The sequence below is a fragment of the Sarcophilus harrisii genome, chromosome 6, assembly GCF_902635505.1.
Source record: "Sarcophilus harrisii chromosome 6, mSarHar1.11, whole genome shotgun sequence".
Taxonomy (NCBI): Eukaryota; Metazoa; Chordata; class Mammalia; order Dasyuromorphia; family Dasyuridae; genus Sarcophilus; species Sarcophilus harrisii.
In genome coordinates this window covers 3,562,565-3,706,743 of record NC_045431.1, presented here as the reverse complement: position 1 = coordinate 3,706,743, position 144,179 = coordinate 3,562,565, and the positions used below count along the sequence as shown (strand labels likewise).

Below are 144,179 nucleotides of genomic sequence, written 5' to 3'. Positions count from 1 at the left end.
GTGTGTGTGTGTGTGTGTGTGTGTGTACACACATATAAACATTATATACAAAATATAGGTGTCTATATTACGAAGTTAGATATTAGACCTAATCTCATCAGAAGTTTATGGTTAAAAATTGCTGTCTTCAAAGCAGGTTAATACCATCTCTACAATTTGATTGGTTAGTTGTCCTTCACTCTCAAATAGGGCCAAAATGACATCCTGATGTTACAGTCATCTTAGTGTTTCCAACTATGACTGATCAGAATGCTCTGCCACGGGTCAGACACAAACAGTCCATGTGAACCTTACACATGGATGCTGGTGCCAGCTTGTACTTTCTTGGTGCTCATTATTAGATCAAAATTACCCACAAGCAACAAAAAAATCAATCTGTACTTTGTTGCATCTCATCTTCATCTTTGCTTCAGAGGCTACATTGAGAGCACAATCATCTGCAAACAAAAAAACAGGCGCCAACACTCCCTCCATTTTAGACTTGGCTTGGAGCCTGTTTTCAAGCCAATTCAAGAAGAATCTCCAATCAATACGGTACTGGCCTTGATGCCACATTTAATGCCCATTAAAAGAGTTTGACAACATGGTGGAAAACATCATGTTAAAACACATGGGAGCAAGTGCGCAGCCTTGTTTCATTTCACTGATGTCTAAGAAAGAGTGAAAACATCATCCATTATCAGAACTGGAGTGGTGGAATTAACATACAAAACTGATAAACTTCTCTGCAATTTATATCCCTAAAGAGCTGCCTAGAGCACTAAAAACGACTTGTTAAATAATTCAAGTCAAGACACTTATCTGGATCATAGAGCCAAGTATATGGCAGAATAGGGATTGAGCCCAGGGGCACCTGGTCAAAGCCAGATCATTTCTCTATTATATACTATATTGTCTTTCATTACACAGTATGTTTATAAATATCATTTTATACACATACACACACATATATGTATATATATATATATATATACACATGTATGTGTTTATTTCCATTTAGGGGTATATATATTTATATATGTATGTATTTTTGTAGTTATAGAGGTATATATTTATATGTATATGTCATATAGTAGGACAGTAGACATTAAGGCACACACATACACACACACATATATCACATATACATGTTTATTTCCATTTAGGGGTATATATATATATATATATATATATATATATGTATATTTGTGGTTATAGAGGTATATATTTATATGTATATGTCATATAGTAGGACAGTAGACATTAAGGCACACACACACACACACACACACACCCCATACTATCTTCCTTCCTTCTTCCAGGTCAAAGAGTTAGGGATTCCTGGCCAATAGCTAAGAAAGCCATCAATAGATTTTAGCTTGTCCATCAATTTGGAAAATGTGTTTCATTCATTTCTAACTGAAATATAACATTTTTCTGTCATTTACAAACCTTTCTGAGAAGGGAGTCTGTAAGATTCACCTATCAAAGGGATCCATCACACACACACTAAAACAAAAGTCTTGCAAGATAATTGTCTTAGGCACTCAGATGTGAAAAGTGACCCTTTGTAATCAACACGAGGAAGAGCTGGTTTCAAGTGTCTCTGGCTCCCAGGACAGCCCTCTATCCACTTCTCCGTGTTGCTCTCTGTGTGAGGTTTTCATTTTTTTAATGTCATTTTGTTTTTTGCAACTCCATGACACTGGTACATGCAGATACAAGAAATGTCTAACCAACAGAAAAAAGCTGAACTCAAACCAAGCATTTCTGCACACAGATCCATATGGTGCCAAATAATAATAACAGAAAGTAAACAGAATCTTCTGCAGATGACTATGTCTTTGCAGCCAAAATAGTTCCCACTGGGAGACATTACTACTCTTGCCACTATTCCTATGAAATTATTGATATCTAGCAAGGCATAAAACAATGATCCATGCTTAGCCAGAGCATTTTTCATTTTCATGGAAGACACTGGGCAAAATGGTGAAATGGAAGGGACATTCTTTCTATGTGAGATTTTTTTTCTATGTATGTATCTCAGTCAATCAATCAATCATCAACAATTTATTAAGTACTTCTAAGCACTAAGCATTGTACTAGACAATGGTCCTGCAATGACAAAAAGCATAATAGTTTCTGCCCTCAAAGGAATATGGCAAAAGATAAAATCTAATATGTGTTCAAATAAATAAATAGGTGTGTGCATACATATACATATCGCATATTAAAATAGGTGTCTTAAATCAATTGATAAAAATTGATTAAGTGGCTACCATAAGCCAGGCAGAGTGCTAAGTATTGGGGATACAAAAAGAAAAAGACAGCCTTGCCTTCAAGGGGCTTATAATCTGATAAGGAACATGCAAAAAAAAATGTGTACAAAGCAAACTATAGAGAGAATAGGTGGGAATTGATTAGCAGGGGAAAGCACTGAAACTGAGAGAAGCTGGGGATTTTGAGAAGCTGAGGAGGTCCATAGTTCCAGTGGAGGAGGGAGAATGTTCCAAGCATGAGTGAAAGTCAGAAAGACTGCCTGGAGCTCAGACGGTGGCTTGCCCATCCAACAGCCAGGAAGACAGTGTCACTGGCTGGAAGGATATATCCTGGAGAGTAAGGTATAAGAAGACTGGAAAAGTAAGAGACTTTGAAAGTTATGAAGGGCTTTGAATGGCAAGCAGACCATTTTGCCCCAGAGGCAATAGAAAACCACTGAAATTTAATGAGTAGGGAGTGACATGATTGGATCTTGGTTTTAAGAAAATCATTTAGTGAATGGATAAGTTGTAGATTAGAAATGTGGTTCACTAGCAGGCTATTGTGTAATCTAGGTGTGATGGGATGAAGAGCTTCACTAGAGTAGTGGTGGTGATAAAGGGAAGAAGGGGACATATAAAAGAGATGTTGGAAAAATGAAATCAACAGACCTTGTCAGGAGATTGGATGAAGGGGAGGGTGAGAGATAGTGAGAAATACAGGGTGGACGCCTAGGTCGTGAGCCCAAGGGACTGGGGGATAATGTTGAGCTCTACAGTTAAAGGTAAAGAAGAAGGGAGGGATTTAGGAGGAAAGATAATGAATTCTATTTTGGAGACACTGACTTTCAGATTTCTACTAAACATACATTTTGAGATCCTGAAAGGCAACTGAAGAGGTAGATTGGAGATCAGCAGAGAGATTAGAGAAGAAAAGGTAGATCAGAGATTCATCAGCATAGAGATGGTCATTAAATCCAGGGGAGCTGAAAAGATCATCAAGGGAAGTAGTATAAAGGGAGAAGAGAAAAGGGGCCAGAACAGAACACTAAGGGGCACCTGTGGCTAAAGAATGGCTAAAGAAATTGATCTTCAGGAAGACGCAGCAAAAGGAGATGACAGAGTTATATTTTATATATAACTCTTTCTTTATATAAAATATAGATGGACAACCAAGAGAAAGTGGTGTCCCTAAACCATAGAGAGAAAAGTGTATCAGGGAGAAGACTGATCAGTATCACCATTTACAGAGAAGTTGGGAAAATGAAAATTAAGAAAACAGCATTGGATTTGGCAACTAAAAGATCAATAAATAACAACTGGAGAGATGAGAGTCACTGGAATGAGAAGATTGGAAGTAAGAGTAAATGGAGGGAAGTAAGAGAGAAAATGGTGGTGCTGATGGAGATGAGGTTTTTGAGTTTAGCCACAAATGGCAGAAGACACAGAAATATAGAAATCAGGTACAGAAGGGTCAAGTCAGAGGTTGTTTGTATGTTTGTTTGCATATAGGGGAGAAGTTGGTGCATTTATTGGAAGTAGTAAATGAGCCAGTAAAAAGGAGATTGGCTATGTGGGGGCAGCAAAAATTGAAAAATCAACTGCATTATACATCTCTATCTCTTTATCTAGATAATACATATATGTAATATATATATGTGTGTGTCTATATGTAAATATTTATATATCCCATACGCTACCTACAAATATACATTGATATTCATATTATATATAAACATATATTATATAAATACAATAGATGCAAAATAATTTGGAAAAGGGAAGTCCTGACACTGAGGGAATACAGAAGGACCTCTCATACAAATTACTTTATCAGCATTTTATCTGATCCTTGAAGGAAGTTAGGAGTTCCAACAGGGAGGTAAAGTAGTGTAAGCAACTGAAGGAAGTTAGGGGTTGCAATAGGATTGTAAAGTAGTGTATGCAATTGAAGGAAGTTGGGGGTTCCAATAGGAGGCAATGTATTAGAAGCAGAGGGTATGTTCTTGAAAAAGACATGGAGGCAGAAAACAAAATATTACATATGGGAAACATCGATTTGGGAAGCGTGGATAGGAACGTAGAGCTCGTGGCAGAAAATCTCAGATAATCAGTTTGGAATGATAGGCTAGCATAGTAGCCTAAAGAGATTTAAATGGCAAAGTGTTGGTGGTGCTGCTGCTACTGTTGTTACTGTTTGATTCATTCTAGAGGAACTAGGAAGCAACTGAGACTCTTTGATCAGGACTGGGGTGGGACAATGTGGTTTGAGGGAGGCACGATCATTTAAACACTTCACCAATATAATTATCTTTACTTTGAACAAATGACTTCTGGATGATTGATTGACTCAATGCCAACACTTTGGTAAAGATTTATGAATTGTGATTTAGTAATAACATAAAGTCAAAGGACCCTGAAACTGATCCAGCTTTTTGGGGACTCCAACATCTTTGTTCAGTCTATGATTTCAAATTAATAACTTTTTAATGAGCCTTTGTCTTCCTTTGTTTAAGTTATCTCCCAATCCCCATGGCATGACCACAACCTTTATTTTTTGTCCCTCAAAAGTACCAGAAGAGACCTACCACCGACTATTCACAGATTCCATCGCCTTTGTATATGGTTCTATTATAAAATTTAGTTGAATTGAGAAAGATTTTCTTGAGTATCTACTGTGTATCGCAGCACAGCATTAGGTGCTATATGGGAAATAACAATAGACTTCAACTTGTAAACACTCAATAAGTATTTGGTGACAGACTGCTTTAGTCTTATTTCTCTCTAACCATGCGGAAGAAAAGTTGAGAAGAAAGGGAGGAAATAGAGTGAGGTGGCAAGGAAGAACTTAGGCTAAAATCTGTACTTTCTATCAGTGATTAACATGCTTGCAAAAAAAAGACTGATGTCACCAGTGCCTGAAGTGGGTCAACTACCTTGAAGGCAATCAATCGGTTATCCAGCATCATCTGACTACAGGTGAATGGAAAGGTGAGCATGTGGTAATCATAAAGATTCATCATCGTCAAGTGAATTGTCTCACTTGGTAATTTTTCTGAAGAGAGCTTCATGTTATTCATATATGGAGTTACATGGGTAAGAATCATACAATTTGGGAACCAAGGAAATGTTTTTGTTTTACTGCCTTTGTCTTTTAAAAAGACCAGTTTATGACAACAGTAGGGCATTTTTGTTTCTTTCACATAGGATTCAGAGTTAATAAATGACCTGGTATATGAGATAAGTAAAGATGAGTCACCTCTACCTTTATACATCCTTATTATTAATGCAGCTATCAAAGTCATTGCTGTGAAATTGCTCTCAGAGAAACTTCTGAGTCACTAATTAGAAAGTCATAAGCAGGAACTAAAGAATTTGCCACGACCCGCCCTTGATCCCTGCCTATACAATCTCTCCAGCTGAAATCAGAAACTCAGATGAACCTGCAGTATGATAGAGACTAAGAAAGCATATAGGACCCAAATATTGAAAGCAGAAGGTTCCAATCTTGACTCGAGTTTATTAGCTTTGTTACACTGGGAGAGTCATTTAACCCATTTGTGTTCCACTTTTCTCATATGTAAAATGAGAAAAGGGTAAGAAGCTTTTCTTCTTAGATATACAAGGCAATATTTTCACTATTGGTGGATAAAAAAGGCCAAAGTTACCTCAGAGGTCATTTCTTCTTAACCATTCCTAAAGAAATAACTTCTTTATAATATTTCTTAGCAGCAAGAATCCAGCTTATGTTTGGAAACAACTAATATTAGGTCAAGTCAAGAGAACGAGGACTTAAATTTCCTCCACGTATGAGCCGCAGTGCTACCCTGCTGCCTCCAGAGAATGATCATCGTATTTCCATCTCTAAAAATGAGGATGGTTTAATTTAAATTGGACCTGAATATGTCTCTGTGTAATTACCACCCATTGATCTTTGTGATCTGGCCATAATCATGAGTTACAGGAAGAAAGGTCTTCTCGGGAAGAGTGACCCAGAAAAGGTCAGAATGATGGATTTCTGAAGTTCACAAGACAATCTTTTTATGAACTACATCTATGCTTTTAGAGATCAAACTAGGATTCAGCTGCACTTTCATAAAAGTGGCTAACATTATCATAGATAAAAGCTCTTATCCTAACTAATGCACCCAAAAGAAGCTGCAGAGAAGCTAGCAAGAAGGAAACTCATTTTCTTTTTTGGATTTTTCTATGTCAAACCTCTGATGAGATCAGAAGTAATAGGGAAAACACATGGTATGTCTAAGCTAGCTAACACCATATAACCTTCTCTTTTCTATTATTAGTCAGTTACTAGAGTAAAATATGATTCTAAGGCTTCCTCTTTCTTCTCCCTTTGGGAGTGGAATGGGGAGGCAGGGGCTTCTTGGGTGTTAGCTGTCTATATTTATCTCCCTGCCAATCATATATAACTCATCACATCTAAGCATCTAATTCCATTCTTGTAGTATGAGTTCTTGCATCTGCTTCTTCATGGGTTATTCCAATGAAATTCAACAGACACTTTGTGAAAGAGTTTATTCTGAATTTAAGGTATTCTCTTAGGATGGACCTTTAGTTGTGTCTTGATCTATGACTTCCTCTAATCAATTCACATGACTTCTAACTATCTCTGCCTTTTGACAATGTTTCACTTGCATGTGTTTGCTAGTGTTTTTTATGGAATCTTCAAGCACTGTCACAAAGTTGTGGATATCATAGAAGTAAAATTTATAAATAATTCTGCTACATATTTTTGCTTACCATGCACATGAAATATGTAAGTGTAGCATTCACAAAATGAACAAAGTACCTAGCAGACATAGACACTAACTTCAAAACATGTAAAACCTTGAACTTACAAAGAGCTCCATGAGAACAATTGTTCTTTGTTGTTGTCGTGAAGATCAGTTTATTATTTATTTTTATATGTAAATAGTAATTTCTTCCAGTTGTATATAAAGATAGTTTTCAACATTCTTATAAGATTTTGAGTTCCAAATTTTTCTCCTCTTCCTCTCTTTCTCTCTCCCCAAGACAGAGGACAATCTGTTATGTTTTACATGTATGTGTATATATATGTATATATGTGTATATATATATATGTAATTGTGTTAAACCTATTTTCACATTAGTCATGTTGTGAAAGAAGAAACAGAGCAAAAGGGAAAAGACACAAAAAACAAAAAAGAAAGTGAAAATAGTGTGCTTTGATCTACACTCAGACTCCATAGTTCATTTGCTGGATATATGCAGTATTTTCTCTCATGAGCCTTTTGGAATTATCTTGGATAACTGAATTGCTGAGAAAAGCCGTCTATCATCATTGAACATTTCACAGTATTGCTATGACTGTGCACAATGTTCTCCTGGTTCTGTTCCTTTCACTCAACATCAGTTCAAGTAAGTTTTCCCAAGGATTTTTAAAAATTTGTCTACTCATCAATTCTTTTAGAGAAATAGTATTCCATTACATTCACCTACTACAATGCGTTCAGTCATTCCCCCATTTGATGGGCATTCCCTCGATTTTCAGTTCTTTGCCACCACAGAAAGCGCTGCTCTATTTATACGAGTATGTTCCCTTTTTTATGATCTCTTTATGATACAGACCTAGCAGTGGTATTGCTGTATCAAAGGGTAAGCACAGTTGGATTGCCCTTTGGGCATAGTTCCATATTGCTCTCCAGAATGGTAGAACAATTGCTCTGATTGAAGGAAACTGTGCGTGTGTGAGCCTCCCTGGATTTTTATAATCAGGCCAACTTCAACCTTCTCTATGCTGCAGTTCTACGTAAAGAAGGCTATGTTGGGGGTGGGGAGAAGGTGGATTTTGAGTCAGTGTTGGAAGCTGGACTCTCATCTAAGTCTTCCTGGATCCCCGCTGGTTCTCTAGTCACTATATTATTCTGCCCCAAGAAACTACCTGGAGACATACCCCCCCCCCCAAAAAAAAAATATTGTTTGAGTATTTCAGAGGTTTTTTTTTCTTCCCCTATTCTGCTATGTGTGAAGTAGAGAACTTTGGCCACCTGAGAGTATCTATCTTGTGGCAGAAGAGCACGATCCTTATAAAGACAGAATGCTTTGGGTAAGCTATTGAATCCATTGCTTTACTGCCTCTTCCTTGGAACTTATTGACAAAGTATGTGTAAAGGGCTGAAACTCTTGAGTTGTTGCACTGAGGTCAGACAACCGAGCACTTAAGGCTAATTACCAATTGGACAATACTCCATAAGCATATGCTTGGAAAATGGCCCTTCCCACTATCCTGTGCTGACTTAATAATTGGTGTATACAGAGAATTGTAGAGGGACTAGGGGGTGGAATAAGACTAGCCAGGGTTACTTTGGCGGTAAATGAGGAAAAAGGAGGTCATGGAGATTCTGTGAAAATCCAATTCACTTCTACCTTTAAAGTCCAAAAATAAAAACCAAACACTTTTGCTTATCCTGACTCCGGTTGATTCTAAAGTATCCAGGATGCCAACTCGGTCTTCACAGGTATGGACTCATTTCACCTAGGATTAGATGAGAATTTTCTCCCCCATGTGCTCTCCTTCTGATGGGGAGAGGTGTATATAACATACATGTAACACACATGCACATGAAAAAGGTCATGACTTCACCATATACTTATTAAAAAGACAAATAGAAGTCCTGCCATTATTTAAGATGGAATTTTACTGACACCTGGAAAAAAATTAAAACGACCACACATCCGTTAAATGCTTTTGAACCAAGATGTCCATTATGTCCTGACAAAGTAGAAAGAACAAAGTTTCTGTCAATCCATTATCTCTAGATTCAGTTCAATTAATCAAGTATTTATCTGGTTCATTTTCCTACCTAACATGCCTGCTGGATCTCATTATTGAGCACTATTCTAACACCTTAGTTCCTTAGAATTCGTGAAATATGATTTCTTTGAAATAAGTCATAATACCCTGATTTAACTGAATATAGATGATAAAAGATTTTGTCTCTGGTTTTCCATCTCACCCTTTACCTTATTTCCAATTATCTACCTAATAAAAATGTAATCTTCCTTTGCTCAACTCTAAATGCATTAGAGACACTATTCATTTTTGGAAAATTAATTTAACCAACTTTTATTAAATTGTGAATTTGTATTAAGTCCTTGGGCAGCTAGGTGGTGCAATAGATAGAATGTTAGACCAAGAGTTAAGAAAGATCTGAGTTTAAATTCAGCCTCAGAAACTTATTTTCTTTATGATCCATGGAAAGCCACTTCCCTTCTATCTGCCTGAGTTTGTTCATTTGTAAATAATTACACCAATTCTCAAGGTTGTGTGGTAATTAAGTGAGATAGCATTTATAAGGAAAACTTAAAACCATTAGGAACTAGGAGAGAAAGAAAGGTTTGTAGAGATATTTTTACTCCAAGTCATGACCTAAAAATGAGAAGAGAAGCAAGAACAAATGCTATTTTATGAATTAGAACTTAAGGAAGAAAAATTCAAGGCTTCATGGAGAAATTAGCAGTTGACTGCCTTCAAGTCATATTGGTGTGGAGTAGACTCTTAAATGTCTACTAAGTGAGTAAGCAGTAATTTCAAATGAAAAGCATATATTTGAGTTCATAAATACATTTTATCATATAAGTCTAACTTGCTTTTTTGACAAGACTATATAAAATGTAGGGCAGTTGGGTGACACAATGAATAGAGAGCTGTGCTCGGAGCCAAGGAGACTCAACATCCTGAGTTTAAATCTGGCCTCCAGCATTTATTAGTTGTATGATCTTATGCAAATAATTTTACCCTGCTTGTTTCCTCAGTTTCCTCACCTTTAAAATGAGCTGGGGAAGGCAATCACAAACTACTCCAGTCTGTTTGCCAAGAAGAACTCCAATGGGGTCATGGAGAGTTAGATAAGACTGAACAACAACAGATAGATCAGAGAATAGTAATATGATCTACCCAAGTTTCATCAAAGTATATGACAAAGTCTTTTATGCAAATTTGGTAGGCAAAATGGTGAGATGGTAGGATAATTAGTTGGGATTGGAACTGGTTGAGGGATGAGACTCAAAGACTAGTCATCAATGATTTAGTGCTAACTTGGAGAATCTCCAGTAGAGTGTCTTGGGAATCCATGCTTGGTTCTGTATAATTCTCATATGATCTAAAGGTGAGTAGTATAGCCAGCTAATAATTGGATGGAAAAGATAAGATTCTGAAAGGTCTTGACAGTTTGTAACACTGGGCCAATTCAAATATGATAATATAAAATAGATATGTACTGTACAGCACAATTCAAAAAAGAAATCAACTTCACATGAGTAAAATGGGGAAATATAGAAATGCAGTCACTTCTTAGGAGGATAAACTTCAAGTGAGACAATATTAGGATATTGAAGCAGCAGCAGCAGCAGCAGCAACAAAATAAGCACTATGACCATCTAATTTTTAATATCCATTGAGAGATTCATCCTACAAAGAACAAGAGAGACCATATTACTACTGAACTCTGCCCATTTGGAACCTTGTTTTCATGCTGGATTCCTCATTTTAGGAAGGACTATTAATTTTTTAAATGTCCCAAAGGATGATGAGAAACATAGTTAAAGTGCTCAAGATCATGATACATAAGCATCATTTGAAAGAAGAAAAAAAATAACAAAGACAAAAGAGGATGTTTAACCTAGAGAGGAAAAGAGTTTGGGAGGATTTAAAATAGCTATTGTCAAGCTCTAGGACGATCACATATAGGGAGGGAAATATTTATTCTCCACATCCACAAAGCATAGCAACTGGAACAATAGCTCAAAAATGCAAAGTGGCAGATTTGACTTGGTGTTTAAAAAATATTCTTAATGACTGGAGCTATCCACAGCTCTACCTTGTGAAATCACTCCGGCATCTTTGCCAAGGAAACCTTGTGGACTCAAGGAGAGTCCGACAGCTGAGTGATTAAAGAGCAGCATGAGCCTGAATTTAGAGAGAAAAGCAAAAACACAGTCCCTACCCTCAAGGAGCTCACATTTCAACAGAAGAAAGAAGAAAGGAATAATCCTTTATAAAACACCTACTATGTGCCAGGCATTGTACTAAACATTTGTTTACAAATATCTTTATTCTCCAAGTAGGTGTTAATATTATGATCCCCATTTTATAGTAACTCATTCAGGATCACATAGCAAGGCAATGCCTAAGGCTGGCCTGAACTCAGTTCTTCAAGATCCAGCTACTTCCAGAGGCAACATGCAAACAACCTTCCAGATATCTCCAGCATTATTGGGAGGTAAACTCAGGGGGAAGATCCCAGTAGGAGGAAGGAAAAAGTGGGGTCAGGATAGCTCCCTTTCTGCAGGTGAAATTCAAGCTGAATCTTGAAGGAAGCCAGGAGAGCCTGAAGAGGAGTCTGAGGAGGGGGGATCCCAGTATTAGGGACAATCATTGTAGAGTCAGGAAGTCAGGAGATGGAGGATAAGGACCAGCAAAAGGGCACTACTGCTGATAGGGGACCAAGCAAGAGAACCCAGTATAAAAAACAGAAAATCTATGAAGAAACCGGGTGGTATAATTGGGCTTTTGAATTTCAATGGATTTTAAGAGCTATTTAAGTTCAAATCATATAATCTTGAGAGGATGATATTTTGCATTTTATGAAAGCTATATGCTTATACAGGGAAACCAGAACTGGGCAGATTTAGCACTGAACATCACATTAAGGCACAGAGATTAGCAATATGCAGAGGGCTGTTGGCTTCATTTAGGACTCGATCGTTCACTGAGTAAGTAATATTCTGGGGACCGGAGGAGATAGAAAATAAAGAATTGCCTCTCACTCCCTAGGATCTTGAGATCCAGGGTTAGCTTCATATTGGATTTACATTGGTTGGATGGCTTTATATGGTTGAAGGGGGAAGAACAAAGAAGGAATGAGATGTTTGCACAGTGAAGTTTGATCAAGTTAGAATGTGACAAATGAATAAGAACATCATTGTAGCATGAGGGATTTTTTTGGTTTTAGGGTTTGATTTTCCATTCTAGCCTTTCTGAAAACCGACTGTCTTTGTTCTAGATTTGTGCCCATGAAATTATTTTTAAAAATATTTTTATAACTCTATTTTCATTTCCATGGTTTCCTCTGCAATCATATGGAACTTTTTCTTCTTCCTATTTGAAAGCATTATTCTAAGAAAGAGTATGTGGACTTCAGCAGACAGCAAAAGGCACCCAGAAAGAATCTTTGTCCAAGAAACAAGACCCCTGCTTTCCTGATTGCCTCAATCTGCTCCTGTATACACATATACGTTTGTATGTGTGTGCTATATATGTACACTGTATATGTATGTTTCATATATGTATATATGTGTTATAGCTGTATTGTATGAAAGTATATTCTATATATATTTATGTATGTATATATAATATATATGCATATTCATATATATGTACATATTGGGAACTTAACCCAGCACACCAGAGCAGAATCATGCTACTTGGACCTTCCATAAACTTCCACCATGGGTAAAGGGAAGATGAAGCATAACTCTATCTACTGAGCAAATTCTGATAAACCCATGGCAGCATTTTTACTCTTGTCAGGATATAGAAATGATCTTACCCAATTTTCTCTAGTGGCCACGTCCCTTCTGCAGTCTCCCTCCATTTTAGGGGTCAGAGGCAACTGTCAGGCCTAGTCTTGGGGTTCAGTATTTGGCCCCTAGTTTGCCATGAGTCAATTGCCGGTTTAGATCTAAAAGGATGCTTCCCTACTCCACTTTCCCTGGTCCTCTTTCCCTGATCCTTTCTCTGAGCTCCCTTGGGTGTCTCCAGTAATCTCCCTCCAACCTGCCAAATAAAATGGCCTGTTGTTTTTCCACATATACTGGCTCATCTGGATTTTCTCTGAATCTCTTTTTGTCATAGCAACAGAAACCGAATAAGTGCAAAGTCCTATGAGATCAAATGATGAAGAAATCCCATTCAGCTGTGAGGATCTGGGAAAGCTTACTGGAGAAGGTAACATTTGTTTTGGGTCTTAAAAAAGATGGGCAAGATATGAAAAGTGAAAAATTGGAAGAAGGAATTTTAGAGCCAGAGAATATAACATTTCCTTCTGCTTTAGTAAAGGAAATGAGAGCAATGAACAAAAACCCAGCTACATGAGCACATATAGCGATCATCATTTAGTTGGCTCACTGATCAATTAACTGGGTTTTGCTGGTAAACACGACTCTTCAAAATTTTATCTGTTTAATATCTGGGAAAGTAACCTCGCTATCATGGCAGACACAGCCTCTGTGCTTATTACTCATAAAAATCATTCACAAGCACCTCAGGTCTGAATTTGGTTCAAGCCTTTGCATTTGTTTCCAACTTTAGTCAGATTATTATTATAACTGAAGTGGATTTTGAAGAGCTCTCCATGATACGAGTCACCATTGGACACTGGCCTTGATAGCTTTCCCTACTCATTTCCTTTATTGTTAATTAATATTTATGAGTGTCTATTAAGGGCATGTCACAATATCCAATGCTATTATATGAAGTGACTTGCCTAGAAGGCACCATATTCGTGCGTGTGCATGTATATATTACATCAGAGGTTAATTTGCGGGTTTATTTTATTCATATTTCATTAACTATTGGCTTGGTGGAAGGCACCCACAATGACCCAAGTCCTTAACAATCAGAGGGATAGAGTATTAGTATTCGTTTATCACTTGGTCAGGTCACCTAGGTGCAATGATTTTCTTTCACCAGAATAGCCTATGACAAGTAATGAATGACTAAAAACCCTTCCCAGCAAAGTCACAAAAACTCCAGAGAGATACTAGCTGCCAATAAAACCTGAATGCTACTGTTTAGGCAAATAGATACCATTGGCCTCTTCCAGACAAAGGCCCATAAGTATTGGATAAGGTATATGTACACAAGCTAAATATACTAAATGGTCTCAAGCCTGTGATTCAGCCCTCTCCATAGCATCATCAGCTCATGGAAGGAACTCCAATTCTGTTTCCTGATGATTTAAATAAGGAGCAGGGGATGGGATGGCCCCTCAAATCCTGATACCCCTAAACCTATTGTTTATTATTATTATCAGTTCATATTTTAAAACTTCTACATACTGCCTTGTTCTGCTTTAATTTTTTTCTTAACCTTCATAATCTCACCAAAAGTATCATTGCTTATAGAAAGCCTATGTCAATTGACTCTCCTATGGATCAAGAGGTCATGTGAATGAATACATTATCAAAACTTCCTTCTCTAATTCTATTGCCAAGTTAAAAAGCACTTTTAGCTCTAGTGCTTAATAAGGACAGGGACCATCTCAGGATTTTGTATGAAAAGTATCTGTGCTTAGCATAATACAAAATATTTGGTATTTTTGTTTCATCGCGCTTTCATCAGAGCTACTGTCCAAATGACCCTTTCACCATGAAATCAAGGAAATCCACGGCTCCAGGGAGCTTCCATTTCTATCAGGATTGGCTCTGCTCTTGACAAAGACTATGATCTCTTCACGTCTGATGAGATGCTCTTCCAGAGTCAGTGTGGCTCGGCCATCCATCCCCCTGTGGCCAATCTGGAGAGGTTGGCTCCCTCCCGAGCTGAGCAGGCTCCCAGAGTTCCTGCTCTGCTGTGTCAGAGTGTGGAAGACGTGAAAGACATCTAAAGGACTTTGATCAGAGGTGAACTTCAGTGCCAGTTTGGCATTAGGAGAAGTTCATCAGAAGCAAGTCACCATGACTAGAAATATTAGCACAGGAGAGAAGAGTCTTTCTCTTCCTGTTCCCATTCAATAAGTGCCTTAGTGATAACTTTACTCTGTGTGTGTGTGTGTGTGTGTGTGTGTGTGTGTGTGTGTAATGAAAGTGCTAGGAATGGGATTAAACAGTTGACGCAAATAGGTAAATAATATAATTTAAATATCAGTTTCAGTGTGAGACTACTTTAAAAATAAAAATAAAAAAAGCTTTGCAAAGCACTCTGGGAAACAGAAGGAAAAACCAGCTGATTTTGGAGCAATTAAAATCCAAAAAGTAACTTATTAAAGTGAAGGGTATGGGAGAAATGTATTTGGTGTGCCAGTTAATAAGTCACATATTGTCATCACCATTTGGAGAAGTAATTAGAGAAAGGGAAGTCCCACTAATGATAAGAGCTCGGGTTCGTTAAGAAGGGGGATTGCAGACAAAGCCAAGCGATCATTTCTCAAGCTTCTTCAGGGAGCTTGCTTGATATTTAATAAAGAAGGGGAAAAGGCTTCTGGCCATTCAGGTACATTTAACTGATATAAAAGACATTGTGTGGGGCTGTGGTGAAAACCAAAGCCATGTTGTGTACACTTTGTATAAACTGACACCACCATTGACGTTACTCACATGGTTCTGAAGTGCTTCCTGGAGGTCTGTTTCAGAAACTTATTCTCTGGGGGAATTTCCTCCTTCCTAGAATTAGAAAAGAAATGGGAACATCAGAGAATAGGAGTGACCTTAGAAATGTAAACCACCACAGAACTGAAGCCCTGGCCAGGAGGATCCCAAAGTTTACTCTTTTCTCTTATTTCATTTGCATTTGGCTTAAAGAGGAAAGGGACCTTATTGTTGGAAGAGTGATTTCTGGCACGCAGACTGCGTGCCTTTCTGACTGGTGAGAACACGCTCGAAAGGAGACCTCACCAATCTGCTCTTGGGTCTCTGGGGAGAATGGCATCCATCACTGAGGGAAACCGGGATCTCTCTAAATTTAGGAAACTCTACAGGAACGTTTGTGATCCAAGCATGGACTGTACTTGTGGCAAACCAGGTGAGGAGCTTTGCTGGCTTGTCCACCAACACTTAAGTTGTCTGTCACTGTTCTTATACTTGCAGACTTTCTGGCTTGGTGGCAGCTGCCAGACCCCGTACTCTGCTGCCCCGGGCTTGAGAAATGAGGGCCATCCCCACAGTGGTGGGATGGTCTTGTATCCTCACACCACCCTCAGGTACCTCCTCGAGCATCACCAGAACGGCTAGAACACACTCTTGTAGCTCTCTATTCTAGCTTGGGCAGACTTAAGTAAAAGACAACAATATTAAATAAGCCCTACCAGCAAGATAGAATGGGAAGGGCCCAGTGTCAAGAGACTGAGGTACTAGTCCTCGTGAGAGCCAAACAGGTGCAGCTTGTTGGCCAGTGGGAAGGGCAGTGAGGAACACCTGAGTTCAAATCTGTCCTAAACATGGGAGTTTACCTCAGTTTCCTTAACCATAAAATGGGAAAATAATAATTCCCAGAGTTGTTTTAAGGATTGAATGAGATAAAGCGTTTTAATCTGTAAAGTGCTGGGCACGGCGCCTAGTTCATGATTGCCTTTCCCCCTTCCCTACACTTTTTCTGAGACTTCACCACAATGTAGAAGTACCCATGATTCTGGAAGGCGAAGCACCTCGAGCATCAAGTCTGCTCAAGTCATTCTAAGTTTTGAGTCTGTGCCAGCTCATAAAGCATATGTCATTCTACAACAGGTCAGTTGGCCTACATTTGGGGAAAGATTCCTTAATGAAAGGGCAGCTGTTTGGTGAAGAAATTGTTTTTATTTTTGTACCTCCAGAGTGTATGCTGACTGTCAATAAAGGTGTCAAAGGGTAAAATGAAGGATGTTCCAAAAGTCTTGGTAGACTTTTAAGCTTTAACAGTTTGACATTATTTTTGTCCAGCCACATCCAATTCTTTGCTACTCCATGGACTATAACACATCCAGGATGTTCATGGAGCTTTCTTGGCAAAGATACCAAGGTGGTTTGCCATTTCCTTCTCCAAGGGATTAAGGCAAATAAGTTAAGTGAATTCCCCAGGATCACACAGCTAGATGGTATCAGAAGCTACATTTGAACTCGGGTCTCCTGACTCTAGTTTCAGTGTTCTATCCACTGAAAAATGTAGCTGCCTCCTCGTTGCCAAATAGTCACTAAAGCTTAAAAGTGCCCTAAGACTTATGGAACACCCTCAATACAAGTGAAAGGAATATACAATCACTGGAATTAAGGACTCTTGAATTACTTATAGATTTTAATCAATATATGTCGGCATTTTAACTAGATTATAAACTTCTGAAGAGCAACCACTGTCCTGGATAATTTTGTCTTTCACATAATAAATATTCAATAAATAATTATTGTAAGCTTAAAATAAATGACTCTTCTAAAAGTAAGAAGAAGAAGAAGAAGAAGAAGAAGACAACTCTAATATCTGTTCCAAAGCTACATGGCAGAGTCAATAGACATCATATTTAGAGTCAAGATCCAAGTTCAAATTCTGACTCAGGAAATCATTCTGATAGATGTGGGATCCTGCCAAAGTCAGGTTAGGGACCTCAGTTTCCTCATCCTAAAATGTGAATGTCGAAGGTCCTTTTATTATTATTTATTATTTGAGGTAATCAAATCATTTGACAATTGAGCATAGTGTTTGGCACAAGGCTGGTGCTTAATAATTGTTTGTTGATTTGACCCACAAAGTTGCTGAGACAAGATAGACTGTTGGCATAATACCAAGATCCTCTTGCACAACAGAAGCATCTCTCTCTATTTTTGGGAAAGAAGCAGGAAGATGTCCCCTACGCCTCTCCCAGATACCGGGATGATGCCCTAACTCACCATCTGAGGGCTGCAATCCATACTGTAAACCAAAGAATCTATGCATTTAGCACTGCCCTCCAGCATCTCCAAATTATTTTTTTTATTTCTTTGAATCTTTATTTTTTTTTTAATTTTTTTTTATTATTTAATAGCCTTTTATTTACAGGATATATGCATAGGTAACATTACAGCATTAACAATTGCCAAACATCTTGTCCCAATTTTTTACCTCTTACCCCCCCACCCCCTCCCCCAGATGACAGGATGACCAGTAGATGTTAAATACATTAAAATATAAATTAGATACACAATAAGTATACATGACCAAAATGTTATTTTGCTGTACAAAAAGAATCAGACTCTGAAATATTGTACAATTAGCTTGTGAAGGAAATCAAAAATGCAGGTGTGCATAAATATAGGGATTGGGAATTCAATGTAATGGTTTTTAGTCATCTCCCAGAGTTCTTTTTCTGGGAATAGCTAGTTCAGTTCATTACTGCTCCATTAGAAATGATTTGGTTGATCTCGTTGCTGAGGATGGCCTGGTCCATCAGAACTGGTCATCATATAGTATTGTTGTTGAAGTATATAATGATCTCCTGGTCCTGCTCATTTCACTCAGCATCAGTTCATGTAAGTCTCTCCAGGCCTTTCTGAAATCATCCTGTTGGTCATTTCTTACAGAACAGTAATATTCCATAATATTCATATACCACAATTTATTCAGCCATTCTCCAACCGATGGACATCCATTCAGTTTCCAGTTTTTAGCCACTACAAAAAGGGCTGCCACAAACATTCGTGTACATACAGGTCCCTTTCCCTTCTTTATAATCTCTTTGGGATATAAGCCCAGTAGTAACACTGCTGGATCAAAGGGTATGCACAGTTTGATAACTTTTTGAGCATAGTTCCAAACTACTCTCCAAAATGGTTGGATTCATTCACAACTCCACCAACAATGCATCAATGTCCCAGTTTTCCCGCATCCCCTCCAACAATCATCATTATTTTTTCCTGTCATCTTAGCCAATCTGACAGGTGTGTAGTGGTATCTTAGAGTTGTCTTAATTTGCATTTCTCTGATTAGTAATGACTTGGAGCATCTTTTCATATGACTAGAAATAGTTTCAATTTCTTCATCTGAGAATTGTCTGTTCATATCCTTTGACCATTTTTCAATTGGAGAATGGCTTGATTTTTTATAAATTAGAGTTAATTCTCTTTTTTTTTTTTTTTGATGTAGCAGAAATGTGTTTATTTAAACTGTAACAAACTTCAAATAAACACCAAAACATCCAATGGTTCCAAAGTCAGCTGATAAAGATGTCATCTAAAGATACAGTTACATATTTTTAGAGTTAATTCTCTATATATTTTGGAAATGAGGCCTTTATCAGAACCTTTGACTGTAAAAATATTTTCCCAGTTTATTGCTTCCCTTCTAATCTTGTCTGCATTAGTTTTGTCTGTACAAAAACTTTTCAGTTTGGTATAATCGAAATTTTCTATTTTGTGATCAGTAATGATCTCTAGTTCTTCTTTGGTCATAAAGACCTTCCCCTTCCACAGGTCTGAGAGGTAAACTATCCTGTGTTCCTTTAATTTATTAATAATTTCATTCTTTATGCCTAGGTCATGAACCCATTTTGACCTTATCTTGGTGTACAGTGTTAAGTGTGGATCAATGCCTAGTTTCTGCCATATTAGTTTCCAATTTTCCCAGCAATTTTTATCAAACAGTAAGTTCTTATCCCAAAAGCTGGGGTCTTTGGGTTTGTCAAAGACTACGTTGCTATATTTGTTGACTGTTTTATCCCTTGAACCTAATCTATTCCACTGATCAACTAATCTATTCCTTAGCCAATACCAAATAGTTTTGGTAACTGCTGCTCTATAATATAATTTTAGATCTGGTACAGCTAAGCCACCTTCATTTGATTTTTTTTCATTAATTCCCTTGAAATTCTTGACCTTTTGTTTTCCATATGAACTTTGTTGTTATTTTTTCTAGGTCATTAAAATAGTTTTTTGGGACTCTGATTGGTATAGCGCTAAATAAATAGATTAGTTTAGGTAATAGTGTCATCTTTATTATATTTGCTCGCCCTATCCAAGAGCATTTAATATTTTTCCAATTGGTTAGATCAGACTTTATTTGTGTGAAAAGTGGTCTGTAATTTTGCTCATAAAGTTTCTGATTTTCCCTTGGCAGATAGATTCCTAAATATTTTATATTATCAGTAGTTACTTTAAATGGAATTTCTCTTTGTAACTCTGACTGTTGGATTTTGTTAGTGATATATAAGAATGCTGATGACTTATGTGGGTTTATTTTATAACCAGCAACTTTGCTAAAGTTGTGGATTATTTCTAATAACTTTTTAGTAGAATCTCTGGGGTTCTCTAAGTATATCATCATGTCATCAGCAAAGAGTGATAATTTGGTTTCCTCATTGCCTATTCTTATTCCTTTAATCTCTCTCTCAGCTCTTATTGCTAAAGCTAGCGTTTCTAATACAATATTAAATAGTAACGGTGATAGTGGGCAACCTTGTTTCCTCAGATCTTATTGGGAATGGTTGCAGTTTGTCTCCATTACATCACGATGTTTACTGATGGTTTTAAATAGATGCTGCATTATTTTAAGGAAAAGTCCATTTTATTCCTATACTCTCAAGTGTTTTTAATAGGAATGGATGTTGGATTTTATCAAATGCTTTTCTGCATCTATTGAGATGATCATATGGTTTTTGTTAATTTGGTTATTAACATGACCAATTATATTGATAGTTTTCCTAATATTGAACCAGCCCTGCATTCCTGGTATAAATCCTACTTGATCATAGTGTATTGATCATAGTGTATTATCTTGGAGATGATTTTCTGTAGTCTTTTTGCTAATATCTTATTTAAGATTTTAGCATCAATATTCATTAGGGAGATTGGTCTATAATTTTCTTTCTCTGTTTTCAGCCTACCTGGTTTAGGTATCAGTACCATGTCTGTGTCATAGAAGGAGTTTGGTAGGACTCCTTCATTCCCTATTTTATCAAATAATTTATATAGCATTGGGGCCAATTGTTCTTTAAATGTTTGGTAAAAGTCACATGTAAATCCATCTGGTCCTGGGGATTTTTTCTTAGGGAGTTGTTTAATTGCCTGTTCTATTTCTTTTTCTGAAATGGGACTATTCAAGCAATTTACTTCCTCCTCTCTTAGTCTGGGAAGTCTATATTTTTGGAGGTAGTCATCCATTTCACTTAGGTTATCAAATTTATTGGCATAAAGTTGAGCAAAATAACTCCTTATTATTTCTCTAATTTCCTCTTCATTGGTGGAAAGTTCTCCCTTTTCATTTTAAGACTACTAATTTCATTTTCCTCCTCCTTTTTCTAATCAGATTTACCAAAGGCTTATCTATTTTATTGGCTTTTTCATAGAACCAACTCTTAGTTTTATTAATTAGTTCAATAGTTTTTTTTACTTTCAATATTTTTAATTTCTCCTTTTAATTTTAGAATTTCAATTTAGTATTTGATTGGGGTTTTTAATTTGGTCTTTTTTTAGTTTTTTTAGTTGCAAGCCCAATTCATTAATCTTTTCTTTCTCTGTTTTATTCAAGTAAGCCTCTAAGGATATAAAATTTCCTCTTATTACCGCTTTGGCTGCATCCCACAAATTTTGATATGACGTCTCATCATTGTCATTATCTTGAGTGAAATTATTAATTGTATCTATAATTTGCTGCTTCACCCAATCATTCTTTAAGATGAGATTGTTTAGTTTCCAATTACTTTTTGGTCTATTTCCCCCTAACTTTTTGTTGAATGTAGTTTTATTGCATCATGATCTGAAAGAAAGCATTTACTATTTCTGCTTTCTTGCATTTAATTTTGAGGTCTTTATGTCCTAATATATGGTCAATTTTTGAATAGGTTCCATGAACTGCTGAGAAGAAGTATATTCCTTTCTATCTCCATTCAATTTTCTCCAAAGATCTAACATACCTAATTTTTCTAATATTCTATCTACTTCTTTAATTTCTTTCTTATTTGTTTTGTGGTTTGATTTGTCTAATTCTGAGAGTGCAAGGTTGAGATCTCCCACTATTACAGTTTTGTTGTCTATTTCTTCTTGCAACTCTCTTAACTTCTCCTTTAGGAAGTTGGATGCCATACCACTTGGTGCATATATATTTAATATTGATATTGCTTCGTTGTTTATGCTACCCTTTAGCAGGATGTAGTTTCCTTCCTTATCTCTTTTAATTAGATCAATTTTGCTTTTGCTTGATCTGAGATAAGGATGGCTACCCTGCTTTTTTGACTTCACCTGAAGCATAATAGATTTTGCTCCAGCCTTTTACCTTTACTCTATATGTATCTCCCTGCTTTAAATGTGTTTCTTGTAAACAACATATTGTAGGGTTCTGACCTTTGATCCAGTCTGCTATCTGCCTCCTCTTTATGGGAGTTCATCCCATTTACATTTACGGTTAGAATTACTAAATTTGTATTTCCTGCCATCCTAATAACCCCAGATTGTGCTTCTTATTCTTGCCTCCCCAACCCTCTTTCCCCTTTTAAACTTATGTACCCCTCTTGTATCACGATGCTTACCCTCTTTATAATCCTCCCTCCCCACTTTGAGTCTTTCCCCTTCCTTTATTACTCTTTTTCTTTTCCCTTTTCTCTCTCCCCGTTTTAATGAGTGAGAGAAATTTTCTCTAAAACAAATGTCAATTATTTTTTCTTTGAGCCAACTCTGATGAGAGTAAGATTCACACAATGTTCCTCCCCCTCTCTAAATTCCCTCAAATAGGTATGGGAGTGCTCTGAGTGAGAGTTTTCCCTTCCCCCAACAGGAAGTGGATTCAGCACTGGCCGAGCTATCAAAGTGCCCAGTTGGGCTGTGTGGGTTAGCGATTGCCCTCGGCTAGAGACTAAGGGGTGAAAGTGTCACTGCCCCAGGCCGGAGCCTCTTGTGGGGCTGTGGGTATTAGCAGCTGACCGCAGACCGCAGACCGCAGACCGCAGACTGCAGGGAACTCTGCCCCAGCGTCTCTGCCTGATGCAAATCGGCCCTGGAAAAGCTCTATGCCCCCAAGCCGAGCTCCCCACTGCACAGATTGGAGGCTAACCCGGGCTGCCCCCCTGCCGTGCAGGATCACAGCTGCCCCAAGGAAAAGCCCCGTACTGTGGGTTGGGGCTGCGCGCTTGTGCTGAGATCTGTGCCTTCACCCTCGGTTTGAGACTCTCCTCGGAACCTAATTTCTCTCCCAGTCTGCGCCGATCTCCCCTGGCCCCGGAACCAGCCTTTTTGGCGAGACTGCAGATTTTTTCGGCCGGTGAGTTGTTCTACTTCTTATCTTCTAAGTTGTAGCAGTCAAGACTATTTTTGAGGCTCGATATAATATTGATAAAGAGGGTAAGAGAAGAGCTTAGAAAGTCGCGTGTGTCTTCTCCACCATCTTGGCTCCGCCCCCCAGCATCTCCAAATTAAACTTTATTTTGTCCCAACTGGGTCCAAAATTCAATGGAAAACTCAAGATTCAATGGGAATTTAATGGCTCAACGCAGGACCAGCATGATGCACACGAGTACAGTTGCCATCAAGGATTTTCCCAGCCTCCATAATGCTCCCCTAAGGATTGCTCTCACAAGCCATTCTCACTCAGCTTTACTTTAAATTGATAATATCTGGTGAGTAATTGAATAGGGATAAATGTGAAATCCTGTTCTTGAGGAGAAAAACAAGCAACCAAAGACTCTCTCCTGAGGAAAGGATGGGCAGGCATGACTTGTATATGTCAGAAACAACTGGGAGAAAGGGGAGGTTTGCATGAGCAAAGCTCAAAGAGGAACCATTCATTGTATAATGGAGAAGGTATTTGAAGTGAGAGGAGCAGGGTTCCAATCCTAGGGTGGTATTAACTACCTACATTTCAGTTTTCTTCAGTTTCTTCATCTGCAAAAATTAGAAGATTATACTAAATGACTTCCACCGTCCCTGAGAAGTAAATCTATGATCCTATGAGGAGCAGATATGGCAGCTAAGGCTTTTATTGTGAATTCAGGCTGCATTAATAGATATGGTCTAGAATGATGGAAGTGATAATCTTCCACCTTCTACCCTAACCAGACCAAATAGGGAGTACTGTACTGAACTGAGAAAGACACTGATAAACTGGAGCTCAGCTAGGATGGGAGGGAATCATGGTAATGAGCAAGTGGTCGTGGGAATGGGATGCTTGACCTGGAGAGAAGACTTTAGGGGCTGTTGGTGACAGAAGCCTTCAAGTGTTTGAGGGGTTGTTCCATGGAAGAAGGGTTAAAATATATTCTGATTGAGTTCCAGAGGGCACAGTTAAGAGCCAATGGTAGAAGTTACAGCACCACATAAAGAAAAACTCCCTAATAACTAGAGCTATCGCTGAGGAATGGGTCACTGGGAATAAAAAGGGTATTTTTTTGTTCAGGTGGGGATTGGACTAGCTGGGTGGTCCCCGAGAGTCTCTTCAATTCTAAGATCCTGCTACTCTGTCAGCTCCTTCTAAGATTTTAAAATTACCTCTCCTAAAGAAAGGAAAGGCTATCTACTCCTAAGAATTGAGGAATAGGCAAAAGGAGCATAGAAAATTCAACATCAAATTATGATTCTACATCCCCTATGTTCCTTGATTCATTTAAATAATAGTTAATTAGTGACGGTTTCAAAAGAAGAAATTGAACCATCTATGAGTCACTGAGCAAAAAAATGTTGTGGTCATTCTGATTCAGTGCATTCCTTTTAGAAAAAAGTCTGATGGAAACTGATAAAAGTTTTAAATAAAAGTCTGCCAGACCTCTTGCATACTTGCAACCTAACCCATTTTGTCACCATAACTGCCCTAATCTTCTGACAATTATGGTCAGGGTTCAGAAGTTTTCTCTGGAAAACTTTATCACCTTGCAGACTTTGCAATGAGCTTGTAATCCATTGAAATCCTTAAAACTTTTTCAAAGACAATCTTGGACATACTTTAGCCCACTTTAATTAACTTTCCTTTCTTTTTTTTTTTTAATCAGAAGAACTGAATTTGTCTCCCGGCTCCATGATTCACAAGTTCAATGTTATTTTTGTTTAATTGTTCACTGATGTCTGACTCATTAATTCCCCATGGACCATAGCATGTCAGGCCCTTCTGTCCCTCACTACCTCCCTAAGTCTGTCCAAGCTCATGCCCATTGCTTCCATGGCACCTTCTATCCATCTCCTCCTCTGCCATCCCCATCTCCTTTTGCCTTCAATCTTTCCCAACATCAGAGTCTTTTCCTGAGTCCAGTCTTTTCATTATATGCCCAACGTATTCCAACTTCAGCCTTAGTATTTGACCTTCCAATGAATATTCTGAATTAATTTCTTTAAATACTAGGTGATTTGTTCTCCTTGCTGCCTAAAAGACTCTTAAAAGTCTTCACAATTCAAGAGTTGATTCTGTGACGCAGCTTCTCTTATAGTCCGAGCTTCACAGCATGAACAACTACTAGAAAATCATAGCTTTAACTATATGGACCATTGCTGACAAGCTGACATCTCTGCTTTTTTAGTACGTGTCCAGACTGGCTATGGCTTTCCTTCATAAGTTCACAGCTATATAACAAATCACTTCCTCTTACTGAGTTTATTTATCTTTGTATTCCTCCTAGAATAGACTGTGCTATTGACCTTTGCCTAGAATAACAGAAATCCATGAACATCCTGGTGCCTTCAAATAGTAGTGAAGGAATCCTAATTCTCTGGTCTACCCAGTTCAGGATATTTAATTTTAATCATATCTGTCCATCTTCTTGTACTGATCTGTGATTCCCTAGCCAGGCCTGGATTTCACTTGAATCTTTCCCAACATATCCGTTTCCTCATGACTAAATAAGCCTCTCCCTCTGAAACTAAAGATATAAATTTAATCTCCAAGGGGTCTGAGCTTTGGTTCCATATGGACACATCCTGAGCCTCTGCCTATATACAATGAAGTCATGATACTCCTTTGCCTTTCCTGCCCAAAAGACTAGACCATGGGATCCCTGATTCCAAAGGGCTGGCATTCCCTGAATTGGTCCACAAGGGATCAGATGAGAGTAGGGATTAATTTTCTAAAATGATGACAGTCGAGTTCTCTGAGTTTCCTTTGAGTTTTGCCATTACATTTTTAAATAATATTCCATTTTTTCAAATATACATAAATATATACATACAAATATTCACCATGCACCTTTGCTAAACTTTGCATTCCAAAATTTTCTCCCTCTTCTTCCCCTCTCCCTAGTCAGCAAGCAGTCCGATGCAGGTTAAATGTAACACTGCATTTTCTAAGATCTCTGACCTCTCTGGGTTCTGGTCTCCCTATGATTTTCAGTTCAAAATAATCAGCAGACATCAAAGACAGGACCACAGCTGGAGGTGTTCAACTGATTTACAGATCTCCATAGGACACAGTTCTACACTGGCAAGAAGTCAATGGATGAACGTGATACACATTAAGCACTCACGATGTGGTCAACACTGTGCTAAGTAGCAGAGGGACAAAGATTAGAATGAACCATTCCCTGTCTTCAAGAAAATGATTCTTATAGAAAAGACATCATGCCTCAAGGCAGGTTAGATTAGACAAGGCTGAATTTGAACTCAGGACACCGAGTCTTCCTACCTCGAAGCCTGGTGCTCTACAGTTAGGGCTTATGGTTAGAATCAGTCAGTCTAGAAAGTTACCCACCTTCACATTTTACAGGAAAAGAACTCCAAGGCAAAATGGATCACAATCGGAGAAAGAACATTGGTCTTAGAAAGCCTGGATGGGAGTCTGATTTTTATACTTAGGCAGTAACTACTTCAAATGGTTGCTACAGGAAACATGATTTGTGATTGGAGCTATCAGGCAGCTAGCTGGTACAGATCATTGAGCTCAGAGTCAGCAAGACTCAGCTCCCTGAGTTCAAATCTAGCCTCAGACATTTATTAGCTGTGTGACCCTGGGCAAGGCACTTCACCCTGTTAGCTTCAATTTACTCATTTGTAAAATGGGGATAACATAGCCCCTGATCACTAAGTGATTCAGTAGATTCTGCCCAGTAGAGTGTTGAGTCTGGAGTCAAGGAGACTCATCTTCCTGAGCTCAGACACTTGCTGAATGATCCTGGGAAAGTCACACTATCCTTGTGCCTCAGTTTTCCTCATCTGTAAAATGAGCTGAAGGAGGAAATGGCACATGATGTTGTTCCTACAACATCAAACACTCAGTAGAGATTCAGAGGATCATGGATTTAGGACTAAAAGCGGCCTAGAGGATACTGGAACTTGAAGAGAGCTCTCCTTATTTATGGCAGGTCACAGAGCCAAGATTCAAACATGGCTCCCGTGAAAGCAAGCCAGGGCTTTGGGTATAACCCAGTGGAGCTGCCATACATCACATACAAATGTGAGGACCGAATTCTCACCCTCAGCTCACACAAAGCTCTGTCCATCCTTGTAAACGACATATTTTCTACTATTCTAAACAGAGGGGATCCTCTAAGGGAAGTAGGAATGAAGCTACAAACTAGAACCACAAGGTCTGTGATGACTACAACGCTCTTTTTAATCAACCAGGGAGTGTTTCTGAAGCACCTATTATTCGCTAGACACTTTAATAGGCATTGGGAATTATGAAAAATAATCCCTGCCTTCTAAGAACTAATCAGGAGGTCATATGCCATATCTTAATTTATTAGTCCTTCAGTTTCTTAGAGCAGATATGTTTGGTCAGGACACCAGACACAAAGATGGCGGCCACGATGGATGGGTAAAAGTGACAGCACTTTGTGTCTCCAAGGCATCTTCTTCCATGTAATCCATGGGGACACAAAAAGAATCTACCAACATCCCAAGAGTTCCCAATAGCACTTGGGCCAAAGCTGATGAAAGACGGAGCGCATGCAGAATTATTCCTCTCGGGAGGACAAAAAGATACTGGACAAGAATTCCAATTGGCCACTTTGAGATCGGCAACTGCTCAGCTGACTGAGCTATCTGTTCTTACAAAAACCTACTCTTCTACCTAAGAAATGCTCTGTCCAGTCTTTTGCAAAATGTACAATTGGTTTGAATAATAATATTTTAACCTCAAAATGAAGAAAATTGGAAAATTATCTGTGCCATAAAGCATATCGAAGGGAAAAAATGATGAATTCTATTTTGCTGCATATTTGGCTGAGCAGTTTATTAGAAAGAATGGTGAATTTGGAGTCAAGAATAACCTTGGCTTCGTCTCTCGTACCTAAATTATATTTATTTATTTTGGGATTTAGTCATTTTCTGTCACATCCGAGTCTTCCTGACCACATTTGGGGTTTTCTTGGCAAAGATACTGGAGGGTTTGCCATATCCTTCTCTAGCTCATTTTACAGATAAGGAAACTGAGGCAGACAGGGTGAAATGCCTTGGTCAGGACCATGTCGACAGTATAGAAGTATCTGAGGCCAGATTTGAGCTCAGGAAGATGAGTCCTTCAGACTTCACCAGGCCATGCAGCTTCTTGTTCTACCACTCACTTGTTGCTTGGCCCTTAGGCCACTGCCTAGACCAGAGACGAGTCCTAGAACTCTCACATTGAGGCCCTGATGATTGCTTACGTTCTTTACTCTTCTGCGGCTGCTTCATCTCAAGCTTGACTAGTCACTCTGCTTGTGCCCATGATCTGTCCAAGTTCTGGAGCCACAATCAAATTGGTTCTGTGTCAGTCTACTCTCTAGAAGGAGCTAGAAGGCATAAAGGCCTGGAATTGGAGGCACTGGCTTCAGCATTTACTAACTGTGGGACTCTAGACAATTTACTGAGCTTCTGCTTCAGTTTCCCCAGCTGTAGTAACAGAACCTACCCTGCATTTATGCATTTATGTGCAGAATAAGTAACCTAATAATTATTAAGTGCTTAGCATAGTCCCTGGTGCTTAACATAGTAGGTGCTTAACAAATACCTGCTCCTCCCCCTTTTCCCATGACTCCACTCACTTTCCAACATTTGCCATCCATCAACAATGCTTATTCCCCACCCTTTGTGGGTTTTCTCTCTTTAATAGACTACAAACTCCTTAAGAGTAAGGATTACTTTGTGTGTGTGTTTGTATATCTATCTCTGGAGTTTAGCATATCACCCAACAACTGCTTCCCTTTATTATTTATTCATCTTTTAAACGCTGTGATCCTAAACTTCATCTCTAAAATGGAAATAATGCTCCTTATTCTATTATTATGCTATTAGCATTAACAACCTCACAGGGCTGTTGCGATGACTGATTGAGTTAGGGAGAAGAGCACTTGGTGAACCTTAAAGCCCTGCATAAACATATGTCCATGTGATGTATGGGTGTTCATCCAGACACACACATGGCAACACTGGCCCACAGAGTTGCCTCCAGGAAGCACCATGGAACACGGAGCACCAGGCTTGGAGTCAGGAAGATCCAGCCTCAGACCCTCGGCTAAGCCATTCACCCCCGTTTGACACAATTTCCTCATCTGTAAAAGAAGGAAAAGAATAGCACCTATTTCACAAGATCAAATGAGATGACACAAACTGTGAAGCACTTCCGGGATAGCATGTAGCAGATACTATATAAGTGTCAGTTATGGTGTAATCATATGCCTGCATATAAACTTTCAAGATATTTTCAAAATCTTAAACCATTACAGCTTAATTACCACAAGCACATAGATACAAACGGACCTATATGTATATAGACATATATTTGTATGTGTGTATATTTGGGTGTACATGTACGGCACATATGTAAAACAAGTACATATAGATGCATTCACTCTGTATATCTCTCTTTAAGAAGTCAGATAGCAGGGGGTGACTATCCCATCCCTGTTCCTCTTATATAGAGCTCAGTTCTTTCATTATTCAAAGGGGAGCACATTAAAATCCCAGAAAACGGTTTGATGTTCATCAGGACAAGTAGGAACTTGTTCACCCTGGGAGTGTTTCATTATCATGGTCATGGCGCACACAGGATGTGATTAAAGTTGGGGAAAAGTGTGGTCTGGGCTTACCTTGGCTTAAGAGTGGCTCGGGTGGAGCCTCTGCCGGGTGAGCTAAGAAATAATCTCCACAAGCCTGGTACGATGATGGATTTGTGATGAAAGGCACTTGGGGGAGTTACTTGGGTTTAAAAAAAAAAAAAGGCACCAAAGCAACGAGCTTAACTAAAAAAAAAAAATTTAAATAAAAGTCTAAAAATCCCAACAATCCCCATAATGATTTACTCTTGCTCAGGGGAGCAGCCATAAAGATAAGAATTACAACTCAACAGCAGTTAGAAAATGGAATGAACATATTCTGCTTTGCATATTGATTTTAGAAAATGTCTCAGCCCAGGAAGGAGCTGGGAACGTGGAGGCTGAACTCCAACGGAGCCATAGCTTCTCAGGGCAGCCGGGAGGCTGGCGAAGGGACACGGCTGGCCAGGCTCCTGCTGTGAGCTTGTGGGCGAGCTCCTGGGCTGCTGACGCTCTTAAAGCGTGGCTCCTTGTGACAAACAGGCCTTGTCGGTGCAGGGCCAGAGAGGCCCAGCAAAGCTGGGCTTAGTCTTGTTCTTTTCCCCTGGAAACTGTTTCTGTTGGAGTGCGGAGCAGTTCTTCAGGAAAGCTTCCTGGCTCTGCAATGAGACGGGAAGGCCTGGCTGGGCTGAAGATGGCCTCCCTACCCAGGGCGGCTGTGTATCCTTCTGCGGTCTCCATTATTAGTTAAAACTTGTATCATCCTGTTCCAGAGATGCCCGGGGTGTACTATATGTGTATGTGCATCCATGTGTGCATGTGTGCACATAAATTACACACAAACTCGTACCCAACTGCCTCCCTCGGCTTCCAGTTCAGCGGACGGTCCGGATGGCATTTCATTTCTCACAGCTCCAATTTTCCCATCAGCCAAAGGCGGACTTGTCCAAGGCCTTGTGTCTCTTACAGCTCACGTTAGGGTCCTTTCCGGCTCTACCATTCTGTTCTCCAAACCCCCTTTGGTGTGGATATTCCCTAGTATCTGACCAAAAGCCCTTCCAGCCCTCGCTGCTAGGAGAACCCTCAGGAAGCAGCTATTCTTTGCCAAACCCTGCCACTAAGCCTCTTGCCTCCGTTCTAACACTGTCTCTTTAATGCTCCTTCTGTCCCACTTACAGGCCCTTTCCAGATGGCCTTGCCTGTTGGATGCCATCGTCTCCCCTGGGCACCTGGATATCCCACCGCTTCTGCCATCGGGCATGCTTATGGGGTTTTGGGCTCCCAGGCGCACTCGGGCTGCTCAGTGATCCCCCAGAGTGCCTTGTGCTAATTATTCTTGACAGCCCACTCTAAGAGCCTGAGAGAGCAGGGCCCGGCTGCCAGGCTTCAGCTCTGCCCCGTGACAAAGGCCCGCAGAGGGGTCAGAATTTTCTCTGGGGTGCTGACCAATAGCGGGTGCGGGCAGTGACCAGAGCAGCCATTGAGTCCTCCCGGGCGCCCCAGATGATACAGCCTCTCCTGCAAGGCCTCCAATTCAGGGCACTCACTATGTCCTCCCTCTTTGGTCAGTCCCATTAGGAAGATTTTGCTGCCATCAGGACCAAGTTTTCTTCATTAAAAGAAGAAGTAAAGAATTACAACTTTCAGCCTTTGATCTCAGTTCTATTCCCTGGGAATAAAGAGAATAAATCTCTTTGCTCCTTCTAACATTTAATAGAAGCTCTCCTGTCTCCTCTGCCTTTTACAAGTTTGACTCGCTGCTGTTGTCCCAGGAGGACAGCGCTCCCCATATCCTTCTCCACCAAGGGGGCTCCCGACTCTGCAGCCATAAACACATAGACTAGCTGCCATACTAGGGAATTCTGAGCTCAAAAGACAGGGCTCCAGCTGAATCCTCAGACTTTTGATATCTCTCCCCACCCTGAAGCTCCAGAGACAATTATGTAAGCCTTTAGGGTCACATCCAGGGTGCCCCCAAAAGCTTGGGGAAGAAAATTGCACAATGTTCAAAATAAATCAATTATAGCATGGCCATTGACTTAGAAGAAAAAAGACTAACAATTGTATATCAGCAAAGAGCCAAAACAGGCTACAATCACATAGAAAGACGGTTATTATTTTAGAGGATTTTGAAACTTCAAGCCACCAAAACATAGGCAGTCAGAGCCAAAAACTACACTGATTCCTTTAGGATACCTTGTATATAGCAGTTTATGGGACTAATGAATTGCACTTTCCAGGTCACATCAGCTATCTCCAGACCATTCTCTCCAGACTCCTATTTTCCGATGAGCCAAGTCATTCACACTCTTGCCAGGGGGCTTCTCCTTCAAGAAAACCGTAGTAAGTTGTGGGGTCCCCTTCCCGAAATGGCAACAGGATCTGATCGGGGATCTGGGATCACAAGCTCTCTTGGAGTTACCAGGGGCCTCTAAGGCTGGCAATGTCCAGCACAGAAATGCTGTTTAATCCTTCACCCTCAGGAAATAAAGTGCATTAAAAGAAGCACCTCAAAGCAAGCTTCAGGCTAATGGAGGTGGGTGCTCTAACCTGCATGAGCCCACAGCCGCCATTCTCCTGGAACAGTGACCCCAGCCTTATCTCCACCCCCACGGAGGAAAGTCCCAAGTGCCCTGCTATGCTCAGCCAGTGGAAAGAAGGAAGAGCCTCTAGGAGGGGTCGTTCCTTTTTAAGGGTCCTCTGAATAATAGACTTTCCTTGATTAGTGGCCCAAAAGGAAATTATTTGCTCATTTCAAAGCTCTGAGTCCATTCATTACTGATTTTTTTTTTTTTTTTGCCTCTCTAGAAGTAGCAAGAAAGCTCTGACTCCAGTTCCCAGAGACAGCCTCAGATCCATGTGGATCCCTAATCTTTTCCAGTGATTCTTATAAAGCACGGCTCAAAGCCTTTGGCTAATTCAGGCTGTCCTTCTCTGGATCCGGGCTGGGACTCTCCACCAATACAAATTGCAGCCCTCTATAAATTAACTGTATGTTTTAAAAAATCATCAGGCTGTGTCATCCCGCAGATGAGGCCTTCTGAATTAAACTAGACTTGGCTTTATAGAAGTCTACTCACATACAAAGCTCTTCAGCTTTGCTAAGTCTGGCAAAACTCATGCTTGATCAGTCTTTAAAAACAGGGTTCTCCACATGCCATGATACACCAAGAAACACTCCCAGATCGATCAGTTCTGCTGGACCTGGTCTTTTCAACAATGCGGTGTTCAGGCCAGTTGCAATAGACTTGGGGTGGAGAGAGCCATCTGCACCCAGAGAGAGAACTATGGGAACTGAGTGTGGATCACAGCATAGCATTTTCACTTTTTTTATTGATGTTTGCTTGCTTTTTGTTTTCCTTCTCATTTTTTTCCTTTTTGATCTGATTTTTTTCATGCAGCATGATGCAAATATGTATAGAAGAATGCACATGTTTAACATATATTACATTTCTTGTCATGCAGGGGAGGGATGGAGGGAACGGAGAGAGAAAAAAATTGGGAACAAAAGGTTTGCAAAGGTGAATGTTGAAAATTACCTTTGCATATATTTTGAAAATAAAAAGTCATATATTATATATAATACATATAATAATATATTATTATATATCATATATGTATATTAATTATTATATTAGATATAATATATAATAAAATAGTATATAATATAATAATAAATAATAAAAATAATAATAAAGAAACACTATCAGAGAGACGGAGGAATTCAACAACTGTGGACTGGATTTTGTTCTTTCTCTGGAAATGATTGTTTGCCAACTCCAAATGTCACATCACTTTTATCGCTCCAAGAGAATAGGAGGTAGTTTTACTAGCTTAATTTGGGGATTAGATTAATTTCATAGGTCGTGTAACACTTTCCAAAATTGAGCTTCAAATGCAAAGCTGGCTTTAGAAGCCAGAGCCTGCCTCACACCTTCAGTGCAGGCTTTACAAACCAAAAAGAGAATTTTATATTTGATCCTTGGCACTGCAGCTGTGCCTGGGGACTTAGATGCAGATAGAGTTTTGTTACTAATATTAAGATACTTATATGGATCAGTCTGTTTACCTCTAGGCACCCAGGTGGCACGAGGGCCGGAGCACTGGGCCTACAGGCAGGTTGAGTCATAGTCCTGATTTCAAATGTGGCCTCAGACACTTATTAGTTGTGTGATCCTGGGGAAGTCACTTAACCCTATTTGCCTAACTTTGTTTATCTGTAAAATGAACTGGAAAAGGAAATGTCTGACCATTCCAGTATCTCTGCCAAGAAAGTCCCCAAATGGGGTCAGTTAGACATCACTGAAAAAAAAAAAGATTGAACAGCAATGATAGATAGACAGACAGGCAGGCAGGCAGATAGATAGAAAGATAGACAGATATAAATATGGATCTCCAGAGAGAGATACAAATATAGATACAGTTATGGCACATTTCCCTTCAGGCTTTATCTTTTCCCTTCCCACCCCTACCTTTCCCCCATGTGTACCAGATGCTCTATGGGAGGAAAACTCCCAGCCCCTTCTCTCTCCTCCATCTGTTATCATTGCTTCATTCCGTACTTACTCACACGACATGATGACAAAGGCAGACAGTTGTTTCTGGCTATAACTTACCTGAAGCAAATTCTGTTTCATTTGATTCAAAGCACTGGAGTCAGCTAAGAATCCACAGCTTCTTGACACTGCATTTTTTCCCAATGAATAATAAATAAGGAAGTCTCTATCCATGCAATAGTTTTCTTCCTGCCTTTCCCTTCTGCATGGTTAGTCATGCCCTAGTCTAACTTATCCTCTGCCTGTCACTGGGTGTGTTGAACTGTAAATATCCTTAATCCCATAAATGGGGTTGCAGCTTCACTAAAATACTGGGCATGGAGATGAGCTGTAGAAAACCCCAATAACCTCTGATGTATCTGTCATCGATTATGTATATCTGGATATAACATGAATGTACATGTACACATATATAATAGAATATTTCTGCAGAGTAACACATGTCAGATATGAGGAATTTGAAGATGGAAAGATTTCTGTGATTTGGTGCAGAGTGGAAAAAGTACAATAAAAATATATCTGTATATATCTGTATGTATACATACATATATATATATATATATATATATATATACACACACACACAGAGATACATATGCATAGATGGACACCAGACTCCTATAATTTCAGTTGTACAGGGCGTTCTCAATAAGGAGACTCCCTCCACCAATGGCGATCAGATTATCACTGTACTGTCTCATACAGTCTTGGAGAACTCCCTTGATAACTGAAAGATAAACAAGTCTTGCAGCCAGTATGGCTCTCAGAGATGGGACTTCTCATTGGGTCTTCCTGACCCCAAGTGTGACTGTTAAGATCACAGCATTGTCAATAGAAGGATCCCTAAAAGTCCAGATGTAAGTGATGAGAAAGCAAGTTAACATCTTGGAGAAGGGATCATGAAATATAATGACAGAGAGACTGAGGAATTATGGGGGAAATTATCTTATCACTTATATTATCACGAGTGACCATTGTCTAGGATACCTGGCTTAATTGTATTCAATGTTCAGTACTGGGTTCACTTATCTATAATATCAAGACAAAAGGCATTAAAGGAAACTTGCTTTTGTCTTTCTTTTGTCTTGTTTTTAGAAATAAGAAAAAAACAAAGCCAAATAATGAATGATTATCAACTCAATTTAACTCAAAGAATTTGTTTGTGTGCAAGGTCCAGAGCTAGATACTTCAGACTTTTGGATGCCTTTTGGATGGATCTGTGTTTCTTCCTAGTGTCTAGCACATGGTAGGTACAGGTCTTAATAAATGCATATTGAGATAAACAGTGCTTCCACTACAGATAGAAACCTATTAGCAACTTCTCATTTCATAGGACTCTTATTGTTGTCTTTCACAAAATTTTTCTAGAGAATGACCCAAGCTACCAAAGTACTTCCTGTGGGCCTTAATATTATGTTGATTTTGGCACATAACTATGGCTGTTCTCTTGCCACCCTTGCTTTACGTTATGTACGGCAGTCTTTGTTGGGAACATCATGAAACCTATATACTAAAATTGAAATAAGATCCAGGTCTTGCCTTCATGGGGATTACAAAAGAGCTCACCAATAGCCATAATGCTAATTCGGATGTTCTAAGTATATGGAAGGGATCCAATGAAGGTGAGATCACTTTGAGTTTTAGGAGGTGAGTGAGATAGGGAGGGACAAGACAGAAGAGTGAGAACAGGAAAACCTTGAAAGATCATCACCTAAAGGGGCCTTAAAGTGATGGAAGGATTTCAGAAGTTGAATATAAGAGGATGATAGATCACAGAAATGAGAGCCTATGGAAGCAAATACAGATGATGAACCAGGGATGAAGAAGAAAGGGGAATCATGAGTAGTTGAGTTGATTCATGAGAATAACAGTATGAAATAAAAGCTACAAGGGTAGATCAGAGTCAGGCTATGGAAGGTCTGAAATGGTAGACTAAAGAGTTGGGACCATGCTCATTAGGCCAATGGATCCAGTAAAAAAGGTTCTGGTTTGGGAGAAAGGGGATGTAACAGAGATGGATACAGAACACATCCAGAAGTTCATGCAGATAGTGGTATAAAGACAGGATTGGAGCAGGTTGGAAGTGAGGGAAAAGTGAACAGTTAGGAGCCTTTGGCAATATTCTGATAAAAGAGGATCAAGTTCTAATTAGGGTAATATCAGTGGGAGTGAAAACTGAGGGATGAGTTGGAAAGACATTTGGAAAAGGGTGTTTGAGGAGAATTTTCAGGATTGGATCATTTTGTGGATTTGGGAGATGGGAGCCTGAGGACTCCTAAGACTAAGAAGTGAGAAAATGGGTAGTGGAATCATGCCTAGAAACAGCTTCACTCTGCACTGATGTGCTCTGCAGCTGTTTTGCAATAAAAATTCTTGATGGATTTATATAAACTTTGGTTTCAAATTGAAACACATTCACACACAGAGACACACAAACACACACACAGATCTCTAAGCCACCACCATTCATTCCACCATGGCCATTCTCAAGACACTTTTGCATAGTTTTCTCCTTTATACATACTTATTGTCAGGCACATAAGCACATACACATAGACGAATACACAACCCTAAACGCAGTTGTGATTGGCCATCATCAAAGCATTTTCCCAAAGGCTGTTGAGACATCCAAATGTCACCCCAAAAGCTTCAGATCCAATTCAATGCATAATTCATGTACATTTCCTGTCCTTGCTCCTTCCCCCCTTCATTCTTTCCCATAACAAACATTCATAGCAGAAATATACAGGAGATAGACTACCGGAGTCAAACTCAGAATGTTCTCAACTGATTAGAAAGGCAATGAGTTTAATGCCAACATTAATCAAGGTCTGATTGCGGCATGCATAGGACGTACAAGTACCATGTGGAAATGTTCCCTTATGAGTTCTGTTACACTGCTTTGCTTTGTTTTGTTTTTCTATTTGCAATAACCTTGCACAAAGTAATTAAGAATATCACAAAATTCAGATCATTGATCCATTGTGCTATTGAGAAACATGGTAATTGATAGCTCAGGTTTTAATTGTTCCTTGCAAAACAAGTTCAGAGGCTTGATCTGCAAGCATCATTATTTGCAGACTTGTGGGGTTGTTGGATTCTGCCGTTGCTTTGATTTTCAGCTCAGCCAAAGTATTGATGTAGTCATATGTCTGGACCAAATTGAGGTTGGCTCAGTACAAAGAGATTTTACCAATAAGCTACGTTCTCAATAGAGGAAAGTCTGACCACTGATGCAACTTAAAACCCCCAAATGATTCAGTGAATCATCGAGGTAATTAATTTCAAAGGCTCTCAGAGACAATCTGCTCCAACTCTCTCCTTTGACACATGATGAAATTAAGGTCCTGAGTGAGAGTTATCACAAACCATAACGCCAGGGAGGTAAATAAGGTTGGTAAATAAGGAATCAGATCTATATGAAGGAAGTACCAGATTCAAATCTTGCCTTTGATATTTTCTAGTTGTGTTTTTGTAGCAAGAGACAACCTTTCTGACCTTCCCAGCCAGGGTCTAGATTTGAACCCAACCATTCAATAAACTTTTATGAGGCTCTGTGCTAAGAATACAAATAAAAAAGGTAAAAGACAGTGTCTACTCTCAAAAAGCTCACAGTTTAATGACAGAAAACTTCCATTCCTTGATTCTAAACCAGGGTCTCTTTTCATTATCCTATAATGAAGCTCTCTGTGTTTTTTGCACAAATTAAGTCCTTAACAAACAGCAAGTGAAAAACAAAGGTCTCTGAATAGATACAAGTGAATGATTGAATGAATCAAGTCCCTTCAAATGAAGTCATTGAACAATAATGAGGCTAAGATGCTATATACCTATTTGGGTAAATATGGTGTCACATGACTTCTCTTAGACATTCATGAATCACTTTCTGACTTTCATTAGCAGGAAACCTGAATTCCCCGTAATAATATCCCCAAAGTAAATAGGAGGCAGGCAAAAAGAAACTTCCATGCAAATAAAAGTTGGCCCAGTATCCCAAGTTTTAGTGGTCACCTGTAGATATGGAACACCCACTCCTGGGACCAGGAAAAAAAAAAAGTTCCTCTTCAGATTATCCATGAAGAGAGATTCATTAAGTAGCAAATACTGCCCTGGGCTCTGCTATGTTAGGAGCTCTGAATGCTAATAAAGTCATTCAATTTCAAGTTTCACTAATAACTCACTTATATTTTAAACCATTTGTGGAACAAATTCCAACTACGTGGGCCAAGACATTGATATGAATGAGTCTATGCATGGCAAGTGTGTAACCCTTTGTGATTTAACATTCTCTCCCTTAGTAGAACCTCGATGATCTAAAGGAGTATAATATTGGTGATAATGATGATGGTGGTAATAACTAACATGTACATGTATACGTGTGTGTGCATAAATACACACGTGGAATACACACACTTATATTCAATCAAGGGGTCAGATGGTGCGGTAGACAGAGTGCCAAGCCTGGTGTTGGGAAAACTTCTCTGCCTGAGTTCAAATCCAGTCTCAGACACTAGCTATGTGTCTCTGAACATATTACTTTCTCCTGCCTGCCTCAGTTTCTTTATATGTAAAATGACCTGGAAAAGAAAATGGCAAACCACTCCAGCCAGCATCTTTGCCATGAAAACCCGAGAAGGTGTCATGCAAACGCAGACACAACTGAAAATGACTTAACAAAAATCAGATAGATAGATAGATGGATGGGTGGATGGGGAAGGGAGGGAAGGAAGGAAGGAAGGAAGGAAGGAAGGAAGGAAGGAAGGAAGAAAGGAAGGAAGGAAGGAAGAAAGGAAGGAAGGAAGGAAGGAAGAAAAGAAGGAAGGAAAGAAGGAAGGAAGGAAGGAAGGAAGAAAGGAAGGAAGGAAGGAAGAAAGGAAGGAAGGAAGGAAGGAAGAAAAGAAGGAAGGAAAGAAGGAAGGAAGGAAGGAAGGAAGGAAGGAAGGAAGGAAGGAAGGAAGGAAGGAAGGAAGGAAGTCTCATGTAAGAATTAGGTTCTTGTCTTTCCTTATTCTTCCAATTAGAAAGAGTCATCTCTTTCTTAGCGGCCTAATAATATTGTTAATTTCTTTTATAAACTTGTACTGTTCTACAGGATTTATTCCTCCTTGTGTCCCCTTCTACTAAATTGTAAGCTTTTTGAGAGTAGTGGCTGTAGCTTATTTTTATCCCTCTCATACTCTCCCCCCTCATCCTTACCCAGCTTTTAGCACTATGCTTTGTATACAAAAGAAACATAATAAATGGTTGGTGAACAAAACAAATCACATATTTTTCTATTCTGCCTATAAACTTGTCATTCTTTGGCAGAAATGGTAAAAATAAGTACACCTTGTTTCAAAGCATCCTAGACAGAAGAGAGCCGATAGCAGCAAGATGAATGCCCTTGTCTCCTTCAGACAGATGCTCGGAGCGCAGACGTTCAGGAAGGGAAGAGAGAGTGCTGCTCATAATGTATTGCCTCATTGCTTTGACCTCAAGATTAAAGAAAACAAGGGAAGCCAAAGGGTAGTGCTCCCCAAGCTATAAAAACGAAGGCTGCCTCAAGGCCCTGATCTGCTTCATGAATTCTGTCTCTGAGAGAGATTAAGAGTTTTCCTCATCTCTGGCTCCCCATGCCCACTGGGCAGGCAAGGCAGGAATTAAAGTGGGGGCCACTGGTGATAACGTCATTGAAGATTAAAGCTTTGTTTTCCCAGCCAAAGTGACCTGAAAGACAGAGCTGGAGGGACAGGATGCTTAAAATTGAAATTGGAAGTTCTTCGATGGACAAGTATTTATTGAGCACCTACTATGCGAAAAACACTGTACTTGGTAAGTACTGAGAGAAGTTCCAAAGAAGCTGACAACGGTCTTGTTTCCTTTGGCGTTTTCCTTAGGGAGCTCATGACCTAGTTGGGGTCAGATCTGGACACATGGAAGAAGTCAAGAAGTCAAAAAAAGCAGATAAGGTTCGTACACACTGAGCTGGGCAGCGTGAGACATAATAAATGCCTGACTCACCTAAAAAACGTTTGCTTGTGTACACATGCACAGAGGTATGTGCTGTGTTTGTGTAGGGGAGGTAATATATCTATGTATTTGTGTGTGTGTGTGTGTGTGTGTGTGTGTGTGTGTGGTACATGAATCAGCAGGACTCTTCCTAGCTGTGTGACCCCAGGCAAAGCACTTTCCCCCCTCTGCTCTCAGTTTGCTCTGCTGTAAAAGGGAGGCAACAATCATTGCACATTGTTGCAAACATCAAAGGAGCTCACACTTGTAAAACAGTTTTAATAGTTATAGTTAATATATATATAATTGATATTTTCTATCAATATAATATGAGAGTTGATACTTTTAAAGTGTTATATAGATATTAGTCATTATGACTATTATTATTAATCTATTATATATATGTGCATTATATGTGTATAATACATGTGCATATATACACAGAAAGATTTGGATCTGCAGAGATGTATGTTAATATGTGTGTGTGTGTGTGTGTGTGCGTGCATGTGCACATATATGTATACATTTGGAGTTTATCTTGTGCATATTTTATGCTCACTCATTTCTGCTGCTTTTCCCTACTGGATGTAAGTTCTGCTAGGTCAGGGATTGTTTGGGTTGTTTTTATCTTTGTAGCCCCAATACCTAGCACAGTACCTGGCTTATGATAAATTAATAAGAGGAACAACAATAATGTTCATTTATGGGACACTTTAAAATGGCTACAGTATGATCTTCTTTGACGGTTGCAGCACAGTGGAAAGTTGTAGAGGGCCACGGATAGTGGGGGAACTCTACAGAAAGTGGGGGTTATTATTGTCTCCCTTTTACAGCTGAGCAAACTGAGAGCAGAGAAGGGGGAAGAGCTTCGCCTGGGGTCCCACGGCTAGGAAGAGTCATGTTGATTTATGTACCACTTTGCACTTACAAATGGCTTTGAGATGCATTGCCTCATTTTATCGGCACAGCAGCCGGGGGAGATATGGAAGCAGCAACGGGGAGCACGTCTACTTTATACACATCCCCAGCAAAGTCTTCTTCTGGATTACTGATTGTGGTGGGAAATGACCTGGAGGGGGTGTGTTGGAGGGGCAGGAGTACAGACAGAGCTGATGAACTGAAAATAATGAATCTTATGGACCTGGCAATACATTATGGGAGAAAGGACAAAGCTGCCCAGCCTCAGAAAGCTTCCTCAGTAAATGCTTCTTGAATTTCATAAGAAGAAGTTGGTCAACAAACAATAATGGCGTGCAGGGGAAACAGGAAGAGCACGGTGACTCATGAACCCCACCTATGGTGGGAAGAGCTTCCCACTCGGCCAAAGGGGTAGCACGACAAAGGTCATTAAGATTGTTCTGTTTCTACATCTCTACAATGAAGGATTTGGGCCCAGGGAGCCTTCCCAGTTCTCTCTCTATGCTTCCATTGGGGAGATATGCTCTGGCCTCCTTCTCACAAACATAAGTCTGCTGTACCGAACCCCCGGGGTCTGGAGAACCTTGATGGCTTTGGCTGACTACTTTCTCCTGACTTCATAGCTTTGGGACACCCCACACACACACACCATCTCGTCCAGATGGAATACATGCGCCAAATGATATCAGCTATCGCTAGAATGGGGCCATTGCTAAAGTCGGCTCCTTGATCCTAATAGCTCCAGTCTCTATTCCACATGATCCTACCTCTCTCAGCTGTCATAAAGTTCTTTATGTGCATTGTCTCCTTTGAGAGACTAAATGAATGAGCCATTCTCACAGTACACAGCCTGGAGTTTCCCGGCTCCTTCCTCTCAGTCTCAGCTTCATCCATTTATCTCTAATATGGGCATATCACCTGAACCAGTGACAAAGTCCAGACTCCAGATCCTTTTCCCTAATATTAAAAAAAAAAATCCAAATATCCAAGTAGGTGAAGCTCCAAGGCCCAGATCCGTAGCAACCTGATTGGACGAGATCCAAGCGTTCTCCTCTTATAAAACTGAATTTCACCAGACATGGCCAAGGACATACACACACACAGACACACACACACACACACACACACACACACACACACACACACACACAAAATCCGCCAGGAACATAACTAAAGAGAACCTGGGCTGAGGCAGAAATCAGGCCTTTATCTAAATGCATCCCTAGTGCTTAAACACAGTGCATTACACCAAGTAAACCCCTAAGAAGAGCCTCCTTTATTCATGTACTCATTCAATCCCTCTCACTCATCCTGTATCTGCTGCTAATTGAAAAGTCTTACCCCAGACTTATATCTGAAAGAGCAGTTACAAGATGGCTCCACGTGCTTTACAGCATGTCCAGATTTGCATCCCAGCCTCTCTGAGAAACTCCTTTCTATCCCACATGATCCCACCTCTCCCAGAAGCAGGCTCCCTTCTCTATTGGATGGACGTAGTTGGGCCAATCACCCTGCACCTGCTGGTCCACTGCATGAGCAGTCCCGAGATGTGGGTTCTAGCCACAACGAGGCGCTCCACAGCTGCAGGACCTGTGGACCTCAGAAAATGCTTTTCGGTACCTCTCCAAGGCATAGCTTAGCTGATACCACGTATGGCTGCTGTTGATAGTTTGTCCTAATCCACCATGAGGCTGTTCTGCCGAACAGGAACCAGGTCTTGTGTGAGCTTCGCATTTTTCCCATCGCCTGGGATGTGACAATGCATAAAAAGTAGATGTTTAATCAAAGTTTATTAAATGACAGAATGAAAGATGGTGGCGAGCATTCACACTGCACTTTGTGGTTTATAAAGTTCTTTATGTGTATTGTCTCCTTTGAGTGACTGAATGAATGAGCCATTCTCACAGTACGCAGTCTGGAGTTCCCCATCTCCTTCCTCTCAGTCTCAACCTCATCCATTTGTCTCTAATGTGGGCCGTTGGGTGTGGAGAAGAATCCATCTCCTCTGAGAGGCCAGGATTACAGAGTTGTCTGCCCCATGAAATGCAGCTTTTTCCATCAAAGTGGACGATTCGTGGGTTTCACTTGAACCTCATCTCATCCAACTTCTTCATTTCACAGGTAAGGAGGTCGGGCCCAGGGAGGAGGGTGCCTTAGCCACCGATGTACGGCTAATAAAGGGCAGAGCTGACACTCTGCCTTCAACTCCACACACTCGCTTCCCAGACAGGGTCTAGCAGCCGGCAGGCCAAAGTTTCTGAGCCACAAACTGCTGTTTTTTGCCGTGAAATACTGCACACCACAAAATATTCCTGGCTCAGAAACTCCATTTTCTCTGACAATTCAGCATCAAGCCCTGTCAGCGGGAGCTACTTCATTATGTGTCTGGGACAGAAGTACAAAAGTTCTTGTCGAAGACGTAAGTTATGGTCCAAGCAATGGCAGATGCCTCAGCTGGTGAAATATGCCTTGTCCCGGCCTGGGCTTGACTGTTAACAAGTCATTGTCAAGAGTTTCCCCCCCGAAATTAAACCTTTTTTATTTGATGTAGAATCATAGCCATAATTTATTACCTAAGCCAGAGGCTCAAACGACAAGGCTGAGTCATCCTTTAAATCAAATGATATAAGAAAAGCAAGAAAAGAGTTCAATTAGAACATCAAGAATCTTCTCCCTTTCCTGAAGACATAATCCTCCAAGTTTTTCCTCCAAAACCTTCGATTGGCTCCCCATGATCTACTAAATACCTTAGCAGGACATTGAAGATCCTGCATAATGAAGTCCTGTTTTCTCTCTCCATAGTCCCCCTCACACACTATAAATACTGGCCAAACTCAATGACTCGCTGATCTTTGGTCGAGACCGACTTTTTGCTATCATAACACTCTTAGTTCTGCTCTTCTGCTTCCTAGAATTCTTTTCACTTCTTAACCATCCTTTCTTTTTTCATGAAATTTCCATTGATCCTTTCCTCCTAAATCAGACTTACCATTTCCTCTCCTAAACTAATCAACATCTTATTATATTTGTAAATCAACTTCATGAAGTCACAGAGAGAAGGAAACATAATTTTCTTTATAATTTATGGCCTACTATGAGTCCTCTGACTAGAGGATGACCTAAAGCTTGAACTATAATATATTGTCCTTTTGAGGTCATACACAGAAACTGGGAACCCTTTTATATCTGTGGGGACATCGCTATGGGCTCTAAGATTTCCAGAGGAGGCCAAATGAGCCTGTGAGAGTAATTCAGGAAAATGATCCCAATGTTACTGGGCCATGTATGTGTGTGTATGCATAAGTAGATGTAGATACATATGGGGATGTGGATATAGGGATGTGGGTTTTATATGTGTTGAGCTGTAAGTGTTGGGGTAAATATAGCTGTAGGTGTTAATATAGGTATAGGTATAAGCATTGATGTCTATGTACATGTATATAGAGAAGCATATATATATATATATATATGTATGCAAAAGGTACAAATAATAAAAGGTATATATGCATATGCCTGAATGTACATATAACTCTGCATCCATTCTATGCACACACATGTCATCTGCTTTATATACACATGCACACAAACATGGATCATGTGTGTTTACAGACACACACAAATACAGAGTAACCCCAAAATCTTAGTAGATTTTTGAGCTATTGAGGCTTTTAAGCTCCCTGGACATGCATTATTATCTATATATTCTAGAGGAGGAGACTGGGGTCAAGACACCCTAAATAACTTGCCCAGAATCACAACTTCTGCAAGTATCAAAGGTGAAAAGCAAACTTAACTCAAGTTTTCTCATTTCAAGAACCTTTCTATAACTTCCTGTCACCCTTTCTATAACTTCCTGTATCTCTAAAAGAAATTTAAAAAACAAACTAAAAAATAAATAAATCTAATGTTCTTACTCTAAGAAAATGGGGAGACTTTCCTGTATGATCTGACCCATGTTTACTGTAGACTTGAGAGGTAATACTCAAGTATGATGATAGACCTTTGACAGATTTAAAAAAACTGAGTCTCAGAGAGAAGTTGTTGATTCAGCGTTAAAGAGCTGCTCAGGACAGAGCTTTGACCCACAACCTCCCCAAGGCGGGTTTGGACGCTGCCTCAGCTCTATAATCTAATTTAATATAGACATTAATGTAAGTTTGGAACAGAAAGGAATGGCACTTACACTCTCCTCATGGAACAATCAACTAAGTTTACAAAGGTATAAAAGTCACTTTTGCTTTACAGACATTCAGAGCCAAATCTGCTGAACTTCATCTGGTCCATAATGTATATGAGAAACTAGCAAAGAGATAGGAGGAGGTGAATGGGGAGGCCATAAATACACTTCAATAAATAATCAAATTGGTCTTTGGAAATTCCTAAAAAGCAATAAGATGTCTGGATAGAACGGCAGGATAGGAAGCAAGAGACACAGCCTCAAAGTCTCAAAGTCTCTCTGGGCTACTAAGCTTGTGAACTTGAGGGAATCACAGATTTCCTAGGGCCTCAGTTTACCCACCTGAAAAGCTAATATTACTGATGGTAATATTATAGCTGCAGCTCCCTTATAGACTACTTGTGAGCAAGAAAATTACTAGATTGAATTGTAGTATCAGTAGCAACCCTTGCTGAAAGAACGACCTCAAACTTAGACGACCATGACTTGAGTCCCAGGTCTGACTTACATTTACTTTTACACACACACACACACACACAAGCAAACTCAGCAAAGTTATTACCCTCCACTGATCCTCAGTTTTCTCCGATGTCAAATGGGGAAGGGGAAAGGGGAGTGAACTAGATGATCTCAAAGGTTTTTTCTTCTCCAAATCCAGTGAAAGAAGAAATGAAAAAGAACACAACCATTTATTAAGCATTTAATATATGTAAAATGCTGTGCTAAGCATGTGAGATACAACAGAAAAGCAAGATAAGCTCCATTTTCAAGGGTTCACATTTGAATAGGAGAGAGAACATAAATAGGAGCTGTAAATCATAGCAAAAGGCTCCACGGTCCTTAGTGTGCAAAGACAAAACATATACGAATGTCCCTACTTTAATGTCATTCCACTGATAAAATCATGTCCAACTTCACATTGTGAAGATAAATTCTTCCCAGTGGCAAAGACATCGATGGCCAGAATCTTTTTTTTTTTTTTTTTCCCCTGTAACTATAGATACTGGGGGAGGGGAGTAGAAAAAGGGAAGGTTACAGTAACTCCAATAAAGTTGCCAGCTTTCATCCCCCAAAGGGTTGCTTCTCTGGATAATGATCTTAGGAGCTTGGCGCAAATCCAATAATCAGTCTCATAGAACATTGCAATTCCAATGGCAATTCCAGAGACCATTTCACCTCTCTCATTTTTTCATCTTTAAAATGGGGGCAATAATACGCCCCTTGCTTGTGTCATGGATTGTTTTGAAGATAATGCTTTCGAGACCATAAGGCATATCATGTCAGTGTGAGAATGATTATTTAACACAATCCATAGCATACCGAATTCCAAAGGCAGAAGCTTTTATTCAAATATCTGAAAGTATTTAACAATCATTTCTGAAACCCTTTATTACCCAATTGCCTCTCTGTCCAAGTACTGAAATTAATTCATTTGCTCAACAAATATTTACCCAGCATCTGGGATCCCCCAAATCTGCACAACCAGGTGCTTGGCCCGCCTCCTTTCAGGCTGAGGGAAGAAATGGTTATTGAAAAAGGAAATGGCATGAATGCTGATAATTAAATATTTTATAGCTTGAGCTTTTTAAGTTGCGAGCTCAACAAATTACATGTTTAAATGCCTAAGTACTCTTTAGTTGACTTTTAATTAACCCCTTTTGCCTTTCTCATCCAGAGAATGTGAGTAAAATTTTGGGGGGAAAAGTACCAAGACCTGCCACTAAGGAAACCTGCCTTTATACTCGAATTGCACCAATTTGCAAGTCATCTATTACATTCTTTGTAGAATGTGCGATGTTTGCAGCTGAATCACATGAAATTGCACTCATTTCTTATCAGTAGCAGCAATCATGTTATTATTCTTGTATTAATAAGATGCAGACAATGTCTCTCCTTTTGGGGCCTGTGGGAAACCCAGTACCAATTTAAAAGCAGTTTTGCTTAATCAAGCTGCAATTCATTAAGGACCTTTTCCCATCATCTACTTATGACCTTTTTTTCATTTTTGAAGAATAGGAAGATAATTTAAAATATGTTTGACTGAGCCACTGCTTACTTTTTGTCAAGGATTTAGCTTTGCATCTTCTGACTTGGAGCCAAGAATTTGTTGAGTTAACTTAACCTGACTCTCATTAATGAAGGAGGAAGAAACTCTTCTCTTTGTGAGTCATTTTCAAATAGATGAAATTCTGCTGTCTCACAGCATACACTGCTGCTGGCCCAGTCAGAAAAGGAGGCTTAATACTGGTGAAATAATTTGAATGTTGTGCCTAAAATTCACAAGAGTCAAGACTATTCTGATATTACTTCAATCCGGCAACATTTATTAAGTATTTATACTTTTTACAGAGACTTGAACTCATCCCCATTGATTGATGGATTAAAATAGGAAGTTACCAAACAGAATTCTGCCCTGAGCTCATCTCCAACACAACATCCCACACCTTCATAGGAACTCAAAGATTCTACATATTTCACTCTCCAACGATTCATGCAGCACCCCAAGCTTCATGTCTTATGGCAGGACTATATCCTGCTCTATTCCTAAGGATAAGAATTTTTCTGTGATTTCAGTCAGAGAAGTTACTCCCTCTATACTTTGAGTCCTTCTATTAAGGCAATTTTCCATAACATATATTCTTAGAATGTTGCCCTAGATCACTCAGCAGTTATGTGATTTGCCTAAGGTCACAGAGCCAGAATTATCTCAGAGATCAGAAATATCCACATATTCATACTTCCCAGGCCAAGGCCCTATCTATTACATGTTCCACTTTTCCCCTTTTTATGACTAAAAACAATGTTAAAGAATATCTTAGTTTATATGGAAGCCCTGTAACATTACAAGAATCCATATGATCACTGTCATGTCACTTCCAAACAGGAACATCTGAAAGTCTTCATAATTAGAAGGGTCCACGATGGTGACGGATGCTGCTAAAGTACAGAATCAAAGAAATTCTCAGTTGGAAGTGATTCCAGGTATCACACAGTCTAACCCACTCCCAAGTGAGGGGGAAAGCATGGTTAAGAATTTAAGTAAACATTAATGGAAGAATAAAGAAGGAGCAATGGTTTTGTCACTGGAATATACTATAGATCATCTAGTCAGAAAAGGGGAAGAAATGAGGATTTCAGGAAGAATCATAAGCCTGATGTGTAAGAATGTCCTAGAAATGGTGGGGGGTTAATCAGCCAGGCTTCTGCTAAGGCTCTTTCTTTCCAGAACTAGACTAGTTTAAATTTTCTTAGTGATCCCTTGATAAAACCTAGATTTGACTTGTGCTAATGGCAATTTCATCATTCAATAGGTAGAAGAACCAATGTATACGGTTATGGCACTTGGTCTATTCTATCTAGCCAGCCTTATATCTCAGTCCTCGTGCTCTGAGTGTTTATATTTCCCTCCTTCTCTACCCCATGCCCTTTCAGCTGTGGACAAGAAATCAAACCAACACTGCCATGCTTTGTGAAAAGGTGATACCTGCCATTCAATTGCCTTATGGCTTTACTCATTGTCTCTGTGACTGACCAATGCTCCACTACATATATCATCTTCTTCTCCTAAAATGTAAGCTCTTTGAGGGAAAAATCTTTTTTTTTTAATCGATATAATGGAGCATAGTGCTTGTCACAGAAACATCCTTAATCAAGACTTTTTTCCCCCTTCATCTATCTATACACCCACATAAGAGGCAATTCTAATTTTCATTAACAATAAAACAAATGATTTCTAGGGTAGAAATGAAGACTTTAGAGCTATTACCTTTTTAGAATTTATGATAGAGAACAGGAAAGTCAACGTAATCTGCCACATGCCCTAAATTTTGTAAGCAAATCCAAAAGGACTGAGAGTGAACATGGGGACGAGATCTACGGACCAAACGTCTCAGAGTGAGTCGAGAGGAAGCCCACAGACTGTGCTGAGCATGGGGAGGAAACCCATGGACTGAACTGAGCGTAGGGAGGAAGCTCATGGACCTGAGCACAGCCCACAGACTGAACGTCTCAGAGTGAGCATGGGAAGGAAGCCCATGGACCGGATGTCTACAGTGAGAATCATTCTAGGAGGGATAGAAGACCCTCACGAATAAAATTCTGAGCATATACACACCACACACACACACACACACACACACACACACACGCGCCTGTAATGAGGAAGAAAGAATAAAGAAAAGGAAATGGTGACTTAGACTTTTAAAAGAAGAACATAACATGGAAGTAAGCAAATATGTCACAGACCTGAAGCTGATGAGGAAAGCCGCAGGCTCCCAGTGCTTCCATGCATATTCTATCTGGCCAGAAGGGAGGGAGAGCAAGCGCATTGGACTTTTGTTTTTGTAACCTCAGAGTCTGGCCCGGTGCCTGTCATCACCAGTCAATGATAATTCATTAAGCATTTGTTAAGTGCCATCATTTTGCCGCAGTCTCCCTGTCCAGTTCTCGCTAGAATTTACCTTACATAATGTGGTTTGGATGTACTTGAGAACTATAAAATTCCAAATTTCACCAAAAGCTTAAACACATTTTTAAAAGATGAGAATGCGAAGAAAAAAGAAATTAGACCCGTAATACCAACTCTAGGAATATCTTCTGGATCTTTTGATAAACTCTAGAGAATTTCTGTGATATTTGAACTCAAAGTTCCTATATCTATCTCTAGGATTAGGTGATTTTTTTTTTCACCTTGAGATTCCCTGAACTTCCTTTGAGCTAAAAAAAGAGGAAGAAAGAAGAAAGAAGAAAGAAGAAAGAAGAAAGAAGAAAGAAGAAAGAAGAAGAAGAAGAAGAAGAAGAAGAAGAAGAAAGAAAGAAAGAAAGAAAGAAAGAAAGAAAGAAAGAAAGAAAGAAAGAAAGAAAGAAAGAAAGAAAGAAAGAAAGATAAAAAGGAAAAGGAAACTATCAAACTACTCTTTACCTGAAATCCTCTGATTTCATTCCTGAGCTATGTAGTTTGACTAGGAAATGCTAGTTTTGATTAGTGCTCCCCCATTTCCTCTTTAATTATGGATATTTAGGAATTGGAGGGCAACACACACACACACACACACACACACACACACACACACATACACACACACACACACGATAAAAAAAAAAAATAACCTATTGAAGGAAACATGATAGACACAGAGATAAGGACTGAGTCCAAACCAGTGACTTCATTGCTCTAGGAAATTCCCCAGGGAGGAAGTGCTCTTGATTGATGCAGGTTGGCACTTAATGTGTCATTTATAGTCATAAGGGGCTGCCTAGAACACTGAGAGGTTAAGGGGTTTGCCAAAGGTTACAGGTCACTTTGTGTCAGAGACAGCAATGGATCCCAGGTTTTTCTGTGGTGGAAGCCAACTGTCTTCCCATCATGTGACACTTGTTTTAACCTATGCAAAGCAGAGGCAAAGTACCCTTGAACAGAAAAGTCCCAACAGTTTAGGAGACCAGGAAAGTCTTCCTGCAGAAGTTATGTCTAGCTGAATACTGAAGGAGTTCAAGGACTCCAAAAGGCAGAGCTACAAGGGAGGATGTTCCAGGTACGAGCAACAGTCTGTACAAAGGCACATAGCAGTGGGAGAAACAGCAAGGAGACCAGTGTGGCAGGATCACCAAATGTGGGGGGAAAGCATTGTGTAAAGCTAAAAGGCCAAAATCTGAATACATTGCATTAAAAATCAAGGACACAGATTCAAATCTTCCCTCTGATACGTGTTCCCCATGTGGCTTTGAATAAAAAAACTTACCTTCAGTTTCCTATCTTTACACTGAGATGATTGTCTACCCAATCTCAAGATGCTCTCTCCCATTTCTAGGTCCATGATTGGAAGTGTGGTCCTAAGTTATAACATTAAGTATTATAAGAAATGGAAATGGAGGTTTATTTTAGCTTGTAGTCAATAGGGAGCCAATGGAATTTGTTGAAAGTGGGATGAGATGACATGGACAAAAAAGCATGTTAGCGGGATGTGATTGATGGATTAAAGTGGGGAGCTCTATTAGGAGGCTCCTGAAATAATTCAAGTGATATATTGCAACAGAAACAAGAAAATTTAGTAACTTAATGTCTCCATGGGGGAGGTGCTAAGAATGGTGCTGAATGTGTGATCCTAGATGACTACAATGATAGCGGTCCTCTCAACTGCAATAAGGAAGTTCAGAAAAGGTGTTGGTGTTGGGTGAAATCTGAGTTCTACATTGGTCCTTCTGGGATTGAGATGTCTAGGAGACATCAGCTTCAAAATGTCTAGTAAACAATGAGAGATTCAGTATCAGAAGCTAGAAAAGAACCTAAGATTGCCTTACTTGACAGTCATCTGCATAAATGTGATATTGAATCCAAGGTGACCAAATGAGAGGGTCCAGCAGATTTCAAGAGAGTCCTGGCAGGAAGACAACCAAGAAAAAGTCATATCATCGAAACTCAGAAAGGAGGGAGGATCCAAGAGGAGGAAGTGGTCAGCCAAGCCAGATATTAGAGATATGATAACAAACCAACGGATTTGGCAGTTACAGTGATCATGTGGAGATGAAAAATACGGTACCAGTTGATTGATGATTTCAGAAGTCAGATTCCTGAGCGTTAAGAAAAGTGTGAGAAGGGAGGAAATGAAAGCTAAAAAAAAAAAAGAAAAAAAAAAAGTAGATGTTTTTCAAAGAAATTATCTGAGAAAGGGAGAAGAGAAATGAGTTCAATTTAAATGAAATGAATTATAAGCTGACTAAACTAGCTAAATTTGGAAAGGTTTATCACCAAAGACATGGGCGCCAACAGAGAAAGGTTTTATACCGAAGGAGACTCACGAGGACTGACTACTAAGTTATGAAGGGTCTGTGATCTCCCCTGGTGGAAGATCCACAATCCATGAGGATTGGATCCTTGAAGCGTTGAAGTAAATACATATGGGGTAGTAGATTCTGACAGCAAATGATAGTATTACTAATGTACTAAATAAGAATTCATGAACAAGACCTTGAACCATTAACACCTTTGAAGTTTCCTTATTGAGAACAGAAACACATCTGACACTATAATTCAATCCCATTAGATTATATGTATATATACATACATATATATGTGTTATTCAACAGGTTAGCCATCCCTTCATTAATTAATATATGTGCATATATACACATGCAAACATATGTGAATTACATGTTTATGAATGTGTTTATTTATATGAGTGTGTACACATTTATGTATATGTTTGAACTATATATATGTACATACATACATAAATGTGTATATTCACATATACTAGAAGAATGACAGTATTTGAAGCCAAAGAGTTCTTGACTGGCTAAAAAATGGATTAAATCTGGAAGGAAAAATTCAGCAAAGATTAATGGAAGGTTTTGAAATTGGGTTCAAAAAATCACCTGCCCCAAAACAGATTATGGAGATTTAGTCTTTTAGTGACTTGCTAGTTCAGCATGAATCAATGATGATGTAATAGTCGGGGGAGGTAGGAAAAAAGGGGACATTATTGAATTTATTTTGCCTTTGGAGAATTATAGCCTCCCAAATGCTATACAGTGACAGACTATCAGGGACATCCCATATCCAGACATGTCATTTGGGAGAACATTAGCAAGGCCAGGTATAGCTAAAAAGGGGGCAGGACAGACCTACATTCTAATCATGCAGTGTTAAATGCTTCTTTTCTTTTTGTTTAGTATTTTTTAGTCACATGACCCTATATGGGGCTTTTTATTTGGCAAAAATCCTGAAATGGTTTGCCATTTCTTTCTCCATCTCCTTTACAGATAAGAAAACTGAGTCAAGCAGGACTTGCTCTGAGGCACACAGCTAGTAAGTGTCTGAGGCTATATTTGCACTAAGGAAAATGAGTCTTCCTGACTCTATCCGTTGTACCATTCAGCGGTCCCAGAACTGCCCCCATGTATTTCTAACTGGACTATATTAGTTAACTTCAGGGAGACAAAGCAGCATAAAATACAACTCTAGCCACTAAGATACTTATAATCTAATCTGGTAGAAAACTTATAAATTCAAAACTAAAAAACAGATTGCAGCGTTGGGCGTTGAGTAGCCTGTATGCTGGTCCAAATTCTGTTACTATCTAGAAATAATCTTTAGGCAAGTCATTTCTTAAAATTCAGTTTTCTCCATCCCAGGGGGATAATCATAGAACTGGAGAAGGAAATTTTCCACTGGTTGGGGGAAACTGGCCCTACAGTCACAGATCAACAGGAGAGGGTGCTGTTGCCATGGCCAGAGCCAAGGCTGGCAAAGGAGAATGAGCTCATCATCTATTTCAGGCCCAAAAGGACAAGCAGTGGCCAGAATGGGGGACAGGAGAGACTTTGATCCTTTTTATCCCAGATAAATCCCTATACTTGAGGTTGCTGATTCTTACCTTACAAAAAAATAAATGAGCCCACACCTTTACATTTCAACACCTACATTGGTCCTGACATTGATAATGATCATGAGGGGGAATGGGGAAGAGGAGGAGGAGAATAACTAGCATTTATTTTGCAGGTTTTGCTTTACAAACATAGGATTTCCCTAAAGTCCTTTCCACTGTGTAATTACTGCTTCTGATGGTCCTCCTGGTGCAGAGCCTTGGGAATCCTTGCCTAAGAAATGGGAATATGGGACACGTGGGGGGGAGGAGGTGGAAGAACACAGATACTTTCACAGTAGCCTGATTGTGCCAATGAAATCAGCCTATGGCACCATTCTCACTTGCCTTCTCTGTCCTTCACCTTCCTCATCCCTAAGTGAATGGGTTGGACCAGATGCATCAGTTAAGCTGTTTGCTCTCCAACAACTCATTCAGTTGGGAAGAGCTCTGGACTAGCCAGAATCTCCACTCAGACCTTCACTCACCATGTAGAACCAGCAAGTGGCTTCTTTCCTAAGAGACTTCACTTCTTTCTTTGTGATACAGGGATAAGGATCTCCCATCTCTAATGGAAAAAACCATAATGGCAGCTTGTTAGGACCAGACTTGATGTGAGGAAGACTAACCTGGATGATTCCAGCAGATCATGCAATCTATCTAGTCTTCAGAACCTTCTTGTGAAATAAGAGTTAAGATTGATTCTAGGGTCCAATTCTGGATCTCATTTTAAGCCCAAATTCTGCCTCCTATGCCTTCTTGCCCTGTGAGTTTAGGCAAAACATTTCATGAGCCACAGACATTTCTGTAAAACTACTAATATATCATATCGCTTGCCGTCTCAATTAAGTGGAGGGAGAGAATTTAGCAAAATTTGAAAAAAATGTTAACTTTTTTTACATGTAATGGGGGAAAATAAAATAAAATATTTAAATTTAATTAATTAATTTTTTATTTATTTTTAATTCAATTTAAATTTAAAACTATCTACCAAGTTGAAGAAGAGTTGAATAGAAAAAGATCCCATGCCTATAAAATCATTGGTCTTCAGTAGGTGGACATAAGCTTATCACTTAGACTTATTGGGAGGAAACATTTTGTAAATCCTAAAAATATTATTCAAATTAAATATTAATTAATTAATTAAGTCCCTAACACAAGGCACAAAAGTGCCAGAGGGGAAATTGGTGTTATTTTGTCAACTATCAGGAAACAAGCACAAGCAAGCTTCAACTGGCTCATTCTGGAATTGTCATGCACATGGCAGGGAGCCAGCTTGGGGTAAAGGGTGGAGACTTAGGCGGAGCCCAAGAAATGCAGACATTTGCTATAATCTCCACTTAGTTTCAGGTAAGAGTAAAGGCTTAGAGGACAATCCCAGGCCAAACTTCCTTTTTGAGGTTGCTCAATGTTCACCAATCCCCTATTTCCACACAGGGAAGAGAAGTAGCCTCCATAAGCCTATAGTCTGAGGTGTTTCCTTGTCCAGAGAGCTTCAAATTCAATATTGATGGCACAGGGCTGGGCCTGGAGGCCTTGTCTGCATAATGTATGGGGAAACAGAAGCTTGGCCCAGTATTTGGTTAAGCCAATCAATTTTGATGACCTAACCAGATAACCCGAAACCCCAGAAAACCAGTTAGGTAAGCTGATATACAGATTCCTGTCTTTTGATTTGTGGGGTTATTAGTCACTGAATGACAGTAGCCTTTCTTTGAAAAGGAGAGGATTAGGCAAGATCAGCTAGAGAGTCCCTTCCTGTTCTAAATTCCACAGAATCAGGCTGGAAATCATGAGTCCTAGATTTTAAATCTGGTAATGCTGCTAATTTCCTGGTTAAGTTACTGTAAAACAGAGACTCAGAGATTTTAAGAGATTAAGTACCAGCATCTTGATTTCTCATAACATCACAGATTTGGGATCTCAGTGAAACTCCATAATTCTGCTCTATGAGAAAAATGGTGGTTCCCATCAGGATTAAGATTTGAAGTTGAGCCACCTGATCCCAAACCAAGTACCTACTGCCCTAGACATAATCTTCTCATTTTATAGATTAGGAAACGATGGGCAGAATAAGGTAAGAAGTGAGTTATATTAGGTCACACAATTACTTTACTTCTATGATAATTATGTGTCTGTCTTGTATTTATTTTGAATGTAATATGTATGTTAAAAAGAGTATTTATGTATATATATGTAAATACACACATATATTATATATATATATATATGCATATATATAATCTACTCTAATTAAATGTAAACTACTTGTGGACAAGGACAATTTCATTTCTGTCCCCTATTCCTTCAAAGGTGCCTGTCATATAGTAGTTGTTTGATTCATTAGGTAATTATTGGGTGGGTCAGGATTGAAAGGGGGTATCTTTATTGTATGGTTGTGGGGGTTGAGCAATGGTGTTGTTGGACTGGATTTTGTTTATTACTATTTTAGTAATTCTTATACATCTTTGTTGATTAATCAATTAATTGATCCTGTGATATACTATGACTCCATATATACTACTCTTTCTACCAAACAATGAATAAAGTCAAATGAAAAGAAAAAAGCACATCTGTCTTAAGGGGATACATATGTAATAGAACTCAGAATTAGGAGTCTGGAACTTTTAGGAATTAAACTCAGAATTAGGAATCTAGACTCATGCCCTCATTTGAACCCTGGCTTGGCCACTCAATATGACTTGGACATGATGCCGAACCCACTGTGACCCTGGTTCTGTGGAGAATGAAGTAATTGGTTCTGAGGCCTCACCTCCTACTCAACAAATTGGCAAAGATTACAAAAATCTTGTGGGAACCATTAATGCTGGAGAAAGATATGGAAAGGTGGGCACCATATACATACAGTGCAGAAGCTGGGAATAAACGCAGACAGTCTGGGAAACAATTTGAAAATGTGCAAACAAAATAACTGAAATGTCCATACCTGTTACCCAGGCAAGCATATGTCCTATCATCACTGACAAAATAAAATATATGTATAGATGTATGTATATATATATATACATATATATATATATATATATGTATGTATTCCAAAATATTGTGGTATTAACAAATAATTGGAAACAAAAATATATGCCTTTCAATTGGAGAATGGCTAAACAATTGTTCTTTGTGAATATAATAACATTACATGGGGAATGGTGAACATGGTCAATAAAGACAAGTATAGAAAGACTTAAATGAACTGATGCAAACTAAAGCAAATATTCAGAAAAAATATATGTATCAACCAATTTGTTGTAATTGCAAAGACAACCACGACAAAACAATAGCAAATAAGAATTACGAAATTATAAAAAACAAAGTTGACCCAAAGGAGAGATAGGAGAAGAAAGTTTCCCCTCCCCCTCCTTTATAGAGAATGGGAGGTAGGGGATAAGGGTTTACAGTTGTTGAAAAGAGCATTATATTGCCCAGAACATCCAATATTATTATATACTTATGAGACTTCTTTTTTTTAATCTTTTTCACTTTAAAAAAATGCTGTAGGAGGATGAACAGGTTTAAAAGCAGAAATACAAACAATGTAAAAACAAAAGCTATCAATGCAAAGCTATTTTAAAGGAACAAAGAGAATATTTTTTTTAATTTTTATTTAATAGCCTTTTATTTACAGGATATATGCATGGGTAACTTTACAGCATTAACAATTGCCAAACCTCTTGTTCCAATTTTTTACCTCTTACCCCCCCACCCCCTCCCCCAGATGACAGGATGACAATATTTTTAAACATTTATTTCTTTTTTAACTAAGGGAACTTGGGCTAGAAAATGGCTATGCCACTTCCAGCTCTGTTTATGTTTGGGACCAACTATTAAAATACTGAAAAGTAACAACTCCTTTTAAAAACATGTCAATACATGTGAAAATTGTGAGCTTAAGATGGTTCTGTCAATTAGATAAAGTTGCCCTTGAGTCATCAAAAAAGAGAAAGAAAAACTAGCTGCTCACCTACATGCTTGTTTGGAAAGGTGTACTTTGATTTACCTGGGGCTAAAAGGATTCCAAAGGTGAAAAAACTGTGTGGAGAGAGTTGGAGCAGGACAAGCCTTCTCCTTGTGGGATGGTTCACTGGATTACGCCAATACTTGTCACCTAGTGTTCTTTGATAAAGCTACAACTCAATAGACTTGGAAGAAATGGCAGCCAAATAGAGAAAGGCAGGGTTTGGGGATCATTTGTTAGGCAGTCTAAAGGCTCTGAATCACCAATTGAGTGCCATTGATCCTAATGAAGTATAGAATATTTAATTGTTTGGAAACTGCTTTATAAACTCAATATATATTTTAAAATTATTTATTTCTGAGACCTTAAGCAAAAAGGAATGCTGTTATATGTTGTTTCCACAAACTCCCCAACTACTGGGAAACAGCATGAATTAGTAAGTAAAAGAAAAATAAATGTAGCATCAGAACATTCAAGTTTGCCAATATAAATGGAAATAAGAACAAAAAAAATCAAAACTGAATCAGATACAATTATAATGATCAAATAAACAGCACTTAGGAAGAAATAAAAGAAATCTATCTCCCTCCATTCTTGGGAGAGTTGGAGTACATTGAGCATGGAACACCACATATATTAGGTTGTTACATTTTACTAAATTGTTTTTTTTTTCTTATTCTTTGTTGCAAGAGATAGATAACCTATATGGAGAAGGGTAGAGGGATATATTTTAAAATGAAGGTGATGTAAAATTATAAGATATTGATACAGCTTTTTACCATTTTTATTTTACTTTTTATTATACAAATTTTAACATTTTATTTTGAGTTTGAATTTTTTCCCTCTCTCCAAAACTTTCCCCACTCTTTGAGAAGGCAAGTAAAATGATACCCATTATTCACATAAAGTCTTTTGAACCTTTTGCTATATTAGCCATGTTGGAGAAGAAAAGAAACAGAAAAGAAGAAAAAGAAGTAGAAAGGAGGAAAAGAAGAACATGAAGGAGAAGAAAGAAAAGAAGAAGATGAAGAAATAGAAGCAGAAGGAAGAAGAAAATGAGGAGGAGAAGGAGAAAGAGGAGAAGGAGGAAGAGGAGAAAGAGGAGGAGGAAAGCAACATGTTTCAATCAGTCCTCAGAGTTCATTAGTCCTCTCGCTGGAAGTAGATAGCATTTTTCATCATGAGTCCTTTGGAGCTGTCACGTATCATTGTTTGAATCTTACTTGTGTTACTAATCTGCCCTAGCCAAGTGATTACCTGTAGAGGGCTGGAACTCTGGAGAAGGATACTTGAAACAAGGTGTTAACTCAGTGGAATTGATGAGATAATGGTTCTCTAGTTCACATATATACTTAGTACTTAGCATGGTGATGTCATGGTTCTCTAGTTCACACACAATCAGTATGCTGTAATGATGTAATCATACCCAGATATTTAAGGGCTGAAAAGGACTGGAAAGGAGACATTCCATCTTGGACCAGTCTCATGCTGGCTCTCCTGCCTCCTGCACTCTTCTATTAAGACCAAGGACTTGGGCTGATCCCAAGATCCTCCAGAAAGCTAGCTGGGACATTACAATTACCTCTCTGGGACACAGGATCCTCCTGGGGAACATGAGGGAAGGTATATCCCAAGATTATTCAGGTCCTTCCTATTCCAAATGTTCTATGTATGCATTTTGCCATTTTGAGAGAGCCATGGATCTAGAACTGGAAGGGTCCTTAGAAAAATTTCATCTAACTGGCATATTTTACAGATAAAGCCATTGAGGCTCAGAGAGCAATAATGTAACCCAGGTTGCAAATTCAGCACTCTTTGTTTAAAGTAAAAGGCAGAACCTCGCCTAGAGCTGGGCATAGGATACCCCCAAAATAAGTGTTGAATTAAATTGAAGACGGGCCATCTCCAATAGCTGCTATTGGGGGAGAACTTAAAACTTTGCAAACCATAGTTCCTGCAAAGGGTCATTCACTCCCCACCCCAGCACTGTGAGGTTGGTTCCCTGAATATAATTATCCTCCTTTTACTGATGAATAAACAAATGCAGAGAAATTCAATCCCTCACCTACAATCCAACAGCTACTAAGTGTTAGAGCCGGAATTAGAATCCAGATTCTTCCCTTTCCCAAGCTCTCTCCTCTTTCCATTGTACCTTCCTTTTTCCCTCAAGGTGATTATTGTTCATTTGGAAGCGGGAGAAAAGAACGAGGATTCACAAAAGAGAAGAAGTATCATTCAGGTAAAGAGAACTGGGATGGGAGCATTAAGATTTGCATTCAATTTCTGTCTCTGACACCAACTATTGGCAGATCACTTTTCTCCTCTGGGTCTCAATTTCCTCACCCATGAAAGCTTATGATTAGATTAGAAAATGTTGAAAGTCCCCTACAGGTCTAATCACTGATGCTCAAAGGTCCCTTTCACTTCTGATTCTGTGTTTTTGTTTTGTTTTGTCTTGTTTTTAACAGTGGTCAACAGGGTATATCATTCTCTTTCTTTCAGATTCTATAAATGACAGGCCTGTTTTAAAAAGTAATGAGAATTAAGAAGGACTAAGATAATAGGAGAAGCTGCAAAACTTGTAAAAACCAATATAAACTAGCAGAAAAGTGTTAAAAAAAAAAAAAGGAAAGGAATGTTAAATGTTCTATGAGAGTTGACTAATTTGTTACGTTTTAAAGTTTGCTATTGCCTTCTTCTATCTGTATCAAGAATAAAAGTTTATGGTTTCTTTCTTAAAAAATAAGTGACTATATATGATCTCTTTTTATGACTTCTCAGAGATAAACGTTTATTTTCATGGTAACAAAAGAAATAAAAATTTCTCGCCTAACTACCATTGCCCAGGGAATATAATTCCCCTCTTTATTTGCTTTCCCAGTGCCTGACTGGGAAGAATGATATTTGTATTGTAGCCTTTTAGGTTGGAAAATGATGTTTTCGATTATGCTAGGAGGAGAGAGTCGACTTCGAGAACAACATGTACAAACACGAATTCTTACTATAATAAAATTATCGTGTCCGACCACCGTTCTTTTCCCCCACCAGTCTGTATGACAAGGATGTTTGCATAGAGAGGTCAGTAGACTGTGCTTCAGCCAGAAAAAGGCCAGAGCAAAGCTTATTATGGATTAGAAATACATTTTCCACTCTTTACTATAAATAGAATTATATATATTTTTCTAATAACGAGGCTCCTTGCTGGCAGCATCACATGGAGATTTCTGAGTCTGATATTGAAGGTCCTCCATAGCTTGGCTCTAAACATTAAACATTTCCGAAGTGACCACTACAAGACAGACACTGTGCTCAATACTAGGAATACAAAACAAATGCAAAAGGTAGGCCCTGCCCTCACTGAGCTTCCAGTAAGACTTAACTGTTACAATAACCATTCCAGGTTTCTTCTCCAACTCCTCTTTTGGACAGAGCTGAAATCACTCCATGAGGGCTTCGGAGCATAGGGTAGAGACCATCTAGCCCTATCCCCTACTTTTTAAAAACAGGGATATGGAACCCAGTAAACACGGTACAGCAGAAAGAGAGAACAGAAGACCTGATTTCAAATTCATCCTCTCTTACTTAGCAAGGTATCACCTTGTATAATTTGTTTATTCCCTCTAGTGTAGACAGCCTCTAAGTGCTCTTCCAGTTGGAAAGCTAACAATTAAGTGACTTACTACCCCAAGACTGCAAAAGTAGCAATTAACAGAGTGGGAATCCACATGGGCCACCAGACAGAACCCTATCCTCATTGGGCCAAATTACTGGTTCTGAGCCACACTAACCATGTGACTCTGAACAATCCATTTTCCCTGCTTCTAGTCTTAGTTTCTTCATCTATAAAAGGGGGGGTTGAAAAAACGTTGAAATGGACATGGATGCTTTTTTTAAGGTAATAAAACAAAATATTGCAGCTAGGTCCCTGTTAATGAGGATAACGATTGCTGTAGTCAAATGTATTTGAACTTGTACAATTCAAAGTTAAACTTACATAAAACACAGTAATTGGTTCCAGCCCAGTAGAAATTCCACCCATTCAATAACGCTCCTGTTTGTGAGCCCTGGCTCTAAAGCTTCATGCAGCCAAGAAGTGAAGACGGTCTGTGTCTTCCCAGGGGCTACTCTGTCCCTTCCCTTCCCCTCTGCCTCCCCTCCCCTCCCCAGGAATAATAAAACCAGCTCACATTTTACAGTGAAAATGCTTGGCTCAGAACATTCCTGGGAGGTAATTCATCAGGTATAAGTCATCCTCCTCTACAAACCCAGGCTCCAGCCCAGCAGCAGGGCGCAGAGAAGCCAAGATTTCAGGCTAGTCTGGGCTGAGGTCTAATGCCTGGTTCCATTTAACCACACTCCCCTCTCTATCAAAATCTTTATTCACATTTAATTATAATTTGCTAAATTACAGCCGCTTAAAGGGTCCCTCTTTTGAGAAGATGAGGTATTTTATTAGGGATGAGACAAAATCTTAAACAAAGAAATGAATCTTTAATTGGAAGTGATCTAGCCATCGAGCTCTTTCCATGGTCAGAAAGGTTTTCATGTAGCAGTTAAAGCTTATAAAGCTCGTTAGACACTTCATCTCATTCAGCAGCCATAATTAAATTGTGCCCATTTGAAAGCTGATGAAACTGACCCTCAGAAAAGTTACTTGAACTGACCTTGTTCACATAGAGAACTAAAAATTTTATAGCAAAAATTTGAATCTAGGTGTTCCTAGGTGCCTAGATATGGCACTAGGTGGTGCCATAGTGCACAGAACACTCCTCCAGGTTGAAGAAGAATCATTTTCCTGAGTTCAAATCTGACTTCAGACACTTACTAGCTGGGTGAATCCCTTAATCCTGTCTGCCTCAGTTTCCCCATTTGAAAAATGATCTGGAAAAGGAAATGACAAACCTCTCTAATATCTCTGCCAAAAAAAAAACCCAAATGGGATTTTTCACACAATTGGAACAACTCAGCCACAAAGCTGTGAAACTATCTGACCCATGGGCCTGTCAAGGTCCTGTCGTATTGCGCACATATTGTTCAATTTGATAGACAAATGATGATTCCGTGAGACAGATGCAATAATTTAACCAACTACTCTGACTGTATGAAAACCCTATGTTATTGATAAAAAGAGAAAGTGTGTCCCAGTAACAGTCCTCCAAGGGCCTTTCAATAAAGACACACAGAAGAGCTTCATCGCGGATAAGGAGTAATGGGTAAAAGAGAGATTGGATCACAGAAGGACACATTCAATTTAATTAGCAGATTCTCCCTCTGTCGATGAAAATCACAGGGCCTCCATGATTCAGCACAGCCTCTCTGGGAACGGAAAGAACAGGAGCCTGCTTCAAGCACTTAGCAGCTGGGGGATGTTGGGCAAGTCACCGGGACTCTCTTGGTCTGAGTTTCCTCATCTGTAAAATTCTGATGATCAAATGAGATGACCCAGTGTAAAGCATTTTGCGAGCCTCAAAGCATTTTATAAATTCAATCCTTCCTTGTGAAGTTCTCTGAACTGAATGCTGTCGTCCTCAGGTAACATGACCTATCCCCCACAACTCCATCTTTACTCAAAGGAATTGCAACTTTTTAAGACCCAGCAGACGAGTGATTTCCTATAAAAAAGCCTTCCTTAAGTCAAAATCACCCTAATTTTGTAATAAATAAAGTGAGTTTTTATTCAGAATTATTACCCTAATTTTGTAATAAATAAATTGAGTCTCCAAGGAGAAATGTGCAAAGTCACAGAGATAGCGAGCAGAAAACTTGGGATTAAGAACCAAATGTTCCCATTTCAGAAGCCACCACATCCCGACTCCCTCCCCTAGAACAAGGCATTTAGAAGTGAAGGGAGTTGACCTAATGGAAGTAGGAAGTTACTTGTGAAACCATGATCCAAGTTGAGCCAAATATCCTGAATTTCCAGTTGAGTTCTCTGTGCAATAGACTGTACAATCTTTCAGATATGAAAATGAATTCTGTGGGTGACAGGCAGTCATTCGCCTGGGAAGTAGGGTGACAGCTTTCTCTGCTCACCTGTCTGGGACTGATCTGAGTGGCCAGCCTCACTTCCTCCAGTGGCACCGAAGTGTGGAGCAAGCTGGGCTGCCCTGAATCCACGGGTGCCCAGGAATCAGGTTCCAGAATCTCTTTGCAAGGTACACCCCGGCTTATGGTGTTTTATATCCTTGAAGAATGAGAGCCAGTGACATAAGATCTTGTTCAATCAAAATGGGTAAATTCCCCTCCTTCTTTCTCTCTCTTGTGTGTCATATAATGAGAAGGAAACAACTAAGAAAAAGAGTTAAGTGTTAAAGGAAGAAGATGAAAATTGACCAAGAATTAGAGTTGTAAAGTCCAAAGCTTTGGAACTGGAATCAGTACAGCTAGATTTGAGTCCCACCTATTAATCAGTTATCAGTCACTTGTGGCGGGCTCTGTATGTCTCATTAATATGTTTTGTCCCAAAAGTCTTAATGTAATTTTAACCTGTGAAAACCTCCGGCTGTACTAAGGCTTCTGGGACACCCAGTATTAGCAAGATCGTTATGGCCAGAGCTGGTTTTGCAAGTAGGTAAAAATAGATAGCTGTTTACTCAACACAATGTGAAGAGCCAGCCTCTTTAATCCGGCCTTGGCTAGGAAAGGGTGTCTGTCAGGAACTCAGCCAAGTCATTCTTCAGACTAAAGGAAATCAATAGTGCCCAAGGGAAGAAGCCTTAATGGGAAAGAATCTCTTGTCCAAGTCATGATCAGTGTGTAAACCAGTTGTAAGATCAGATCAAGCCAGAACCCCGTTAAGATACAGAATCCAAAAAGAAGGGAGGAACGGAAGTTGGGGCGGCTGTCCCAAAGCCATGTCGGTCAGCCCAGAATCTGCAGGGACAAGGGCCCTAGAAAGAGTAGGAGATAGGGCAACATGACAGCCAGTCCCTTGGATTTCATTTACTTAGACACGGAAAGAAACACAGGCTTGGGAACATGATTCTGCTATTTCCTCTGGGACTCCAGGTGGTCACTTTCTTCTCCAGACCCCAGTTTCCTTAACTGTAAAAAGGGGAGAAGGCTTGAGTAGGGACTCTAAGACCTCTTCCAGCTCTTATTGCCTTAGGACAGAGGGCTTTTAGGGGAGGCACGGCCTCCTGTGTCATGCCCAGGGTGTCAGTGCTCCTTGGCAATAGAAAGAACACCCATCCCCTCTTCTGATGGTCTCTGAAATTTCCCCATTAGGGTTTCAGCAACAAGGAGGTTAAACACTCATTTCTAAATTGAATTATTTTGTTTTTAAACACAATACTTACTACCACCAAGTGAATCCTTTCTTATAAGAAAAGATTAAGGGAAATTCAACCAACAAAGGAACCTCATTTTATAATTATATATACAGCATTTGATACCCATCTCTCTCCTCTAGGAAGACAAAGACTGAGAAACCTTCCACTTTATACCCCTAATATAAGCATGGGCCAGCAATGGAGAATTAGTTAACAGAACTAGTTAAAGAATTATTATACTGGCAGGACAAGGGTTAGTTTTATTTAAAGTGGCTAGTATTTGATGAGATGCAGTAAATTTGCAAGAGAATGAGTCAGTGGATAAATGATACAGATAATCATTTATTAAATGCATGCTATGTTCAAAGAGCTGGGCCAACTTCTGAGGATATAAAAAAACTTAAGAATATTATAAATAAAAAGCTATAATAAAAAATTAAATAAAATAATAATAAAAAAGTTAAGAATATAAGAAAATATTAAGAGAATATAAAAAAAATTAAGACTATCTCCACTCTCACAAAGGTTAAATAGTTCCTGGCACACAATAAGGAACTAAATATTAGCTACTATTATTCCTATTATTATCATATTGTGATAGGGAGAGAGAAAAAATATAAATAACAGAGTCGTGGGTAAAGGGGGATGTTGAAAGGTTAGTGAATGAGTCCATATTATTCTTGGTTCACACAACCTTTCTCAGAATGGGAATTCAGGTGTGATTACCTATGGCAGAGCAAGAGGAAAGTACAGGTACAGGAAGCAAGGTGGACCAGGCTTGAGAATAACCAAGAATCAGTCACATGGTGGGTATGAGTTGAGACAGATATGAGGAAGGAGAGCCAATCAGAAGCCCGGGGCAGAAGACAGTGTCCCATCAGAGGGAAGCTGGTGGAACCATGGCCTAAAGAGGGAGCCATGCAGGAGTTTGAGTGTGTCCCACAATAGGCCACCATGGGCACTGTGCTCCTTGAGATCCTAAAGACCTTCTCACCTGAGTAAGTTCTGTGCCTTTGCCGGGACATCGACTTTTTCAGGAGGATATCTGAATTTTGCTCTGATGTCTGCTTCTCAGGGATGCCGGCGGAAGCACAATCTGTCTGTCTAGGGCCAGGAAAACATCAGCATGAGCAAGTCTGGGATTAGAAGAACTCGCCGGCTTTGCTATCTGCTCCTCCTCCAGAGACACGCTGAATTTGGAGTCAAGGAGTTGAGCTTTAATTCCTGGTTCGAATCTCTCTGACTTTAGTCAGACTACTTCTCCCTGGGTTTCAGCACATCCCTACAGTACATGAAGAGCTTCCCTTTTAGAACCGTTTAACCTGGGATCCGAGAAGTCGCTGTCGTCTCAACATATACTCGGAAAATTGCCTTTCAGTGTGAAAGAAGCTAAGACTTTCTCAACTCGATCCGGTGATTCTGCGACCCCTCCTCCCTCTCTCAGAGACCGATCTGGTCCTTGGACACAGAAATAGATTCCCCATCCATGAAGTCTAACCCAGACTTTAAAATCTTCTATTAGAATGGAAATATTATCAGCCTAAATCACGTTAGGTTCACATGTTAAGAGTAGAACCGAAGTTGACAACTGGCTGGAAGACACAGAAGAGCAAGGGGACAAAAAGTGAGAGAGAGAGAGAGAGAGAGAGACAGAGACAGAGACAGAGACAGAGAGACAGAGAGAAGGGAAGAGAGAAGGCACAAGAGGGAAACCACATTATCTTACAGGGATTTTGAGGGTCACCGGGATGCTGCCAGCTCTTCTGTATGGGGGACAATGTCAAGGCTTCAGGGCAATACCTGGGACCGATACAGGGAAGTTCTCAGAGGTCACACAAAACTGAGGAGGAAAAGGAATTCTACGGGTCAGATCCCAAAACCCCCAAGCAAACTCACTTGGTCAGAGATATACAAAATACAGAATCACAGAAATTCCAGGTGGCAAAAACCCTGGAGTCTGACTCATCACCCCACTTTACAGATGAATAAAATGAGCAGCATTTAGGATTTATGTAAAAATTTAATGCTGCTCTGGTGATACATATGTATGTGTGTAAATGTGTATCTATGTACATATATAGGCACACATCTTTCTGTGTACTTAGGTATACATATAGATAAATAGGTGGATGGATGGATATTGTGTTCTATGTATGCATGTGTGTATGCATGTGTGTATGCAGGGTTTTTCAAAAATCTTAATGCAATTTTAAGTTTTATCAGATTACAAATTAATTCAAAAATCTTTCAAACCAAAGCCCAAGAGAGGAAATCAGGGCAACTATTATCTCTGTTTCTACAAACGAGAAAGCTAAAGAGCAGACAACACCTACCAATAACAGGTCCTGGCTCTCGGAATTGTTGAGGGGATCAAATGAGATGTGTGTAAAGTTTAGCACGGACCCTGGCACATAGTAGGTACTTAATAAGTGCCTGTTCCTTTCCTTCTTCTCTATCTAAGTTATCCTTCCCCATTCTTTTCCCCCTACTTTCTAATCCCCAAGGGATTAGAAAGCACTTGTTGTGGAGTCTGGATCCCCTCTCTTCTCTTCACTAACTTTGTGACCTTGGAGGTCCCATTAAAATTCTCTGGACCGCATTTTCTTGAGGTACAAAATGGCAGGGATGAGCTCCAAGGTCCCTTCCAGCTTGAATATATTGTAGTGCTAGGAAAGATGCTATTTGATACACATTTGATATGGGAAAGCCAAGAGACCTTTCTAACTTTAGCAAGTCTGCTGTATATAAAAATAGCATGGCTGGAACAAATATAAAGTCAGAGCCATCAGCTTCTCCCCTGAGCCCAGAGTCTAGTCTGTAAACCATCACAAATGACAAGAAAGCTTCAAATGATTTTGATGCCATCATACATCTTCCCAGGGATGATAAGCAGCGACTCATGGTCATTAACCAAAGGGCTGACATCATGTGGAGTCAGCGAGAATGGGATGCCCATTTTAAGCTGATATTTTAAGCCACAGTCAACAAGGTTTGCTTTGAATATGGAGGAACTGATGATCGGTTTTAGGGGTTGGGGGGAAAATATCTCTGTTGGAAAAAAATCATCGCAGAGTTCAACATCACCATTGATGTCCACAGTGACAGAAATGCTCGACCTACTTAGAGCGACACAAGAGGGTTCTGGATGGTGATGGGTCCCAGAAGAGTATGGTCCTGGCTCTATGACCTTGCACGAGGCACCTTAACTTTCAGAGTTCTCTTCTGTAAAGTTGGGGAGCTGGACTCTACCAGGGCTTCTTCATGTTTTTTCTTTTTCTTTTTTGTCTCAAGCATTCTTTGGCAGGTTGGGGAAACTTATTGGACTCCTCCATAAAAGAAAGAAAAGAAAATTCAAAGAAAAATAAGCGATTTTTCCCATCCAAGTTCATAAGCCCCCTGATAGCTAGTTTCAAAACCCTTTTCAAGTGTTCCTTATCTTTAAGGTCCCTTTGACCTTTAACATTGCAAGATTCTCCCTGCAAGGGCTCCAGTGTAGGCAAATCCACCCTGCATCTATGGCTTAATTCAACACTAAAGGAGATCCTGTGTATGTTTATGAGAGAAGGCAGGTCCCTGCTCTTGGAGCTTCCGGCAGAAATGTATTCTCACCGGCTGAAGGCCGGAGCCCCTCAGTTCTCCCACATCGCCTGCTAATCTGCTGTCCCCCAGAGAACTGGAGCCACAGAATTGGTTCTGTCAAATGCCTGATGGCAGCAAGACCCACTCTGATAGATACTGAGAAGGCGACTGTTTATACCCTGGGGTCTCTGGGTCTCAGAGGGTGAATTCCTTTAAAACAAACAAACAAACAAACTACCACTCCCTCTATTAGTATGTGTGTGTGTGTGTGTGTGTGTGTGTGTGTGTGTGATTAGTGAACTTTTAGAGCTAGAGAACATCTAAGTCTAAAATTCTCTCATTTCACATATATATAATATATCAAATTGATATATGTATATAAATGTATATGTATATGCATATATATACACAGATACACATATACACAATACTATAGTAAATATATATCTGGGTGTGTGTGTGTGTTTTAGAAATAGGGAACAAGTTCTCTAATTTCACATGTATATATATATATATATATATATATATATATATATATACACATACACACATACATACATACAGTAAGTAAGTATATATCTATATGTGTGTGTGTCCAACAGGACTGATGACAGGAATCAGGGAAACGAGGGGATGATTGCCTGAGACCTTGTAAAACCAGAAAGTTCACTTTTATGACTCCTCACAGGGAACTGATAAAATGATATTTCTTCAATGAATTTCAATTTCTGCAAGTAGTTTTCCCATTTTATCCATTTGGTTTTTTGTTAATGACCCAGTCTTTGAGAGGTGGCTGGTGTAGTTAATACAGCAAAATGGAGCTGGATTCAGGAAGACTCGGCTTCCAATTCGGCCTCAGAAACAGCAGCCAAGGAAGCCCACGCGAGGAGCCGAAGGAGAATGCGTTTCCTCCTCTGGAAAATGGGACCTCTAGTCCATAGAAGGTCATTTCTAGCTCGAAATCTGTGCTCCATTCCCTTCACTTATTGTTTCTCATCTGCTAAATTTCATTTGCCTTCTTTGAATTATCTGAGACCATTTAAAAGTTTTATTTGCTAATTTTTCCTTAATTTTCCCAGCAATTATTAGTGATGCTATTATTTCAAAACAAGTTTTTAAAAGACTCTGCTGCTAATATAAACCCCTGCTGTGTCTCCATATGACTCACTGAGAAAGCCCCCCTGCTTTGTTCAGGACACTGGGGGTACTTTGGGAGGAGGGAGCCTGGGTGTGAAGCTGCCATTTACTCACTGTGTGACTCACTTCATCTCTCCAGGCCTCGGTTTCCTAGGATGGAATCTGACTGAGCTTCTGAGACTTAGGATCCCACATGGGGATCATAAAAGGAAGGAGAAATTAAGTATTTACTAAGCACCTACTATGTGCCAGGTGCTCTGCTCAGTGTTTTACTGAATAATCTTATTTGAGTTTCACACTGATCCTAGGAGGGATCTGGTGCATTTGACAAAATGGATGCAGAAAGGGTGCAGTGACGTGTCTGGCCAGTGTCTGAGACCACATTTAACTCAGGTTCCCTGGACTTTCCGCCTCTGACTATGTCCACTGCCCCTCCTCCCTAGCTGCCTTTGGCAATGGGATGTAACCATTAGGAAATGGTCTTGAAATCAAGAACTACTGGTTCAAGTCCAGCCTCTGACCTGGTGTGGCCGTGTTATCCCGGGTGAGCCACGAATCTCTTAGATAGGAAGTGGGAGAAGCTCTCTGTCCACCAAAGTGGAGGCAAAGTCCCTTACCTGGCAGGTCTCTACATTGGTGAACACACAAGTCACTCCATTCCTCCATAAACACCAGCTTTGTAAGGCCACAAACAATTTTAAACCACCAAGTCAACTCAACAGAGACCCCGATTTTGCCCTTGCCCTTCCCCTACCCCTATTGTTTAGTGGCCCTTGCACGTGGCCCCTGGAGCGGCCTTGAAGGGGATTCCTAGTCCCTGTGTCAGAAGGCACAAGGCAATGGACCTCACCCAGGTCTGAGATGGCCGAGGGCATCAGCATATGTCTGCTAAGGGACCTCCTACCTCACAAACTCTTATTGTGGTAAATTCCCTTTCAGCTTCTAATAATGATGGACTTTGCGACCTGAACCTGCCTGGCTCCTCAGTACTTAGGCAAAGAGACCTGACCACATCTGAAATAAAAATCACTGTTTATTGATTTTTGACTCATCTTTAAAAAATAATCTCTAAAACTGTGATTATTTTTTGAGGAAAAGGATTCTCCATATTTAAAAAAAAATGGTTATGCAAAAAAGGTCTGGTTAAAACTATATTAAGGATTTCATTAACATTGAGTAATTTTATTTTATTTCATTACAATCAATATTGACTTTGAGTGGCAAGTATTGTGCCTGCCCTTTTGGGACTGATAACCTTTCAGCATCTGATTCTATGCTGAGACCAGCTCTGGTTCTCTGCTTCCATACCAGACAATTGGGGAAGATACCAAGATATCAGGGAGCAGAGTAGAGTGGAAAGAGCAGAGAGCTTTGGAGGAAAGGGGCCTGGTTTGAAGATCTGGCTCTGACACTTACTTACTACTACTACTACTACTACTACTACTACTACTACTACTACTACCACTACTACTACTACTACTACTACCACTACTATTACTACAAGTAGTAGTAGTAGTGGTAGTAGTAGTAGTAATAATTGGTTTATACATTTCAAAAGAGTGTTATAAAAACAGCACATCTTAGGTCTCAAAAAGCCTTATGATGCCTTATGATGATGGTGGTGGGAGGTGATAATGATGATAACGTCACTTTAGAAGTTCCCTTCTAATAGCAGAGATAACTTAGGACCAGAAGCAATCAGGATCAGACCTGGCCAGCCTTCCCCTCTGATGTTAACTCTATCTGTTTACTTTATAGGTCTCTCTCAAAGTACATATTGTCCCTTCCATTAGAATCTGATCTTTGCTTGTCAATTGGTTAATTTAATTTCCCAGTGGTGATCATTTCTTTCTGGGGAGATCAAAAAAGGCCTCTTGGAGGACAGTGCTTCTGCATTGGGTTCTGAAGAGTAAGTAAAACTTCTAGGAAATAATTAATAGAGAAAAGGCACCGGAAAGGCTTCATGCAAAAGGCCAGATTTTTGTTGGGACTTAAAGGAAGCCGGGAGGTTTGCAGGAAAAGAGAAGGAGGAAGAGTGTTCCATGACAGAAGGCAGCCAAGGGAGGACAGCCATGTAGGAAAATCCATATGCAAAAGAAACCTTAACTCAAACCTCTATGTGTTAGCCCAGACTCTGTTTAAAGACCTCCAAGAAAAAGGAACCAACATCTGAATCACTCCATTCCAATTGTGAACAATTTTATTTTAGCCAATTGTTATCCCCCTTCTAAAATCAAACCTACCTTGATCTGTTAGAAATTTATATTCACTGTTCTTGGTTCAGACTTCTGGGTCTAGATGGAATAAGTCCAAGTCCCTACTTTCTATGACTGCCTTTCAAGTATAGCTATCATGTCATCCTCAAGCCTTCGCTTTTTCAGGTTAAACACAGCCAATTCTTTTGATTGAATCTAAATCCTTGGTTGAATCCTTTAATGAATTTTATATGATATTGTTCTTGTGTCCTTACCATCTTAACTGCCTCCCTTTGAATACTCTCTGATGTGTTAATGTCCTTCTTGAACCTTGGTGACAAGAACTGAATATCATATTTCAGATAAGTTATGTTTTCCACGGAGTATAGTGGAATAATCATTTCCCTAGTAAAGGCATACTCCTTCTTAATGCAGCCCAATGTGTAAGATGAATAATTGTAAAATGAATTAATATAGACTTCAGTGGAGTGGAAGAAAATACTATGGAATAAAGCAATGAATAAATTGGACAGAAACTGTAATCAGCTTTGGTGTTGCATGCATCTGTGTTTTCATTCTCAAGCAACAATAGATCCTACTGTGAATGACGACTATTAATAGCAACTGACAATTATATGGCTCTTTCAGGTTACAATCACATACGCTGTCTTATTGACCACAACAGCCCAGAGATGAGAAGTCTGCTTTATCACCCCCAATTTGCACATAAGTAAAGCTCAGAAGGGTTGCGATTTTCCCAAAGGCACAAATCTGTTTGATGGTTCTGCCAGAGTAAGAAACAAGATCTTCTCCATCGAAGTTCTGAGCTCTTTCCGTTACCTCGTGCCATCTTCCCTTCTGTTTGCTAGTCTTGAAATTTAGTACAATCAAGAAGCCAGGGAACTTGGTTCAAATGGCTTTTTACATATCTACCTCCCTTCTTCCTTGAAGCCTTTCATGATCATGGCAATAAAACAATGTCTTTTCTACTCCTTTGAACTTCGATGACATTACCATTACCACTGTCTAGACCATTCGTTTGACAGGTGTATGCTAACAGATGGTGAGGTATCTTTTAATAGATACGGTTAAATAAGGTTCCTACAGGATCATGCACTTTTAGAATCCAAAGTTGCTTACAGTTCAACAACTTTAACTCCCTCGTTTTGTAGATGAGGAAACAGGACCAGAAAGGGAATACGTGATTTGCCCAAAGTCATATAAGTTGCAGAGCCAGGAATGAATGAATGGTAGAAAGATAGGACATTAGTATTTGGGGGTGGAGGGGAATCCTGAAACAATCTAGTTCAAGCCTCTTATCTTATTAACAAAGAAGCTGAGGCTCAGAAATTTTAAGTGCATTGTCCAAGATCACAAAGGTACTAACCATGAGTGGCTCCTCCAACACTCAATGTCCTTTAAAACACTGTATTATTGCTATTTCTCCCATCTTACTTTCTTAAGTGAATTGTCAACTCCTTAAGGGTTCAGACTGTCTTCTGTATCTGCTCCTCAGTGGTTAGAACCTAGCTAATCCTCAATAAATATATTAATTGTGGGCTTCCAAAAGCGGAGATATGGGAGTAGAGGAGCCGAGCTTGCCCAACATCCCCCTCCCAACAACTTGGAAAGAACATCTCGAATCAGACCCTAAGGGGGCACAGACCATTCAAGGTCAGACATTCTTCTACCCCAAACAACACAGAAGGTCATAGAGAGAGATCTGTGACCTGGGGGTTGGAAGGGAGGCTGGTCCAGAGCCCACCTGAATGAAACACCAGTGGTGGGACTGGATGGAAAGAAACAGTGGCAGCTTCAGAGACTCCCACACAATGGTCAGGAAGTGGTCATTGGGGTACCCCTGTTCTAGTACCGAATGCAGGTCCAGACTCTGTTTGGCAACTTCACTGCCTACATCAAGAAGGAAGGAAGCTCAGAGGGACGGCATCACTTCAGGTCTCAGGAGATCAAGGACACTGAGTAAATATCTAGTCCCAAGAGAAGAAAGGTCCTTCCTGGGAAAGGAGAAAGCAGTGCATAAACCTCTCTCCTGGATATAACATCTTGGATCCACTGAAAACTTCCCAAATCTCAGAATTAGCTCCAAAAGGGCAAAAAAGCCTCTGTCTTCCCCCATTCTGGGCACAGATCCCAACATTAACACAAACTTCCAAATCAAGAAATAGGGTGGGAAAATAAACAAACAAAAAGGACCTCACCAGAAAACTATTACAATTGAAAGAATCTACCAGTCTCTATTGAAAGATAATGTAAAATGAAAACTCCCAAGAATATTATAGCTAAACTCTAGAGCTCCCAAATCAAAGGGAAAATATTTCAAGTTAACAGAAAGAAGCCATTCAAATATCATGGAGCCACAGTCAGCATCACACAAGATTTAGAAGAGTGCTTGAAATAGTATGTCCCATAAGGCAAAAGACCTAACATTATAACTAAGAATAACCTACCCAGAAAAACTGGATATAATCTTTTTTACTTTGTTATATTTGAATATTTTTTATTTTCCTCAGTTACAAAGAAAATAATTTTAACATTTGTTTTTAAAACTTTGAGTTCCAGATTCTTTCCCTTCCTTCCCACCTCCCCCTCATTGAGAAGACACATGTGAAGTTGTATAAAACATTTTTATAAAGTCATGTTACAAAAGAAAACAGATCTCCTTACTCCCCCCCAAAAATTCAAGAAAATGCATGCTGCAGTCTGTATTCAGACACAATCAGTTCTTTGGATATAGATAGCATTTTTCATCATAAGTCCTTCAGGGTAGTCTTGGATCACTGTACTGCTGAAAATAACAAAGCCATCCACAGCTGATATGAATACAATCTTTCCAAGGGAAATATAGATATTTAAGAAACTAGAGGCTTTTCAAGCATTCCTGATGAAATGACCAGAGTTGAATAGAAAATTTGACTTTCAAAGTGGCAGAGCATCTACATTTTTTAAGGAAATAGTAAATGAATTACATGAATAAATAGACAGTAAAACTACACTAGTAGGGAACCTCAATATTCTGATATCAGAACCGGATAAATCTAACAATAAAATAAATAAGAAAGAAGTCAAGAAGTTGAATGAAATCTTAGAAAATTTAGATAAAATAGACCTGGGGGGGAGGGAGAGGAGGAATGCTGAAAGGGAATAGAAAGGAGTAGAAGTGTTTATCAGAGGTACACGGATTAGGACATAAAAAAAATCTCACAACCAAATGCAGAAAATATAAATAGATCATGATGCAATAAAACTTAATAAAGGGTCACGGAAGCATAGATTAAAAGCTAGTTTGAAACTAAATAATCTGATGCTAAAGAATGAGAGGATAAAAAAAACAAATCATAAAAAAATCAATAATTTCATTAAAGAAAAAAACATTGAAAAAATCTATGGGATAGAGCTAATTTATTATTTAGGGGGGAAATTAATCTTTAAATGAGTTATGTCAATAAAATAGAGAAAAAGCAGATCAATTAATTAAACATGCAAATGAAAAAAAAAAAAAAAAAAAAAAAAAAAAAAATTAGCAAATAAAACTAGGAGATAGTTCCATGGGGAGAAACAAACAATAAAATCCCTAATTGATAAATGGTTAAAGGAATGAATCTTTTCAGAAGAAAAGTTCAAAACTATTAATAGCCACAATATAAAAATCTCTGAATCACTACTGATTAGAAAAATGCAAATTAAAACAGGTGTGATACCACCTCACATCTATCAGACTGACTAGAGTGATAGAAAAGGAAAAGACAAATACTGAAGAGGATGTGAAAAGAATGGGACACTAGTGCCTTGCTGGTAGAGTTGTGAACTAGTCCAACCCACTCTGGAGAACACTATGGGACTATGCTCAAAGAGCTATCAAAATTAGAAACCCTTTGACTTAGAAATACCATTTATAAATCTATATCCAAAAGAGATCAAAGAAAAGGGGATATACATATACATATATACACACATATATACATATATACACATAAACAATAAGTATATTATAATATGTAATATATATTCTATATAATCAGTTCTTTTAGTGGTGTCAAAGAACTGGACATTGAAAGAAAGTTCATCACTTGAAGCAGGGCTGGACAAGTTAAAGCATATGATTTTGAAGAAATACCATTGTGCTAGAAGAAATGATGAGCAGGATGAGGTGAACTTGCATGAACTGAAGTGAAAAGAACCAGGAAAATACTGTACAAGCAGCAACAATATTATAAGGATGATGACGTATGAAAAATTTAGCTACCCTTACCAAGACAATTCAAAGAATCTGTGATGAAAAATATTATCCATCAGAGAGTGATCTGAATACAGATAGAACATATTTTAAACTTTATTTTAATTCCTATTTTGTTTGTATTTTCTTTTGCAACATAACTAATATAGAAATATATTTGCCATGACCTCACATGTATTACCTAAATCAAAGTGTTTGCTTTATTGTTTAAAAAAAGAGAGGAGAAAGGGCTGGAGGAGAGAATTTGGAAAGCACAATTTAAAAAAAATGATTGTTAAAATTTTTAATTGGGAAATATTTACTAGAATAAATTGAAATATCTTTTTAAATACAAAACCATTAAATTGTTTATATTGACCATTTTGAAAATCTCTGAAATGATGACAGGTTTTGCCTTTTTAGTTAGCTCATCCTTATATTATTCCATCCTGACAAATGTAACTTATTTGTTATGTAACACTGTATTTTGGAATTCAAGGAAGCTTTTTAACATCTTCCCATTATGTTATTCTCATCCTTTTATGCTCTCAGCTGTCTCCTCCTCTGTATTTCTCAAAGGAAACAAAGACAAGAGATGGGAGAGAGATGGGAGAGAAGTCAAGTGAACACTGTTAAGCGTTTTACCTTGAATGGCTTGCGGCACAAAGTGCTACAATGTCCCCCCCAGAAGGTGGAATGAGGCCTTGGCCACAGATCTGGTTTGCTCTGGGACGTGCTGTCCATTCTCTGGATTATCCAGATAGACACTATTGCCCTGGACTTAGAAAGCTGGAGAGCACTGAAGAGGAAAATCGGTGCCAGAGGATTAAATGAGCTTCCCGACACTAGTGGGTGGCAGGGCCTGGACAAGAGCTGGGCTTTCTGAGTGCCCAGTTGCTTTCTACCTCACCACAGCTGGCTCCCAGTGCCAGAGGCCCAGGATTCAGAACTCCATCTTCAAGCGCTCTTCTCCTGGTTCTGCTTCTGACCTGCCTCAGCCCTCATGTGCCCCTTGACCATCCCTCAGTCCCCACAGCCTTTGGCTTCCTGCAACCTTCTCCCCAGGGATCCACATTTGTGGGCCTCCCCCCACCCCCAGTCCTCCACTAAGACTGGCCAGCTTTCTCTTTTCCTAGTTCTGCTTCTGATCGTGGGCGATTGCTTCCCACCTTTCACTCCCCACCATTGGAGCACAAGACCCCAGAGGACAGTTACTGTCTTTTCCTTTTTGCTTGGATTCCCAGAAGTTACTACAAGGCCCGGCTCGCAGCTTCCCATGTGCTTCTGGCCTTGCCTTTGCATGAGTGTGTGGAGAACGAGGGACTGGCTACACTATCCATGTGAAGACCCTCCAAGATTGTTAGAGCAGAAGCTTGAAGGATTCTAAGAAGCATTTCCTCAAAAGATTCATAAATCTCTAGTCATTCAGGATATACTGTGAAAGCAGAGACATGTTTCCTGCTTCCTTTAAAAATAATCTCACAGTGGATATATTTCATTTAATTTCCTTCGTCATCTTCATCATCATCATCATCATCGGCACCAGAACATTAATAACTCGCATTTATGAAAGTGTTTTTGTTGGCCAAATCCCAAAGCCTCCCATACAAAATTAGAGACTTAGTAGGAACTCCACAAATAGCTGATTGATTGATTGTTTGATAAGGAAGACAATGAAATAATGAGAAAGGAAGACAAGATAAGCCCTTCCTTTTCCCTCCCCCACCTGATTTGATCATTAGCAAAGGGGTTCATATTTCAAAAAATGTCTTTGTTGGGATGATGAATCATTATAAAAATATACTTACCTCTGTTCCCGGGAATGCTCATTGTCAGCACACCCTCTGGAAAATCAGTGAGTTATCGTGGAAAGATTTTTGGATTATGAGTGAAAAATACCTAGCCTGGCACTCGGGCCCCTTATCATCCCATTTGTAAAATATGTAAAACAGTCGAATGATATTTGCATATTATTTACCTCCTAGGGTTGGCTATCATGAGGATAAAGCATGATCATGTACCCGAAAGGCCTTTCATCCTGTAAAGAAATACTACTATTGGTATATTCCTAAATCCAAATACGACCTTGATTAGGTATGCTAAGGGAATGGGGCTTATCGCAGCAACTTTATTGTCTTCCCAATCAAATAATCAATGAATCGACTATTTCTGGAGGCCTGCTAAGTTTCTAACTCTGTACAACAGATTTTGGCATATAGCCAAGAAATATAAAATAGCAATTGCTTAAAATGAGCTTTCTTCTGCTCTGGCTGGGAAGAGATGCTGTCCCTGCACAACAAAGAGTAGTATGTTTTTTAAGTGCAGATAGTAATGTAGGTAGATGTATTCCATAGGGATTTGGTAAAGGAGAGAGCATGGAAGTGAGAGTAACACGAGGGAAAGAAAATTGAAGCAGGTATTAGAACTTGAGAGAGCCCTTAACACAGGACTTCTTGACCTTTTATTTATTTCTTTGTTTAGTTTGTTATTAACTGACTGGTGAAGCGTATGGCCCCCTTTTCAGAATCAGTTTAAATAATCGAAGGAAATGCTCAATTTCAGATAAAGATCTGTACAATAAAATGTTTTGTTTTGTTTTTCGTTTGCAGGGAATTCACAGATCCCCTAAGATCTACCCACGCATCCCAATTTTAGATTGCCTTCTGCAATGGATGGGCAGAATTTGGATAGGTGGATAAACTGCAGGAGGGTTTTAAGATACTCTCCTTGAAGCCACACTGGGAGGTAAGTAACCCATGTATTATCATTCTCACTTCACAGATGAGGAAAGTAAGACTTGCTCAGGTTAAATCATTTCCTGCAAAGGCCCTAATTATTAGGGCCCAGACCCATCCCCAAACTCCCTACTCCAAATGTAGTTCTCTATTCACTGGACCCAATGGCTAAATATGTGACAGGGAGTCTTGAGGAAGAGTCCCCAAATCTAGATCACTGTGGGTCACGCTCAGCTGGCATTTGTAGTCTTCCATCACTGCTGATTATTCACAGAACAGAGAAAAAACAACAAACTATGATTCCAAGTCTAGCATTTTCTCTTATAAATTGACTACACTCAATTCAATTAGAAAATGAATGTTAATGTGACAGATATTGGATTTATATCTTTTATAAACATTAACATTTGTGGAAAGTTAATACAATTTTAAGGAATAAATAGTTCAATTCCAATTCTCAGTCAAGTTTGTGATTTTAAAAAATTAGATTTGGGGTCCCAACTAGGGTTTGAATGTGTCTACACTGTCTACCAACTGTATGACCTTGTAATTCATTATATCCCATTTGAGTATTAATCCCCTTGTTGGTAGAATGAAAATAATACTTATACCATCTGCTTCAGAGATTATTGATTCAGCCACCTTTTCTGAAGCACTTATTATCTAAGACTGTAAATTGCAGAGAAGGCACTAATTTTCAATGGTGCAAGGACTTTTCTCATCAGGGAGTACCCCAAATAGATAAAATCATAAGCCCAGTTCTTATCTCTTTTGCATATAGGAAATGTGGTGTAATGGACAGCAAGCTGGTCATAGAGTCAAGTCCTGCCTCTGACATATATTGCTTGTGTGATCCTAGTCAAGTCACCTAGAGCTAGGAAATGCGCTGAGATTTTAAGATGCTCAACAGCTACCTACCTGCATCATTTGAGGGAATTTCCTCCACAATATATTAGAGAACAATTTAATAAAAAACAAAACAAAACAAAGGCTTTTGTGAGGCAAAAGCAATATATGGATAATTGACATTATCCTTCTCCCCTCCCCATAAAACTTATAATCTAGCAAAGGGGATTTAATTCAGAAAAGAAAATATTCAAAATTTAACCATAATTATACTGCTGAATAGAATAGAATGGAAACATAGAATGATAAAAATAGAGGAAATATCATTTTCTGACTGTAAGAATCAAGGAAGCATCCATAAAAAGAAGCTTTGTAACTCTAAAGCACCTTAAAAATAATAAACACGATTATTATGATAGATACTTAATATCTATGGGTAAGTCACTGTATCCCTCTGACACAAAAGCAAAATGATTTTATGTGACTTTTGAGAGTTTGGGGACAAAGCTTCATATCATGATCTTGATTTTACATCTGGACTTAGAACAAAGCTTTGAATGGAGATATCAAATGCCATCTTTTAATGCATTCCCTTTAAATCCTTTTAGTATGATGGAAATGATAGAAAATGTGAAGTCAGAAGATTTAGCTATGGATACTGGTTCTTCTACCTTAATATGTGACTGTTATGTGTTTGTTTCTTGCTTTAATTTTGTTTCCATAGTACTGGCATTTTTAGCATAATGGATCAGGCTACACATGAGCAAATATTTCTCCAATTATTATTTAGGACTGCATTTCAATGAGCAGTATTCTATTATTATAGTTCTTGAGTGTATCTTGGTAGGTAGACTACAATATACTTTTATTTATTTATTTATTCATTCTAGAGTTCTTAATTCTCTCTCTCCCTCCCGACCATACCCACTGAGAGGGCAAGCAACATAATCTCAACAATACATGTGAAATAGCACAAATCAGATTTCTATATTAGCCATATTTCCAAAAACATAAGTAAAATAAAGTATTATTTGACTTTAAACAAGTCACTTAATCATTCTGAGATTAATATCCTCATCTGTAAAATGAGATCGTTAAATGTGATCACCTTTAAGTTTATTTTCAGCTCTAAATCCCACAAATTTTGGTTGAATTTTGGAAGGGACAGAGGTCAGGACTTCAGGGAAGATATTAAAAATGTTCAAGGAAACATGAGTAATGTGTTAATAAGGACAAAGGTACATTGTTTTCAAATGTATATATGCATGAGTTGGAGAGGTTTATTTTTGGTACAAAAAGGGCCCTAACTTCCATGGTGTTGGGAAGAAGTCAATCATTTCCTCTCTGACAATAAGGTTACCGGACTAATTAGAAAATGAAAAGAGATAAGTGAATTAAAACAATACTTGACCTTCAACTGCATCACATCGGTAGATTTGTTTGCAGATATAAATATGACTCTCACAGCATCATTGTTTTCTCTTCGGTCGGTCATATTAATAGAAAACTTTTAGGATGAATGAACGGTGTGGAGCAAGTCACATTCCCTGTGTGAGCGTCAATGTCAGACTCATAGATCACAAGATCCAGAACTAGGGAGAACCCTAGTCCAACCCCTTTCTAATAATGAGCATTTATATATAGCGATTTAAAGACTGGGCAGTGATTTACATGTTATGCTATTTGACCCTCACAACAATCCTATGGGGAGGGTGTTTGTCATTATTATCCCCATTTCACAGATGAGGAAACTAAAATTGAGGTCACATATTTAAACAAGTGTGAGGTAGGATTTAAATCCAAGCCTCCCTGATTCCAAGTTTGGCACTGTAGGCACCGGGCCCTAGCTTTTTCATCTTACAGTTGAGGGAAAGTGAGACACGGATAAAGAATGATTTTTTTCAATCATACAATCAAAGACTGTTTTTACTCCAAAGCCGGTAGTCTGCCTCTCTGTCAATTGTGAAGACTGGGCTAGGTGGTCTGTGAGGTCCATTTGATCTGCATGATTAACTCCAAGGGGAATAGAAGGCTGCAGATCCACTGTGATCTGCTTTATAAATGAGATTCTATTCCCAGGCAAGAATAGGAAGTATGCAATTACTCGGGGGCCATAAAGCCTCACACAAAATGAGGGCCTTTTAAAAATACATTTGATGTTTAAGGTGATTCAGCAGCAAGAGCGATTAGTGGGCCATGTAAATCAGGACTAGGAAACTTTATTAAAATTGGATTTTTAACCTGATCACCATTTCCCCTGCTTCTAAAGAATCCCATCGGACTCCTTAATATTCACATTATTAACTTGAAGTATTCAGATTGCTATTATGAGAGTATAGGGTGCCCTAGCTTAATATACATGGGATACCCGCATCCTCTTATTGATTGTGGGGATGGAGAATGCTCTATTGTGGGAGGGAGGATACAGGTAAAATTAATCTGGCTACTTTAACAATCTCAAGAATTCTGTTCATAATTTTTTTGCTTTTATTTTTTCTCTATCTCAACCATCAAAAAAGAAAAAAAAAGATACTATGAAAATAATAGTAATTAGTTTCCATTTTACATATGGGGAAAGTGAGGCAGAGAGCATTTCAGTGACTTGTTCAGGGTCATACAGCTAATTAATATCTGGAACCAGATTTCACCTCATGTCTTCCCTGATTCCAGATCCAACACTCTATCAATTGTGCCACCTAGCTGCCTAACCCTGGCATGGAGAAAAGGGCTGGACCACGTGAGTGAAATCACACTCGATTAGAAGCAAGTAAAGCCGGCTCACTTCTTTATGACTCAGTTCTCTTCATCTGTAAGATGTGGGAGTTGGACCAGGTATCAATTAAGGTCCCTTGCAGGAGTCTGATTCCCTGAGCTTCCGACATGAATACGAATCGACAGCTTGGGCATTTACAGCTGCAAAGTGCCTCATCCTTTGCTTTATTTCACCCAGGAAATGGGCAATGCAGAGTCTCCAGTTGCTTTAATTGTTAAACCACTTAGAGGCTGCACTCTGCCCCTTTCCTGATCATTACCTCTTCTTTCATTGTTCCTTCGTTGTTGCATGTGTTTGCCTTGATCGAGCTTGAAGTGCTCTCTCTAGTACCGAGGAGCTTTGGGACCATTAACCAATGAAACCAATATTTATTTAGAGCTTCTGTTATGATCCAAGTACTGTGCTGGGCACCGGGGAGGCAGATGTGGGGGGAGAGGAGATAAAAATGAAATACCCCTTGTCTTCAAAGAGTTTGCATTCTATCTAGGGAAGCAAGTCGACTTTCCAAACCTCAATTTCTTTTTTTTTTTTTTTTTTCTGTGAAACAGGCTGAGTATACTGCTTATTTCTCAAGATGGTTATTAGTGAAAAGAGTCTATAAATGGTTAATTGTCATAAAATAGAAACGGTGACTAAGGGTGGCAATGTAGGGACTTCCTTTACCAATATAAGTGCCAGTGACTCGATGAGTTCATAAATCAGGAGTTTTAACCCAGGGTCTCTGACTTACTTTGTTGAAAATATTTTGATGACTATACTTCAATGTAATTGCTATTGTTCATTTTAGGTATTTGAGAACACGATTCTGAGAAATCCATTGAGATTTTAGGAAACATCTCCGGGGGGGTCCATCACACACAAATGTTAAGGATCCAGTCAGAGATGATCCTTGAGAGATACTGGAGTACAGTATTTTATCCCCTTCAGTCAACAGGATAATAAGCCTCTTTAACCTTAGCTAGGCTGGTTGTGGGAAGACAACCTACTGTCCATCATGAGGTTCATGGACCGGGCTAACACCTGACTTCCAAAGCTTATGTTCTACCTAGTGTCATTGCCTTCAACAATCCAGAGTCATCTGGATACCTTTTAAGGTCTTAATGATAGAAATTTGGTGGATAGTGTGCAAAATTTAAGCTACGATCATAACTTCTTATTCAACTAAAGACACATGGAGATAGGGATCAAAACTTTTATGCCTACAGTCCTAATTTATATCCTGCAGGACTGAGCACCCAGTAAACTCTCAAGAAATACTTAAAATCCTTGAATGTCTAATCTGAAAATGATCATTTTCGGTTTCATCTAATCCTCTGATTTTACTGTTGGGAAAAATCAAGGCTCAGAGTGGTCAAATAACTTCCCTTAAATCACAAGGATAATGATAGGGTACCCAAAGGGTTGAATCTAGTTCTTGATTCTTAGTTCGGTGCTCAACTGTTGATTAATTTGAGTAATTGATAAATAGAGTTAATATCATCATTACTTTTTTTTTTTCAAGAATTATACTTTGCTTAAAAAATAAAACAGCGGAGAATTAGCAGTATGGATGAAAAGCTGCCCCGGGGACTGCATATATGACTGTCCTGCCTAATATAATAGTTGACGAGTCACTTAGCTATGTCATAACCCTGGCTGTGAAAGTAGAGGCAATATTTATCCTTCCATGTTTCACATGTAAATTGTAAGGACAAGATCACATACTAATATGAAAGCTCTTTGAGACTTTTAGGACAGAGTTCCCAAAACCCTAATGTATTAATGGACTCATTTCTTCTTGAATTTGTCAAGCATGTCAGTTCAACCTTGCAAGGTGGTTCTGAGACCCAAGGGCCACACGGGTGGGTCACCACCATATATACAACTCGTCCCACATAACCCCAGGTGCCTGAACTCTGAGCTTCTCACAATGATGGGAGGAATCAAATTTCTTTCTAAAGTCAATGGAAATGGAATACCAGAGGTTTTCAAAATGGAACTTTCAAGTGATTTTTAAATTTGCATTTTCTACTTAGAATCATCTGCCAACATTTAGCCCGGAGAAAAGAATTAGCTGTGGTCATGGAAATCCCTAATAGCTTATGATGTCAAAATCCTGAAGCTTCAGCTGTAGCAGCATCACATTCTCAGCCTTCTCCGGCAACATGGAAACACCGGCCTTTTACTGGCCAGGGAATTCGATGCCGGCCTATTGATTTGAACCGGTTAAGACTGAGTTTCTCCCTGAAATATCTCGACAAATGGAGCATCTTTACTGTTCTTTGAAAAAGGTAGATGAAGAATTCCAGATAAATGAGGTTTGGAAAATTATTGGAATTAAGAGCTAGAAAGGTCAGTTCCTCATTTTATAGGTGAGGAAACAGAACAGGTGAGATGAGACTGCTGGGCCAAGGTGTGGAAATGCAAAGGCCTGATGGTCATGTTGCCCAATACGAGGAAACCTGGGCCCAAAGAGCTCCGGTGACTCATCCACTCACATTGCTCAGAATCAGAAACTAGAGAATGTGGACCCGGTTTCTGGATCCCACACGGATCTGCCGGAGCTCTCCCAATGGCTACTTATCTGAATGTCTGACCCGCCTACTTAGACCCCCTTCTATGGTCTCAAACATGCATCTACATGTTCATTTACCTCCACATGCAGGCCTGTACATGACCCCGTGTGGATCAGGTGGGTTGGTTCCTGCAGAGGCTGTTCGCATGGACCTGTGGGAACAGAACCGCTTGCCCCCTTCCCGGAGAGTGGGCTCTGAAATAACGAGGGCCATGATGATGATGCCGGTGACAGGTGCCCGGGAGGCGGCTCGCCCAGGGCTCGCACTCGGCACTTCACTAAATCTCAAGTTTACCGAGTTAAGCGTGGATTCCCTCCGAGCCCCACCAGAACAGGTTCGTCAGTGGGAAAGGGGAGTTCACACACACACACACACACACACACACACACACACACTGGCTCCCTGAAGCCCAGATTGGGATTCGCACATCAGAGCCAGCCGGCTAAATAAAGCCGGAGCCTGCGGAGTTTTGCAATGGCGACGCACCGGGCGAGCGGGGCGGCGGCAGGGGCGGCTCTGGGGCGCGAGCGCCCCGGACCGAGGCTCCCCGCGGGCCGCAGCGGCCGCTGCCCGCCTCTGCCCTTCTTTCCCCGGGCAGCCCGGGCTGGCGGGGGCTGCCTTTGGATCCTGGGGGCGGCTGGCTGGCTCTGGCCCCAGTTACCTGGAAGGGCGGGGGAGGGGCAAGGTGCGGGCTCCGAGCGGGCTGGGGGAGGGGGGAGGCAGCCGGCCCCGAGTCCTTTAGGTGGGTCAGTGCCCCCAGGAGGCCCGAGCCCGGCACACGGGGAGCGCGCTTCCCCGAAAGCTTGGCCGGCAGCAGCGCCCCTCCCGCGCCGATCGCCCCCGGGAAGGGCAGGCAGTGCCCGCCCCCCTCGCTCTCGCCAGCCCCGGCGGAGCGACCCCAGCTCCGCCTCCCCCGGGGGCACTGGCCGGACCCGGGCTTTCTCTTCCCACCGGGAGGGCTGGGGGCGGGGGGCGGGGGGCGCTGAAACCCGAGCGGCCACTGTCAGTGGGCGGGGCGGGCTCGCCCATTGACGTGTGCTGGGGAGGGAGGAGAAGCGAGAAGGAGGGCAGAGGAGAGCGGAGGAGACGGGAGAGTTTGCGGAGCGAACTCGGGCTCGGCTGCGCAGCCGAGGAGCCTGAGCCCCGGCCGCCCGCACCTGAGCCGGCTCGGCAGCAGCGGGCGCTCGCGGTCCTCCTCTTCCCTCCGGGGCTGTCGCCTTCCTCCTCCTCCTCCTCCTCTTGGTCGTCCTCCTCCTTTTCCTCCTCCTCCTCCTCCTCCCCCTTCTCCTCCCCGTGGGACCAGGAGCTGCCAGCCTCCCGCACGCGCTCTCCCGCACCGTGGCAGGAGCACCCGCCGCCTCTCCGAGCCTCCTGCGGCGGCGGACCTCCGGCTGCCCTCCCCTGTCCGCGGGCACCCCCTTCCCCTCCGCCCCGGCATCCCCCACCGGCCTCCGGCCCCGGGCTCTCCCGCAGCCCCCCCGCCCACGCCTCCAGCGCGCCGCCGACCCTCGGGTCCCGGAGGCTTTGGCGACGATCGCCCCTGCCCGCTCCCTTCCTCCGGCCACTTCTCCCCCGAGTTGCGCCGTGCCCCATGGCCCTGGCCGAGGGACGTCTGCGGGACGCCGACGGACTGGGCAGCGCCACTCAGGTGAGTGACCGAGCGGGAGGGCAGCGGCCGGGAGCAGGAGGGCTCGGGGTCCGAGCGCCCCCGATGGGACTTGGCGGGGCCGCGGCCGCGAAAGGGCGGCGAGTGCTCCGGGTCCCCGAGCAGCCCAGGACCGACTTCTCCCTCTTAGCAAGTAACACCCCGGGACGACAGGTGCTTTAGGGCTGGCGCTGGAGCCCGAGAGGGGGAGGAGGAAGAAAGGGAGGCGAGGAGCGGGCTTTGCCCCCCGCCCCGGCCCGGCTTGCCCGGCCTCTCGATGCCCCCGGGGGAAAACGGGCCGGCCCCGGGGACCCGGAGACGCGGCTGCTCCGGTTCGGTTCCCGGGGCTTCCCGGGCTGCCTCCAGCTCTCCAGCATCCGTCCCCGAGCCGTCTCCCCGTAGGAAGGAGCACGTTAGGAGGCAGCGTCGCTGAGCCAGCTGCGATGCTCGGGGATGGCAAAGCGGGGGCCCTGGCCAAAGTCCCTCGGGGGGGGGGGGGACGGGAGGGGCTCAGGTTTTTCCCCTGGAAATTGGGCTGGAGAACGGGAAGGAGGCAGGGCGCTTTCCATCCCGCAGGAGCTGCGTTCGGGCTGTGTGCGGCCAGCCTGCCGGTGCCCCAGATACTACGCATGAAAATATCGGTTACAAACTCCCTCCCCTCCTCCAAAGCTCTGCTTCTTAGTCTGCAAAATCTCCGAGGGGAGCGCTGGGGGGGTGGCAGGACTCGAACCCAGCATGAGGCGCGCGTACACCGGCTCGGGAAAAGCCCGAGCCCAGCCCCCTGCTTTCGGCGGGTGCAAATTCAATTTAAGATCCTGCACTGTTCCCCTCGCCCTTCGAAGTAGCGGTCCCGATTCGCCGGCGCCAAAGGGAGGGGTGGCCCTGGCCACCCCCGCTGCCTGCAGGCGGAGGGCTCTGCCCTTGGCACCTCGCACAGCCCCTGCCCCGGAGCGCCCGGGAACCCGGAGCCGTCTGGGCAGCGGCCAGGTGAGAGGGAGCGGGGGGGGCCCAAGGAAAGGCAGCCAGCTCCCGGGCAGGGATGGCCGTGCCTTCAAGTCCCGCCTGCCGGTTCTGCCTCCCGCTCGCGATCGCCCAGATCCTCCCTCCCCAGGAGCGGAGCATCCCTTTCCCAGCTCTGGCCGAGCTGCGGAGGAGGCCCATCCATCAATTGATAGGATTTAGTCCTCCCCCCCGCCCCCAGCCTTAACTGCAGGTTATTTTAATCCACACCTTGTGTACAGACTCCGGGATTAGAGGGGCTCTGGGGAGATAACCGCAAATCCAGGCAATTCCGCCGCCCGCCCCCCCCCCCCCCCGCCCGCCGGCCCGAGCCGGCTTTTTTTCCAGCTGGAAACATTAGAGAGAAGCGATTTCGAGAGGAGAGGGGCTTCCAGGGCACCCACATCTCGCCCGGAGTCCCACCAACGCCTCAGATCGCGGCAACCCAGATGGGCGGCTTGTGAGACAGCCATTAGATCATTGGACAGTTGCTGCCGATAGAAAGCAAGCTCCCTTTGGGAGAAGGAACTGCTGCTTAATTACCTTGATAGCTTGAGCAGGGGAAGGAGACTCTGCAGGCGCTGGCGGTGGCCAACTCCTCGGGCCTTCGTCGTCTACCTTTCCCTGAATGAAGGCCTGTCCTTGGGAGGTGCAAAAGGGAGCTCTAAGTCAAAGCCTTATTCTAGCGTAAGCAGAAGGAAAAGTTTATTTTAAAAAATATGCCTGGCTTTTCTAGAGGGGACTTGTCATATATGTGCATTATCTTCTTCTCCCCGAATAACCTTTCAGTGTAGAGATGAGCTGCTGCTCGGTTCGGTTCTCACGAAAAACTCCTGTAAGTTGCCTAAATTGCCCCCACTCTTTCAGGCTGAGCTCGTCCAACGTCAATCAGCCCCTAGAAGCCTTTCTTGGTCCCTTCTATTTTGGGGGGTAGCACAGGGTGGCAAGAATCACAGAGGGAAATGAATGATTATCTTACATAAGAATTCTCTAGCACCGAGCAGGGAAACATCAGCCTGGGCATTGTATTTCCCAGCGCTTGCTTAGGGGATCTGACTATTTCAGCTGGGCTTGACATGGATCAATAAATTCATGACTAAGCACCTTTAGCCAAAGCAGTTAATTACAGCCAGTATTAAGAAGTGACAGTCCTTTTGGAAGATGGACTAGGGAACATTTGGCAGGGAAGCATTTCTGTGGAGAGACTGAAGGGAGCATGGATGTGGAATTTTTGCTCCGGAGGCAAGGAAGTGATCCCTTGAGATGGGGGTCTGCAGGGAGGAAGGGAAGATAAAAGGAAGGCAGATGGCTTGTTTTTAAAAAAAAAAATTCTCTCACTTTCGGCAACCAACCAAAAGCTTATTTTATTCCCTGTTGATGGAAACTGAAACTTTGCTTGAAATTTTGCTTGTTTTCAGAAGTCTTCAGGAAACCTTTTGTATTTCTGAATCTACAAAGAGAATAAGGGGCAAGCTTTCCCAATTCTTAAATGAAAAAATGATGGTGACTGGAGGGGTCTGGCCATGAGCAAACTTGGGCAGTTTAACACTTCTGGGCCAAATCTAGGGGCAAAGGAATGGCTGCTTGTTCATTGTTTTTTTTTTTTTGTTTTTTTTTTTTTTGTTTTTTTCTCCTCTATTCACATCTCCAAAGCATTACTTCACATGGAATAGGTTTTTTGCTCTGGTGGAATTGGAGTTTGGAATTTTAGAGGTGCAAGGAGATTGTATCCAGTATCTGATGGAAACGTGTGCTGAGGTTACATTGTTAGGACATTTTGCTTGGCTGGGGGAAGTTGACTGTCCTAGACTACTGAGCAGTAACCCAAGACATGCGGGATTCATGCTTTCTTCTCTCAGAACTAGTACTATGTGGGGTCACAGAACTGGAAGGATCCTTAGTACAAAACAAATGAGAGTTAGAATAAACCTTGTAATACAGAGTATATGAGGAGAGATCCTTTAAGACCAATGAATGGCAACCTCAGAAAAGTAGAAAAGGATGTGGCATGTGGAATCTTAGTTCAGCTCTTCATTATTGCCATTCATGATCCACACGCCCTTTGGCAAATCAGCCTCCTTAGCCCTCAGTTTTCTCATCGATAAAATGAGAAGGTTGGGGTAGATGATGTTTAAAGTCTATTTATTTATTTATTTTTGCTCCAAATCTATGATCCTGTGAATGTTCCTCATAGGATGAGGAAAACAATGGCTCAGGCAACATGCTGAACATAGTGTCAAATAGTAGCAGCACTGGGAACTTTATCCATAAAATGAACTCTATGAGATCCTATGGTCCCCACCTCTTGATTTCTTTCTTGTCTAAGGTCTATTTTTTTCCCTTTGCTCTGTTTCCTTCCTTCCTCCTTACATAGTTGTATTTCTATAATATAAATACAGAAGAGAACTAAGAACAAGAATACTATTCTGATGGGTGGAGTAGTGGCAGGGAACACCCATAAAGCCAGCATAGGTTGTTTATGTACATGGGCTAACTTTAAACATAGTTAATGGTGCGGCGCTTGCCCTACATTTTTCTCCCTACATCCTCTCCTCTTGTCCTGTAATTCCTCCTATGCTCAAAATCTATATTCCAAGTTATTTACGGGTTTTGTTAGCTAACTCCTATGTAAATCACTATATTCCAGATTATTATGCCCAACTTAGTAAAAGTATTCTACTTTAAAGTATCATTTGTGTCTTCCATGTACTTCTCGACCCATATCATTTCAGCCATTTTAACACTGTCTCAATAGATGAAAGTATATACTTAACAATGCAGACTTTTTCCCATCTATCCCATAAAGTGTGAGATTAATATATAGAAAACAATCATTACACTTTCCTATAAAATACACAATTGTTTATTGTTGGTTCCCCTGTCAAAGAGTGAACACTGGGTTGTTGGTCCATGGGTCTGACCTAGTCTTATGACCTTGATTTGTGCACATCTAAATATTAATTGAATAGATTTTAAGATAGTTTTGGCTGATTATGTTTTATTGAAAAGGTCACTACTGTTCAAGAAGCCTGAGCTCCGGTGGTGACCTTCTTCACAAAAAGTTGCATAACCTCGGGCAAATTAGCTAATCGTCAGATATTTCTTGAGTACCCAGACTGTACAAGGGCATCTGGGTGATAGTGGGGAGAGCACAGGGCCAAGTCTGGAAGACTCATCTTTCTGACTTCAAATTTGGCCTAAGATGCTCACTAGCTATGTGATTCTGGGCAAAGTCACTTAGCCCTATTTGCCTCACTTTCTCATCTGTAAAGTGAGCTGGAGTAGGAAATGGCAAACAACTCTAGTATCTTTGCTAAGAAAGCCCCAAATGGGTCACAAAGATTTAGACATGACATCTACAAGAACAGACCGTACAGGGTACTTTCCTAAATTTCCACTCAACAGAGAAAAAAGGGGAAGTTGTCTTTCCCCCAAACCCAACTTTCCCATTTGACTTTTAGAAGTCTCTTACCACAACTCACTCTTGCTAGAAAATACGGTAAGTCAGCTGAATTAAATTGACTAAGCACTAGGGACTGAGGATGGCACGAGGTCGAAAAGGCTTTATTCCAACTTTACTCTTTCACATTTCAAGTACAATCATCATTGTTCAAGTCCTGATGATGTTCTTTCCACTCTCTCACTGAAATCTCTTCCCACCAGTAGAACACTAGTACCGAATGCAATGGGCACCTGCCTTGACCACTGTAATGGTCTCCCCACCGTTCCTCCCAATGTATGTAGCATACCATTACCAAAGCCTTCAGTGCTTTGGAGTTGCTGTTGAACGAAATTTAAGGGAGAGTCTGCCAACTATGCCATAGTAAAATTCCGAATTGGGTCAGAAGAACTGGGCTCAGGTACTTTCTCTGTGGTGCGCTCTAGTTCTGAAGCTTAGGCTATCACTGTGAACTACAAAGTCAGAAGAAAAACAATGGTGAGATTGTTAGCTTAAAGGGCTGTGGCAATAAAAATGGATTGCCACTCAAAGGTTCCATAACGAAAATTAACTTTTTATTATGGGCAAATGGAGACAAAAAGACATATGCAAGAAAAGCAGCTAACAATTCAAGGCTGAGTAGTCGGAACAAAAGGGAAAGAAGGCAGGAGTTCAAAGGCAAGGGAAATTTCTGCAAGGTTGGGAAAAACTACCAGGAAGAAATGTGACTTAAGGGCTGAGTCTTAGAAGCTTGCCAGCCTTTAGCTATATTGAGAAGAAAGGGGAAGAACACTCCAGAAGAGAGCAGAATGAACAAAGCCAGGCATGGGAAAAGTGAACTGTGTATTCCAGGGACAATGAACCACTTAACTTCTCTGTGCTTAGTGATCAAGAAATCAATCAACTCTTATTAAGTGCCTGCTATGTGCCAGGCACTGCACTAAACACTGGAGATACAGAGAAAGGCAGGGGACTTCTCAAAAAAGGCAAAAGACTTCATCTCCGATGGGAGAGAAAGCATTAAATAGATGCTAGATAGACAGACAGACAGGTAGAGCTGTGTACAAACACGCTGTCTGCAGGATGAGCCAATGATTAACAGAGGGAGCACTACCATTAACAATGATCAGAAAAGATATCTCGTAGGAGGAGATGATAAAGGGATGTATTCTAAGCCTGGAGAACTGCCTTTCAGATTGATTTGGAGATGGTGGATCCTCTTCTAGGCACAGCAAGGGGGCCTGAGTTGGTGGAGTAATAGGACCGAAGGGTAAAAGCAAAGAAAGGAGGAGGGGCAGATTGTGAAGGGCCTCGGATGCTGAGTAGGATTTTATATTTAATCCTGGAGGTGATAGGAAGCCCCTGGAGGTGATTAGAAAGGGGAACGACTTGGTCATTAGGAAGAATCATTCACCAGGTGAGAGGCAATAGACTGGATTGGGGAGAAACTTGGAGCCGAAGCTACTGCAACAGTCCCACCCTGAGGTGCTAAGGGTGATGTCACTGGCAGAAAGAAGGAGAAGGGGATGTATGAGAGAGGTTACCCAGGGGGAAAATCTCAGTTCTACTGAAAAAGCTCCCTCTGTCACTGCCTGTCCTGCGCACTTCCCAGGGACTTTGGTGAGACTCCAGGCAGATTAGGAATTTGAAAGCATTTGGAGATGGAGAAAATGCTATACAAATGTTAGGGATTTTAATTATGCAGAAAATAAATGTTTGTCCTGATCCTTTCCCTCTCCCCTTTCCTTCTTCTGTTTATTTGTATCCACTGTCATAGCCTGTACTTTGTTAAGTACTCAGCAAATATTCCATCTCTATTGAATATTGATTGAATTTTGAAGCAGCCTGGGTGCCATGGATTTGGTGCCGGCTGGTGTAGGGATGGCCCGGGTTCGATCCCGGCCTCTGGCTTTTAGTCGTTTGATGACTCTCCGCGAGTCGCTCCGGCTCTCTGCTGCTCAGACAACTGGGCAGGATTCCTCCACTGTCGTGGACCAGCCGGGAGTCGCCTCTGCCCGAGCAACCACAGTCTTTCATTTTCTTCTATCGATTGAAGTAGAGTGTAGGAGGCATCGGCCCGGACTTGGGGTTCTTCTTGTCCTGCTGAGATTCTTAAATGGCCATTTTAAGGGTCTTCCAAAAGTGTCCAGAGTTACTCTGATGACATAAATGGCGGATTATGAGCAACCAAGTACAGGATCAAATAGACATTTTTTCCCTAGTGGAGATGTCATTCTTTGCAAGTAAATGAGTTTTGTTTTTTGGTTTTTTAAATTTGTTTTTATTCTTTTAGGCTGTCAGAATATCTCTCTCGTTTCCTCTCCTTTCATCACCTTTTCCTCTTTCTATTCTCTTCCTTTTTAAAAATTTTAACTATAATTTTATTAACAAAAAAAGTGAAGAACAAAATGAAGATTTTCCCTTTGCCATCAAGGGTGGAGAATTTCTTAAAGTTGCCCAGGGCATTGAGTGGTTAGGTGATGCCGCCTGTTTTTAAATCAGAGACATGAACTTGTTTTCCTGACTCTGAGACCAGTTCTCTATCTAGGCCGCCTTGTGTATCATAGGCTTTTAATCACTGATCGTTGAATTTGGACTTTGACATCAAATGAGGTATAAAGCAGAGAGACACATGCTCTCCTGAGGTGTTTACTACTGTCAAGGTGACATTAGGATCCCCTCCGGCTAGTGAGGCCCATTCACAAGTGACTTTGTAGAAATTGCATCAAGCTCTGAAATTCTGTGAACCCGAGGAAAGGGGGGTGGAAAGGGCTGACCAATCTAAAAAATATTAAAAAGGATAAACAATATGTATCATCCAGGACTCGGGCAGGTGGTCCATGGAGTTAGTCCATCCGTGTACTTGTCTTAGATGAGAACTCTTGCTAGACAATGTGCTGAACCTAGAACTAGGCAGCTGGAGTTTTAGCCGGATTGCATGGCAAACATTCTGTTTTCAATGCTCAAACTGTTCCGCGCCACAACAGTTAGTCTCTTAAAACACCATTCTGTTCCTAGTGATGCTCCATGGCTATAATTCTCAGAGTGCACAAATCACAGAGGAATCAAACCTTCAAGTAGCCCAAGGAGCCATAGAAAGTCATGCAGATGTAAGCGGCCTAGAACAAACTGCCAGCAATGATCATTAGCAAGTGAGAACTGAAAGACATCATCAAGGACATACGTGGCAAGAAAAGGAAGTGAACTTTTCCTTTAAAAAGACAAGCGATGAATAACCATACAGGTAGCCCTAGATATTCAGAGTCCCAGAGAAAATCTACCCATGAAGTTAGAAAGTCTTTTCTGATAGAAAGACAGGCAGGGGAAGTCATGGAAAAGTTGCCATCTGCTTTGGTAGATGGGGAGCCCATAGGCATTAAATCAGAAATCTGTCAAAGTACATTTTCAAATACATTCCTTCTTTGAGGATGGGAGAGTTAGTTAGGAGCAGGTTGGAGCAGAAATGGACCTTAGACATCATGCAGTTCAACTCCTTGAGCTTCCAGGGGAGGTGACTGATGCTCAGAGAGGCAAAAGGCCTTGTCTAAAGCCAACTCAATTCACCATGTATTTATCAAATGTCTAAGATGTTCCAGGAATCATGGCAAGCACTGAGGATAGAAAGACAAAAATAGAAAGAAAAATCCAGATAGCTACTCTCGAGGCACTTGTAATCTGGGGGAGAGAACATGTACACGTCTAAATAACAAAGAACGCTCCCAAAGTCGATACAGTGATTCCCAGTTGGGCTGAGAACTGGGCTGATGGGAGACGGAACTTCTGAGCCGAGCCCTGCGCAGAGCTGGGAATTTGGAGAGCAGGAGGTGGTACATTCGGGGCACGGGGGAACTGGATGGAATGTGGTTCTGCCGGCGTCATCAGGAAAGTCATTAGAACTGAGGATGAGAAGACGGGTCACGTAGCTCTTCAGGGACAGTCAGAGCCACAACCAGAATGTGGATCTCCTGACTTGTGACCTTGGGTTTTCGGTTTTTACTATATTTTAGAGTCCCTGACACCGGGGGCTTGATTCCACCGGGCTGTGTAGAGAAACCTGCACAATAATTCCTCTGCCAGTGGGCTGGGGAAGGAAGTTGTGGATTATCCTCTTGGGCCAGATCAGGTAGGCTCTTCTGAATTCTCTGTTCAAGCTTAAAATATGACACCTTGGAGGCGGACGCTGTATCTCCACACTACAGTTCATGAAGTCAGGCCCAAGAATACTTTGGGGATACCTCCCCCTTCTGCTACACTGCCCCCTTCCAGAAAATCAGAAAACTCATGACCAAACTCAGTGTGTTGTTACCACTTAGCCTTTCATGTAGAAGGTTTATAAAATTCAAAGAAAAAAAATATAGGTTGAAAAAATAGAACTAATAACAGAAATCTTGAAGAATATTCCTCACCAATGGGCAACTGGCTCATCCCCAAATAAATACAGGATCACTCACTTAATGTGGTAGTAGGTTAGGGTCTAAGGAGTTTTGTTTGTTTGTTTTGATGGGTTTGTATTTTGGGCATCATCAATGCCTTTGATCTTTTTATCACTGTCATTTTTTAATAATTAACACCACAACAATGTACACAATTACAAAAATTTCCCTTGGGATGAAGAAAAAAATAAAAGTTAAGCAAAAATCGGCCGAGATGGTCATCGTTCTTGGCGACGTATGACTCTTTCTACCCTAATGGGCTTCAGCCACTCCAAGAGAAAGGTCTCTTCTAGTTTACAAACCCCTCCACAAATGGTGATAGGGTGCTTTGTTATTGTCCCTTGTGTAGTTCTGGGTGCCTACCAGGGGGGCCATTGATACCACTCCCTGGCCTGGGTCCTGATCATGGTTCCTCCAACTTTTCAGGGTAGGCTAGGGTAGGAAGCTTCCTCATCCTGTACTGAGATTCCTTTACCAGGGATGGAGAGGAGGGAGACATGTTGGAAGGTTCACCAGTGAACAGCAGATCTTAACTAATGGACAGTATCAAACCCAATAGAACGCCAAAGTTCACTTTCCAAGACCTGAATTCTCTAGGTAAGGGGCCTGTATTGATCCACTCACTTATACTTCCCAGTTATCATTTTGTATCCCTCTAGAAGGCAAACTTCTTGCATACAGAAGCTACATTTTGGGGTTTATCTATCTCCCTGGTTTAAACTTAAAACAGTAGATGCTTAATGTTGGATTGAGCTAGATTCCCATTTTCCCCTGCATGGATGACAGAGAAAGACTGTGCAAGGTGTGGATTCATTTGAATGAAGAGCGGGCAAGAGCTTTGTTCAAGGCTACAGAACCGAGGAACTAGAATCCTGGGGAAAAAAAAGTAGTTCAAAGTATTTGCTTTCCCTTTGTCCACGGAGAACTTTCATTTCAGCACTTTTTGAGGCACATTTTTGTCTAGTTGAACTTCTCCTCAAATCCCTGCCCATATAAGAGGATGTATATATGCCCCAGTAGGTTTTCCTATGTTAATGCTTTCTCTCTTTAGTTAAAAAAGGAGCAAATCAAAGCTCTGTATCAGCAGTTCAAATACAGGAGGAGAAATGCAATTGCAGATGTGAGGGAAATGTAAAAGCACTTCAGAAAGCTGTGCTTAGAAAAATAAATGCATGAGTGAAAAGAGCCAAAGTCTTCTGAAAGCCGCCTCCAGAAGGCTCCCTTGTACTTCATTCAGCTTAGTTCAGGAGCCCAGTTCTCCCTGGAGCCTCAGTATGTTTGAAATCTCTGGATGCAGCCGGGGGAGTTCTGGGAACCAGAAACTAAGGAAGGTGTCCTAGTGGACAGTGTTCAAAGCTAGAGATGGTGCAAGCTGGAACACATCATGGGGACCATTTACTCCAGGGATTCTCCCTAGGGCGGGTCATAGAGAGAGAGAGGTATTTGTAAACTTTATTGTTTTTTAATATACCATTAACGGCATTTCAATGTAATTGACTTCTTTTATAATCTCGAACATTTTATTTTAAGCATTTGAAAACATTATTCTGAGCAGGTCCATAGATTTTTCCAGACTGACAAAAAGTGTATGAGTCAAAAAAAAAAAAAATGTTGAGAACCTTTGGTTCCAGTCCAGTCTTTTCACTTTACAGAGAAGGAAGCTGAGACCCATTTTGTGACCATGTGCCCTCCTGCCCTAAGTAGGTAGAAATGGTCATGAAGTTAACGGCTCACATTGTTTGAGAAGTTAATCTTAAATTCATCCTAGTAGGGAAGGAAAAGCATAATGAAAAAAGAGTTGCTCAGAGTTTCTACGTTGCTTACTAAGTAAGAACCTAAGATGTACAAGTTAGGTGCTGAGCACCCTGTACATCTAGTAAGTGAGATAGATTGAGCATTTAGTGGGCACTTACACTGTGTCTGGCAGTGGATTGAACACTAGAGATACACATGCAAACTAGGCTGTCTATAGATTCTAATGGGAGAAGATAGTATATAAAGGAAGCTCCAAAAATGCTTCCTCAGACTTGAATTAAGTCCTAGCCACCTTTGGAAGCTGCTTCAAGCTGCTCACCAGGTCAGAACTGAACTTCCCAAAGCATTAGCTCTTCCTTTACAAGGGGTATTAAGAGCTCAGCAGCACTGAGCTGTTATTGGAAAAACCAATATGGTGAACACAGAGACACCATTTAGTGCTCCGAAGGAGTAACTGGGAAGTCGAAAACTTCCACTATGAATTTGTTTAGTGCCAGAACAGTTTTAAGGTAATAAAAGTGTTTAAAAGACTCTCAGAGAGGTTACTGTGGAGTAGATGACTCCATATTTTAAGTGTAGTAAAAAGGATCCTCATTAGCTGTTCTTCTCCTGGGCTGAGAAAAATACTGATTTCTCTTCCAGGTAATATTATGGTTGAACGTTCCAATTATTAAGACTGTTGTTACAAATAAATCTTCTAAGTCACAGTTTTAGTTTTCTTAAACACCGGTGTATGCTGGTAGGATGTAGGATGTAGGATGTAGGATGTATGCTGTAGGATGGTGTTACATTCCTATGTTCTACTGCTGTCTCTTTTGCTTTCCTTCTCTTTCTCATACACATATAAGAGACAGATAAACAGACAGAAGGTAGATAGATAATTAGACAGACAGACAGACAGATAGAAGGTAGATAGATAAATAGGCAGACAGATATATATATATATATATATATATATATATATATATATATATATGTCAGGCAATAGATAGATAGATATAGATAGGTTGGTCTAAATAAAGGTCTTCCCTAACTGCTCTGCCTTGAATCTGCATGACATCTATAATTATGCAAGAAGAAAAAAAATTAAAAGAGAATAGCAATGAAAGTGCTGAAGACAAACACATATGATGCTAAGAATAAATGAAATAATATTTGGATGGCAGGAAATACATGAAACAAACTTAGCAACTCTTATAAGGAAATTATTTTATAGGACATATCTACATTTTCTATCTTTCAATAATATCTAATTTTAGCAACATTTTTTGGGGGGGAACCCTAGAACTTTGTTTATTGGATCTGAGTTTCTAGAATGGATTTTATAATTTCTTATATTAATAATATTCATAAAAAGAATAATTGTATTTTTATTGGAGGAGACATTCAGACTAGAATTCAAGATGGAGTAACTTACCTAAATTCCATTTAAAAATAAAGAAACTAATAGGTATATCTTATTTCCTAACTAATTTGAAGAGGAACTTGGGTAGGAACACAGATAGGAGGAATGGATGCTGATAACCATATAGCAAAAAAAAAAAAAAGTGACATTAAAAAATATTCAAAGCAGACATGAGAAATCAAAAACAAAACAAACCTTAAACTCCCCCTCTGTCTCTTTCTCCCTCTCTCCCCCTCCCATATATACATACACACACATAAATATACATGTGGGTATATGTATATATATAGTCTATTGGTAGCTTAGGGGAATATGAGAAGACTTCATGGAGGAGAGGACCTTTTAGCTGAGCTGGGAGGGAAGCTGGGGGTTCTAAACATCTTGGAGGAGTGGGCATGAGGATGGCATTCAAGGTTCTGAGACAGGAGATGGAATGTTGTATGTCATGATTGTTGTGCCTGAGGAATAGCAAATGGGCTGGATGGTTGTACCACAGACTGTGTAAAGGAAAGGGAGTGGTAGCTAGTGTCTGGAAAGGAAGATAGAGCCATATTCTGGAGGATTTCCACTCACATCTCTCCCTTTTCCACTTCCATCACCAGCCCAGATCATGACCCCTTACCGGAACTCCCGGAATGAGGTCTGAACTAGTCTGCTTGCCCTATCTTGCCCCGTTTCAAATCATCCTTATCACAGTGGCCAAAAAATCTTCCGAAAGCCTCACAACAAGGATATCACTCCTCAGTAATGTAATCATCTGGTTCCATCCTAACTCATATTTCACATCCATGCTCTGAACACTCTAAGCCAAGTTGTTAGCTACTTCTTGATCTTGCCCTACGTTCCTCAGCTATACGTTTTCCCAGGTTATCCTTTGTGACTGCAGTATCTCCCTACCTGTTAAATTAGATTTCTTCTTTCAAGAACAGAAAGAGATTTCTCCATCAAATTTCCTGTCAACCCTGTGTCTATATCTCCACTTAACCCCTTAGAATAATCTTATTTGTACCATCTTCTCTATTCTTCCTCAAGAAAGTTATCGGCTCTCTTTATACAGGTTTTTGTTTTATTCCCAGAATCTTGCAAACAGCAGGTATATTATAAATTAATGGGTGAAATTTTGATGAGTTGTAGATAGGAGTCTCACTTTGAAGAATTCTCTTTAAAAGAATCAAGGAATTGTCATCCAGAATAGTTAACATCTCCATCTTTCTCTCTCTCTTCTCTGTCCCTGTCTCTCTGTCTTTCTCTCTCTCTTCTCTGTCTCTCTCTTTCATTTGATAGGGTCCCATTACCTAGAGATGGCAGTTAACTAACATGTTAGTAAAGTGTTAGGTATTATTTCAAATTAAAATTGATGTCAAAGTGCTGGAACGATGAGCCATGTATGATGAGATTTAATTTGGATAAATATAAAGTTGTTTTTCCTCTTGGGGTTAAAATATCAACTATGTGTGATAGAGGTTACATAAGTGAACCATGATTCAGGGACTTCAATGTCACTGGAAGTTCAAGGAACTAGATGACATGGCAGTCAAAAAAGTGGGCACAAGCCCAGATTCTGTCAAAGGAGACAATTTATCTATAATGGGGGAGGCCACAGTCCCATTGAGCTTTGATCTAAAAAGACCAGGTCCGAAGCATTATACTCAGTTCTGGATTTTTTTAAATCAAGTCCTATAACAATCTAGTGACCATCCAAAGATGGGCCACCACTGTAGTCATTCAAGATCATATCATGTGAGAGGCAGTTGAAAGAAGTGCAATGAGTACTTAGAAATGGGAGAATCTTTGTTAAGGGCTTGAAGTAGTGTGGTATTGGGCAAGGAAGGAGGAAAATAAGCATTACTGTTCTAAGCACTTTACAAATATTATCTCATTGGATTCTGACAACAGCCCTGTGAGATGAAGGCTATTATTATTCTAATTTTACAGTTGAAGAAAGAAAGTGAGTGATTTGTCAATAGAATCTTGTTTGTTCCTCCATTTGTCCTGGCTACCTTCTGCCAAACCAGTAAAGGTCCAAGGGCAGGTTTGAACTCTGATCTTCCTGCTTCCAAGAACACTGGTAACAGTAAAAAGGCTCCCCATGAAGATTCTAACACTCATGCTTAATGCCTTTGATCTCTCAGGTAAATGGTTTAGCCTCCTTTGGTCTTAGTTCCTCGTCTGTAAAAGGAGATAATAATTCTTGTAGTATTTACTTTACAGGGTTGCTATTGGGAAAGTCTTTTTCAAATACCCAACACTGCATCAATTAGACTTGTTATTACTCAGGGGTAAGATAGATTGGAGTTTTCCCATCTGGCCTAAAAGTTCAGGTGCAGGAACAATGGCGTGGCAGATTCAGAAGCATACAGGGGATCGATGTAAGGAACACTTAGAGAAATGCCCCCGTGGAGCGGCCCATTCTGGGATGCCATGGGCTTCCTATCAGAGAGGGCTTCAAAGGAAGCTGGCTGACAGCTTGTTGGGAATGCTGTTTAGGTATTTCACGTTTACTCAGAATGTGGACCACAGGCTCTCCAAGTGGACCAACGGGTTGTCTTTAGATGCGGAAAGGAACACAGAAGGCCGCTAATCTTACCACCTCATTTTTCTAAAAAGAAATGAAGAAACTGACTTGGGCACAACAGAGTTAAGTTACTCGCTCAAGGCCACCAAGATGGGTAGTGAATTGCAGAACTACAATGGCATAGCTGTGTCCTCTGATTTCTATTTTCTATGCAAATGATCGCTTCCATTAAAGTAGGGCAGAACAGAGTGGATTAAAAGCAAACCTCTAAGCTCTCAAGCCTCCCTTACTTTAAGAAATTTCTTTAGAAAAAAAAATATATATATTTGTAATGCTTCCATTAAACGCACACACATACATAACACACACACATACCAACCTACACTTAGAAAATTGATAGAGATGTGTTGAAACTTAAAATACCATTATGGGACAGGAATCAAAGAATGCTAAATTCAGCAGTAGAATTCTAATGCCATTTCCTACTTCTCTGACAAGTCAGAGAAGTTTTCTTTTCTGTAAGATGAGGAGGCCGAATATATTGCCAAGGGCCTTTCTAACTCCAAGTCCTCTGATCTAGTCTAGTAATCATTCAGTAAATATGTATTGAGCATCTGGAATGGACACGATGCTGTGGCAGATCCAGAGATGAATAAAACATGGCTACTTCCCTCAGGGAAGGTATAGCCATGCAGACTCAGGACAATGAGATATGAATGTACTTCAATATTTCAAAAGGCCTGTGATTTATTTTTGGTTTGGGGAATCCTTCCTCTGATCATTCAACAAGCCTTTCTTGTTCATACATTTATCCTGGGTACCACAGACACAAATGGAAAATATCCTTACTTTTAAGGAGCTTATATATTTTAGAGGAAAACAGTACACATAAGGTGAACACATAAGTAGATGCACAATATATCCAAATTTTACACAAGGTAATCTTGGAGAGGTTGCCATAACTAGAGCTTGGAGAAAGGAAGGAGTCAGAAAAAGACAAGCCAGCTGATGCCAAGTTGACTGTCTTATGGGCCAGTCTTTCCAAGTTTGGAAGATTGGTCACTGAAAGTTGGCCATCTGGTGAGGATTGCTTTTCAACCACAGAAACTCATAAAATCTATATCTAAAGCATTATAAGATTTGTAATATGGCTTACTTGAGAAGATTTTGATTTCAGCCACTGTGACTGAATTATGGATCCATGGAGAATTAAAGTAAGTAAATATTGAAGAATATTGAAAGAATTTGAGTTCCCAAAGTTGTATCTCTGGAAACAAATTTTAAAATCAACATCAATTTATAGAGATTAATGAGAGAAGATCTGATCAGTCCCACTGTCCATCTGCAAGGTTATATAGTATCTAAGTATTACTTCTCTACAAAAATATAAGCTTGTAAAAAGAAATTGAATTGGTCTTGGTTAGAGTACAGAATGACCTTTCTGGTGCTCACATCTGTGTAACTTAGTTATGGTTAACAAAATGTGTTTGTCTGTTTGGTTGTCTAATTTTTCTCATAACTCTATGAGTTGATAAGACCGTCCAAAAGTGGAATTTTTTCAGAAGATATTATAGGAGCTCTACAAATAGATAGTGGACCCGTCAGAGAGATGTTGTTGTTTATATTGTGGCATGAGTTGGACTAGACGATCCTTGCAAGTACTTTTCAAATCCGAGATTCTTTATTATTCAGAAAATAGAGATACCCTCGTAGCTTAAAATAGTAAGGAATGGCTAAATTCAGAAGGTAGGACAAGTGTTGTGCCTTAATTAACATTCCTGTAAGCAGAAAGGAATAGGGAAGGAATTCTAGGGAGGATGTACTCAGTGTGAAAGGATTTACCTATACTGTATTCCAAAGACAATGAATCCAGTGCCTCATAGTCATAGTTTAAAACAAAGCTTCTTAAACTGTGGGTCTCTTAACTGAATGTAGAGATCACAAAATTATTATTTATTATTGGGAAATATTTGATTTGTACACCTGTTTTATATACTTTATATACTTATGTACCTGAGGATAAAAATTTCTTGAGTGAAAAAGAATCATGAATGGAAAAAAATTAAGAAGCCCTGGTTTAGAATTCACATCTTTTACTTGGCTAAGATGACAGTAAAAGAGATGACTTATGTTTGGAGGGGATGTGGGAAAACTGGGACACTGATACATTGTTGGTGGAGTTGTGAACGAATCCAACCATTCTAGAGAGCAATTTGGAACTCTGTCCTATTAAGATGTTCATATCCTTTGATCCAGGAGTGTTTCTATTGGGTCTATTTTCCAAAGTGATCATAAAAAAGGGAAAAGGACCCACACGTGCAACATTATTTGTGGCGGCCCTTTTTGTAGTGGCAAGAAACTGCAAACTGAGTGGATGCCCATCAGCTGGGGAATGGCTGAATAAGTTATGGTACATGAATGTGATGGAATATTATTGTTCTATAAGAAATGATCAGGAGGTTGATTTTAGAGAGGTCTGGGGAGACTTACATGGACTCATGCTAAGTGAAGTGAGCAGAACCAGGAGATCATTGTCCATGGCAACAAGACTATATGAGGATCAATCCTGATGGACGTGGCTCTCTTTGACAATGAGATGGTTCAGGCCAATTCCAATAGATTTGTGACAGAGAGGGCCATCTGCACCCAGAGAGAGACTGTGGGGGCTGAGTATAAATCACAACATAGCATTTTCACCTGTTTTGTTGTTGCTCTTGTTTGCTTTCTTTCTTTTTTCTTTTTCATTTTTTTTTTCTTTTTGATCTAAATGTGGAAAAAAGTTTAGAAGAATCGACATGTTTAACCTATATTGGATTACTTGCTGTCTAGAAGAGGGAAGAGGTCAGAAGACAAGTAGACAAATTTGAAACCACAAGATTTTTCAAGGTGAATATAGAAAACTATATTTACATTTATTTTGAAAAATAAAAAAAAAGCAACTATTATGTTTTTTAAAAAGGAAGAAGTTCTGATTTAAAAGACTGGGGAATCAAAGGGTCAAATCATACAGGACCTTGAGTTTCAAGCTGCTTGAGTTTCAAACATACTTTTTCACATTCAGGTAAAACAGAATAGTTAGTGTCTGTTTCTGCAAGGGACTAATCCAAGTGATTTTGGAGGAAGATTCTATTGGCAGCTACTTGAAGGATGGATTGAAAGTGGGGAAAATGGGATATAGATACACTTATTCACAGGCTAGGGCAGTATCCAGGTGAGAACTGGCAGGGACATGAACTCAAAGTAGGGAGATGGAAACAAAGGCAGAGCACGTGACTGAGGAGATACAAGGAGTAAGTGAAGCAAGGAGTCGGGATTATTGGGAGTTTCTTTCCTTGGCGTTCCTGAGAACAGTGTTTTATTAACAGAAATTCGAGCCTTGAAAGCAGAGATTGAGGGTTTAGGAGATGGAGCTGGGTGGACTGAATCTTTAAAACAAAACCAATGATTTGGATTCCAACATAAGCCTGAGTTTTGCTCCTGTGTGTGATTGAGGAAATCTCTGCCCACTTCTGCGCTCCAGCTTTCCTATCTTTGGATTGAGCTGTTTGGACAAGATAATGGCTGAATTCCTTTTCTTCTCTGACTCCATGAAGAACTTAATTATTACCATAATGAATTCCATTCTGGGGGTTGGAATCTCAGGGTTTTTCCTGAGATAAAAAAGAATCCGACTTCCAGGTTGTGCAGATTCTACTGCACCATGGTCCTTTGCAATGTTCTATTTTCAGAGAAATATTCTTTATCCGCCCCACTTTTGTCTCACAGCTAATGTTATTATTTTCAGAAGTGGGATTTTTCTCTTTAAAAAACAAAAACCTCAGGTACAAAATGGTGGTTGCCCTTTCCCAATCTTGAAGCACTTTTCCAAAAAAATATAATAAATAATAGTTAATGACTTTGTGATAGCATCAGGCAATTCATTAGGAAACCTCTGACGCGTGTCATCAGCCTTCCCTGATTTAAACAAATCCATGTTTGAAAAATAATCAGCAACTGCTTCTTTTCTTATTTTAATTGCACTTTATAATCCCCCATTAAAGTCAGTGCACAAGCTAATTGTCTCATAATAGTTGTCCTTTTAGAAAAATAAAAGACTGAAGGTTCTCTCTCTCTCTCTCTCTCTCTCTCTCTCTCTCTCTCTCTCTTTTCTCTCTCTCTCTCTCTCTCTCTCTCTCTCACACACACACACACACACATACAACTAAGACATTCAGTGACTCTGACCTTATTATACCTCTATTTTTTTTCTCTTCCTTTCTAAGGCCAGAGGAGGTTTTCAGTTGAGGTTTTTCTTCTGTGTGACACAGAACAAAAGATCATTTTTCTCTTTTGTTAGGAAACATTAATTAAGCACATACTATGTGCCAGGCAGTGTGTTAAGTGCTGGGAATATAAAAACAGACGAAACAAAACAGACAGAAACAAACACATGGTCCTGCCTTCACAAAGCTCACAGTCTAGTGAGGGAGACAACAGCTAAACATTGTTGTAGGTACAAGACACTGACGGTGTAAACATGAGGTAATCTCAGAGAGAAGGTGTTAATTAGAAATGAGAAGACTGGAAAAGGCCTGCTGCAGTCGGTGAGATTTGAGCTGATTTTTTTAAAGATGTCTTGTTTTGTTTCTTAAAAAATGCACCTTTTCTTTTTTCCTCTTAAAAGTCAAAACATTTAAATAAATAACAACAACCAAAAAACAAAGAAAAAAAAAGCAACTAGAAAAGTCAGAACACAACAGAAAAGGGATGAAACTAAGTCTTTTTCCCTCCCCAATATCTTTGCTGATAAAGTATATGCAATTAGCTAGAATTCCAGATTAGCTAATGTTCAGTCTCTTTCTTTAGAAAATGATTATTGTTTGATTCAGTTTGATCAAAATTCTCTTTAGTGAATCAAATGTATTCGAAAGTTTTTCCCTACTTAAGCAATTTGTACAAAAATCATGGAGGAAAAATAAAAACCAATCTGACCATTTTCTATAACTCTCCATTTAAGTTCTGCTTCTCTCCAAAACCCGTCTCTCCATTTATTTTGTGGAGTCTGATGAGAAAGACACTCCCATTACACAATGGTCCTTCTCTGGGACCAGACCCGAGAACCACGTGCTCATAGGGGAATTGAAGGTGATTCTTAAAGACGCAAAGCAATTTGGCAGATTGGCTATTATGAGCCTACTTTTACCAAAGACACTGCAGTAAGTTTTATTCTTTTGACACCTCTGAGAACTTATTCTCAGGGAAATCTCATTCTAACTGACAAATTGCTATATCTTATAGTGTATGTTAGCTTCATTATTACATTAATGGCCTTGAGAAGGTAGAAGAGTAGCAAGATGCAATGAAAACTTAGCTCATTCTCAGAGTTTATAACCCCGGATGTATATGTATTTTACGTTAACATCTGCCTTTCATGTGTGGCTTTTATGGGACATTGTGCAGCTAAAAGCCCCCATCCATCTTCCTGTCAAATTCTTGGACTTCAGAAATAACAGTTTAACAATTCTTTCATGTCAAGGACATTCATTTGCCCCTCATTTGTTTTCCCTAATAAAATTTTGTTCTTTACTTTTTAACAAAAGCTGAAGAAATATAGTAACAAGAAAAGGATAAATGTCTAGTCAGTTTGAAGAATGTGTTGTTAAAAAAGGTCAACTGGAAGTCTCTGGGATGATCAGGAAAAACTCATCTAAATTCTAGATTTCCTTCCCAACATATGCTTTCAGTAGGCATCTGTTAATGTTTTTTGAATCAAATAAATGGGCTGCTCATTTGGGATGTCTCCTTAGCTGATGATGATGATGATGATGATAAGTAACTAGGTGACTTATTGGAGAGAGTGCTGAACCTCCAGTCAGACTAAGACCTAAGTTTGAATTTGCTCTCAGACATTTATTAGTTGTGAGACCCTGAGCAAGTCACTTATGAATTTCTTCATTTTAACAATGAGATGGAGAAAGAAATGGCAAACCAGTTCGGTACTTTTGCCAAGAAATCCCCAAATGGGTTAGAAAGTGTTGGTCAAGACTGAAGCAACCTAACAACAACAATGATGAAAATAATAAGAAAATTTTCATGTAATAATCTCTTATGAGCCTCAAAAAAAAAAAAAAAACAACTCTACAAGGTATGAGTCATAGGTAATTTCAATTCCATTTTACAAATGAAGTCATGAGGGCTCAGAGACATGAAATTCCTTGTCCAGGGCTCATTAGCTAGGAAGTATCAACAAGGGGATTTGAATTAAGGTCTTCCGGCTCCAAATCCAATATTTATCGACTACACAAAGGGCAAACCCATTGCTAACTACTCCTGGGAGATCCATGAAAGGAGGGTGCTTTTGACCAGAAGGTATATTTGTTCTAGGCTTATCAAAGGACCAAGAGAAAGGAATCTATTCTGAAACTTTGCCTCATGCACATTGCCGAGAATATAAATACATCTACAAAGAAACATCACCGTGTAGTGGGATTGGACACGAGAAGAGCCAGAGCCCCATATAGGTTCTGCTATTCACTAACTGTGTCTAGGAAGGCAGGATGACCTTGTAGATTGGGCATAGAACTTGGAGCCAAGAAAACCTGGATTTAAATTGGTCCCTGAGACTTTGTGTCTCTGCAAAATTTACTTACCTTCCCCATGCCTCAATTTCCCCATTTGTAAAATGAAGATATTAGACTCCAAGTATTTTTGTCATTCTAAATCTATGACCTAAAATATGGATAAGGTGCTTCACCAATCTGAGTCAATAGACTGAATATGGATATAATAATATTTTCACAAGAATTCATACTTTATTATCTTGAGGAAAGGTCTTTAGACCCTAAATTATAAGGCAAACATCGTTAGTGATTGTTGCACTTAGTCTGTGGAACTTTAAATGAAGAATGCCACAATTTGACAAGTCTTATGATTTTTTTTTTTTTTTTTGGTTTGAAAGCAAAGGTCTCGACTTCTTCTTGATGAAATGATTGACTTATTTTGCAAATATGTGAATATTTGAGCTTTGGAAGTATTTTGCAAATCTTTCATGTCATATAATACTTTGAGGTCTGTGAAGAGCTTTAGGAATAATAGCTCATTTTAATGTTATTATTGCCATTATTCTCTCCATTTTATAAATGAGGAAACTGAAATCAGGCAGGTTGAAGTGACTTCCTTAGGGTCACCAGATAAGTTTTGGGGCTAGAATTTGAACTCAGCCTTTCTTGACTACAGCTGCTACTATTTCACTTACCTATCTATGACTGTACAATGAGTATTAATAAATTGAAAAGAATCGAACATCATCGAATATAAAATTTGGAAAAGACTTTAGATAACCAATTCTAATCTCATCATTTTACAGATGAGAAACTGAGCTATAAATCATTGAAGTGATTTAATCAGTGACATTTGTCTAGCTAGTGATAGAGCCTAAACTAAAAGTAAGATCTCCCTCCCAGATCTGTGTTCCTTCCATCCAATTACTCTTGCCTAGAAATATAGTAAGGGGAGAACATTACATAGAATTTCCTTTTTTTTTTTTTTTTGGTTCAAATTATTTAAATTAATCTTTACATTGATAAGATTTACTGGAAATTGGCAAATATCCATGTTTTCATACGCATAATATATAGTATGTGTTTAGTAAATATTTACCAAATATATCACTGATATTCTTCACCTCCTGTCAGTTTGGTTCCAATAATTAATCAGTGGTGATAGACTCCATTAAAAATATGCATTAAAAGCCATCTTCTATCGTTAATGTCAGAAATAAAAAATGAAAGTGAAGCTGGTAATTAACTTTGCTTTGTATTCCTGTTAGATATGATGAGGAACGATTAGCATTTCAATTAAGAAAGGGGAGAAGGAGGTCACCAAAGGAAGATTGGGTCAAGGGAAAGGAAGGGGTCTTGCTCTTCCTTCTATCAGGTCCAGCATTAGATGTCAGATCTCAATGTACTCATCCATGGTTTTAAATAAATTCATTAATACCATTTGAAGCTTAATTGATAAAATGAAGCGTTATTCATTCTATAGATACTGAAGTCTTAAATGAAGGAATTGTCAAAGAGGATTACTTGGTATTTTATGTGTTCCCATCTGCTGGACATAGTTGTTATTACAACACAGCTCTATCAGAATGATGATGATGATGGTGATGACGATTTTTAAAAATCTTCCAACTGGCTCCTTCTGATGTTGCTGTTTGTGTCTGTGGGATCAACAGTTCCCCATTTTCAAAACTGGGGAACCAACTCTACTTCCCAAGGCAGTCCATTATACTTCTGGATAATTCTGACTCTTAAGAAGTGTGAGTCTGTGTATGTGTGTGTGTGTGTGTTTGTGTATACATATATACATATATATATATATATATATATATATATATATAAATCACCTTCATCCCTTTATATTGTCTATGTCTTTTTCACGGACACTTCCTCTTGATCCTTTTTCCATCCTTTGAGAAAACAAAAATGCTCTAAAACCCTCTTCTCTTTGACAAGTCTCCAAATACTTGAGGATGGTTATCCCCACCTTCTAAGTCTTCTCTCTTATAAGTTCATATTTACAAGGTTATATGGCATGATTTTAAGATGCTTCGCTATTCTACTTATCTCCCTCTGAAAAGTATCTAGTTTATCCAAATGTGGCTCTTAGGCATGAAGATATTACTGTAGTTGCCTCCTGATTAGGTCAGAAGCTGAGAAGGCTCTTACCTCTCTGGTCCTATACACTACTCAATACAGTCTAAAAGCTTTCATGGCTGATATATCACATTGAGTTTGCATTCCTCTAAGATATCCAGATCTCTTCCAGATAAATTTGAAATTGCTTCCACTTTGTAGAACCCAGTTTGGGGGCATTTGTGAATTGGATAAATATGGTGCCCGATTATTGATGTACAGTTCTCATATCAGTTATTGTATCTGATCATATAACATGATCTTCTGCCTCCATGTCTTCTTGCATCTGTCCTATATCATTCTATTTTTATTGCTCTGACCCTCATTCCCAAACAAAAGGACATTTCAATAGTCTTCCATGGATGAGCCCATCGCTTCTCTTCCAAGCCTCTTCTTCAGGGAATTCTCAATTCTCCAATCCACAATTCAGAAACATATGCCTTTTTGTGAAGATCTGTTCATGTTAAATCTCTGCTCAAAACCTTTTAATGCGTCTTTATCGCATCCCAAATAAAATTCAAACTATTATCATTTAATAGCAATAGAGAGTAAATTTATGTAATTCTTTTTCAGAGTGTGTGTATATACATATGGATAAATATATATATATATATATAAATTTAGAGAATAGTGGGTAATGAATTTATTCCTTTAAGTCATTTAGTTTCACACTTGAAAAAACTGAGCCTGAAAGAGGGGCTGATTTAGCCATGGCCACAACAGATAGGAAGTAGGAGAGTTTAAATTCAAAGTCAGGACCTCACATTTCAAATGCAGCTGCTTTCCCTTGCCCTGTGCTATGTTTTGCCTCTGGATCTATATTAGAGGCGATTTGAAATAGTGGAGGAGGACCCGGATCCAAATCTAGGATCAGAGGGCGAGTCCCTCAACTTCTCCCTGCCATTGCAGAGATGGAGCCATTGACGCTGGCAGGGTCTGTTCCCTCATCTGGGAATTAGATGCAGCTCCTATTCTTACGCATATAGTACGTTCCATATGGATCTAATATGTAGACACGCTTCTGTGTTTGTCCATGTCATACACCAGATTATGCCCAATTGCACACACATGGTTATGTCGTTTGTTATTCTATCTCTACATGTGGTTAGACTTAAAATCCAGAAGTCTTCAGTTCCCTCCAGCTCCGATCTGGACTAGTTGTCTAAGTCCAGGCAAATCCCTGGATTCTGACTCCTGTACCTGCTCAGAGTCTCTCTGCTGAAGCTTATGGGTGGTTTCTTTATACATCCTTTACACGCTCACTCCCACGGGGCTAGTCTGACACATCCCTATTTGGGCCAGTGTAGCCAGCCACAGAAAAGAAGTGGGGGCCCACAGGGCCGGCGGGCTCTCAGGTGACAGGGACCCCAGCAGCCCCAGCCCATGGTGGCTTTGAGTATTTACCACTTGCTAAAACACACTTATAAAATGCAACTATTTGCAATTAGATCGATCGCTCATGCTCATCTCCATGCTGAATCCAGATAGGATCGTGCTTTCAGAAGACTTTTATCTTGGGAAGTTTCCAAATCCAGTAGAGCCTCCAGCGTGTTCCCTAAGAGCAGTCAGTCCCGGCTGGCAGTGGGAGCTGCCCGCCCACCAGCACATCCCCATTCTGCTAAGCAGTGCCAGGTAATGAGGGCCCCAGCCCACCCTCTTCTCAGGTAACTGTGTCAGGCCCTGACAATGTCAGCAGGCTGGGTTCTCTGATGTGGGATTTATTTAGGTCACCACAGCCCGGGTTACACAATATCTGAGAATGAAAATGGGTAATTCTGAGCTCCTCTTTGTGCAGCCCTATGACCTCCCCACCATAAAGCTCCTTTGATTAAAGCCCCCTCGGAAAATGTTTTGAAATGGTTCCTGACCTGTCATTAGCTTTAATTCTTCTACGACTCAAACCATTGTCTACTGGGGCTATTCAACAACTCATTCGGGATCAGAAAGATTAGGACTAAAAAACTGTCCCTAGATAAAAAATGCCTCAGTTTTCCTATAAAAACATATTTTAGGGATTTTTTTCATCACTTAAATTTCCTAATATATTCCCCAAAAGCCAGCTTTGGTGCGACAAGATGAATAGGTTTAAGTTAATCAAAACTGAAAAACACATTGAATAAATCTGACATTGTCGAACAGCTCCTCACTCATCATCCCCTCCACTTTTGCAAAGTGTGTCACTTATTTTATTTCTGCAGTTTTATTCCAAGTGTCCTCTTGTTTCTTCATTTACCTTGATCTAACCATTGTGCATTGTGTAGGTCCTTTTCTTGGTTCTACTTTGTTCACTATTCATCACTTCACATGTGCTCCCTCATGCTTCACTCTACTGATTATATTGGTAATTTCTTGGAGCAAAGTTAGGTTTCATTTCACTCATGTCCTATAGGAGTTTTTAACTGCTGTCCATTGACTTGTTGTTTAAAAGCAACAACAAAACAGCTTGATCAGTGTATTTCAGTATGATTAGTTTCCTTTGTAATCTCATGTATTTTATTTTCTGCAACCGAGGAAGAATCACATGGGCTTCTTCAGACAGTCAAAGGGGTCCGTGGCACACATGCAAGCATGTGGGCGCCCACACTCAGTTATTAAGAACCCAGGATCCCCATGATACAATTTGTCTAGTTATGGCCCAGTCAATGGGACTACTCTGGTTCTGCAACTTTGTTTGCCGGCAGAAAAAGAAAATAATATACCATAAATATTTTAGTGTATATGGATTTTTTTTTACATTGACTTTTTTGGGGAGTGTATGTCTAGTAGCAAGAATGAGAAATATGGATCAAAGGACATGGGCAATTTAAGTCACTTTCTATTCATAATTCTAATCAGTCAGTTGGTCAACAAGCAGCTATTACATACAGTATTTGAGTCACAGTTCGAAGTTTTATAGATATAAAAAAGACAAAACTGAGGTCTCTTCCCTCAGGGAATTCACATATTCCTAGAGATGTCATAAATACATAAATACAAACAACATATGTGCTATATGTGTATATATACATACCCACATTTTACATGCATGTACATGTGTCTAATGTTCTTGGAAAGCCATAGAGAGGGGGGAAGAATCAGTAGCAGGAGGGATTAGATAGAAGTTTCTTGGAAGATGAGGTTAGAGTCTCGAAGGAAGCCAGGAGGGAGAGAATTCCAGGAAGGAAGGATTGTCCATGAAAAAGCTTAGAGTTTAAGGTGGGGGGTCATGTGGGAAAAGAACAGCCAACAAGTCGGAGCAGCTGGATTGGAGAGCGACAGGAGTGAACCTTTGTATGAATGACTTCACATATAGTATCTCATGGCATCCTTATAACCACCCTGGGAGTTCTTGTGATCACCCTACTTTACAAATGAGGAAACAGAAGCGCAACTTAGCCAACTTGCCAATAGGAATACAGCCAGTTAGGGCCTGGGCTAGCTTTCAGACTTGAAACTTCCTGACTCCAGCTTGAGTTCTCTGTATACTATGTCACCTAGATGACTCTATTGATAATTAGAATTAATATATGGCTTTAAAGATTGCAAAGCACTTTTCATATCTCAGCTGATTCTTAGTGCATCTCTGAGGTAGAAAGTATTACCCCATGACCTTATTTTGAAGTTAAGAAACGGAGGCTGTCTGGGTTTAAATATGTGCCCATGTTCTCACATTTAGTGACTGTGAAAAAGAATTTGAATTCAGGTTTTCTTGACCCTAAACCTGGCTCTCTCTCCATCATATCTCCTAGCTGCTTCTAATAAGAGAAGTCAACTTTAAGCAGGCTGGGAGTATAAGAAAGGGTCAATTTGTGAAAGGCTTTAAATGTCAGGTTGCATTTTGTATTTGGTCTTGGGCAACAGGGAGTCATTGGAGTTTATTGGGGGGAAATGAGGTGACATGGTCAGAGCTATACTTTAGAAAGATGGCTTTGATATCCAAATGGAAGATGGATTGGAGTTGGGAAATATGAGGTAAGGAGACCAATCAGAAGGCTATTGTACCTATGGCGGGGGGTGTGAGGGAGTGATAAGAGTCTTCAGGACGGGGGTGGCTGTAAGAAGGGAACATATTTGAGAGACTGTGTGAAACTTAACAAGTTTGGATGTGCGCTGAGTGCAAGTGAGGTTAGAGACTGGTCTCCTCCAGGAACAAGCTTTGTCTTAAGAATGTTGGGTAGAAGGAATGAAGGCGGTGTTTGGGGGGGATGTAATGAGTTCATTTTTGCATACACTGAATTTGAGGTGTAGGGGATATCCAAACTGAGGTGTCCAAAATAAAGTTGGTGATGGGAGACTGGAGTTCAATAGAGATTAAATATAGATTATGAAAGTCATCTAACTAGTGATGATAATGGAATCCATGAGAGCTGATGTGGCCACTAAGTAAAATATTGTAAAGGGCATAAAGAAGAGGACCCAAGAAAGAACTGTAGGGAAAACCCATGGTTAGTGCTGATGGCTTGGGTGAATATCCAGTGACTAAGAGTAATCAGGAAGGGAAGTGGAGAATCAATAGAGAACAATTCCATAAAACCATAGGGATGAGAGTGTCTCCAGCAGAAGAAATGCATCAGTGGTGTGGGAAACAGAGATATCAAGGAGAATCAGGACTTAGAAAAGACCATTCAATGGACCCATTACGGGGCTACAGGCGACTTTGGAAAGACCAGGTTCAGCTGAAGGTTGATATCGGGAGCCAGATCTTAGAGGGTCTGCTATTCTTCGTCCTTCATTCTCACAGAGGACCATGATCAGGGAGGCAAGGGAGGGAGCCCCACTCTCTCCTCCTGAGTCCTCTGGGTCCAGTGGCCACATCTAGCTCCGGAGGACCGGAGGGTCTAGACGTGAATCAGCAGTTGAGACATCCAGTCTGGCCATCTCTCCCAAATGGATGGGAGAAGAGACATGGATGGCAGATATCAAGTGAGGATATTTTAAGGAAATAATAGACATGGGCAGGTTTGTGGGCAGCCCAGAAGTAGCCAGTAGATAGTGTGAGCGGGCAGACAAGGAGTGTGAATATGATGGGGGAGCAATCTGCTAAAGTTTATGGGAGGGACCAAGGGTGCATGGGAGGGGGGTTTTCTTTGGAAGATTAAGTACCCCCTCTTCATGTAAGAAAGGAGAAGGAGGACACGGAGGAGGAAAATGTCTGAGTGGGGTAAGATGAGGGGGAGGACAGAAAAGTGTGCTCTTGGCTAAATGTCCTTATTTTTTTTCGGTTCTCATCCACAAACCTAGAGGGAGGGCGTGTGGTGGGAGGCTTAAGGAGCTTTGTCTAGTCTGTTTCATTGATCTACTTTTATATTTTCAATCTAGTGCCAAATTGTTTTGACTAATAGCTTGAGGTCTCTAAGTGATATCATTCTGTTCCTCCAAATGAGGAAGGCTCCTTTCTACAGTGGAATTTCAACCTAAGGAAGCAGTAATGTGAAATCATGGTTCCCCCAAACACAATGAGATTGATCCAGAATATCTGTAGTGAGGGAGCTGACAATCCATCATGCTCTGCCATGCTCAGACCATGGGGAGATGCTGGGGCCACGTTGGGGCACCCCATCTTAGGAAGCTGGGAAGTGAGCAGATGAGTGGTAGGGGAAGAGTTGCCATATCCCAAGGGGATTGGTTAAAAAAACTAGAAATCTTTTCCTGAAAAAGACTTAAGGAAGATAGTATAGTTTTTGTGTTTTGTGTTTTGGTCTGGTTTGGTTTTTGCTTGAGAGGGATTAGGCAAATTCCGTTTAGAGACTGAGAACATAAACAGGAACAATGGATACAAGTCTTAAAAAGATGGACTGAAGCTTGATGTTAGAATGGGGGGTGTTTCACGAAGGAGGGAATGTGTCAGCTGGCTTTTTAGGGGAGGACAAAATTTTAAAAAAGGACCAAATACATTTCAGCCATAAGAACAGCATGAGCTAAAGCCCAGAGGCAAGAGTTACAGTGCATCAGAGATGCCATTTGGGGGGTGGATAGAGGAAGGGAAGGGTTTGGGGTAACTCCAGAGAGAGCAGTTCCTGCTATTGTGGAAGACTGACAGGTTTGGACTGCATCTGGAAGGGGATCGGAACCATCCAAGACTGCTGGGGGTGGTCCCGGTGCTGGTGGTTACCTTAAGAGTACCACAGGAGGTCTACAGGCTGGCAAGAAGTATAGAAAAGAAAGACAAAAGTGGGAGCCAAGTCCAGCCATGGAGCATTGGGTACACAGCTGGCACATGGCAGGGGATACAGAGGAAAAGAAAACTGGCCCCTACCCTCAAGGAGCTCCCTGTTTAAAAGGAGAAGCTAAGCAGAGAGGGAAGTTCCAGGCAATCCTTTTAGGATCGGAGGGGAAATAGCTAAACCTACCTCAGTATTTCAGACGCCAAAAATGAAGGAAACTTATTAAAATTATGTGGCCTGACCTTTGAGGGGGTCTACATCCTGAACTGGAGCTCTCCCCACCCCCAGCCCCATTACCATAAGTAAATCCAAACAAAACCCAATGTCAACATTTATTGAAGAGTGTCATATGGAGGCAATTTTGAGAAAATAAATATTTATGCAGCTCTTGAAATATCAATGTCCTTTCTGAGACTGACAGGCACCAGCCGAGGCTTTTGTTCCCTACTTTCTGGGTTTCGGAGATGACCTGGCAAATGTATTCATTTGACACCATTACAAGAGTGATCCAAAGCCGGCGGGCAAAGATGGAGAGGGAGATGCTTCTGGCTCTCCCCAAGATGAGCAGGAGCGGCCGCCTTTGCCAGAAGAGCCTGCATGGGAAGGGGCAGCTCTATTTTTACCCTGCCTACCTGCCAGGAGAGGGATTTAAAAATAACTCGGACTCCTCTGGCTTAGAAGAGGGGTCAGATTTAAATGATGATAATGGGGTGAGAAAATGGGGCCGGTCATGGGGCAGAAAGCAAGAGGTCCATGGGAGAGCCCCAAAGTGGATGGTCCCTGGGAGGAGAAGGCACAGAAAAGCTTCCAGCACATCCCACGGGAGGCCACGGAGCGGGCGAGACGCAGGATGGGTTGGCCACAATTCTCGGGACTAGGGAGGCTTCCAAATCCCCGAGACCACAGACCCATTTGACTAATTGAATATTAGCAAGATAATAAAACACTGCAAAGATGGGGGAGCCCTCGGAGGCCTTTTGCCCTCCCCCATTCTTCCTTCACCTTAAACATTGGTAAACACTTTGCCATCCAGATTGCCACCAAACCTACCATGTGGTTGTGGTCCCCACATTATAAAGTCAGCCCCTTAGGGGAGGAGGCTGGGTTTGCCTTGGTATCCCCCAGGGCTTACATGGCACAGGATGAGTGTTAAAATAAATGCTCGTGGGAAGGGGGAGGGCAAAGGGACAGGCAGTTACCCAGGGCCCCCTGAGCTCTAGGCACTGGCTGAACCGTTTTCCAGATATTACCTCCTTTAATCATCGTAATAACCCTGCAAGGTAGAGGTATCATTATCCCCATTTTAAAGTTCAGGAAAACTAACAGGTTGAATGGTTTGTGTAGGGTAACACAGTAAAGTCCTCAAGTCGTATTTGAAGTCAGGTCTTCCTGATGCCGTGCCCAGCACTGGAGTGGACTGATTAGCCATATCCTCAGGACATAGTGTTAGTATATACTAAATAATACATGCTCCTCCCTTTCTCTTTTTCTTTCTCATTTCCTTCCTCCCTCTCTCCTTTTATCCTTCCCCTTCTTTTCTTCTTCCTTCTTTTCCTCCCTTGAAGTCTTCCTTCCTTCCTCGCATCCTTTCTGTTTACCTTCCCTCTCCTTTCTCTTCCCCTTTTTCCTTCCCTTTTTTCTTCCTTGCTTCCTACTTTCCTTCCTTCTTCCTTGTCCTCCCCTTGCTCTTTCTTCCTTTCCATCCTTCCTTCTTCCTTCCTCCTCCCCTTCCCTCTTCCTCCTTTTCCTTCCATCCTTCCTTGCCTTCTACCTTTCTTCCTCCCTTCCTCCCTTTTCCCCTTTCCAGCTCTGTCTTTTGTTTATTTATTCATTTATTCATTTTCTTGTGAGGTAGTTGGGGTTAAATGACTTGCCCAGGTTACACAGTTATTGAGTGTCAAATGTCTCAGGGGTCACATTTAAACCCTGGTCCTCCTGACCCTGGTCTGATATTTCATCCATTGTGTCACCTCTCTGCCCTTATGGCCTTTGTTTAGGAGGAGTTCACGTTGGGCTCCTGGCCCTGACCCTGGCCCTCATTTTGGGCTGTCCTACATACTAGAAAAGCCTAGTGGTTGGAGAATTAGGATAATTTCAATAGTTTGTAAGGATCCCCAATGTCATCAATGTGGCCTTCCCTTTGAAAGACACACATCACAACTTGGACATCCCTTCTTATGCTGCATAATTCTCTCTCACAACCTCCTCCTGCCACATAATGGGTCCACCGGATATCTGGAGCCCCTTCTCTATAGCTTTTAACATCATATGATAGAGAGCCACTGCAGCCCCGACCTTTGTCCCGCTCTTGAACATTTACAAAGTCCTTTCCTCACTAGAGTCCTGTGAGGATAAGAGTTCTATGAGTATTCTCATTTTCCTTGAACTGAAGGGGGATCTGAGGGTCAGAGAGAGGAAGTGATTTGCTCAGTCCCCAGCAGGCAGGCTGAAGGATCAAAAACCAAATTTTACTTTGCAAATATTGGGGGGGGTGGGTGTTCTACTTTATATGGAGCAGCTTGTGGCTGTGGTGGAAGGGGCTGGGGAGGTAAAATCAACCTAAATTGACGTGATTCTCTTATATAAGATAGTGTTTCCCCAAAGTCTTAGTCCAGTTCTCAAAAGTTATATAAATATTTAATATTCACATGTTAATATTATATAAGCTATTGCTTTTAATAATTGGGGACACGCTGTGTAAGCCACCCAGCCCTGTCTTCCCCAAAGACCAAAGCTCCATACCCAGAGCCCAGGCTGTGTAGCAGGCTCTGTCCTTCCCCTTAAAAACACTTCCAGATTCTGCATTGAAGGCAATGTCTGCTGCTTTGGACAGCACCCTTCCTGTCTGCACTACACAGTGTAAAGGGGGTGGAGGGACAAGGAAGGGAGACGATGGTCGGGGTCCCACAGGGAGCCAGCACCTGCACCCGGGTCTCCAGGCTGAGTCCGGAGCTCTTCCTGCCCCTAAGGTCCATCCGAACCGAGCGGTGGGCACTCACAGGTACATTATACCGACCCTCCCTGCAACAGCCAAGTACTCATTTTGTCCCAGCACACATTTCTGCGCGAGGCAGATGGAGAATTGTAGCCATAATTACATTTGAAACCCAGTTTCAGATTGTGGATTAGATAATAAAAGACACACAGGAAAAAGGTGTCTTTGTTCATGGAGGTTATTTTCTTGCCTTTCTCTGGTAAGATATTCAGCCGGGTAGTCGGCATCTGAAGGTGCTCTTGTTCTTCTCCCCCCTCTTCCTTTTCATATGTATTTGGCACCTCATTAACAGCTTCCCGGGGGGCTGAGCCATGTGATAAATAAATGTAAACCAGGTGTGACCAAAGGCAAGGAATCTTGTCTTCTGAATTATTGAAACCCAACTGGAGGCGTCCCTGCAGGTCAAAGCAAATCTAGGCCTCCTCTGCCCTCTGCTCCCCGTGTGGATCCTCAAAGGGAGAGTCCGAGCACAGGGATGGAGACGATTCCTATTTGAATCTGTAGTCTTATGCCTTTGGTCTCCCAATAATAATAATAATCAAACAGCAAGAATTATAGAAGCACTCATGATACTCTTTATCAAGAGAAACTGGATACATTCCACTTTAGAAAGCCAGTTGTGGATGGTCCTCCGGGCTTCCTTTCCCCCTTACCAGGGGTGTGGGTCCAAACCTAGACAGCCCTCATTTATGTAGAGAGGGGACCCATCTATTGTGGCTTCCTCCTCACATTTCAGAGGGCTTGGCTACACGTTCTCACACCAGCTGCTGCAAAGTGTTTCTTCTCTCCTAAACCCCCAACTCCTTCCACTTCCCACTCAATAAACACGAGTTTATGGTATAGAAAGTGAGGGCCGATTGGCTGATGAGTAAGAGGAGGCAACGAGTGCAAGTTTCTACAGTTTGACAGTGAGGGGGAAGAGAGGCAGGGTGGCAGATCCAAGGAATGTTTGTGTTTTGTCTCATTTTTGGTCTGTTTTTAGGATGCAGAAGGATGGAGCATGGTATACATTAAGGGTAAGGAGCCAGCAGAGAGGGAGAACTTGTAGATAAATGGGAGGAGAGAAAGTCCTTGGTGGTATAGGCTTAGGAAAACATGTCATGGAGCACATGGGTGATTTTTTAAAAATCTTGCCAAGCCAGGTGAGCTCTTGAAACTAGAGAGAAGGAGGAGAGAAAGGGGTAGAACACTGCAAATTTTGAGGTTTGCTAACATGAGATGGCCTCAGTCTTTTGCCTAAAGAGGAAAGAAAGCTAGCAGCTAAGAGTTAGCTAGAAGTCAGAGGAGCTGAGGCTTTTGAGAGAGCAGGCAAACAGCTGTTGTAGAGAAGGCACCCCCAAAACATAAAATCTGAACAAAATAGCCACAATACACAGATCCCTTCCCCTACAGATGAATGCTTTTATGAATTGTATTAATACTCATGACAAAGGGAGGGACAAGATTTCCAAGCAGTGCAGATTGGAGGGGTGAACCCTGAACAAATTGACTTTCCAAACTGAGATTAATCAGGTTTGGTTTGGAGGCAGACTTTTTGGGTCAGTTAGGAAGACCTGGAAACTTTCATGTAACAGTCCATCTTGTGACAATATGAACCTCTTTCCATTGAAGATCATAGACATAGGCAAGTTGGAAAGCCAATTTAAGTTGGCAGTTGGGTTTTTTGGTTCAAGTACCAGTGATTGCCTTAATTGTGTGTTACCACTCCCCATAAGGCTGGAGAGGGGAGGAATAGGGGAGAGCATTTTTTCTTTGACTTATTAGGATCCCTCTAGTTGGGTTTTGATCATTCAGAAGAAAAGCTTTCTTGTTAATTTGGTTTACGGAGCCCTTTATGCACTTTATTTCATATGAGTTTCACAACACCTGAGCAAAGGAGATGCTATTATTATCTCTCCCTTTAAGAGAAGGGAACAGAACAAGGGCTCTGGGAAAGATCTGTCTTTTGATCTTCAGGGGGTCTGTAATTGAGAAGCTCTGACTCTATAGCAAGTTACCCCCCTCAATTCCAGCTCTGTCGGAGCCCAGATAAGGAGGGGTAACAAACCCCCCACATACACAGACACGAGTGTGGCTTCTGCCCTAGTGGAAGTCATGGAGGAAGGCAGGCAAGGTCCTAAAGAGACTGTCGGATTTGGGATGCATTGATGAGACCTCAGAAAAGTGATCTCTTTGTCCACTTTCCATCCCCCAAAACTGGGCCTGCCAAGGAATCTCTGGATTTTTCCTGAGATGGAAAAGTCATGTCCTTCTCTACCCTTCATATGTTGGGCCTAAAAACAAAGTCCTGGTCCCTCATTTCCTCAGCCAGGTTATCACCCACTTAATCCTCCAGAGCCTAATCAGAGCTCATAACACATGGCAATTTGTAATTAGAATGTCATTTGGTCAAACGAGGCTGGGAACAAAGGAGTTTCAAGTGCCCAAGAAAATGATGTGGCAATAACATTATTGTCATCATGATTAGAATCCATATTTGTAGAACACATTTATGTGAAAGATAATAGATTTCCTAATAGTCCTGTGAGAGGTAAATCAATACAGAAAGGTCAAGCACCTTTAGCCGGGCAGGATTCCAACTCGGGCTCTGGGACACAGTCCACGGCCCTTTCCGCTACTCCATACTGTTCCAGCTCTAACACCTGTGATTCATTCATTCATCATGTCTTTGTGTGGAGCACAGCTATGTGTAATGTGTAATAGGAACCCAGGACTACAAGATAAAAGTGGCCCATTCGTCACCATGTTCTACTGCTGTGATGCAGAGTGGCCACGGTGGGTTAAGGGAGACTATGGCACGTCATTTCTGGGGAAGAGCAAGCCAGCACTTGGGACTCTTGTTCATGAATCCATCATGATCCACAAGCTCTTTTTACTTCTCTGTATTCCTCGTCAGTGCCCAGCACAGTGCTTTGTATCTCGTAGATGCTTAGCAAATATCTGCAGGAAGGAGTGACCGAAGTAGCTGGTCATAGTCATTAGGGAATCAGTAGTGTGTATTGCAAAATACAAAGCATGTATTTTGGGAAGCAATATTTTTAATTAACTCTTCAATAAAGAGAAGAGGTTGAACATAAGACTGTTCAATTCTAACAATAATCTCGGAATTAGCTCTCAGCACAAACACAAAGATGGTCGTCCCGACTGCTATTTCTGAGGTCATATCAGTACAATACAAAAATAATGGGTTCATTTGGCCAGCCCAGTTGACCTGAGCTTCAAAAAAGGAATGGAGTCAGACTGAATGGATCAGTTGTTCCATTGTTTGAACTCGGTGGTCAACTCATTTAAAATGCCCACAAACAGAAAGCCTGGCCTTATACCTACAGGAACAATGCACCCACAGTTTTCTGGGACAATCGCCATTCAAGCAAAGAAATCATGGCGGTTTTTCGCAAGATGCATCATTGCTTTATCAACTGTCCTGGTCTCACGACAGTATTGGGTTTTGTTTGTTTTAAATTTTCTAATTAGAGAATTATTCTAGATCATCTCCAAGGTCTCCTACAGCTCTAAAGGTCTGTGATTCTCAAAAGACCGACATTGCTTTAATTGCATTACTGCTTAATATACATTCAAAAATCAGCAAACCAAATTTGTATAATAGGATATTTGCCCTGCTGGTTTGATGACAAGACAGGGTCTCCCAGGTTCCATTTTCCATTTGTGCAGTTTGAAGAATTTCACCCTAATGAAGCAAATTTCAAATCTACCTTGATTAATGATGATAATAGCTCATATTTGGGTAGTGCTTTACCAAATGATTTCCCATACATTATTATGTTTGGTTCACACAGTGGCTGTCTGAGAAAAGAACTGGAATGGAAAATGGACCCATAATTAAAGTGAAATAAAGAATTCCTAGATGAGAAAACCTTATCTACCAATATAGATCAATACTTTATCGTTTTAGGGAGCTTCCTAGAGGGTTAAGAGCCAGCCTGTGTCAAGGGCAAGGTCCGAGTCTAGGCCTTCCTTCCTGTTCCAGTCAGTAGCCCCTTTGAGGGAGGGAATGCAGATGAGAAGGAGCCACATGGACAAGAGCCAGATTCAGAAAGATGAAATGAATTATAAGTAAGAGGTCTCACACACACACACACACACAATTTATTTTTCATCATATCTTCTGTTTTCATATTACCTGGATTTATGAATATATACTCCTCCTTGCTCACTCCCTTCTCATAAAGTTATCCACTGCAACAAAGATTGAAGAACAAAAAAGGGAAAGGGCCCTTCCCTTTTGTTAAGTGCCTACTAGATTGCAGGCATCAAGCAAAGCACTTTATAAATAATCTTATCTGGTAACCTGGGAGGTAGGGGATTAAGCTCCCCATTTAATGGTTGAGGATGCTGAGACAAACAATAATGAAGTCACACAGATAGTACAGTCTGAGCCTGGATTTGAACTCCAATTTTCTTGACTCCAGATTGTCCTGTTCAGTGCATTATCTACCTGCCGGTTCAGGAAGCTAACACATTGACTTCATCTGGCGATAGAGTCGGTGGTCCACATTCACACCTTCTACCCCCACTTCCCGAAATGAAGAGATGGATGGACCTTTCTCAGCCCTTCTCCAGGGCCAGGCTTGCTTGTTTTGTGTTCCTTCCTTTTGCAGTGTTGTAGTCTTTATGTATGTTGTTTTCTTGATTCTGCTTACCTCACTTTTTAGTAGTAAATATATTTCCATAAATATGTACATACATGAATCTATATCGATGTGTGTATACAGTTTTTCCTGTGTTCCAGAACTAGACAACAATGTACTCAATGACTACAAAAATGTAACTAGAAAAACAAAGAAGCAGACAGACCAAACCTGACCTCAAACGAGGATGAGAAAATGCACTCTGGTCCCTTCTTAGCAGAGGTAGAGATAAAGCATTGGATGGACAGCTAGAATGACAGGGACGTTGGTTAGTTGTGCAAAACTATTTTCTCCATTTCCCCTTTGTTTGAGGGTGATTGCTCTCTAAGGAGGAAGGAGGGAAGAATATATTTGGAAAAAAGTATATATTTGGAAAGGAACATGATACACTATCAAATTTAAAAATTAAAAATCAACTTTTCAGTGCCTCTTTGAAGTCTTCCTAACATCATGTCATTATATTCCTATATCACAATTTAACCATTTTGCTATTGAGGGGTAAATGGTTTGTTCTCAGTTAATTTTCTACCAGAAACATGGCAGGTTTTTATTTTTTATAAATTTTTATATAAAGCTTTAATTATAAGGAACTCAATAGAGTCCATGCTATTCATAGGGAAAATATCTCCCCAACTCCATGAACACTATATTTGTCCCCATGTATTAAAACCTTAATGCCATCTAATATTTATGTGTTACTTGCCTAAAATTTTCTTTGATTGCTCCTTTATATTATATAGATGACTAATTTCTCAGTTTATGTTAGTGAAGTATTAGCTATATTAATGTACCAAACTGACCATGTTTTAACTGGGAATCCAATAATGGATGGACTGTGTGTGTTTTACCTGGGGGATGCCCCAGGTAATTTCAGAAAGATGCATCACCTCAGGCCACCCAGTTATTAATTAGCTTGATCACAGTCACTCTCAGAGACTTTTAAGGCATCTAGGAAGAAGGGATCTGCATTGGACGAGGGCTTCTTTTTTTTTGTTTGTTTTGTTTTGTTTTGTTTTGTTTAATAGCCTTTTATTTACAGGTTATATGTATGGGTAACTTTACAGCATTAACAATTGCCAAACCTCTTGTTCCAATTCGAGGGCTTCTCCTTAAACAGACATTTTACCCCTCATTTTTCAGGCTTCCTTTGGGTGGGAGGTACAGAGAATTCAATGGATAAAAATCTCTGCTCTCTCCTTCATCTGAACTTTGCCAGAGTTGGAATACTACATGAAAAGTTTTCTCTCTCTCCTTCTCCCAAAAGAGAAAGCATTATATTTTTCATATCCCATATAGTACTGATCATGGTTCCCCGGGGTGGCGGGGTGGGGGGGGGGTGAGATGGGAGGAGAAGGAGAGAGAGAGAAAGGGAGAGAGAGGGAAGGAGGCAGAGCTCAATACGGGAAGGAAGAAAGGACTCATAAAGAGAAGAAAGAAGAAAAGAAGGAAGGAAAAGGGAAAGAAAAGAGAAGAAAGGAAGAGAGGGAGGAAGGGAGGAGAAAGGAAGAGAGGAAGAAAGAGAAGAAGGGAAAAGGGAAATGCACTATGTTTTAGTCTGTATTGAGACAACATCTATTCTTTCTCTGGAGGCAGATGGCATTTTTTTTATCATGAATCCTTTGAAATCAGCTTCCACCCCTATTCTTAAATAATAAGATTAAATTTATACAAATATTCAAGGGAAACAGTCACTAATAAAAATGTTTACTAATGAATATCATTGACAAACAATAAACACATAAGGAATGAATAATTAATAGTGTGTGACATTCATATTTAATTGCACTGAATATTACTGAGGGTGTTAGTGTTGCCTTGTACAGATGTTGTTGCCAAAAATGATCTATGATAGGAAAGCAGCCCTGAATAGCACCATTACTGATATGTGCAGCTTCCTTGAGCTATGAGAGCCTGCATCTGGTCATCTATAAATAAGCCCCGGCAGACACGGGGTTCTCCTAAGAACATCATGACCCTTGCTTTATTAGGTTTCTAACCACTCTAGGGTTCTGGGATGCTGAAACCGGGAGGACCCAGAGGACATTGAATATCAGAGCTGGAAACGCCTCCGGGAGAGATGCTCAGCTCCAGCTCCCTCAGTCTCACAGATACCCAGAGGCCGGCCAGGCGAAGGGTGGTGACTCGCCCCCCTTAGTTCCCTGGGCACAGACATTGCGGGCTTCGCTGGGCTCCACGCTGACCTCTGTCTCTTTTCCTTTGCAGTGAGATCCCCGTTGCCAGATATATGTGCCGAGGACCAGGAGGAGCTGTGTGAAGGCATTTCTATGCAGCAGTTGCTTCATGACCCCTCCTCCAGCTGAGTGAAGCCAGACCAGCGTCCACCATGACGACACTCATTCTGGGAGCAATGCTGCTCATCCTCCGGCCCCAGCTAGTGCCTTCTCACCCCGCTGCCGGCTCCCAAGCCGAAGGCCCCTCAGAAGCCGGACAGAAAGAGCTGTTGAGGAAAGGCTCTCTCCAAAGCGACTTCCAAGACGGGGCTCCTTCGAACGGTTCCAGCCAGCGGCTGCCCCAGACGATCATCATCGGCGTGAGGAAAGGCGGTACCCGAGCCCTGCTGGAGATGCTCAGTCTGCACCCGGGGATAGCGGCTGCTGAAAGTGAAGTCCATTTTTTTGACTGGGAAGATCACTATGGAAACGGCCTGGAATGGTACCTCAGTCAAATGCCCTACTCTTCCCCTCATCAGCTCACCGTAGAAAAGACCCCCGCCTACTTCACTTCATCCAAAGTGCCTGAGAGAGTTTATAACATGAACCCCTCCATCAGACTGCTCCTGATCTTGCGAGACCCCAGCGAGCGAGTTCTGTCTGACTATACGCAAGTGTTTTATAACCACGTGCAAAAACACAAACCCTACCCGTCCATCGAAGAATTCCTCATCAAAGACGGGGAGCTCAACGTGGAGTACAAGGCAATAAACCGGAGCCTCTATTACTTTCACATGCAAAACTGGCTCCGGTACTTTCCCCTCGATCACATTCACATCGTGGATGGGGATCAACTCATTAGAGACCCTTTCCCAGAAATCGAAAAAGTAGAGCGGTTCTTGAAGCTGGCTCCCCAAATCAATGCTTCAAACTTCTATTTTAATAAAACAAAAGGCTTCTACTGCCTAAGGGACAGCGGCAGAGACCGGTGTTTACACGAGTCAAAGGGAAGAGCACACCCTCAAGTGGATCCCAAACTACTCAATAAACTGCACGAATACTTTCATGAGCCAAATAAGAAATTCTTTGAGCTCGTGGGCAGAACATTTGACTGGCACTAGACTCCCCAGCGAGGTTCTGAACCTTTCTACTCTAAGTTCTGGTGTGTGTCTAGGAAAGACAAAAATATCGATGATAATATTAATAATAATAACAAAGGGCATTGAAGCTATAATTTATTTGTAAAAATCCATAAATTACTTATGTACAGTATTAGATTCACAATTGCCATATATACTAGTTATATTTTTCTACTTGTTAAATTGAAAGCATTTTGTATTGTTTTTCATGGTTGTTGACATGGTGTACGATGTCTCTATATGAAGGAACTAAAATATTTCACTGCGTAAGATTTGCTAGAGACCGCGTTGTCCTTCTCGGTACAAAATCCATTTGCCCCCAACACCTGAGGCAACCGGCAGTGCGAGACTGCAATATCCAGACCCCTTTATCACTTTCCGATGGAAAATTGCTTGTGCATTATGTTTCTCGATCTGTTTTTTTTTTTTTTTTTCCTGCAGTTCTTTTAATTTTTAATGCCTCACTGTGGTCATCAGATTTCTTTGACTTGCCTCATAAAATAATGTATCTTGCCTGACATGCCTTATTATTCGCAGAAGTAGCACTTTTTCCCAGACTGAAATGAAATTTGGCAAATATCTGAGTTTGGGTCTCAACCCTGTGCAAACTTTGTATGGATTACAGAGCATCTCATAAAAGCCGAATGCTTTGGGTCTGCGGTTCTTAGAAGCCTGGGGACCCTTCCTCGGAATAATGTTTTTAAATACACAGAATAAAATATAGAGGATATCCAAGGAAACCGACGACATTGAAATATAGTTTTATATATAATAGAGCTGTTTGTGTATACACATACACATGCACAGATAGAAAGCCTAGGTAAGGACTTCCAGGATGCAAAGCACATATCAGGGCCCTGTTTGCAATCTGAAAGTAGAGGCTGGGTTTCTAGAAGCTGATCAGATGTTAATCAGCATGGAGTCTCCTGGATGAATCACTCATGGCCATTCTCTGCTCCAGAGACTGACTTGCCCCGAGTGTGTCCCAAGAGTTATCCATGGGTGGGATGAAAAGCTCCTTTACCATGAAAGAACATCCTTCTGACCTGCCAGGGACTGGGGTGGTGGAAAGAACTGATCCTCACATTGCTTTGCAAAGGAAAACAAATGAAAAGCAATGGAGTAGGAGGGACAAGGGTCTATTCTAGTCCCAGCTCCTCAGCTCTGTTGCCATTTTATTATGTGAGTCAGTAAGTCACTCTGCTTCTCTGAAACTCATTCACCTTGTCTATAAAATAAGGGAGATAAAGTGGAGGGGACTAAGTAATCTAAAATTCCTAAATCTCTTAATTCTTGACCCTAAGGCCCTTCCTCCTATTTTGTGTTCCAAGTTTCCTTCAGGTGCTAACATTTGGAAAATGTAGACAGATACTAGACAGGGGTAGAAGATGTATTCTTTGCCCCCAAGGACCATCCAATTTATTTGAAACACCAAGAGAGCACACAACAATCATAAAATGGAATCGAATGAAATGACCTCTATTCTCTTAAAGGTTAGTTGTCAAAGTATGGTATAAGACACTTAATAAGCATTTATGGGTTTTAACTGAATTTATCCCCCCTAAAAATTAAGAGAAGGGCTAAATTGTGTGAGACTGACCACACGTGCAAAAAGAACTCAGAGAAGCCAGTATTCAAATTGGACCAGGGTAGTCAGGGAAGGTTTCCTGGGGAAAGTCAAACAGGGATCGAAGGTAAGGATGGGTAAGATGTAGGCTGTGTAAAGGGAGAAGACAGAAGGAGCACTCAAGCAAAAGGAATAGCCAAAGTAGAGGCAAAGAAGTCACACTGTTTATGGTATACTTGGGGTTGGGGAAAAGAAATCAGTAGAACTACAGCCCAGCCTAGGTGTTGGAATACAACCGATTTCTCTCCTTCATGATGTAATGTTGCTACTACAAGACTACTGAGACTCTTAAAAACTAGGTAAACGAGGAAGGACTTGATTCAGCAGCTAAGAGCCATTTTTGTAGTCAACAAGAAAAAAATCCATCAAGTATTGACATAACTGGAACTTTTTCCTCACTAAAGCATATTTTCTGAAACATTTAAATGGAAATGTTCACATGAAAAATTATAAAATGAAAACGCTCCATTTCTCCTTCTTCCCCTGTCCAACAGATCTTCCTCATATTAGGTGCAAAGCACCATGACAATTTGACATTAAATTGGTGTTAGAGGGTGTAAAGTAATTTCTCCTTCACTCTCGTACTGGTAATTTCTGTGATTCCAATATACTTCTGAGGTTGTCAATTTGTCAATACTTGTGGACATGACCTATCTCTCCTGCAGACTCTCAGGGTCTTTGTAGCTATAAAATTAGCCTTGGATCTTGCTCAGTATCAAGCCCAATGATTTGCAAGTATTAATGTTAAATTTTATTGAAAACCAAGATTATAGACATCGAACTAGAGACTAGAAGAATGACTCCAATAATTTAAGCCAATGAAATAAATTTAGCTGAAATATTGTAGGCAATTACAAGTTCATCTAAGCAATAGTTTTAGTTATCCAGGTTCTTCAGTCTCAGAACCAGCTTCAAGTTACGTAGCCAAGACATGGATTTGCCAATATATTTGTTGAACCAGCAAGAGAAATTCTATGGAAGATGAGCTTCTACCCACATCCATTCATTGATCAGGTGAATACTCCCAAATAGACGGTGTCTAAAGACAAGGGTCACTCATTCCTCCCTTAGGAGCTAGCCCTGCTCTGATTATTCATGCAGACTCTAGAAAGGCTGGGAAAAATACAAGAGAGAAAGGAAGGGTAGTGCTGACAAACAATGGAGGAACCTGAAGGGCACCATGATATCAGGAAGAGAAACAACAGTCTTGAGTTAGAGCAGGAAGGTGTCTCTCCCTCATTTGACAGATGAGACAACAGGTCCAACAACAAAAACGGGTGACATTTTCAAGATTTTGTGATCCAACTGCTGAGCGTGTGATTATTCCGTCCCTCCATCTTCCCTACCTGAGCCCCCACCCGCCCCCATTTTTTCCTGGGGCTGCTTTGAGAGCTCATCAAACCATCTCCATCAACACTTTGATTGTTAAGATCCAGCCACATTTCTCGTGTGTTTGTTCACACTGCATTTCATTATAGGCCAACTAACTAGTGTGAGAAAGAGCTATGTTTGGAGCAAATTTCCTGGTCTGCTTGGATACCTTTGCCTGATATAGACTTGCCCTTTTATAGCCCCTTTGAAAGAACCAGATCAAGTTGGGAACACTGAATTCTTGTCCTGGCTCAGTCACCCTACAAGATATATAATTTTGGGCAAGCTGGATCTCTCCTCTGAGCTTTTGTTTTCCATCTGCAAAATTAATGATCTGATCCTCAGGTCCCTCTCATCCAACAAAATCTGTGACTTTGTGACCTCAGGGTTGATTTCAATTGATGAAAAAACTCAGAAGAGATCTGATCCCAAATACAGTTATCCCCTTCCATATTGCGACTTTCCCCATCATGGTTTTTCTATATCCTAAGAAACATAAATGAAATAGAAATTTGAGGGGAGTTTTGCAGAAACTATCACTAGGTAAAGGTTACAGACAACACAGAAAGAGTTTGGAGACTGAGAAATGCATTAAATATATGTATGGTATTATATAATATCAACCCAAATTTTATAATAAGGTACTGGAAAGACTTCATGAAAGAAAAAGAAAAAAAAAGTCAGACTTCTCCTCTAGTACAAAGGGAGGGCCAAAACATTTTCCATGAAGTTTCCAGATTGCAGGGGCACTGTGCCCCTAACTTTTATGACATGGAAGGGAGAACTGTATATGAACACCCTTACAAGCTGATCTAAAGAAAAACAAAAGGTAGATTGACCTCCTTTCTGTAATTTGAAATCCAAAGGAACACTGATCTAGAGCTGAAAGGGAACCTAGATATCATGGAAATCAATCCCATTCCACCATTTTCCATAAGGAGACCAAGAACCAGAAATTAAGTGACTCCATAATAATTGGAAAAGTGAGCGTTCAAAGCCTAGAACCTTTCCAAAATTATATGCTTGAGAAATTATGTTCTACGTAATCCAAAACCTTACACAATACTATCTTGTTTTGCTTGAAGTATCCAGTTGATATGGGACATCTTTCTGTATATCTGTCTCAAAGGAACACTTTTTTTTTAATTTTAAAAATGTGTATTAATCTATACTTTGAAGAACCATCCTGGTGGACTGCTAAGATGTCTGCAAAGGTAAGCTCTGCATTGAGCCTGGAAGTAAGGCTGAGAAAAAGGCAGTCACAGAAAGGTCACAGAACCTTTAACTATTTTCAGAAAATGTATTTCAAATCAGTCGGACATTCCCAGGCCCTAAAAATACCTTATAGCTACCGAGAAAGCTGGTTTCTGCACCGAGGCAGGTAGGCCATGAAGACACTCCCCTAGGAAACTAGGTTAGCCAAAGTATTTCTTGAAATGGGCAGGTATTTCAGGGAAAGTATATTTTATTGCAAATAATTCATTACCAGAAACAAAAAAATTCGAGCATCTGAGAATTGGGAATGACCTTAGAGGTTCCCCTGCTATGACCAGAAGCAGATGTTCCTTCTCTAACACCCCCATGTAGAAGTTAGATAATATCTTCATAAACAATGACAGTCCCAGGCAGTTAATGAGCCCATCAGACAGCTCTGTCCCAAGTGGTGTAAAACCGGATTATTCCTCCTAAAGACCGGGCTTCCACACATTAGCCCTCGGTTAGTTCAGTAAAATGGAAAGGTATCAGCCTTTTATTCCCCCTCTTTGAAGGGCCATGGGAGAAGGCTGGAAAAGCATTATGTTTGGCTTTGGCTACGTGAAAATAACTATTTATCTTCTCATTTCTGTCAGGTAGAATGGAAGTATTACTACAATGTTGGATTTAGAGTGAAGTGATTACTTGCTTCTGATACTGGGCAAGTCCCTTTATCTCCTTGTGTTTTAGGCAGCTCAGGATTGATCTCCTAAATCACCGACTTGGAAAGGACTATCCAGAATACCCCGAAAGGACAAAACCAAATCCTCTCCATATTTACCTTATTCAATTATTCCACCTATACACAGGGGGACAAAGGTTTTTTTTTTTAATTTTTCATTTAATTCCATTTTCCATTTTAATTTTAATTCCAATTTCCAACATTCTGCCTTCTTTCCCTGCTCTCGCTTCTTCTTAAAAACAGTTTAGAGGTTTTTAAGGTCAAATTCTAAAAAAGACTGTTGATGACAATCAGGTGACCATTATTAAGAATTTTATTTGTGTTGCAGAAAATCCAGTTTCTTAATATGTATGAAATATTAGCAGAAGGCTCTTGATGATGGGAAGAGCACATAGTATCAGGAAAGAGGCTTGGGTTCAACACCAAAAGACACGTGTTTAAATTATGAGCTCTGCCATGGGTAGTAATCTTTAAGACCTTGCACCTTAAACTCCTCATCTATAAAACTAGGTTAGGCTAAGAGGTTCTTAATCTTTAAGATGTCATGGGTTCCTTTGGCAGTCTGGTGAAACCTGCAGACCTCCTTCTCAGGTTTTTTAAAATTTTAATAAATATATTTATGTTTCCTAAGCTCATTTATGTTCTGAAATCTATCTACAAACCCCAGCTTGAGAACCTCTGTAGTAAATTATTTTTCTGAGATAATCCTTCCAATCTAACTAAATGAAATTTTATTTCATCCCACTGGGAGTTTTAAGTTGTAGCTGAGAGGCAAAGCATTTTAGCCACATAGAATAGCCTTAAAATCAAGAATCCTCAGATTCAAATCCTGCCTATGACACTTGCTGTTTGTGTGACCTTGGGCAAATCAACATGGTTTTTCCAAGCACCAGTTTCACCAGGAAAATGGGGACAAGAGTAGCACCTCTCTCATCCTAAGGATAAAAGGAACAATTAGACACAAATGTCCTACTTGGATGGACCCCTGCAGCTTCTTGTCACCCGCCGCCATGCTTCTCACCACCTGGACCACGGGCCTTCCAGATAATACACTGGTGTTGGAGGACTTAATCTTCCCTGAGAACTGGGGTCATACATCTTTAGAAATCCTGCTGTCTTAATTGGAGAGTCAGCCAAAGTCCCCTGCCTCCCCACTTCTAGCCAGACCTGGCCAAATCTTCCAGAACTCCACTCCACCATGTTGACATTCGCTCCTGTCAACCCCCCAACATTTCCCTTCTTTCTCTTTCCACTTATTGCTCTGGATGCAGAAATCACAGCTGCACCATGCTCCATTCTGGAAAGGGCAAACCAATGAACAGTGCTAGGGAATAATGGCGAGCAATCTCTATGATCCCCAACTGGAACTCCTTTCTGGAGCTACCACTTCGTTATATCTGTGGCTTTCCTCCAGGGAGTGTCTCCCTTTTTCTGTTTTGTTTGTTTTTTGCTTTTGCAGCCTCTGGACTTAGGATGTGCCAGATACTTAAGAGAAACATAAATGCTTTAAATTAATCCTGCTGGCTATACTGATCATAATCACATAATTGTAATATTCCTCTTATTATTTTTTCCAATTTGAGATTCATCTGTTTGACTCTTATTTCTTACATTTGACATTGGACTTAGTGTCTTAAGTCCATTCGATCATTGGCTGAAGGTGCTGGACTTTCAAGTTTCTAATTTTCCAGATGAGGAGAAGTTCACTGTTATTTGCCTCTCACATAAAAAGAAGGCAACAGCAAGGAGTCAGGGAAGATGAGGCTTGGAAGGTAGGCCCGGATCTTCACTTTTCTGGCCCTCTCTCTTGCTAGGGGATTTTCTTCCAATCTGACCATCTTTTGGCTCCTTGGGGAAATGAGCAAAGTGGAATAGAGCTTCTCCAGCAACTTTGATGTGAGATAGGCTGTCCCATTCACAGGGATTCTAAGAACTAGAAGATCCCAACATCCAAGCCCCGAGGACCAAGGGGGCCTAAGATTTAGAGCTGAAATACAGTTATCCCTTCGGTAGGGACGTGGGACTCCACGATCTTGAAAATCCACTTAAAACTTTTTGGCCCTCCCTTTTTACCAGAGAAGAAGTTGAATTATTATGTTATTAAAAGATAAACTATCTTAACATTACCCAATACTCCACACATATTCTCCACTTTTTCTGGGTCATCTTCCCACCTTCTTGTGGGCATCTGTGGCTTCTGAAAAACTCCCTCCCAATTCTTGGTTCATTTTTCTGCTGGCATGTGATACATTGGCATCGTGATGGGCACCTGAGCATGGTTCGCCATCCCTCCCATTGTGGCAAATGAGCCAGGAGGCTCTTTTTTGTATTCATGGCATTTGGGGAGCCCGTTCCTGTAGCTCGGGGCCCAGTAGCTCCCACCTTTCAATGACCAGGTCAACCCTTCAATCGCTCTTGCTTCAGGCCCCGACCAGCCTCAGCCCCCTGACGATCCAGCTCCTCCCAAGGCACCAACTTCACAAGTCATCGCCATGGCCAGACACCAAACTTGTTCCAAGCCTCGGAGGAACACGAAGCCCGGAGGGGCTCCCGTGGCGCTGGCTGACGTCGGGCGAGCCCCGGCTGCGCAATTCCAGCTGCGCTTCCAGCCGCTGACGCTCCCGGCTGGTTTCACAATATTTGCTTCCGAAGAATCTCCATGCAACTGTTCGGGGGGGAAGGGGGGGTTGCCACCCTCCCGGCCCTCCCAGAGGAGCTCTCCGGGCCGCAGTTCCCAGGAAGCTTCCCGCCTCAGGGATTCTCGGGCAGGAAGCCAAGTTCTCTGCCAAGGTGAGGACTGATACCTGATAGTTCTGAGTGCCAGCAGGCCGACTGCTGGGGCTGGAAATACAAACCCGGGTCTGCCAGCTCTCCCTGCGACCTCCCCGGGACACGGAACCCTGGCCTGGAGGCGGAAGCATGGGTTTGAGGCTCGCCCAGAGCCGCCTGCCTTGTAAATGTGGACAGGAAAGTCCAGCGACCTCTGCCCACTCTGTGACAGGCAGAAGCTGCCCTCGGACGCTGCCTCCGCCAGCTCACTGGGGGACAGAGAGCACAGCATCCGCAATCGCTTTAATGCCCCCGGGAAAATCCTCCCCAAGGCCACCGGCCATTGGCGTCGTGGCGGGATTCTCCCCAGCTCTGCCACAGGAGATCTCCGCCGTATTCTGGCCTTGGTGCTTTGACTTAGCGAGGAGAAGCCAGAAACGGGCCGGGGAACCCTGGAGCTCCTGGAGCCAGGACTGACCGGGCTGTGCAGGAGGCAGGGGCCTCTTCCTGGCTGTGAGCCAGCCCACCCATCTCTGTACCCCATCGGTTAGCCCCAACTATCGTGTTATATTTGTTGTGCAGGAACATCCTACTCTTTGTGAGCCCATTTGGGGTCTTCTTGGCAAACACACTTGGAGGCATTTTCCCTTTTCTTCTTCAGCTCATTTTATAGATGAGGAAACTGAGGTAAACAGAGTGAAATGACTTGCCCAGGCTCACACAGCTAGGAAGTATCTGAATCCAGAACTCAGGTCATCCTGACCAGAGGGTCAGTGTCTGCTCACTGAACCACCCAGCTGCCCCTCATCCTGTCTAAGCCTAAATTATCTGCCCTTGCATAGAATATTTATAACATGCAGTTTTTTTGTTGGTTCAGGGGGAAGGCCATACAGTCAGGAGGACCTGAGTTCTAGCTTCAGATTCTTACTAGCTGTGAGACTCTGGAAAAGCTGCTTGATCCTGCTTGCCTCAGTTTCCCCTTTCATAAAATGAGCTGCAAAAGACAAACCATGCCAATATCTTTGCCAAGAAAAACCCAAATGGGATTATGAAGAGTCAGCTCCACTGAAAATACTGAACAAAAGAAGCAACACATTTTCCTGACTCTGTTACACCACAGTGAGCCTCTATTCTGGGTCTGGCCTGGGGGAGAGCACCGCAGCAAATGCAGAGTAATACTGAGTCACAGAATCATCAGGTCAGAGCCAGAAGGGTGGCCCAAGGCCACCTCCCTGTCTTCTGGTTTATCTCCAAGAAACTGGGGGCTTTTTGAGAACCAACAAGACAGAGCTAATAATTAGGGTGATGGGTGTTTGTGTATGTGATGCAGGCGACCAAGACAAAGGGACTCCAAGAAGGGCTCGACAAAGGGTTAGAGATCTGGGTGCATTCGATCTGGCAGCCAGCTCTCTATTCACACATGAGGAAGTTCAACAACGGAAGGGATAATGAATTGCCAAAGCTCACACTATAAGCCAGGAAGACACAAAAGCTTTCAGTAACTACTCCACTCTGACCCAAAAACTCTCTTCTCGAATCTCTGGTCATCACACAGGATACTAAAGTAGCGGTTTCTCTCGTGGCTACCAGAAACGCCATTTCCAACAGTTTGAGCAACCTTCACAATTGGGAAAGTGTAGATAAAACTCTAGGATCACGTACAAGTTCAAGGTGCAAAATGGTGTGGCCTGAAATCTCAGGACAAATGATTCAAAACCACTTCCCTCTCTTGAGTTATTCTCCTGTTTCCAATGACCTCGCTTTTATCAAATCATACACCCTGTGGAAAAGTAGCCCACAATACCCCAACTCATCTTTTTCATTAAATTCTGCTTTTCTGTAATTGCTATTCTTGGCAGACTTTATTAAATTATTTTTCTCAGTGATGCCGAATCCTGGGATTGACTATTAAAAGCAAACCTTAGAACTCATCTAGTCCCATCTTTAATTTTCCATAGGGGGAACATGAGGGATGCAAGAATTCTCAGTCACTTAACTCCCAGCCCTATGGAAAATTGACCGTGCAGGTATTTGAACCCAGTCTCCTTCCCTGATTTCTCTAATTTTAAATCCAAGGACTGCCCTGCTGCATCCTGGATCCTGTCACACAATAGGCCACCTCTCCCTTTTAGCTCAAACACATGGAGCTTTATTAAACTTTCAAGGTAAAAGTTGCCACAGGGTTAGAAATGTGGATAAACAGGAAAGGGGAACTGAAGCCTCTGATGTTTCCTTGGAAATAATGCATTTTTTATGCTGTATATCTGACTGTTGCTAAACGAGAGATAATGTACCATTCTTATTGAAGATGTTTGCATATTCATGCCTTTTAAAATTTTTTCCAACTGAAATGCTTGATGGCAGGTTCTGTTCCCCAGGAGGCAGAAAAAAGCCCGATGGAGCCTGGGAATACCTGGGTCTCTTGGCATTAGCAGAATGAGAGGACTGAGGTTCCTGGCTGGGGGAGGGAATGGCAGAGACAGATTTTCCAGCGCTGTGAACTTTTCTGTTCTTTAGCAACCTCCTAATTCCAGCAGCTTCAATTTTTGAAAAATGTCACATTTGAGATGTACTATAGATAGCCATTAATAACCATGAAAAGTGTTTCTAAATTTGAAAAAAATGGTAGTGAACAAAATTATCGGCCCAGAGAAGACCAGAAGGCACAGTCCGTGCTCTCTCCAACCATCGTTTCCCTAAACTGATGAGATTTGCATCCACTTTGGAATAGCCAAATTTGTGATGACCCTTTAATCCAGAGAAGATCTGGGGCCTCCCTAGGAAACTGCCCCCAAACACCACAATTTAGGGATTGTCTGTTCATGGACTTGTAAAATGTGAGCCTGGGATTGGAGTTCAACACCTCTTCACATGGGAAGAGCCTTAAAAAAGGTCAGGCGATCAATAAATAAGTATTAAGCACATTAATTTATTCAACAATCTAGTTTAATTGATAATTAGTTTAATTACTTTGCACATTATCATGCTAATCTTATCAAGGTTTTGCTCATGATCTCCTGACAGAGTTTATTCTCCTCTTGATTTGTGTTCCCATTACCCCAACCTTTATTCCACTCACTGTCTTTATGAATCAGAAGAACATAAGTCCATTCCCATGTCATTGCTCCTCTGGATTTGTTTCTTACTCTTTACACTGCAAACACTTGGAGGACAGGCTCCGTCTAAGTTTTCTATTTCTATTTAGTGAAGTATTTCATAAATGCTTTCATTTGTTAGTTAATTCATTCCTTCACACAATTACTCCCTCATTCATTCATTTTATCTTTTGAAAGCATGATTTAAAAAGGATTTTTCTTGTATGTGTTTGTTTTAGAATTCCTTACATTTTCTCATTTTGTCTATCCCTTGAAATTCTTCATTTCTTTTAAATATCGGGGCAAATACATAAAGCATTCTGATCTCTGTTGAGGTCTAGATTTGGGGAACCTAAATGAAATTAGGGTTTAGTTGAGGTCTAGTGGCAGCTTTGGGATACAGGGAGTCAAACAGAGCTCCCCTGCAACTCCCTTGGATTCGGCGCAAGGATATGGCAGTAAATGAGGTCTAGTAGCAGCGTGAGTCCCCAATAAAGGCATTTATTGGCTGAAAGCTAGATTGATAAAAGAGGTTTATTATTGGGTTTGGAAGCAAGGTTAAAGCATAGTTAAGGAAATAGGCGAAGGTAGAGATAGGGAGGGCACTGGACAGGGGGTCCAGTAGACAGAGAGTCCTGACATGGCTAGCATGTTTGGGACCTCTGCAAAGAGGGGGTCCCAGTGTGTCCCTTTTATAATGGGAGATTTAGCTAGAGGGGCTTTTGGGTGTAGCCCCGAGTTGGCTCAGATCCCAGTCGGGTGGGGACAGGCCCCGATCTTCTATCGGAATAGAAAGGGACCAGGATTTGTGAGTTAAAGGGTAATTACATTAACCAGGAGCGGTGGGAAGCTTAAAGAAAGGAATCTTTCCCACATCGATCTCCACATTTTGAACAATAATAATTATTTTGGTTTATCAAGAGGAACACCTAGAATATTCTCTCATGGACTACAAGGAGTTTTCACATCTTTAATGATCTGACCAAGGCATGAATTCATTGGGGATTAATCTAACGTCCTTTAGGTCCTGGGATTGTGGATCTAAAGTTGCTTTTCGACTTGGGGTCAACAATATAATGTATTGTCAAAAAGATAAAGCTGAAACATTGAATCCCATCTAGTTTGTCAAAGCTTGCCTATAGACCTGAACCAAAAATATCATTGGAAAATGTCAATTTTATTACTAATTTGTAACAAGGCCCCTTTAATATGGAGGAAAATATAGCATAGACATAAAAAGTGCCCATAACAACAGTTTAAGGTTAAATTATGATCTCTGACATTATTTCTACCTGAGAAAATGATTATTTCAGAAGATTAATACAAAGCAATGGAAATATCTTTGCTAAAAAAGTAAATGCTAGTAATTTAAGGACCAGAAATGACTTTATGAAGCAAACACAAGAATCCCATGAAATAAACCAGAAATTATGATGATTAGACACAACAAATATGAAAAATATGAAAACATTTTTTTCATGAAGATTCAAAATATTAGTAGATAAAGAAGGCATGTCCTTAAGAAGAAACAAACTTAATTTAAACCACTCAAGAATATAGCGGTCTCCTAACCTCATTAACCATTACTCATTTTACTATTTTCATGTGTACTGATTGATCTCACTACTGCACAGGGCTCCAAACCACGAGTACCTTCTGGTCCTGTAGAATTTTTATTGATATCCTTTGATAAATTCCAAAAGAGAATCTGTCCAATGCTCTAGGGGCTTATCTTGCAATTACTATTGTAACTACTACAACCCTTAGGCTATCCATCTTTTATTTCTCATTTTCACTATAAAACCTGACTAATTTCTTTTCTAAACATGCTATCTTTGATAAGACCCTTAGGTCATTTATTGTGCAATGAATCCATTGATGTGTTCAATAAATTACTTAAACCTATGGCCACATATCTTTTCATTGAAATTGAGTCATCTGCAATTGAGAGTCTTTTCAGATCCTGCTGATTTCATGATTCATAACACATACTGTCACCAACAAGAGAATATTGTTTAATAAATGTCTGGGTTTTTTGTTTTTGTTTTTGTTTTGTTTTTTTGGCAACAGAGTATCTTGGAATCATTGAAAGTCCCATTGAATTTGTTGAATGCAATCCAATTCAATTTCCTGTTCACACTAAATTCTGGCTCAAGCTCATTGTCCATCTTGAGTGATTGTCTGATATGCCTTTACTCATGAGATAACTTAATGAACTTTTTTTTTTAAGTATTTAGTATTTTATTTTTCCCCAGTTACATGTAGACTTTTTAAACTTTCCTTCTTAAAACTTTGAATTACATATTCTTTCCTTTCTTTCTTCCTCACCCCCTTCATTGAAGAGGCAAGGAATCTGGCATAGGTTATACATGTGTAGTTATGCAGAACATTTCCATAATTGTCATGTTGTGAAAGAAACCACCGATCCAAAAAACCTCACAAAGATGTTTTTAAAAGTATGCTTCAATATGTATTCAGGCACTATAATTTCTTTTTCATCATTTTTCATCATAAGTCCTTCAGAATTGTCTTGGATCATTGTGTTGCTGAGAATAGCTAAGCTATTTATGGCCGCTGCTTTTTTACAATATTGATGTTACTTTGTACACAGTACATGTCATTTTGCATCTGCTTAAGAAAGTCTTTCCAGGGTTTTCTGAGAACATCCTACTCATCATTTTTTCTCAACACAATAGTGCCCCATCAAAATCACATAGCACGGTTTATTCAGCCATTCTCCAATTGATGGGCAGCTGCTCAATTTCCAATTCTTTGCCTCCAAAAATGCTGCTATAAATATTTTTGTATATAGAAGTCCTTTTCTTTTTTTGTTTGTTTTTTTATGTCTTTTGGGATACAGACCTGGTAATTATATTGATCAGTTAAAGGGTATGCATGTTTTTATAGCATTTTGGGCACAATTACAAATTGCTCTAAAGAAATGTGGAATCAGTTCATAACTCCAGCAACAGTATGTTTCCCACATCTTTTCCACCATTTGTCTTTTTTTTTTCCTGTCCCATTAACCAAAATAATAGGTAAGAGATAGTATCTCAGAATTGTTTTAACTTGCATTCCTCCAATCCAGAGTGATTTAAAGCATTTTATATGGCTAGTAGTATCTTTAATTATTACATCTGAAAACTTTTCTTATCTTTTGATTACTTTAATTGGGAAATGGCTCTATTTTTATAAATTTGACTTAATTCTCTATATATTTAAAAAATGAGGTCTTTAGGAGAAAAACTAGCTCCAAATTTCTTCTCACTTATGATAGCTAAATATATTTCTCTCTATCCTATTCCTGCTCCTTCATTCTATTTTCTCTGTCCTTTCAACCCGTCTCTTCTCAAAAATGTTTTTCTTCTATCATCTTCCTCAATTTTCCCTCCCTTCTATCATTCCCTCTCTCTTATCTCCTACCCCTTCTATTTTTTTATAGAATAAGATATATTTCTATACTCACTAGAATGTGTATGTTATTCCTTCTTTGAGTCAATTCTGATAAAAAATAAGGTTTACTCACATGCTTTCCCTTCATCTCCCCCATCTTCTGCTTTTTTTTTTGTTTGTTTGTTTCTTTTAAGTGAGATAATTTCCTTGTCTTCTCTTTCCCTTTCTCCCACTTCTTCCTCGGTCCTTAATTTTAATTTTTAGATATTATCGTTTAACAATTACACCTGTGTCCTCTATCTATATGTGTGTATACACACATATATATTATATGTGTATACATAGATACACAGATATGTATATGTATATATCTAGCCTAATAATGAGAAATTATTTATGAGTTACAAATATCACTTTCTCTTGTAACAATGTAAACCGTTTAATCTTTTTAAAATCCATTTCTCTTTCATGTTTACCTTTTTAATGCTTTCCTTGAGTGTTAGATTTGAAAGTCAAATTTTCTGTTCAGCTCTAGTCTTTTCATCAAGAAAACTTGAAAGTTCTCTATTCTTTGAATGTGTAATTTTCCCCTGAAGGATTATGCTCAGTTTTGTTAGGTGATTCTTGATTGTAATCCTAGCTCTTTTGCCCTCTGGAATATCATATTCCAAACCCTCCTGTCCCTTAATATAGAAGCTACTAAATCTTGTATTATTCTGACTTTGACTCCACAATGTTTAAATTGTTACCTTCTAGCTATTTGCAATATTGGAGCTCTAGAATTTGGCTATAAAGTTCCTGATTTGATCAATGAACTTTCTCAATTTCTATTTTACCTTCTGGTACTAGACTATCTAGATAGTTTTCCTTGATAATTTCTTGAAAGGTGATGTCTAGGCTCTTTTATCATGGTTTTCAGGTTATCCAATAATTTTAAAGTTATCTCTTCATCTATTTTCCAGGTCACTTGTTGCTTTATTCCCAGGGAGATATTTCACATTGCCTTCTATTTTTTTCATATTTTTGGTTTTATTGTAATTTGTCACTTTCATAAAGTCAATGGCTTTCATTTACTCAATTCTAATTTTTAAGGAATTACTTCTTCAGTGATCTTGTATACCTCTTTTTTCATTTGGTCAACTGGACTTTTAAGAGTTTTTGTCTTCAATGAATATTGTGCTTCTTTTTTGCTATTTGGGCAAGTCTGCTTTTCAATGTATTTTTCTTTTTTTGCAACTCTTTTCCCATTTGGCCTAGTCTGTTTTTAGGTATTATTTTCCTTGTTGTTGTTATTTTGTGTACGTGTGTGTGTGTGTGTGTGTGTGTGTGTGTATGTGTATCCTTTACCAAGCTGTTGAATCATTTTTTTCATGATTGTCTTGCATCATTCTCATTTCTTTTCCAAATTTTCCCCCACCTCTCTTGCTTGATTTCCAAAATTTTTTTGGAGTTCTTCCATGGCCTGAGAACAATTCATATTTTTCTTGGAGGCTTTGCATGTTGGACTTTGTTATCTTCTTCTGAGTGTGTGTTTTGATATGGTTATTTTCTTTAATCAGAATTTTCAATTACTTGCTTATTTTTCCAGTCTAGTTCTTGACTGTTGACTCTTTTTCAAGAGGGACTCTGCTTTCAGGGTGAAGGTCCAGGGTCCCAAGCTTCAGGAGGTCCGTACAGCTATTTTCAGAGATACTTTTATGGTCCCATAGATTTTTTTTGTTTTTCTAAGGTGCTATGATCTAAAGAAGTCTGGCCTGGGAGTGACCATAAGCTCACTTTTGTCCCATCCTGCCTTTCCTGTTGACCTCTCAAGTTGTCTTTGGCTGGAGAATTATTTTCATCCTGTCCTTTTGTGACTTCTGCCATTCCAGGAATTATTTTGTGACATTTTTTACAGGGGCTTGGAGGGGTTTAGGGGAGTTTGCTGCTTTTTCTCCACTATCTTAGCTCCCCCTTGAATTCATTTTTTCATTTGTTAAACTTTTTCTTTGGTTTGATTATTTCTTTGGATGGTATTTAAATTTTCTCAGAGATTTCTGGTAATTTTGTTCTGTTCAGTACAATTGCTTTTAAAGTGATTGCTGACAAAGCAGGCTCCCTTGCAACATCATCAGCTTTCCATTAGACTGAATTTTAAAGTTTGTGCAATGTATTCTTCTAATACTCCCAGTCCCATTTGTCTTAAATTTATTCTTCCTTTCTTCCTCATCCTCCTCACCATCACTGTCATCGTTGTTGTCGTCGTCGTCATCATCATCATCATCATCACCTCATACCTGCCATCCTCTCTGCTACTAATCTGGTATTAAAAATGCTTTGAGCAATTCAATCCTATAGGACATAAGCTTATACTCCAACGTTACCATTGAACTAAAATCAATAGTAATAATAATAAACTGGAATTTACATAGTGCCTTCATGTTGTCAAGTGATTTACATAGTTTGTTTTTTGACCTTACCGGATAGACACTTAGAAAACCCATTTTATAGATAAGAGAATAGCAATTCAGAAAAGTGATGATGACCTGCCCTAGTTTACAGAGCAAACACATGTAACTGACAGCATCCAAACCAAGGTCTCTCTAACTTGATCTCAAGTACTTTATTGACCATTTCTCACTGCTTCTATTAAAAGACTTCAGTTGAATTGTGGGGAGGAAACATGTGCATTCTCCTTCAGCAAAGACATGGTGATATAGGCCTGGCTATTTACTTGTTTAATTCATGGGAAGAGACTTCATCAGCCTTTGCAATAGAGTAATAACCTTCCCTACCTTTTACACTGGTCACTTGGGAAAGATTTTATAAAGTGATAAAACTAATGGTGTATTAAATTGAGGTATTGATATTGAAGACCAATGAGCATAGCCTAGG

The 144,179-nt window shown here is 40.5% G+C and overlaps 1 protein-coding gene across 1 annotated transcript; it reads left to right on the top strand.

Moving 5' to 3' along the window:
- The first annotated feature begins 86,609 nt into the window (after positions 1-86,609).
- On the top strand, positions 86,610-127,386 carry HS3ST1 (heparan sulfate-glucosamine 3-sulfotransferase 1). The gene is made up of 2 exons (XM_003773379.4): positions 86,610-86,802; positions 126,028-127,386. The coding sequence occupies exon 2, from the start codon at positions 126,149-126,151 to the stop codon at positions 127,094-127,096; it is 948 nt and encodes a 315-aa protein (XP_003773427.1). The 5' UTR covers positions 86,610-86,802; positions 126,028-126,148; the 3' UTR covers positions 127,097-127,386.
- Positions 127,387-144,179: the final 16,793 nt, after the last annotated feature.

What these genes read in the sequence shown, in the direction of transcription:
- HS3ST1 (XM_003773379.4), top strand. Translation starts at nt 126,149, where the DNA reads ATGACGACACTCATTCTGGGAGCAATGCTGCTCATCCTCCGGCCCCAG.